At 46.3% G+C, this 144,179-nt stretch overlaps 1 protein-coding gene and 1 pseudogene across 1 annotated transcript; both read left to right on the forward strand.

Annotated features, from left to right (window-relative positions):
* The first annotated feature begins 19,999 nt into the window (after positions 1 to 19,999).
* LOC136465528 (subtilisin-like protease SBT3.7) lies at positions 20,000 to 90,278 on the forward strand (annotated as a pseudogene).
* Positions 90,279 to 115,092: 24,814 nt separating this feature from the next.
* Positions 115,093 to 123,743, forward strand: LOC136463250 (protein FERTILITY RESTORER RF2, mitochondrial-like). Its single transcript, XM_066462257.1, has 5 exons — positions 115,093 to 115,450; positions 119,212 to 119,300; positions 122,178 to 122,251; positions 122,908 to 122,986; positions 123,132 to 123,743. The coding sequence occupies exons 2-5, from the start codon at positions 119,231 to 119,233 to the stop codon at positions 123,362 to 123,364; spliced, it is 456 nt and encodes a 151-aa protein (XP_066318354.1). The 5' UTR covers positions 115,093 to 115,450; positions 119,212 to 119,230; the 3' UTR covers positions 123,365 to 123,743.
* The last annotated feature ends 20,436 nt before the right edge of the window (positions 123,744 to 144,179 follow it).

The raw sequence follows: 144,179 nt of genomic DNA on the forward strand, positions 1-144,179 counted from the left end.
GACAATGAAGAAGTTGAATACGATCTGGATATCCCAGACCACTCCCCGGGGTTCCCACGATTCCCATCCTTCCCACCAAGGCGAGGAGACTTGATCAATGTCGTCAGTAATGACGAACCACCAGCAGTTGGTGAAACAGAACAAGAAAGGCTAGCATGCGAAGCATGCAATATTGAATGGTTTAATCACATACAAGCCAAAGCCGAGGCAGAAGAGGAGGCACGACGCATAAGGTTCCAGCCACGCGATCTCAACAATGCCTTTGATAGGGTAGGGGAAAAGTAGGTCTTCAGGACTCCAAGCGCCAACATAGCTGTTGCTATGGCAACAATGCAACGACTACCCAATACCCTGGAAATCCAGGCAATTCGTGATGATGTACAAGCCTACCTGACGGCTGCTATAGCCCAGACTGCAGAGATTGCAAACCAAGCCCAGGCTCCGTCCATCTTAGTCGAATCAAGCCGTAGTCGCCAGTACTCCAGTCGCCCATAGTCACCCAACCAACATGGCTCACGCAACAATGACCCACCAGACAACCGTCAAGGCAGAAACGGTGGTCATGATGGTGGTCGGGATGACAACCGCCGCGACTTCCGGGACGACAACCGGGGCAACAACCGAGACGATAATCGATGAGACAACCACGACAATCGCCGTGATAACCACAGTTGTAGGGTCAACTAGGGTGGCAATCGGGATAGCCATGATGGCAATAACGATCTCCGCCATTCCCTCGGAGAACGCAATCTACGCGATCACATTAACCAAAGAGCCAACGATCATGCATCCCACGAAAGCTATTGCCGTATGGAATATGATACTACCCACGGCCCTCCGGGTTTGAAGCAGTTTACTCCTCATCTTCGCCAAGTCGTGTGGCCCAAAAACTTCAAGCTTGAAAAACTCTAGAAGTACGACGGCAAGGAGAACCTCGAGTTATGGGTCATGCTCTACGAAACCGCGTGCAGATCAGCCATGGCTGACGAGCACATCATGTCCAATTACTTCCTAGTCGCCGTCGGCCATGCAGGCCACCAATGGCTGGTCAGCTTGCCGGTGAACTACTTTGATTCTTGGCAAGAGCTCAAGCAAGCATTCATCGACAACTTCATTGCTACTTGCGAACAACCTAGCAACAAATATGATCTGCAGCGGATTCGAGATCACAAAGATGAGCCACTGCGTGAGTACGTCTGACGCTTCTCGGAGATGCGCATCAAGTACCCATCAATCTCCGACAATGAGGCAATCGAAGCTTTCATCACTGGTCTCCGCTTCCACGATGCCCTAAGGGACAAGCTCCTCCAGAAAAGACCTAAATCAGTCACAGCGCTCCTAGCTACTGCTAAAAAATATGCAGACGCTGATGATGCTAAAAAGATAATCATCGAAGAGGTAGCAAGGGTTCCACGCTCCGACCACCCCCACCCCACAACGACTACCGTGGCAATCGTGGTCGGAACAAAAATTTTGATCGCCGCAACTAGCGCAATGATTCCCGCGACCACCACGACCAGCGTAATCAGCGGCGTAATCACCATGACGATTACAGGGGCAAGCGTGCTCGGGAAGATGACGGCGAAGTCAACATCGTTAAAAAAGGTGGCGGACATCGCAACTACGAAGAAGACTATGCCAAAGCATTGAAAGGACCCTGCCAGCTCCATCCCAAGTCAAACAATACCATGGAGAATTGCCGTATTCTCAAATCCATCTACACGCGCCAACAGGCTCCGGATAAATCCAACAAGCCTAACGACGCAGGGGAGCAGCGTAACGAGGACAACGATGATGAAGACGCAGATCCCCATCATAAGTACGTCAAGCCAACTGACCGCATCCACACCATCATTGGGGGTAAGGATGGCAATGGGTAAATTCCCATCGGGTATGGCCACCCCAGACCCATCCCCGCCATAAAAATTTGGTACCGCCAGAATACCCATACCCGTCATGGGTGGGGAATTTTCCCCAGACCCATACCCGGCCGGGTAAATCATACCCGCCGGGTCACCCGTACCCGCCAATAATTTATTTACGCACATGAAAATCAACAATTCAACAGCAACCACCACTAACCAGAGCATATAAAATTAGATAAATAATAGCATATAATAATATCTTCTGCAAATTAAGAGTCCAGAACAAGTCTCACTCACCTCCAGACAAGTTCCTTTCTAGCTACTTCTTGGTCAAATGTGTAGTTTTCAACTTGAGCGGTACCTGAATCTGTGGAACCAAACCTCAAACAGGATTGTGACAAAGTCTTGTTCCCTGCTGTCTTCATCTTTCTAAGTGTACATGACTTCAAATGATCATGTAAGTGCTTAGTTCCATGGTTTGTTTCACCTGATAGCTTCTTGAAACAATACATGCACTTTGCCTTTATTGTGCCCATATACTTAACTCTCTTGAACTCTTTCCAAACCACTGAGGTGAGCTTCCTCTTTGTACCACTAGCAGGACCATCTTCATCTTCTTCAATAGGATCTTCATCATCTTCTATTTCAATAGGCTCTGAGATCTGAACTACAGTTTGTGAGCATTCACCTTCACTGCTAGAACTCATTTTTTTTCGATCTATGCCACATAAAAAAATTTATCAGGCATAACAGAATGGCATGTAGGACATGGGAAACAATTTTTCCAGGCTATAAAAAATTTATCAGGCATAACAGACATGGCATGTAGGACATGGGAAACAAGCAATATGTAACTAACTGAATGGCATGCAGGACATGGCTTACATATGGGCATATGGCAATAGCAGATTCAGTAACTCATAACTCATGTTGCTATGTTTAAATTAGAAGAAGCATATAGTCACAATAAATACAATCTGCCACTAGCACTATTACTCTTGGGTTTACTTACATCAGTGGCTGCAACAACTTGCGGCTAGAACCAGTAGGCTGAGTATTAGTTACTGCTCCACATCCACCCGAAGATGTGGCTGCAGAAGAGGGGCGGCGGCCGGAACGAGCAGTAGCAGCACCTTCCCGAGATGAAGCCGGAGAAAGAGGGGGTCGGCCGGTCCTTTTCTTCTCCTTGGTGGTGGTGTTCTTGGGCTTGGATGTAGGAGCAGTGCCGTTCCTGTTCTTGGGCTTGGATGCAGGAGTGCCGTTCCCGTTCATCGTTTTCCCCATGCTGCGCTCGGGGACTGCCCCGACCACTCTCCGACCATTGCTCGGGGACCACTCTCCTCGGCTACATGTGATTTGTACTCACATACAGTTGAGAGGCATTTATTTTTTCTCACTTGGACCTTGCTACAAGGCTGATACCTCGCCTTCCAGCAAGCTCGGGGACTACATCGGTACGATGCACCTGCCAATGCAGCTTGTATCGCTTGTACAACGATTGGATTCTCAACTTAACTGGGAATTCTTTTTAGACCCTGGCACCACGTGACTACGTCACCTGCTACCAGGCTCAGGGACTAAGTGGGCACACTTCACCTTGCAGTGAATGTGCTTATTTTATCGACCCCTACGCTCTAACTGTTGGCCATAACTACTACTATACAAGGGTCACTTACATTTCTTTTCAAAAATACAAGTGGGCACACTTGATCAGGAAAGAAATCTTTTTCTTTTTTCTTTAGAGCACCATGCATTCTTCGGACAACTAGAATCTTTGGCTATAATCGTGGTCTACTGCTCTCTATGCTGACCAGAATACTAGCACATTTGCTTGGTCAATGTTTCAACTAGTTGGACATGATATGAAGACAGGCCGCATTAGCCAAAGAAGATCAAACGGCGTGTCGCAACATAATACATGGTGCTAGGGGACTAGCTGTGGGGGTATTAACCCCTATATCCTTACGACTAGGATTGGGCTGGCCCAAACTAGGGGGTCTGGCCCACTAGAAGACGACGCGTGGCCCAGCCGATCTGCTCGGAGTCCCACGCAAGGAATCAAGGTAGACTTGGAAATCAAGCAAGATCCTGGTCGGTTAGAATAGAAATCCTTATCCGACCACCTATGGCAATTGTAACTGGTTAGGATTAGTTTCTAGATCTGTAACCCTGCCCCCAGACTATATAAGGCGGGTAGGGGACCCCTCTCAAAAATCATCTCATTTACATACAGGAATACAATCAGACGCAGGACGTAGGTATTACGCCTTCACGGCGGCCGAACCTGGATAAAACCTCGTGTCTATCTTGTGTCACCATCTTGTTTGTAGCTTGTGCACCTGTCTACCAATAATCTACTACCTTGGGCATACCCCTAGGTAGACTGCCGACCATATTTTGTCGACAAATTAGCACATGATCTTTTAAGAACAAATGGAGCTGGTACAAAGAGCTACAAATTTGTTGTTGACTGTTTTCGATTTGGCTGCACGGTTTGAGAGATTGGGCTTCATGAAAACCCACTGTCAGGCACTGCTGCTTAACTAAATGAGCTGATCGATGCCGGGTTCAGTGGCCGACATCGGCAGGCTTCACGCGCCGCATGGTGGCCAGCGACGGCCGCGTGTCACCGGTGCCCTGCCCAGCGTGGCCAAGGTGGGCCAACGTGCACTACTTCACTCCTAGCACCCGCCTGCACTACGCCGCACCCGCCATTCCATTTCCTTGGCCTTCTTTCCTCACCAGCAGCAGCAGTCGCCTCCGCACCGAGCGCCGCCATCGCCACTGCCGACGCCAGCTCGCCCTCGCCACTTCTCCACCACCACAGCTGCCCTACCAGCACCCCCGTGACTCGTCACATCCACCCATGCTCGCTAACCACGCTCGGTAAGCCCCAGCACCATGCACGAGCTCGCCGGAGTCCCGCCGCTGAGTCCGTCATCGTGGCCACGCCATCACCGTCCACCTTTCCACGCGATAGCTTGTGTGCTAGGTTCACCTGAGTACGTAGAAGCTCGTCCGCGCTTGAGATTGTTTCACCATGGTCTCCACCGGCATAGCACCGCCGTCCCACTCCTCCAAGCCGCCATGGTCACCGCCGTCGTCGCTAGCATCGACGAGAGGCCCAACCAAGTAGACCAATCGATGCGCTAGGTCACGAGGGTCATGTCGTGTTGATGTCACCACCGGCGAACTCACCGGCGATGAGCTCTGGCCACGCAAGCATCGCACTGCGCTGCTGCTGTGCTTAGTGTCACTAACGTGTGGGGTCCTCTGTCAGGCGGGACCTAGCTGTTAGCGGCAGTTAGAGAGTAGGATAGTTCATTTGATTCAGGATTTCATGCTGTTTTGTAATATTTATATCTCCAGTTGTGTAGCTTCAAAAATTGTGAAATAAATTTGGTAGTGTTCCTTAGGAAGTATAGTATTTAGGAAAAATATAATCTTGACACTTGCAGTAGAATTTTTGGAGGATTTAATTTGAAACTTGAAATGTGTTTTTGAATGCATGTAAACTTGTTTATTTTATATCTAGAGTTCCTTTGCACCAAAAATTATGAAATTTTTGTGGTAAGCTAATCTTGACATATGTGAGCTCTGGTAAAAATTTGAGGATCAGTGCATGTGTAGATTTGTAGTTATAGATTTTTCTTTTATAAATAGGTAATCCTTGTATGAATTTTTATAAATTATTTATGAATCCAATATTCATGAAATTTGTTGGTGGTTATCCTAGTACCATATGGATGATAAGAAAAATAGGAAATTTGTTGGTTGACACTTTTCACTAGGGTTTTCTATTTTTGCTATTGTAAGCCTTTCTGTCTTGTCATTTTTGTATAGAATGTTTTACTGGATAATGTTGAGTCATGTACGATCTTGGTTGTTGTAAAGCATTTATCGAGACCCGTCGTGGTACTCGATGGACTACCGGGTTTATATGGGTTCAAGTATGATAGTACGACCGCTTACGGGCTACCATTGTACTTGTACTCTTATAAATTGGTCAGTTCTGCGACAGCTGGTATCGGAGCAAGATTCAACGTTAATTGTCACATGTGTATTTAAAACAAAAGTTTTTGTTTTCCAAAAACCCTTCTCTAGCAACTAATAGCTATATAAATAGGTATTTGAAATCTAAAGTGTGCCAATGATCACTTTCCTTATGCCCAAAGTAAGGACTATTAGGTGGCTATTTAAGTACTAACATGGGGGTTTTTACTTCGTCGTCCATACGGCGTGCTATTGTATGGATGCCATTCACTTGAATGGTAATGTATGGATCAAATGCCTCTACGCCAAGGTAAGATGAAGAGTGGTATGACCGCAAGATGTGAGCGTGCGGTCGGGGAGAGTTAGCTTTGGTACGGCTATGTATGCATGCTTGCATGTGTATGTGGTGCGTATTTAATTGTGGGTTTAAATTATTATCGGGTAGCTTGATATGGAAGTATATGTATGGGTATACATATATGGAAGTATTTAAATTTACATTCTGCATATTTCATTATGGGTTTGGGCTGAAATGAAACTCTTATACAGGTACACTAACAACGAAACGTGTAGCTCGACTAGTTACGCTATATATGAGAGAACGTATGTATGCCACCGTGTCTACTGTTAGAAACAAATTTTTCCTAAGTTTGTGAGGACGTACGAAATGAGCATGCATCATGATAATTATCATTCACATAATTACATTGTTCCTCCCCTTATAAATTTCTTACTCGGTTATGTAACTCTTATCCATTATGGCCTTGTCTCACAAAGTGTACATGTTGATGGTACAGATGGTAGCACCAGTTGGATGTGAGAATTTCCTGATGGTTTTCGGAACACCTACCCTATTGTGGAGAGTTCTGCACTTTGCGGGGTACCATGAACCGCCCCTTTATCATTGGATTGAAGAGTACTTAGAAGGATAGCCATGGTACGAGGTGCGGCTCACTATACCAGCCCGCACACAACCGCCCTTCTGGCAAGAGTGGAAGGCAGAATCGGAAGGGAAGACTCCTTGGGAGGCTACCCAAGTTGTGGCCTTTGAGGTTTTGAGGCAAATCTACCAACAACATGGGGATGCACTCACTGGCAGTGCAACGAGTATGTTTCCATGGGTGGATCCGTCCACCACCAATTGGGAACAACATAGCCAAAACGCTTTGATCAGATATTGGGATGAGCGAGCAGATAGCTCTAGTCCCTCCATGAGTGCAATGTTTGCGGTGATGAAGATGTTTTGTGCACGCCAGGACACCAGGGATTTCTAGCAGGAATCATACACCACCTGCATGGACAAGCTCATGAGAGCTGAAGCCGCGCAGCATAAGCTCAAGAAGTGTGTGCGCAAGCAAAAGAAAGCCGCTAGTAAAGCCCGATGGGAATCTGACCAAGCCTATGCAGCTTTGGGCACTCTTCATGCCCAAATGGAGCAAGTGGATCAGCAGAGGGCAGGAGCTCAAGAAGCTAGAGCCAATGATCAAGCAGTACTTGTAGTACTACGGGAGCAGTTGGAGACCGCCCATGTGGAGGTGTCCACAGCTAGGCATCAGCGTGATGCAGCAGAAAACCATGTCGCTACAATAAGGATAGAGCAAGATAGGCACCACGACATGAGTAACGCCCAGAATCGTGCCGAAAGGGGCCTACGTCAGCAGCTTGCACAGGCTCAACTTCAAGTAATGAACCTTCAGCATGAAGTGCACTATTTGAACAACCAGCTGAACCTAGTCCTGGATGGGGAAGAAGATGGTCCAAATATGGAAGAAGATGATGATGAGGAAGAGGAGGAGGTGGAGCCTGAGGAAGGAGATGATCCTATCTCTGACCTCGATAGTGATCATGATGAGGATTAGATCGCATAGTACCTAGTAGAAGTACTTAATGTATCATCGTTGGTTATCTAATGGACCTGTAGTTTGAGTTTGGTGTTGGTGATTTGAACTATCATGTAATATTGTTATTTGCATGACTATCGCATGTTTGGTTTAACACCTATGCAAATTTTAGTTGATCTATCTGAGCTCATGATTTGAATATTAACGTGCTATGAGTCCGATAAGCGATCAAATTGGTGGTGTCATGTTGCGAGAATGAATTGTTATGCCTCTGTTTTTATTGTGAATATGAGAATTGTCTCCAGTAATTTTAGTTTGGCATGATTATAATTCATCTGCAATCTTGTGGCATCAACCAATAATCGCTTATTGTTGCAACTTCGTAGATGACGCGCACCCATGCAGGAGCTAGTAGCAGCCAGGATGGCAATGGGGATGACTTACCACCACCACCACCGCCGTCCACTCAGGAGTTCTTTGCTCAGTTCTTGGGGAGCCAAAGGATAATGGAAGAAGCTCTACGCCTCATCGCGCAGAACACCGCTCGTGGCCACCCACAGCAACAAGGGGCCGGGCCAAATCAACACAGTACATTTAAGGAATTTCTGGATACAAAGCCTCCTATCTTTAAGGTAGCAGAGGAACCACTACAGGCTGATGAGTGGCTCAACACCATTGAGCAGAAGTTTCGTCTGCTAAGGGTCACTGAGCATTTGAAAGCTGAGTATGCTTCTCATCAGCTACAAGGACTAGTAGGGATCTGGTGGGCACATTTCTTATCATCACTACCTGCTAATGCGCAAGTGACATGGGAGCAGTTCAAGTTGGCTTTTCGGGGACATCATATTCCCCCAGGCCTAATGCGCATGAAAGCAGCTGAATTTATGAGGCTCACTCAGGGAACGAAGACCCTCACAGAATATATGCATGCATTCAATAATCTGTCTAGGTATGCTCCAGGTTTCGTGGATACCAAGGAGAAGAAGATGGAGAGCTTCAAGCAGGGTCTAAGCACTAAACTGATGAAGACCATGACCAATTCCAAGTGCACTACTTACAATGAGTTTATTAGCGATGCTCTGACCTAGGAAAACCACAATAACATGCATGCGGCTGCTAAGGGTCGCAAGAGGGCATTCAAGGTAGGTGCCTCTAGATCTTCACAGTCCAGAGCGCCTATCACAGCTAGGCCACAATTCCGTCCACCTGCACCCAAGTTTAGGCCTCCACCACCTAAAGCTCAGAATAGCAGACCTCAGAAACCATTCCGTAAGGCATTCACTATTGCCTTACCAAAAGGAACTGGCAGTCAGGGGAGCTCCACAGGACTTAGGAGTAATCAGCCCTGTTTCAACTGCAACCAAGTGGGGCATTGGTCCAAGGAATGCCCCTACCCCAAGAAGAATGGCAATCCAAATCAGAACAATCAGAGGTAGGCAAACACAAGGGCACATCCAGGGTACGCGCATTATACCGCTATGGAGGAAGTGCTCGCTAGAGAAGTTGTCACGGCTGGTATGTTTCTTGTCAACAAGCATCCCGCTGTTGTTTTATTTGATTCGGGAGCTTCTCATTCATTTATGAGTCAAGCATTTGCATCTAGACATGATCAGGAAATAATTGAAGTAAGCAAAGGGGGTTATAATATAAGTTCAGTGGGGGCAACTATTTCTATAAATAAGATAGTAAAAAATGTGCTCATCTCTATACAAGGGAGGGAGTATACCACGGATTTGATAATATTGCCCAGGTTATTGATAAGTGTAATCTTAGGCATGAATTGGATGAAGGATCATGGTGTTCTCATTGATACAAGCACTCGTACTATTATGTTGAGAGAACCCAAGGGAGGGAATGCTTTTCTAATACCACTCTCCCACAATTTTGAACTCTAACATTTAGCTTGTGCTATCCAAACCACCACCCTTTGTGATATTCCCGTGGTTTGTGAGTTTCCGGATGTATTTCCAGAGGAATTATCAGGCTTACCACCTGATAGGGATGTGGAATTTAAGATTGAGTTAGTGCCAGGTACGGCACCCATCTCAAAAAGGCCCTATAGAATGCCACCCAATGAGTTAGCAGAACTTAAGATTCAGTTACAGGATCTATTGGACAAGGGTCTTATCCAACCTAGCTCATCTCCATGGGGATGTCCAGCATTGTGAAAAAGAAGGACAAGTCATTGAGAATGTGTGTAGATTACAGACCACTCAATGCTGTGACCATCAAGAACAAATACCCGTTGCCCCGCATCGACATTTTGTTTGATCAGCTAGCAAAGGCAAAGGTATTCTCCAAAATTGACTTGAGATCAGGCTACCATCAGATAAAGATTAGACTAGAGGACATACCTAAAACTACTTTCTCTACTAGGTACGGCTTATATGAGTATTTGGTTATGTCTTTCGAACTAACAAATGCTCCTACCTACTTTATGTACCTGATGAATTCAGTATTCATGCCCGAGCTCGACAAGTTCGTGGTCATGTTTATCGATGATATATTGATTTGTTCAGAAAATGAGTCAGATCATGAAGAGCATCTGAGGATTGTTTTATCTAGACTGAGGGAGCATAAGCTTTATGCGAAATTTAGCAAGTGTGAATTTTGGTTGAGCAAAGTACCTTTCCTAGGTCACATCTTATCAAGGGATGGAATCTCTGTTGACCCATCAAAAGTGCAAGAGGTCATGGATTGGAAAGCCCTGACTTCGATTCATGAAGTTCAGAGTTTTCTAGGGTTAGCAGGATATTATCGTCATTTTATTCTAGATTTTTCAAAGATAGCTAAGCCCATGACCAGACTACTTTAGAAAGATGAAAAGTACAAATGGACACCAGAATGTGAAGCAGCTTTTCACACCCTCAGAACTCTGTTAACTACAACACCTATTCTAGCACAAACAGACATTGAAAAGCCTTTTGATGTATTTTGTGATGCATCGGGAATAGGTTTGGGGTGTGTGCTTATGCAAGAGGGAAGAGTTATTGCATATGCTTCTCGGCAATTGAGAAAACATGAAGTCAACTACCCTACACATGATTTAGAACTTGCAGCAGTTGTTCATGCATTAAAGATATGGAGACATTATTTGTTGGGAAATGTATGTCATATATATACTGACCACAAAAGCCTCAAGTATATCTTTACCCAACCAGAGCTGAACATGAGACAACAAAGATGGTTGGAATTGATTAAGGACTACAATTTAGAGGTGCACTACCATCTGGGAAAAGCTAATGTAGTAGCAGACGCACTCAGTTGAAAGTCTCATTGCAACACTATGGAAGCATTATTGGAAGATGGATTCAACTTGTTACACCCTGTTGTACTGCACAACATCACGATCAGTTGTTCACTTGAGAGCAAAATCATAGAGCTGCAGTAGACAGATGTAGGTATAAGTCACATCAAGAGAAAAATGCAAGAGCAAGAAACCAAGCATTTCAGATTGGATGAAAGAGGTGTGTTATGGTTTGAGGACCGACTCATGGTACCAAAAGACCATGAGCTTAGGAACCAAATTTTAGATGAAGCTCATTCGTCCAAATTGTCTATCCATCCGGGTAGTAGTAAGATGTACCAAGATTTGAAAACCTATTTTTGGTGGACTAAGATGAAGAAAGAGATCGCAGCCTATGTCGCTAGGTGCGATAACTGCAGTAGAGTAAAAGCTGTTCATATGAAATCTATTGGATTACTTCAGCCATTGCCTATTCCAGGTTGGAAATGTGAAGAAATCAGTATGGACTTTATCACCAGCCTTCCAACGACACCGCAAGGTCATGATTCAAAATGGGTTATTGTAGATCGTCTCACCAAGTCAGCACATTTTGTACCGGTTCACACCACATATCACGTGGGGAAGTACGTTGAACTGTATTTTTCTCAGATCATGAGACTACATGGAGTACCCAGGACCATAATCTCAGATCGAGGACCACAGTTCATAGCTTGTTTTTGGGAGCATTTACACCAGGCTTTGGGAACCAAGCTAATCAGAAGTTTGGCATACCATCCGCAAACTTCTGGATAGACCGAGCGAGTGAACCAAATCTTAGAAGATTTGCTTAGAGCTTGTGTTATATCTTCAAAAGGTTCATGGGAGAAATGGTTACCTTTAGTTGAATTCTCCTACAACAACAGTTATCAAGCAAGTATCAAGATGGCTCCATTTGAAGCTTTGTACGGCAGAAAATATAGAACTCCGTTGAATTGGATTGAGCCTGGTGAGAGGAGATACTTTGGTATTGACTTTGTCAATGAAGCAGAAGAGCAAGTGCGTGTTATCCAACAACATATGAAAGCAGCTCAATCGAGACAAAAGAGTTATGCCGATAAAAGAAGAAGACCACTGACCTTTGAAGTGGGTGACTATGTATACTTGAAAGTATCACCCATGAAAGGGGTGAAGAGATTTGGATTGAGAAAGAAGCTTTCGCCTAGATATGTAGGGACATACAAGATTTTGGAACGAAAGGGGAATGTTGCTTATAAGTTACAACTTCCACCTGAGATGAGTGCAATATTTGATGTCTTCCATGTTTCTCAGTTGAAGAAATGTCTTCGAGTACCTAAAGAAGCTATTGCACCCACCAACGTACAGCTTCAATCAGATTTGACCTATGAAGAAAAGCCAAACCGAGTATTAGAAGTGATGGACAGAGTAACATGGAGTAAGATTATTAAGTTCTATAAGGTGGTGTGGAATAATCACAGTGAACAAGATGCTACGTGGGAACGAGAGAATTCTTTGCGAGAGGTTTATCCCGCCTTTTTCCAAGAATGGTAGGTCTTGCAAATCTCAGGATGAGATTTTTATAAGGGGGAAGGGGATGTAACACCCTAGGTGTTAGCCTTGCATAGCATGAGCATGATCATCAAGCATTCATATATAAGCATTTACACTTGAAACATTCGATTGAAACATATGCAACATTTCTTATTATTTCATGTTTCTATGTGTTTATGCATATGATCATGAGTGTAAACACGTAATTGATTAATATGAGTCACAAAAACATATTGGCAACACTTAAGTTAGCAAAGGGAACATTGTTCATGAATGTCACCTTTCATGATCAAGCATTTAAGTAAGATTTCATGTGTTAACCTGGATAGCCCTATGTGTGACTAATACATGAAATGAGTGTGTGACCTTGCAATTAGCTTAAACATGTTTAGAGTATCATTATGAACAACTTTGATATTCATGGTTAGGGGTAAATAGGTCATTAAGCCCTAGTTTGAATGTAGACCATCATTTGAATGTGACATGTTTGACCAAGTTTGAACTATGTGCTAGAGACCTTGCATGGAGGTGGTCACTAAAGCAAAGTTGCAGTATTTGATATAGGGAACAACTTTTATTTTTGGGTCATTGGCTAGTTTAGCTCCTAACATGCTTGATTGGGGCTCACAAAAATCACTAATACACTAATTCCTACACTTAGAAAAATTTTCTAAGTCTAGATGATTAACAGCCTGACGAGCTGACCTTTAGGGTGATTTAACTCAGTTTCAGCTGCGAATTAGCACATGATCTTTTAAGAACAAATGGAGCTGGTACATAGAGCTACAAATTTGTTGTTGACTATTTTCGATTTGGCTGCACGGTTTGAGAGATCGGGCTTCATGAAAACCCGTTGTCAGGCGCTGCTACTTAACTGAATGAGCCAATCGACGCCGGGTTCAGTGGCCGACACCGGTAGGCTTCGCGCGCCGCATGGTGGCCAGCGACGGCCGCGCGTCACCGGTGCCCTGCCCCGTGCAGCCAAGGTGGACCAACGCGCACTACTTCACTCCTAGCACCCGCTCGCACTTCCCTGCGCTCGCCATTCCATTTCCTCGGCCTTCTTTCCTTGCCCGCAGCAGCAGCCGCCTCCGCACCGAGCGCCACCATCGCCATTGCCGACGCCGGCTCACCCTCGCCGCTTCTCCACCATCGCAACTGCCCCACCAGCACCGCCGTGACTCGCCGCATCCACCTGTGCTCACTGACCGTGCTCGGTAAGCCCCAGCACCATGCACGAGCTCGCCGAAGTCCCGTCGTTGAGTCCGTCGTCGTGGCCACGCAATCACCATCCACCTTTCCACGCAATAGCTTGTGCGCTAGGTTCGCCTAAGTCCATAAAAGCTCGTCCACGCTTGAGATTGTTTCGCCATGGTCTCCACCGGCGTAGCGCCGCCATCCCGCTCCTCCGAGCTACCATGGTCGCCGCTGTCGTTGCTAGCGCCGACGAGAGGCCCAACCAAGTAGACCAATCGATGCGCTAGGTCACGAGGGTCATGTCGTGTTGATGTCACCGCCGATGAACTCACCAGCGATGAGCTCTGGCCGCGCAAGCATCACGCTGCGCCGCTGCTCTGCTCAGTGTCACTGACGTGTGGGGTCCTCTGTCAGGCGGGACCCAGCTGTTAGCGGCAGTTAGAGAGTAGGATAGTTCATTTGATTCAGGATTTCATGCTGTTTTATAATATTTATATCTCTAGTTGTGTAGCTTCAAAAATTGTGAAATAAATTTGGTAGTGTTCCTTAGGAAGTATAGTATTTAGGAAAAATATAATCTTGACACTTGCAGTAGAATTTTTGGAGGATTTAAATTGAAACTTGAAATGTGTTTTTGAATGCATGCAAACTTGTTTATTTTATATCTAGAGTTCCTTTGCATCAAAAATTATGAAATTTTTGTAGTAAGCTAATCTTGACATGTATGAGCTCTGGTAAAAATTTGAGGATCAGTTCATGTGTAGATTTGTAGTTATAGATTTTTCTTTTATAAATAGGTAATCCTTGTATGAAATTTTATAAATTATTTATGAATCCAATATTCATGAAATTTGTTGGAGGTTATCCTAGTACCATATGGATGATAAGAAAAATAGGAAATCTGTTGCTTGACACTTTTCACTAGGGTTTTCTATTTTTGCTATTGTAAGCCTTTCTGTCTTGTCATTTTTGTATAGAATGTTTTACTAGATAAAATGGCATGAAACTTTTACAGTAATCTTTTGGTAACATTAGAAAGGCACTGTAAATTTTTGAGAATTTATGATGCATATTTAGTATATGTTTATTATTTAACCTAAGTATCTAAATAAAATGATAAATGCATTTAAATAAATATTTTGGGCTTCACCATTATGTTTTCTTGAGTGTATTTGGTATGCTTGCACTGTTGGTAGACCTTGTGTTGTCAAATTTGGAGTGCTTATATGAAGTAGAAGTATTGTTGCTTTATAATTCGAATTGAGCGGGATTTAGGCCAGATTCTATAGTTTGATGTGTTGCATGGTAAAAATGGTTAATAACAAAGTTGTAGAAAACTTCTTCATGTATCTTGTGTTAAAATTTCAGAGTAATAGGCCAGAGTTTGGGAGTTATGGCTGTTCACAGTTAGTGTTTCCGAATTGCTTGCTCTCTGGAATTTCTGGATAGCACTGAGTTGATTGTCTGTTTTGGCTAAGATAAATTATGAATTAGCTTTTGATGGTTAAATAAGAGTTGTAGGCAATTTTATGAGCTTTCTAGAAAGTCCAAGATCATAGCATTTGGATAAGTATAACTATAGTTATGAGTAAAATAAGTAGCTGCTGTTTTGTAGTGTGATACATGAACTGCTGAAGTGTTTGATTGAATCATTAAGAAGAGATATGCACCTACTCAGTAAAAACACGATGCACTTGTTATTACTTCAGCATCATGATGTTAAGAATACGTACACGAATGCATTCATCACGTATCATCATGTTATACTTATCTACATATATGCATTCGCAATACCTTATGCCATATTCATGCATCTAGGATCGGAGGAAGAAATAATGTTGCTGGAATTCGACGAAGTAGAGGAAGGGGACCAGCAGGAGAATCCTCAAGCCACAGCTCCTGAAGGCGAGGAGCAAAACCCTGAAAAGCTTCTGGAGTGCCCTGATCACCGCCCCACATCCTTTCTGAAAGGCAAGCCCCGGAGCATTTTAAGTCTCCTAGTATTTTACAAATGATTACTTAAGTACTTATGATGGATGCATTAGGTTATAAGAGTTGGATGGAACCACTTGATGCATATCAATCCCTTGTCCAGATATATACACCGTTAACCCTGTGTAGGTCTAGGATCGAACATATGCTTAGCCATGCTTAGACCGGTAGAAGTCGGGTGATTTCCTATCACCTACGAGATATAGGTGGATATCGGAGCATAGTTGGCTATATTTGCTATCATGAAACAGAACCATGGGGTGATGGAAATCAAGGCCGGGCAGAGTCTATGCGTAGGCTGACTCATATGATTCCGTCTGTGCCGGTTAAGGACCATACCGTTGTTGGAACTTCTGACAAGATTGAACGCATGCCTATCACTTAGCTGGCCGGATAACTCATTCCGACTGTGAAGCCGAGTAGCGCAACTCAGGCCTGGCCCCATTCTGTTGTGCGCTCCTTGCAGGGAACCAAACTGAGCCCAAGGGCAGGATAGTCCTGAACGTCCTGGCATTTGGTGTTCCTGACTGTGCGGCGCGGTACGAACCTGCGAAATATGTACCTGAGTTGTACCAAAGGTGACCTAAGGCGACTAATGATCTGGTCTGCCTGGGTTTGTGTTAGGAATAAATTCCCAGCTGGTTGAAATCGATTCGAATCACCATCTCTCCCGGATAGTGAGAAACTTGGCTAGCTCCAGCATCGTAGTAACTGTGTTATGGAACATAATGGTTTGAAGGAATATGGAATTACAATACCGGCTATGGTTACTATTGTATGCTTTTAAAATGATATACTACATGTCTGGCACAGGATAGTTGCTAATTTAGATATGGATAGTTATAATTAACTTGATAACGGAACTATAATTGTATAACTGAGTTAATCGCTTTTATGCAAAATGTTGTCAAGCTATCTCCACTTATACAGCCTTGCATGACCCTTGAAGTCATTTTATTTCTGGTTTATGATGGGTAAGCCTAGCTGAGTACCTTCTCGTACTCAGGGTTTTATTTCCCATTGTTGCAGATGGCACTGTGTATCATGGTTATTGCAAGAGTTGCTTCTATCCCACTGTGGATGAGGAGTAAGCCTTGGGCAGGCTTCTTTATTAATCCCTCTATTTGCTTTTGTGGACTGTGATCCTAGTTTGGCACTGTACTAAACTATGTTGGAAACTTTACTTTCAAACTTAATTTGCTTCCGCTTTTATCTATCAAACTCGGTTTGTAATAACTTGGTTTCATACTCTGATGATGAAAATGTATCTATGAACTTTATGTAATGTGTGACATGTATGTTGAATCATGTACGATCTTGGTTGTTGTAAAGCATTTATCGAGACCTGTCGTGGTACTCGACGGACTACCGGGTTTATATGGGTTCAAGTATGATAGTGCGACCGCTTGTGGGCTACCATTGTACTTGTACTCTTATAAATTGGTCAGTTCTACGACAGAAGCCTTCTCCGAGCTCGACGGCAACATGACTGGCACGGTGAAGTTCGGTGACAGCTTAAGGGTGGCGATTCGAGGGCGCAACACCATCATCTTCAGGTGTCAGAACGGCGAGCACCGCACGCTAACAGATGTATATTACATCCCGCAGCTGCGTTCAAGCATCATCAACATTGGCCAGCTGGATGAGCATGGTAGCGAGGTACTGATCAAGGACGGTGTCCTCAAGATCTGGGACCAAGAGCAGCGACCTCTTGCCAAGGTGAAGAGGTCCCAGAACTGGCTGTACCTGCTCGACTTAAAGGTGGAGCAGCTGGTGTGCCTGGCAGCACGACACACCGAGGAGCCATGGCTATGGCATGCCCGGTTCGGCCATCTCAGCTTCGACGCGCTTGGTCGGCTGGAGAAGATGGTCCGAGGGCTGCCCCACATCAAGCACGGAGGCGAGCTGTGTGACCGCTGCCTGCCTGAGAAGCAGAGGAGGCTGTTGTTTCCAAAGGCGGCCAAGTAACGCGCAGCGGATGCTCTCGAGCTCGTCCACGGCGATCTCTGCGGGCCAATCACGCAAGCCACAAATGGTGGTCGGCGGTACTTCCTCCTTCTCGTGGATGATTACAGTCGCTATATGTGGTTGCAACTCCTGACGAGCAAGGACGAGGTGGTAGAGGCGATCAAGAAGTTCAAAGCGCGTGCGGAGGTGGAGAGTGGCAAGAAGCTGTGCATGCTACGGACTGATCGGGGCGGCGAATTCACTGCGTACTGCGTGGATCAGGGTGTGGTGTGACACCACACCGTGCCATACTCGCCACAGCAGAATGGCGTGGTGGAGCGGCGGAACCAAATGGTGGTCGGCATGGCTTGATCCATGATGACGGCCAAGAGCATGCCGGTAAGGTTCTAGGGTGAGGCGGTGACCACGGTGGTGTTCATCCTAAACCGTGCACCCACCAAGGCCCTGAAGGGCAAGATGCCGTTTGAAGCTTGGTATGGGCACAAGCCGAGCGTGTCCTTCCTCCGGACATTCGGCTGCATCGGCCACGTCAGGAAGATGGAGCTAGTCCTCACCAAGCTAGAGAACAGGAGCACATCGATGGTGCTCCTGGGCTACGCGGAAGGTACCAAGGCGTATCGGCTCTATGACCCACGCGGAGGCAAGGTGCTTGTCTCGCATGACGTCGTGTTCGACGAGAAGGCGGCCTGGGACTGGGACAGTCCAGGCACGGGGGAAGCTAGCGGTTTCACCAGCACCTTCATCGTCGAGCACTTGGTCATCCACGGTGGTGGAGATGCTGGAGAGGAGGTTCCGACCACTCTAGAAATAGAGCCAAGCACTCCTGGGGCGGTGACGAGCACTCTAGGAGTGGTGCCGAGCGGTCCTGCAGTGGTGCCAACCACACCAGGACGGGTGCCGAACGCTCCCGTAGCGGAGCCAAGAAGTCTTGCAGTGGTGCCGACCACTCCAAGACTGATGCCGAGCACTCCTGCAGTGGTGCAAACAACTCTAGGAGTGGTGACGAGCAGTCCAGGAGTAGTGCCGAGCATTGCAGCTGGGGTGTCGAGCACTCCAGGTGCTATGCCGATCACTCTGGCGGAACAAGGAACTCCATCGACGCCGATCGAGTTTGCCTCACCTCCAAGTGACCTCACTGAGTTCATGTATGCCTTCCACGACGGTGAGGAGGTGCAGTTCCGTAGGCTGGACGACATCGTCGGCGGCACAGGGTCCTCAGGCCTGGCGGGTCAGTTGCTCAATGACCCAGAGCTCCTCGTCAGTGCAGAGGAACCACCCACGTTCGCGCTGGCCGAGCGCGATACAAATTAGCGACTGGCGATGCCGGAGAAGATGAAGGCGATCGAGAAAAATGAGACTTGGGAGCTCGTCGATCCACCTCCAGGATGCCGTTCGATCGGCCTGAAGTGGGTGTACAAGGTCAAGCGGGACTAGCACGGTGCCCTTGTCAAGCACAAGGCGCACCTCGTCGCCCGAGGCTTTGTCCAGCGTGAGGGCATCGACTTTGAAGAAGTCTTTGCGCCGGTAGCGCGCATAGAGTCTGTTCGACTGCATCTGGCTTTGGCCACAGCGAAGGACTGGCACGTCCATCATCTGGACGTAAAATCGGCCTTCCTCAATGGCGAGCTGGCGGAGACGGTCTTCGTCAGACAACCTCCGGGTTTCACCGTCAAGGGAGCGGAGCACAGGGTGCTTCGACTACGCAAGGCGCTCTATAGGCTGTGGCAGGCCCCGCGAGCATGGAACGCCAAGCTTGATGCCACGCTGGGCGAGTTTGGGTTCACACGGTGCGCAATCGAGCACGCGCTCTACACGTGGTGGCGGGGGAAGGAGGAGCTCATCGTCGGTGTGTATGTGGACGATTTGATTATCACCGGCGCGCGTGCGGAGGACATCGACAGCTTCAAGCGCGAGATGGCGGCTCGCTTTCGAATGAGCAATCTTGGCACGCTCTCCTACTACCTCGACATCGAGGTGAAACAGGGGAAGAAGGCTCTCACACTTGGTCAGAGCGTATACGCCTCGAAGATGTTGGAGCAGAGCGGCATGGCTAAGTGCAAGCCGTGCGTGACTCCGATGGAGGAGCGGCTGAAGCTGACGAAGGCCAGTACCACGGCCAAGGTAAATACAACACTCTACCGGAGCATCGTCGTCGGTCTACGCTACATAGTCCATACAAGGCTAGACATTGCGTTCGTCATGGGCTACGTCAGCCGCTTCATAGAGGATCCCCGAGAGGATCACTAGGCTGCAGTGAAGCGGCTGCTGCGCTACGTCAAGGGGACGGTAGATCATGGGATCGTCTTCCCCAAGACTGGCAGAAGTAGGCTGCAACTCACTGTGTTCAGATGGCGGGGGACATCGACGGACGGCGGAGCACTTCTGGCGTGCTCGTCTTCCTCGGGTCGGCTCAAATCTCATGGCTGTCGCTGAAACAGAAGGTGGTGGCGCTGTCCACGTGCAAGGCAGAGTACGTGGCGGCGGTCACAGCGGCATGCCAAGCTGTATGGCTGCGCTGGCTGCTGGGTGAGCTGACCGGTATGGAAGCTCACCCACCAGCACTGATGGTGGACAACCAGCCCGCCATCGCCCTCACGAAGAATCCGGTTCTCCACGACCGGAGCAAGCACATCGACGTCAAGTTCCACTTCCTCAGGGATTGTGTCGATGGAGGGAAAATCGTCATCAAGTTCGTCAAAACTGGTCGGCAACTCGCGGACGTCGTCACCAAGCCATTCGGCCGTCTTCGGTTCACGGAGTTGAAGAAGATGATCGGCATGGTGGAGGTTCTAGGGTTAGCAGTATGATTAGGGGAAGAATGGTTAAATAATCTGCTGCTCCCCTGTATGAACACACGGCAGGGACAGACGTCGAAAGGCTCCCTGCTGTTGCACTGTAGCTGCTGCAGGGGCAGGCGCCGAAAGGCTCCCCTGCGGCAACTGTAGCCACAGCAGGGGCAGGCGCCAAATTCAGCCCTGCTGTCACATCTAGTTATTGTAGCAACATGGCAGCCTGACATGTCTGTGTACTAGGATTAGATAGGTAGAGTTGTATATATAGCTTCCCACTGCAACTCAGTAAAGGGAGTAAGTTCAGTTTTACCACCTCCTTTGCAGAGCTCTGGCCAACTTTGGTGCTTGTGCTGTGTGTGCGCGCTCTGTTCTCCCTCTCTTCTTCTACCTCTAACCATAGTGTCAACTATAGTCTGTGGTCGATATCGCTAGTGAGTGCTCAGCTCACCCGTGCCGGAGATCCAGGGGCCAACGTGTCCCCTCTTGCCCAAAGTCTGACCAAGTCCTGACTGTCCTCTGTCTCCAGTTCGAGCTTTGTCACCGCTTTCTCATTTTGGCAAATAGCGTTCCATCTCGGCAAGCCAAAGCCTCCATCATCAAGGCGTCCAACCCATAAGGGTACACAAGAGAAGGATGATCGTATGCAGGGAGGACACTGGCTGGAAAAGTATGGAGGTGCTTCTCTACAGAATTCATGGACTCTTACAGAACTGGACAGTTCTGTGTCCTGTGGACAAAAGAGAGCTGTTCAATGGATTTTTGAGGAAAATCAAGTCTGCAGCGAAGGTGGTGTTATGGCTCCCAGATATCAAAGGGACGGTGCCTAAAGCTTGACAGAGGCGTGGATACCGGCGGTCCGGGTGAAGAAGCCTACGCTGCTAAAGATCTATCTGTTGTGAAGAGGGCCCCGGTAATGTCTTGGTGGGGGCCGCTGAATGAAGACCTTAAAGACATGTAATATGGGCTCGTTTAGCTCGGCCGTTTTTGCTGTCGTTGGTTCAGGCGTCAGACCTTTTGTTCACGTTTGCTGTGTTTATGTCCCGCTGCCGGCTAGTGCTGGGGCCACTTTTGGATAATTTTGTGCCGTAACAGATGTTTGGTCTTTTGATATTAATCGAAAGGCTGGGGCGTCCTGTCCTCGAACTCTAAAAAAAAATGTTTGCATTGTTAGCGGCATGCAGCTGCTTATGTATAAATAGCTACACGGTATAATCACTGCAAAGTAGTCAAGCATCCCCTTTCAATATCAAAGATGAACCGAGGATCAGTTTTGGCATCAACTCTGTTACTGCTGCTCCTAGTGCTATGGCTGCCGCTTCCAGCTGTTGCCTCCAGCAAGGTAACAACATACGTACGCTTCCTATTTCAAGCTGCAGCATCAGCAATAATTCATCAGCATATACATGTATTTTTCATTTTGTTTTCTGATGATTCAAGAAGCTTATTAAGATATACTGTTTGTTTCCATGTCTAATAATTAATAACCTTGGTACCATTTATTTTTCACATCGTATGTAATTTCAGGTCTATATTGTATACATGGGTGAGAAGAAACACGATGATCCTTCCATGGTCACCGCATCACACCACGACGTGCTTGCATCTGTTCTTGGAAGGTACTAGCTTGTGGTTCATTGGAGTTGTAATTAACCAATTTAGTTATCAACAGTCATACTTACCCTGATAACTTATATTCATATATACTGGAATGGATCAGTAAGGAGGAGGGTTAAGTCCAATTTACACCCTCAACTTGCACCAAAGTCCGAATTTCAACCTCGAACTTCAAAACCGGACAACTTTGACCCTCCAACTCTCGAAAAAGTTCAACTTTCAACCTTCCGCGCAGTTTTGCGGGTAAACAGTAACTTCCATCCAATTTTATATTATTTTTTCGAGCATCTTAGCGTCCTCAAATGAAAAAACTCAAAACTACAAAGTTGTAGATCTCATCGAGGTCTATAATTTATATATAAAAATTATCTTCATCCGACATCGTATTGAAGGGTTTTCTATTTTTTGAAATTTGAGTCTCATCACATGATAAAATATGGTGCTGAAATTTTATATTATTTTTTCGAGCATCTTACTGTCCTCAAATGAAAAAACTCAAAACTACAAAGTTGTAGATCTCATCGAGGTCTACAATTTACATATAAAAATTATCTTCATACGACATCGTATTGAAGAGTTTTCTATTTTTTGAAATTTGAGTCTCATCACGCGACAAAATTGTTTCATGCGTGATGAGACTCAAATTTCAAAAAATAGAAAACTCTTCAATACGATGTTGGATGAAGATAATTTTTATATGTAAATTGTAGACCTGGATGAGATCTACAACTTTGTAGTTTTGAGTTTTTTCATTTGAGGACAGTACGATGCTTGAAAAAATAATATAAAATTTCAGCACCATATTTTATCGCGTGATGAGACTCAAATTTCAAAAAATAGAAAAGCCTTCAATACGATGTTCGATGAAGATAATTTTTATATGTAAATTGTAGACCTCGATGAGATCTACAACTTTGTAGTTTTGAGTTTTTTCATTTGAGGACGTTAAGATGCTCGAAAAAATAATATAAAATTTCAGCGTTCCCGAAAATATCAAAAGTTACTGTTTACCCGCAAAACCGCCCAAAAGGTTGAAAGTTGAACTTTTTCAAGAGTTGGAGGGCCAAAGTTGTCCGGTTTTAAAATTCGAGGTTGAAATCCAGACTTTGGTGCAAGTTGGAGGGTGTAAAATGGACTTTACCCTAAGGAGGAGGCCTTGAAGTCTATAGTATACAGCTACAAGCACGGCTTCTCTGGATTCGCGACGATGCTCACCGAAGCCCAAGCCGAAGAACTCTCAAGTAATAACCATCACTACAAAACCTGTAATTGACATATACAAGTTGTCAGGCAAACATATGCACATATAGGCCATGTTCGCTTGTCTTATAATCCGTACTTTTCAGCTTATTTTTTCAGCCGAAATAGTATTTTTCTCTCACAACAAATCAGCCGAAACAGTGTTTTGACTTTTCAGCGAAGCAAACGGGGCCATGTATAGATATGCATACATACTAATTAAGGATCTTACTTGTAATCTAGGCTTGGATGGAGTCGTCTTCGTGAAGCCTGACGCTTTGTACGAGATGCAGACGACCCGGAGCTGGGACGTCGTTCTTGGTGATATCAACGACCAACAATCAGCTCGCCTCCAGCAGAAAGCCAAACTCGGCGAAGATGTCATCGTAGGCGTGGTCGATTCAGGTTTGATTTGCTGAGATGCGACAATGCGTCGCTTGCGTCCGTGAACGCCACCGGCAAGGTGGTGCTGTGCTTCGCACCGGAGGACGTGAACATCAATCCTCCAAGGCAAGGTTTCTTCAACGATATCAGCAACGTGAAGAAGGTAGGTGCCAGGGGGCTCATCTTCGCGGGCTACTCTTCCAACGTGCTTGACAAAGCAGACACCTGCAATGGAGTCATGCCCTGCGTGCTCGTCGACTTCGAGATCGCAAACCGGATCGCCTTTTATATGATCAACACAAGGTGAGAGCGAGCGAGCTAGTTGCCCACTGCACGCACAAGCGGTCATCAGTTATCAATGGCAAGCAAAGCTCATCGAATGTATGACTCTCGACGTCGAACGTGCCATGGCAGGACGCCGGTGAGGATTTCGCCGGCGACGACCGTGGTCGGCGACAGGGTGCTGTCACCGAGGATCGCCTCGTTCTCGTCGAGAGGACCGAGCGTTGAGTTTCCTGCCATACTCAAGGTGAAAAGGATGTCCATATATATGTCAGCAGAATTGGTGAATATTTATGTAATAAGCTGCTGTTTTGACGACGTACTGAATAATGCTTTGGCTTTGAACCAACGACAGCCTGACATCGCCGCACCCGGAGTTAGCATCTTGGCAGCAGTGCGCGACTCGTACGAGTTCATGTCCGGGACATCCATGGCCTGCCCACACGTCTCGGCCGTGGTCGCGTTGGTCAAGTCGGTTCACCCCGAGTGGTCGCCGGCCATGAAAGTCTGCCATTGTCACCACAGCATGCTGTCATTGCCATTGCCATTGCCATGATCAAGTCTGCCATTGCCATGATCAGGTCGATTTAACTCTTTGCTTTGCATGCTGTCCATCAGCTTCGACGACTGATCGCTTCGGCATGCCGATCCAAGCCTGAGGGACTGCCCAGGAAACCGGCAGACCCGTTCAACATGGATGGCGGCCACATCGACCCCGACAGAGCTGCCGACCCTGGCCTGGTGTACGACGTAGACTGTGGGGTACGACCTAGATACCCACGGCAGATTACATGGGCTGCGCCGTGAGGGGTGGTCTAGCCCACAAGACGAAGTCTTATGGAGCACGGCGCTGCTCTGCGCGCCCCGCAAGACACCGAGAAGATATCCTGAGGATACGGCGTAATCTGTTAGGATATGTTATGATCCCGTTATCCCTCTAATCTGTTATTACTTACCAGTTATCTCCTAAATCTAACCGATTTGTAACCCTACACGCGGCTATATAAGGCGGGTAGGGGATCTCCTCAAAACACACGCAATATCATACGATAGCCAAAATAAATCAATAGACCACAGGAGTAGGTATTACGTCGTGTGGACGGCCCGAACCTGTCTAACTCTTGTGTCTCTGTTTCCTTCTTGTTCTTGATTACGCGCACCACTACCGATCAATCTACCTTTGTGGGATACCCCTCGGAGTACTGCCGACGATATTTCGTCGACAGTTGGCGCGCCAGGTAGGAGTATGCGTGCTGTTTCTATGACGAACAAGATGGTACGTTTTGTAGGCACTTCGTCCTCTCCAAAGCCCGGCCAGATCTTTACGGTCGGATCGATCTCCTGGGTCATCAATGCTGACGGAGACGGAGAGATCATCGAGCCGGTGCAGATCGATTCTGCGCCGACCACATCAACACCTGCAACAGCAGATCTGATCTCAAAACCGAATCCGAGGTCGTCTTCACCAACAACTCGCCGCCTGCTCCTCCGCTTCCGAGGAAGCAGATCGACAACGACGACCTGATCGCATCCATCGATCAGGTCGGCCAAAAGCTCGCTGACTGCCTCTCCCTCGTAGAATCGGCTCTGACCACTCTGGTATAGCGCCGACCACCCTCTGATTTCGATCTATCGGAGGCCGATCCACTACCGGAGACGACTTCTTTGCCGAGTGTCCCAGACTTTGCCGAGTGCTTTTTATCGGACGCTCAGTAAAGAGGCTATTTGCCGAGTGCCAGAGAGAAAGTACTCGGCAAAGAGGTGGTTTGCCGAGTGCCGAGCACTCGGCAAACAATAACACTCGGCAAAGACTAGGTTTGCCGAGTGTCCGACACTTGGCAAAACAGAACACTCGGCAAAGGGCCGCCGCCATTAACGGCCGGCCGCCGCCGTTAACCCTTTGCCGAGTGTCTTCTCCTGACACTCGGCAAAGCGGTGATTTGCCGAGTGTCATTTTTTGACACTCGGCAAACCATTTTTTTTTTCATTTTTGACCCCCAAATTTTTTTCTGCAGTCCTCATACAATACCTGGTACTCCATGTTCCAATGTGGCACATTTCTTGGACTTTTTCTATATTTCTTTAATTTATTTCATTTGATTGAATTTTCTTGGATAATTCAAATTATAACTGCTAGTCATTCGAATAATGAAAAAAATAAATGGGAAAATGATATTCATGTTATTTAGTATAATGTGAGGCCGTATCCAGGAACAGACCACCAATTTCGAACATCTTGTTCACGAAACATGACTATGAACTTGCGATCGAGTTGTTTTTAAATTCTATAAAAAGCAAACAAAGACCGAAAATCTTAAAACTTGTCGAGATGTCATGATATCATATGTGGAGGCTATGATAAAAAATTGAGGAGGTTTCGCGCAAGTTGTCACATACGATGCTTGTAAACCGAAGAATCTTCGAAGAAGTTTCATGATTTCGTGAAGAGGCCGACGAGGAAATAATCACCGTACATGACAAACTTGCGCGAAACATCCTCAATTTTTTTATCACAACCTCCACATATGATATCATGACATCTCGACAAGTTTCAAGATTTTAGGTTTTCGTTTGCTTTTTATAGAATTTAAAAATAACTCGACCGCAAGTTCGTGGTCATGTTTTGTGAACAAGATATTCAAAATTGGTGGTCTGTTCCTGGATACGGCCTCACATTATACTAAATAACATGAATATCATTTTTCCATTCATTTTTTCATTATTCGAATGATTAGTGGTTATAATTTAAATTATTCAAGAAAATTCAATTAAATAAAATAATTTAAAGAAATAGAAAAAAATTCCGAGAAATGTGCCACATTGGAATATGGAGTACCAGGTATTGTATGAGAACTACAAAAAAAGGTTGGGGGTAGGAAGAAAAAAAATAAAAACAGTTTGCCGAGTGCTAGGATGGCTGGCACTCAGCAAAGAATTTAAAATTTTTTTTTTAAAAAAACCCCCTCTTTGCCGAGTGCCAGGCCAGGTGGCACTCGACAAAGAATTAAAAAAAATAAAAAAAAAACACTTTGCCGAGTGCCAGATCGGGGGCACTTGGCAAAGGGGGGATTTAACCCCACCGGCCCAGCCGACCCACACACACCGCACACACGCACGCCGCCCGCATCGTCCTCGCCCACGCCAGCACCGCCGCGCCCGCACCAGCGCCGCCGCCGCCCCCGTGCCGCGCCACCAGAGGAGGAGGAGAAAGAGAGGAGGAGGAGGAGAGGAAGAGAGGAGGAAGAAGGAGGAAGAGAAGGAGGAGGAGGAAGGAGGAAGGAGGAAGAAGAAGGAGGAGGACGAGGAGGCGCCCCGGCCGCCATTGCCACGTCCCCAACGCTTCTCCAGCCATCGCCTTGTCCACCGATGCCCTGGTCCCTTCACCACCGCCGCCCTACAACGCCCACTAGGTATGTCCTACCGTCGTCGTCGTCGTAGTATTACTAGTAGTTGTGGTAGTAGTAGTGGTAGAGTAGCAGTGGTGGTAGTCGTAGGAGTCGTAGGAGTGGTTGTAACATTGTTATATATATGTGGTTAGATATAATCTTGTGCATATTGGCCATCGTGCCGTTCATATATATGTGCATGTCGGCCAGCATGCCGTTGGTTTTCTTGTAGGTTTTGGAAACCTCACCGTGCAGGGGAGGTGCTGCCAAAATTTTGTATTGACAGTTTTATTTTTCTTTTTTTTGCAGAGAAGAGCCCATCGGAGCGGAGCCGGAGTACCTCGGCGACCCCGATCGCCTTCCTCGTCGTTGCGGGTCTGCCTGCATCGCGTCGCCTCGCCACTGCACCGACCTGCCATGGCCCTGCTAGCCTGACTCCACCGCCACCCTAGGTATAACCCCTCTTTCCGTATCATGGTCGTAGATCATGTAACCCAGTTAGGCGTCTCCCGTTTGAAAGAGATACGGCTGGAAATATGTAGATTTTTCCATATCTAAAACCGTATCTGTTTCGAATTATCCACGTTTTTTGGATAGCCCGCGGATGCGTAGGTGGGGTTAGTTTCCATGGTCTGCTCCGATCTGAGACAGAGTTTCAGCATCATCTCTCTGTTGTTCTCTGGATACACACTCTCCCTAGCAGGACGTGTATTTGGAGAACAGCAGGGAGGTGCTGCCAAAATTCTATCTCGGATAGGAGTAGAGCATGGAAACTAATCTCATCTATGAATCCTCGTGTGGGATTAGGATCTATCCTCACCTATTAGATAGTAGGAACATCGTGTAGATGCAATTGATGTTTATATTACTCGCCGCTATATATGTTAGAGGATGGAGGACCGTGAGTACACGGGCCACGCAAGTCAGGGTCAGGTCACCAATGAATGGATCGAGAAGACCGATGCTTTCTTGGAACGGGCATTTGGCGTGGCTGCTAAAGGAGCGAGTAAAATTTGTTGTCCCTGCAACAAATGTGCAAACAGGAAAAGACAAACGAAGAAGGTTATGGGGGAACATCTTTGGAAGAATGGATTTATGACAGACTATACCAAGTGGGTCTACCATGGTGAAGCCGATCATATGAGAGAGGAGGTGGTGAGACCACGCGTCGAGGATTATGATGCTGATGCCAGGGTAGCAGACATGTTAAATGACTATCACGAGGCACAGTTCGCTGAAGGACGTACGGAGGAGGAGCCAGAGGCAACCGCAAAGGCGTTCTACAACATGTTTGCCGTGGCACAGTAACCCCTTCACGGCCAGACAAAGGTTTCTCAACTGGATGCCATTGGACGCATAATGGTGTTAAAGTCCTAGTATAGCCTGAGTCGAGATGCCTTCGATGGTATGTTGACAGTTATTGGCAGCCTACTTCTGGAGGGTCACCTTCTGCCAAAGAGCATGCACGAGTCACAGAAACTCCTTCGTGCACTTAAGATGCCATATGAGCAGATACATACTTGCCCGAATGGGTGCGTCCTATTTAGGAAAGAATACGTGGAAGCAAAGTACTGTCCAAAGTGTAAATCCTCTAGGTTCCTGGAGGTAGATTCTGGTGATGGCCAGAAGAGGCAGCTTGACATTTCCGTGACAATCCTACGGCACCTTCTATTCATGCTGAGGATCCAACGGCTATACATGACTGAGGAATCCATGAAACAGATGACATGGCACAAAAATGGCAAACGATACAATCCTGACAGGATGGTACATGCATCCGATGGTGAAGCATGGATCCACTTTGATGGCATTCATCATGAGAAAGCTAAAGAGGCTCGTAATGGACGTGTTGCGCTGGCAATAGATGGGTTCAATCCTTATGGAATGATGGCTGCCCCATACACATGTTGGCCCATGTTCATTATCCCCCTCAATCTCCCCCCCCCCGATGTATGCTTTCAACGACAGAACGTATTCTTGTCGTTGATAATTCATGGACACCCGGGGAATAATATGGGTGTGTTCATGGAGCCTGTGATTGATGAATTGGTCCATGCTTGGGAGGAAGGGGTATGGACATACGACCGAGCTACAAAGAAAAACTTCAAAATGCATGTTTGGTACCACTACACCCTGCATGACTTCCTAGTGTATGGGATATTCTGTGCCTGGTGTGTTCACGGGAAGTTCCCATGCCCAGTATGCAAGGAAGGTCTGAGGTTCATTTGGTTGTAGAAGGGTGGCAAGTATTCATCGTTCGACAAACATCGGCAATTCCTCCCTCTTGACCATGCATTCAGACGAGACATCAAGAACTTTACGAAAGGTGTCATAGTGACAGACACTGCACCACCAATAATGACTGGTGCCGTGGTTGGTGAACAGATAGATGGTCTCGTGGTCAATCCAGAAGGTGGTTTTGTGGGATATGGTGAGCAACATATGTGGACTCATAAGTCGGGCATGACTCGGCTCCCCTATTTTGATGACCTTCTCCTTCCACACAACATTGATGTAATGCACACTGAAAAGAATGTCGTCGAGGCACTTTGGGCAACAATCATGGACATTCCTGACAAGTCAAAGGACAACGTTAAGGCTAGAGTAGATCTGGCAATGTTATGCAATAGACCAAACCAACATATGAAGCCTCCTAGTCACGGCAAGACATGAAGAAGGCCTAAGGCTGATTTTGTTTTGAGCAAGCCCCAAAGGAGGAAAGTACTAGAATGGATCTAGACGTTAATGTTCCCTGATGGGTATGCAGCTAATTTGAGGAGGGGAGTGAACTTATCTACTATGCGAGTCTTAGGGATGAAGAGTCATGACTACCACATATGGATTGAGCAGCTTCTTCCAGCGATGGCTCGAGGCTATGTCCCTAAGCATGTCTGGCTAGTGTTGGCATAGTTGATCTATTTCTTTCACTAGCTTTGTGCCAAGGAGTTATCTCGGACCATGATTGCTGACTTGGAAAGAATGGCACCTGTGTTGCTTTGTAAGTTGGAGAAGATCTTTCCACCCGGCTTCTTCAATCCGATGCAGCATTTGATTTTGCACCTCCCGTATGTGGCACAAATGGGGGGCCCGTGCAGGGCCGTTGGTGATATCCAATCGAGAGATGTCTAAAGGTTCTTCGAAAGAAATGTATAAAATAAATGCAAAATCGAGGCTTCCATTGCAGAGGCATACATTCTGGAGGAGGTGGCAAACTTCACAACAACATACTATGGTGATAACCTCCCTAGCGTGCATAATCCACCGCCTCATTACAATGCTAGCGAAAATGAATCAAACCTCAGCCTTTTCCGAGGGCAACTCAGAAGCGCAAGTTCATCGACCCACAAGACCTTGAATCATGAAGAGTAGTGCCATATCATGCTATACGTGTTGACCAACCTTGACGAAGTGGCGCCGTACATGCAGTAAGTTCTCAACGAACTTGTTAAATACGTCGTCACTATTCTGCATCCAACCCCATTATTTCTCGTTGGTACAAGGAATTTCTTCATGAATTCTGGCGTCAATCAAGGGATCCTACCCTGCAGCAGCTAGATACCCTTCTTAGACAGGGTGTGGGAAATGGAATGCTCGATTTCATTTCTTGGTTCAAACGGATGGTACCGTCCAATTTAGCTCGTACTTAGTTTGACATTCCAAGTTACTCGTACGTGCGATTAATATAACGATGTATCCTTCTTGAAGTAATGAGACGGACATATTCTAATCTTGGGCTAGTCAAAATTCGACAGGATTCTATCTTACCAGGAGACGATGTCTATATTGTGGCCCAACATGCCACACAAGTTTATTATCTCCCATATGCGTGTCAAACCAAAAGGCATCTTAAGGGTTGGGATATTGTGCATAGGGTATCACCACACGGTAAAGTGCCTGTCCCAAACGATGAAGATTACAACTTAGACCCAAACACATATGACGGAGAGTTGTTTTAAGAAGAGGGACTAGAAGGGAGGTTTGAGATAGACTTAACCGAAGCGATAGGAATGGAAGTAGACAATGAAACATTATTGAAGAGGACGCTGGAGGTGAGGTGCAAAATGTGAAGGACTTACAAATGCTTGAGCGATTACATTTAGACAATGACAATGGCAACATTGCTTATTCGGATAGTGTTGATTATTTTGACATGATTGATAGTGATGATGAGACTTATGATCCAACTAATCCCGATCATGAAGATTATTTCTAATATATGTAATACTATGTTATTTTGTAATTACATTTTGTTTATTTTGCATCTCTTTCTAAGTACTTCTTATTTATCTGTGCTTATTGGTTTACTCTTTTTAATTGCAGGTGATTGAGCAAAGATGGTGGGCGGTGCGATGAGGCAGCTAGCGTCCTTGTACCAAAGGACAAGGACTGCTGCACCGAGAGAGAGTAGGAGGAGGAGTAGCCGCAGGAGGGAGCCATCGCCTGCCGCCCCATCACGTGAAGAAGAGGAGGAGGAGCAGGTGCCCTAGGAGGACGCCGAGGAGGCGTAGGAGGATGTGCAGGAGGACGAGGAGGAGGAGGCAATAGCAGGGTGTTCTGCTTCCTCTAGTTCATTGAGCGTCTACTTGCGAGGTCCCGCGAGCCTCCCTCAGCGACTGATACCTCATGAGAGATGCCCGCTGATTCGACCCGAGGGGGAAAAGTAATTAACTTTAGATGTTATCACTACTTTATATGATATGTTGAAAATCAAAATAGAAACTAATATTTTTTTTCTTAATCACTTGGGCAGGAACTGGATGATTGTGGCGAGTGGAGGTGCTCACACACGCCAAGTCAATGGCATCCTTGGTCTTCTGTGCAAGGAGCACTTCCCTGGCCTGGTTGAGTATGCCGGAGTGACGGGGCCGGCCTACTTGTTTGACCACTATGCCGCCACCCCCGATGCTGCAGATCGGGCCCGCAGGGTATTCAACAACAAGGTAGAGCGGGTGAAGCAAGAGTTGTGGGTAAGTCTTCCTAGCACTACATTACTCAATACATCACATTCATTGGACATTCTTGAAATAATGAATGGATACATCGTGTTTGTATGTAGGATTTCTTTAGATGCCAGGATGGACATGAGGCCAGAGCGGATGCGGTGGCTACCAAATGCTGCAAAAAACTCATCGTGGACATGCATTATGAGGCGCGCATCTAGACCGTCGTAACTTACCATGGGACCATCCTTGGAACGAAGGTCACCAAAAGGGACGCAAGAACCATGATGCTGACCCAGGACCAGTACCTGCAGGTAAATACAAAACATTAATATTGATTCCTTTTGAGATTAAGTCGGCTTAATTTCATCTTCTGATATGTTATGTACTTGATGGCCTGTAGATGATTCCTTATTGGTGCGCCGTGCATCCCCAGTGCTAGGTACAGATGGTGGACAAGTGGTGCTCATGTGAGTGGGAGGAAGCGCACAACTTGTGCCGGGAGCGGCGTTTGATGATGCTAGGTGTAGCACACCATCAAGGCAGCCGCAGCCTCAGTAGATACGTAGAAACATGGGTACGCGAATTCATTTATTTATTCTAACGCTCAATTCTGCATGATTTCTAATCATCTTGCTATTTTTCTCGCAGTCGGCGTCACATGGTGGCCAGCCTTGCTCCATCTTTAAGGCATTTGCTATGGCCCACAAGGACAAGGCGACGTCCGATGTTGACTACAACCCCGAGGACGGCCCCGAGGTGTACAACAATGCGACCGTCCACAACCGCCTCAGTGAGTACACATCGATGGCAAGGGAGGTCAATGGGCCAGAGTATGATCCGAGCATTGAGGACCTTGATGGAGAAGTCATCATGAGGGTGGGTGGAGGCAAGAAGCATGGGCAGTACTGGATTGGTGATGGCACAATCGACTCGACCGCTACTCTCAGTCTCTCCCAGATTCGAGCAAGCAACACGAGCATGAGCCCGGCCATATGACCTCGGTAGGACACTTCACACCATCGGGTGGAGGCACTCGAGGTTATTCCTGGTTTATTCGTTGTTCATTGGTTTTTTCATACCTTTCCTTTGCATTATTGTAACATTGGGGTGAATATATTGTAGGCCCAGCTAGAACAAGAGAGGAGGATACAGGAGCAGATGTAGGCAAAGATGGAGAGGGTGGAGGCCAAGTGGGAGGCTGAGCAGCGGAGGATGGTGGAGATTCTTCAGTACATGCAAAGTCTTGGCACCGCTACGGGTGTAGTTCCGCCACCTTCGCTATTCACTCCACCTCCACCACCACCTCCTCACTATTCTACTCCTATGAGTATAAATGTTTTAGTTTGTATATTCATGCTTATGGTCAAACTTAGTGGAGTATGAAAGTTTTATTCATGTATGGTATATATTTATCTTGTCTGACACATGCAATCTCTTCTCCTTTGTGCAGAATCAATTGTCGACATCGAACGATCCTCATGCTTTAGCGAATCCTTCACCAAATTAGTCTCATTGCCATCATGGTGATGATACTTGTGGTTGTTAATGGTACTTCTATTTGTAATTGTGGTTGTAGATGATGGAGCACTTGGATTACTTGTGAACTTATTTGTGATATATTGTGAGACATGTGACATTTGTGATATATATGTGACGTTTGTGATATATATGTGGTGTTAGTGATATATATGTGTTGTTGATGATATATATGTGATGTTGGTGATGTTTGTTATATATATCTTCTATTTGTTTGGATGGGATGTAAAAAACAAATAAAAAAGGTTGTTTTCAGTCACTTTGCCGAGTGCAATGGCCATGACACTCAGCAAACTGACTACCTAGGAACATGCTTTGCCGAGTGCAAAGGCCATTGCACTCGGCAAACATCACAGATTTGCCGAGTGCCACAGGCCAAGCACTCGGCAAAGGTTGCCTATTTGTCGAGTGTCTTGCCGGTGGCACTAGGCACAGTGGACGCCTTTGCCGAGTGTCTGAGTCAACGGTGCTCGGCAAAGTGGCGACCTTTGCCGAGTGCTTGACCTTGACACTCGGCAAAGCTACCATCATGATGGCCCTCGCCGTCATGATGACTTTTCTTTGCTGAGTGTCAGATTAGCACTCGGCAAAGGCTTTGCCGAGTGCCCGATAAAGTGCACTCGATAAAGATGTCTTTGTCGATAAACTATTTACCGAGCGCCCATTATCGAGTGTAACACTCGGCAAAGGCTTTGCCGAGTGTATATCAGCCTTTGTCGAGTGCCTGAGGCACTCGGCAAAGAAGCTGAATCTAGTAGTGATCAGAAAACTCCAAGGGTTGTGGCCACCATCCATCAGGATGCCCTAAGGGACAAGTTCGCCGACCAGATTGGGGACATCTATCCTCTCGCCGACCTGATCGCCGACTAGCTCTCGCCGACTGTCAATATGCTACAAATTGGCCTACATCCCGCAGAATCCCTCCACACTATCCTGGAGAAAAATCCAGACTCCGAGTCCCAGGGCTCTATGGAGATTGTCGCTGAAATCATCGCCGTCCAACCTCCTTTTCCACCCTTCCGTGGAGGTGGGATTTTTAATGTCAGCATCGATAGCCCTCCGTGGGATGGGGAAACCGATGAGGACCACGCAGCTCGTGTCAATAGAAACGCCAACCGTGCACATCACCGAGCAAATGAGGCCACCATTGTGCTAGCCGAGGCTGCTCACAACGAAGAACAACTCGACTCATAAGGGAGGCCACACCCACTCCGCCGCAACCTCGACGATGAATTTGTCCGTGTCAATGGCCATGATGTCTACAAGACCCCAAGCACCAACTTAGCTGTGGCCGCTAATGAGCTCGCTCGGCTCGAGCAAACACTAGAAGTCGCCAAGGTTGTCGCAATGCTTAAAGTTGTGCACTGCCAAGTCAACGAGATCCGCAGGATCAGGGACCTTCCTACTTGACAAGCTCGAATCGCCGATCCACCGCGCCAAGATCCAATCACTGCCCTAGTAGAAGCTGTTTTGCTGACCAGCATCATGATGATGGACGACCCCTTCAGGGGGGAGCCAGGGGGAACCATATCGACTACCCTCACCAACATGACCAAGAAGTCGACCAAGATGTCCAAGCGCACATCAACAATCTCTGAGATGCGCGATGTCATATCGACGGGCGCCGTTTCTCTCGACATGAAGAGGAAGTACACCGGCGTCAAGAATACAAGCAAGAGTTCGATAATCCAGACGTAGCCCTCCAGCCACTTAATGTCGGTAATGCTACAGATCCCGATGGTGATGATCCCAAAGGGCCCCGAGCATTCATGTGAGTACTCTGAACACTCCAGTGGCCCTGCGCTTGTCTCCTTCCTATGTGCCAATGCCAACATGTTTGCTTGGAAACCTGTAGACATGCTGGGGGTACCGCGGGAGAAGATCGAGCACTCCTTGAATGTCTCACCGACCGCTAAGCCGATCAAGCAGAAGCTCCGATGATTCGCTCTAGACAAAAAAGAGGATATTAGGGTAGAAATAAAGCAGCTCCTAGTAACCAAATTTATTAAAGAAGTGTATTATCCTTAGTGGCTAGCAAACCCAGTCCTTGTTCAAAAGAAGAATAAAGAATGGAAAATGTGTGTTGATTACACTGATCTCAACAAACATTGCCCTAAAGACCCCTTCGGTCTGCCTCGGATAGACGAGGTTGTAGACTCCACCGCCGGCTATGAACTCCTCTCCTTCCTCGATTGTTACCCTGGCTATCACCAGATATCGCTCAAAGAGGACGACCAGATCAAAATGTCGTCCATCACTCCTTTCGGTGCGTATTGCTATACCACCATGTCTTTTGGACTCAAAAATGTTAGGGCGACCTACCAAAGGGCCATCTAGATGTGCCTTGACCAACAGATAGGCCACAACATCGAAGCTTACATCGACGATGTGGTCGTTAAATCCAAAACCACCGATAGTCTTATCACCGACCTCGAAGAAATGTTCACCAACCTGAAAAGATACAGATGGAAGTTGACCCCTTCAAAGTGCATCTTTGGAGTTCCTTCTAGTATACTCCTAGGCTACATCATCAGTGCTCGTGGTATCGAACCCAACCCTGATAAGGTCTCCACCATTACAAATATGAAATGGCCAACCTACGTAAAGGATATACATAAGCTCACAAGGTGCATGGCTGCTCTCAACCACTTTATATCATGCCTCAGCAAAAAGGGACTACCGTTCTTCAAACTACTCAAGACCTCCGAGCGCTTCTCCTGGTCAGAGGAGGCTAATACAGCCTTCGAGTAGCTCAAGTTATTTTTAACGAAGCCTCCGATCATGATGGCGCCTTAACCAGACGAAACCCTATTGATCTACATCGCCACCACTTCTCGTGTCGTTAGCACAGCTATTGTCGTCGAGCGCAAGGAAGTTGGACATGCCTATAAGTTACAACGTCTGGTCTACTTCATCAGTGAGGTTCTTAATGAGTCCAAAACTCGTTACCCTCAGGTTCAGAAGCTATTATATGCCATTCAGGTCATGTCGCGCAAGCTCCGCCATTACTTTGAGTACTACAAGATCGCCATGGTCACCGAGTTCCCTCTAGGGGACATCGTCCTTAATAAAGAGGTCAATGGCCGCATCATCAAGTGGGTAGTTGAGCTCGACACTTATTCCATAGAATTCAGAAGCAGGCCGACCATTAAGTCGTAGGCGCTGGCTGACTTCGTTGCTGAGTGGACCAAAATCCAAGAGCCCATCCCCGTTGCTTGCCTTGAGCACTGGATAATGTATTTCAACGGCGCCCTCAACATCAATGGTGCTAGTGCCAGCATTTTATTCATTACTCCAACTAAGGACAAGCTCCGTTACGTCCTCCGCATTCATTTTCCAGCTTCCAACAACGTCACGTAGTATGAAGAATGTCTCCACAACTTCATATAGCCATCGAGCTTGGCATCAAACACCTCATGGTATACGGAGACTCCGCGCTAGTCATCAACCAAGTCAACAAAGATTGGTCCTGCTCCAGTGAGAAGATGGACGCATACTGCGCCGAGATTAGGAAACTCGAAGGAAAGTTTTATGGTATCGAGTACAACCACGTGATACGAGACCAAAATCAGCTCGCCGACCACCTATCTAAGATAGGCTCTTCTCGCACTGTGATTTCGCCTGGGGTTTTTGTTCAAGACCTCTTTACGATATCTATTAAGGAAGAGAAGGAAGTTAAAGAAATCCCCCTCCCCCACCGAGCAGCTAGTACTCATAGTACCTTCGCCGGCTGTAGATTGGAGGGAACAGTTCATCAAGTACCTCACCAGCGCCGACGTACCCGCCGATAAGACCGAAACTAAATGCCTCATCTATCGCAGCAAGCATTACATTCTGGTAGATGGGAAGTTGATGAGGAAAAGCACCAAGAAAGGGATACTGCAGAAATGCATCACCCGAGAAGAGGGTGCAAAATTACTCCTCAAAATTCACTCTGGTTCCTGTGGCAATCACGCGGCCTCCAGAAACCTGGTCGGCAAAGCTTTTCGAGCTGTTTTTTATTGGCCCATGACCATCGCCGATGCAGAAGACCTCGTCCAACGTTGTAAAGGATGCCAATTTTTTGCCAAGCAAATACACATGCCGACGCAGGAATTGTAGACCATCCCAACTTCTTGGCCTTTTACATGCTAGGCTGGACATGATCGGGCCTTTCAAGCCTACACCAGGCAGTTTTCGGTACATATATGTCACCATTGACAAGTTCTCCAAGTGGATCAAATACAAGCTGCTTGTTTTGGCCACTGCAAAGAAGGCAGTTGAGCTCTTCAAAGATATCATCCATAGATTCAGCCTCTCGAACAGCATTATCACCGACCTTGGCACCACATTCACCGGTCACCATTTTTGGAACTTCTATGAAGACCGATGCATCTCTGTCAAATACGTCTCTATTGCCCATCCTAGAGCCAATGGCTAGGTCAAACGGGCGAACGGCATGATCCTCGATGCCCTCAAAAAGAGACTATACCAGAAAGAGGAAAAGAATCTGGGTAGATGGCTCAAAGAGCTCCTAGCTATGGTCTAGGGACTGCGCACTCAAGCTAGTTGCAACACCGGTGTGTCTCCATATTTTTTGGTCTACGGCTCAGAAGCCATACTTTCGGCAGACATTGCCTTCCGAGCACCTAGGGTGGAACATTATAACAAAGAGCAAGCCACAGCTATTCGGATAGAGGACGTCGACAGAGCCAAAGAAGAATGCCTAATTACTTGCATCCGCATAGCCAAATACCTAGAAGGCCTACGAAGATACTACAATCGCAATATCAAAGGTCATTCATTTGCGGTCGGCGACCTTGTTCTCCGTAGAAAGCAGAAAACCGAAGGGATGCACAAGCTCTCCTCCCCCTAGGAAGGGCCTTACGTGGTCAAAGAGGTTACATGACCAGGGTCTTACTGGCTATGTGGCATGTAGGGAATCGATATCCCCAACTCATGGCACATCGAGTAGCTTATACGTTTCTATCCTTGAAATGCTCTAGATATGTACTCTTAACTCTATAATGAATAAAGTTTTCATCTCCATAATTTGTCTCCACTATTCCTCCACTCTAGTTTAATCTCAATTTATGATTACCAGCTCCAAGCTCCAAACTCCAACAATTATACGTGATCTCCATAAATGATTCGCCCCATTTATCCATACTACAATATCTTTAAGATATTTCACCAACCATCGAGCAGCAAACGTTCCGCTCTGTGTTCTTTGGAGAAAACCATGTCTGCGATCTCTCCCTACACGTGCTATGGGCTCCAACGCTCTGTGTTATGGGTGGTTGGCTATGGTTCCTCGGTCATGTCTGTTCCCCCTACACATGCATGGGCTCTAGCGCTCAGCGTTATGGGATATGGGCTAGCCGAGGCCAAGAGCTCAGTAACGAACTAAGTACTCGGACGCTACTTATACCACGTATAAATGCATTAGGGTTAACAACACGTCTCTTTTTCACCAAAAACACTAGCAAGCCACCTGAACATGCACATGTCGTTTACTTACAACATTTATACAAATACACAAATGTTTGCTTAGGCCCTTGTGCATTTAACTCCCCTTTCCAGTTGTCCCATATAGGTTCCTCGCCACTCAGGTTATTGAGCTTGGCCCTCACCATCTACCTCGCCAAACAGATCGACATCATCGGCCAGCCTCTTTGCCGCGTCCTCCACCTCATCTTTCAGCTGCTCCTGCTTCGTCGCACCCATCCCTCTGGCGAATCGGGCCCCTATCGCTCGAAGATTGATGGCAAGGTAGTGAGACCAGACCACCGCTAGAGCATGTGTCATGACAAAGACAGTGATGTCTCGGTTGAAGCCTTTGAAGTTCTCCCATGCCACCTTGCACCTATCAATGATGGCATCCGGATGGGGCGGCCTATCGTCGGGTTGAGGAGCTACCTCCATGTCGATACAGTAGAGCACCGGCCTAACTCCAGCCACCAAGGCATCAAGTTTTCCCCTCTAGATTTTTGCCTCCAGCTCTAGCATGTCGAACTGCACCTTGGTTCTTCGATGGTATTCTGCAGACACCAAAGGGCTCCGTCGAATGAAGAAATCATTTCAGCAACAACTCCGACCACAAACTACTCACCTTCCAGATCCTCAGCCAGTTTCTCCGCTTGCCCAAATGCCTTCTCCTTCTCCTCTTGGAGTTGGCCGGCCACTTGATGCAACCAGCCAAGCTCCACATCTTGCTCTACAAACGTAATGATCGACAGCAATATCAAGACTATTCGGCAATGCAGAACAAATTCACCGATCCGCAGTACCTTTCTTCTATTCGAAGATGCTTTTCAGCTGCTAGGAGGCGCACCCTAGCTGCTTAGAGACACTTTTCAGCTACTCAGAGGTGCGCTCTAGTTGCTCGGAGATGGTCTTCAACTGCTCGGATAAGATGCTATTTTGGTACTCCAGGTCTGTCGGGGACCTAGTACTGGGGTACCCAAAGAGGAGGGGCTAATAACCATCAAACATTGATGCTTCCAAATAGACAAGGACTCAACTACACTTCTTGTCCAAACGACCAAAGGTTGGCTCTGCCTCGCCCAACCCCTGAGGGCTGGACTCCGCCTCGCTCGATGTCTAGGGACAGACTCTGCCTCGCCCGATGACTGAGGGCTGGCTCTGCCTCGCTCGACATTTGGGGGTAGGCTCCGCCTTGCCCAAAGTCCAAGGGCTAGCTCTGCCTCACTCGATGTCCAAGGGATGGCTCCTCCTTGCCCGATGTTTGGGGGTAGGCTCTGCCTCACCCGATGACTGAGGGCTGGCTCTGCCTCATCCGACATCTAGGGGCAGGCTCCGCCTTGCCCGACGACTGAGGGCTAGCTCCGCCTCACCCGATGTCTAGCGCTGGCTCCACCTTGCCCAACATCTGCGGTAGGCTCCACCTCGCCTAACATCCGAGGGCTGGTTCCACATCGCCCGACGTCCGGGGGCTGGCTCCGCCTCACCCGACGTCCGAGGGCTAGCTCTACCTCGCCTGACATCTAGGGGTAGGCTTTGCCTCGCCTCACCCGACGTCTGAGGGTGGACTCCACCTCGCCCGACGTCTAGGGGGCGAGCTCCGTCTCGCCCAACATCTAGGGGTAGACTCCACCTCGCCATAACTACATGCGTAGATTAGGCAGGACACTCAAGTCAACTGCAATACAGAGGACCATAACCTGCATGCCTGTAGGAAAGTACCATCATGATATGACCAGACGAGCGCTTTAAGCCCTTCTAGGCATGTCAGAGCCCAAATAGTGTTGTGGGCACCGACATTTATCCTACAGTGTTATGGGCGCTGGCATTTGCCCTCAGACATGAATCCTGACAGAAACATACGACAACCACTACGGTCCAAGAAGGAAACTCATGTCATCCACAATAACGAACATGGGGCCTCTATGCCGTCTACTCCCCATAGGGTCATGGCTCAGCACCCTGGTGCGTTGCACCACCCACCGGGGCGGGATGGGACGTGACCACTTGCTGAACGAAGCCAGAGTATGGCCCCATCAGGATCAGCGAATGTGCTATCCCTGGTACCATATGTCGTGTCAGGGGGACAGGCTCAAAGGAAAAGGAAGACCCGACACCTTCGAAGGAGCTCCTCTGCCTCTAGTTTTTCCTCTTTCTCCCATCTGTAATCCCTGCTCCCCCTTGATCTATAAAAGGGAGGATAGGGCACCCCACTAAGGGGAGGGATGAATTCAACACACCACGCATCACATAACACACAATTGAGCAGCAACCGAGCTCTCAGCACCCATTTGACCTTTCCATCAGAGACTTGGGACCTATCCCTTTCTCGACCAAACCAGTATAAACCTTGTGTCTTTTAGCACACCATCCGGTCCCAATGCGCAACAAATACAAATTTACTAGTTGGTGTTTAGTCAAAACACCGACAGTTGGCGCGCTAGGTAGGGGACCTTTGCGCGTTCCGACGTTAAACATTTGGCCACGGATGGCTAGCCACGAGATCAGCTAGGTCCCGGGCGCACACGTGCACTTTAGGAACCTAGCCTTCATCATCACAGTGGGTGGAGAGTTGGCGTTGGCTCACATCACCATCCAACCTCTCTCTTCCATCGGCCTCAACTACAAGAGGCTCGAGCACCAGCTCAGTGTTTCCCTGGGGCCCCAGCCATCCAGGGAGGACCAGCGTCGCCTCACCTTTTTTTATGCCAACAACATGGCATGGCTCGACGGAGGAGAACCTCTCTCTCTAGGACACCCCACACGGAGCACCCCGATAGTGCTTCTATTTGATCTCCACAACGCTGCATCGACCATTAGCCACCTTGTGGCATGATGCATGGTCCTGCCGCCCATGAACAATGAGTTCGTGGGGGTGATCGAACATGTCACGAAATCTCTCCACAACCACCTCACAGAGGAGCCGGGGTCATCCTCTGGCTCTGACTCCAGTAGGGGGAGCCATCACCCCTCCTGAGAATGCTTCATGATGGGTACCCCTAAGGGACATGTCGAAAGCGTCCCCAAGGAGGAGGCTACCCCGGCAGACAACCTTGGTGATGAGGCCGAAGGGGAGACAGGAGCCCCACCTCACATGGGGGTGGAGCAGCTGAAAGCCTGACATCGGGAGATCGAGGAAGCGTGACTCTAGCATGAGTAGGAATGCACAGAGCTTGATCAGGAGATCAAACACCATAGAGATGGTGGGCGCGCACGTGCCATGGCCCACGACGTGAACTAGAGGATAATGGCAGATGATGAAGCCCTCCCTCGCTTTGCCCGAGCAAGCTAGAACATCGCCGATGTGGCGGCCTTGCTCCATGGCCTTCCATAGGCCACGACGCTCGAGGATCATCGGGCCCACCGTGAGATCCGCATGCTACTCGAGTGTGTAGTGGTGCAGCAAGCTGAGAGCTCGTTGTCTCGATGATGTGAGCTTAATGATAGCCATCGTACACCCTCAGAGCATCCTAGCACGGACGCGTCGGTCCACTAGGCTCCATAGGGTGGCAGGCAGCACGCCACGGTTCCGGTGCATCAACGTCTCGGTCGTAGCCGCAACGCACGTAGCACCCTCGATGCCCACAGACGTACCTACGGTGACCCAAGAGGAGTCCACCGTGGCTATCATCCTCATCGCGGCAAACGCTATGATAGCGGCGAGGACCGAAGCCCGAGCCCTAGCCTACCGGGCCCTCAGGCCTTCGGCCATCATATCCTTAATGCTGCTTTCTCGCCGAGGTACTGACCACCAACCAATATTCCAAAGTACTCTGGGGAAATAAACCTCAAATTATGGTTCGAAGACTATCGGCTTGCCTGCCAAGCCGGTGGTGTGGATAATGATGACTTTATTATCTGCAACCTTCCACTGTTCTTAGCCAATTCGGCACGAGCGTGGTCAGAACACCTATCGTCCGACGCAATCTAGAGTTGGGCGGATTTGACGGAGATTTTTGTGGGGAACTTCTAGGACACATACAAGCACCCTGGGAACCCATGGGACCTCAAAAATTGCCATCAGAAGGCCGGTGAAACCCTACGTGGGTACATCCGGTGCTTCTCCTGGCAGTGCAATAGGCTACCTAATGTTGTCGACACCGACGTTATAGGAGCTTTCCTATCTAGGACTACCTATGAGTCTTTGGTTCATAATCTAGGACGCAAGGGCCCATGAACCACTAAGGAACTCCTCGACATTGCCACCGGCCATGCCTCAGGAGAAGAGGCCGTCAGAGCGATCTTAGATCGTCTCGATGGCAAGGCAAGGTAGGACGAGGGCGCCGCCGAAGGTGCCTCCAATTGTTCTGCCAAAAGGAAAAACAAGAAGCAACAGTGTGAGGACTCGCTCATGGCCACTGCTAATCATAAGGGTGGTTGGAAGCCCACGGAGGGCACTCCAAACCATTTCAAAAAGCTACTCGAGGGGCCATGCCCAAACCATGCTTTCCCGGTCGAGCATCTATACAAGGACTACAACCTCATGCGATGGTTCTTGTCTAGAGGCTCCAACAAGGGGGAGCATGGAAAGGACCCTGCCCCCACCACGGACGACAATGAGGAGAAGGATGACGGCTTTCCAATGCTGTATGGCTGCCTCATGATCTTCAGAGGATCGGCAGCCTATGACTCCAAACATCGTCAGAAGGTCACACGCCGCGAGGTCTATACGACCGAACCGGCCACACCTCCCTTTCTTCAGTGGTCAGAGTCCACCATAACCTTCGATCGGACTGACTACCTAGAGAGCGTCCCGCATCCTGGGAGATATCCGCTCATGGTTGACCCGACCGTCGGTCCAAAGCGGCTCACCAAAGTACTGATGGATGGAGGCAGCGGCCTCAACATCATGTACGCCAAGACGCTCGATGAAATGGGCATCGACCAGACATGCCTCCACCCAACTCGAGCACCTTTCCACGGCATCATGCCCAGAAAGTAGGCCAAGCCACTTGGGTAGATCAATCTACCCATTACCTTTGGGGATCCATTCAATTATAGGACGGAAACCCTCACCTTTGAGGTGGTTGGGTTCCTCGGAACCTTCCATGCCATCCTGGGACGTCCATGCTACGCGAAGTTCATGGCCGTCCCCAACTATACATACCTCAAGCTAAAAATACCGGGCCCCGATGGGGTCATCACCATCGGCACCTCCTTCCAGCATGCATATGAGTGTGAGGTCGAGTGCTGCGGTCACGCTGCAGCAATCATCACCTCCGGAGAGCTCGCTGCCATCAAGAACGAGGTCACCAAAGATGTGCCCGACACCAAGAAGTCGACCGGGTCTTTCGAACCAGTGGAGGGCTCCTGTGGCAGAACCTCCTAAATTATAGGACCCACATGCACCTGTCACTGTCCAATGACCTCTGACGACTATGCATATGTTCCCGGTAACTTAAGAAGTCTACCGGGTGTCCTCGGGGAACCCTGAACTATCCATGATTTCCGAGCAGGATCACATTACAGAGTCATTACAGTATTACAACATTTATTCAAATATCTACATCAGAGTAAATTAGCAGAAGTCTTACAATAACTTAGTTTACAAACTAGTTGTTTTTAAACCTTACAAACTAAGTTTGATAATTATTACAAAACATAATAGTAGTGGAGTGGCGTTAGTAACATAATACAAACACACAATATAAGTATCCTTCCCAAGGATCACACATTCACTTATCGTCATCGACCTGAACAACAGTCATGCAGCACAGTCCAAAACAGACCTGCTCAAGAGGCTCACATGCAACAAGGGTCAACGAACCCTAAGTACAAAAGTACTCAACAAGACTTAACCGAAATTAAAGCTGAGAAGACTCAGGAATGCAGGCTCTGGGATTCAAGGTATGGCTTTAGCAATAGTCAAAGTTCTATTGCATAAAAGCTCTTTAACAAAATTCTTTATATCAACATTTTTTACTTTATAAGAACCACATATGAATCTGCCATGATCCATAATGAGATCATGAACTTCATATCAAACTCTTTCTTAAACCTTACTCAAGTTCTAGTTATTAAACTACGATGATGAACAGAGAGTTGAGTCTCCATAACCAAGGAGCAACGACGATTCGAACCGATTAAAACCCAGCTGGGGATTCTAGACCACATGACATATACAGGTCCCTGACTTACATATATCAACCTACCCTCGGATCTTCTAAAACAAGAACAGGTCTGCGCCACCTGAGAATACAGTACTCCACCAATCCAGCCCATTGCCACATGGGTACACGCTATTCCCGCCATCTCTCCACTCCCAGTGCGCGAGTAGCCATTCTCGTAATAGAATCGCCAAGTTAAGGCTTACCGGAGTATATGGTTAGTACTACAAAGTCTCATCTCACACAGTTCAACAACGGACGGGCCTTAATCAACACAGGCGGAAAGGACCCGCTCAAAAGACCTCCATGTCCTGTGGCTCCCCTACACCGAGTCCGCCCGGTCTAGATTTATTACTCCATATGCTCAAATTTCATGATCACATAAGTAACCAAGCGTAACCAAAGATCCATTTAAAATTCATAGGTGACAGGTAATCACCCGACTTTTGTCTGTCTAAGCATAGCTAAGCATAACTAGGCAATTACGAATTAAAACTGGTAACAAGGTAGATGTGGAAAAACAAGGTTGGTAATGCACCAATTAGGTTTTCACTTAACTCCTAATCACTTAATGCAGTAAAGAAAAGCAAAAGCGAAATCAATTTGTAAAACACAAGGTAGGTTTAAATGCATCCGGGGCTTGCCTTGATTGGCGGAAAAGTCGGGTTCCGGAGTCGTCCCACTGATATCAGATCCGACCTCAATAGACGGATGAACCTCCTCCGCAACTTGATTAACTACTACATGCTCACCTTCGTTCACTATACGTAGTAACAATGCTATGTTTAACATGATGTGGGATACAAAACATGATGCTTGATGATGGATGCGAAAGTTAAAAACTCGAATACAACTTTCCTTCGCGGTACAGTTACAAGTCAAGACTAACTAAACCTTTTTCATAACACTTATTTCAATTGCCAAGGATCATTACCAACTAATGACCCAAGGTCATCACTCAATCCAAAATTTCAAACAAAACCTAAATCATTAAAGGTTACTATTTGCTTTTATGAATTAATGCTTTAATTAAAAATTATGAAATAAATCAACTTGTTCCAATTGAGCTCAAAATTTTTGTAAAGGTTTATCACATGATAACTAAGTGGCAAAACAATTTTTATAATTTTTGGATAATTATTTAAGCCTAGAAAAATCATAGAAACTCATTTATTAATTAATTGAGCCATTTTTATCACATCCAAAAAGTACTGAAAACAATATTTCATATTTTTCTTAAATATTACACATCACAGAGAGATCACACAAAAATTTTCATAATTTTTGAAGCTCTAAATAAATCTACACAAAAATAACAAATTACAACACTATTCAATCATTTCTAAAAAAGGAAAATTCTTTTTCAAATCACCCGCTCACTGACAGCGCGACCCCACATGTCATCCCCGACCTCCGCGCTGACCACGGCGACGATGGCGCTGACCGGTGATTTCTCGCCGCCGGTGGGATCAACGGCGACACCGAGAGTACCAACACACTCCCCTCATCACCCCGCATCGATTGAGTGCACAATCGAGACTAATTACAGTGGTGCACGAGCTTGCCGACGGCCATGGCAGACACGGTGGCGCGGCTGTGCTACGCCAGCGACGTGAGACCGATAGATCTTAAACAAATAGCACAGGAAGGTTCAGCAGCTCACCCCGAACACGACTGAGCAGAGAGCAAGACCGGAGGAGCAATGGTGAAGCGGTTCAATGTGCACAGCACCCACAACGGAGCAAATGATGATGACGGCGATGCTCCGGTGACTGTGATGAACAAAAGGACCAATCAACTGGGCACAAAGTAGTACGGCATCAAGGTGAAACTGAAATAAGGCTTCGCAAGAGCAGCGGCTCACCGGAGAGCCACGGCCACGGTGAAGCACACCCGACGGTGATGCTGCCGGCCGCGAAGAAGAAACACGATGAGCGGCGGTTCCTGGTGAAGTCAGGCGACTAGAGCTGGCTGGTTGGGTGCGCAAGGAACTAGCGAAGCTATGTAGTGCTTTGCTGAGACGGTACAGGTGCTAGATCGACGGCGAGAGCTCGACGGAGCTATGGCGGCGGCGATTGGAAAACAGAGGAAGAGAAAAGAAGAACGGTGATGACGCCTAGGCTTTATAGGGCGGCAAAGATGCAAGGAGATGACATGCAACAGATAGCTCATGCCAGCGCGAAGCCAGAGAAGGCCATGGGCGCGCCTGGAACGCCGAAGAAAGGCCGTATTGCCATTCGATTTAAAAACCAAATTACTCCCAAATTTATGTAACAACTCAAAAGTCTCCAAAAATAAAAGTTGTTCAAAATTCAAAGTTCTACAACTTTTCTTTTATAACCACCCCCTAATTCGGTCTACTTTTTGAAATGCAAATTTGAATTCAAAAAGGGGACATTTAAAGAATTACGCCTTTTCAAATTACTTCAAATTTTATAAAACAACTTTGAAAACTCCAATAACCAACTTTGTACAACTCGACAAGCTCTACACTTTTGCTTTTAGGCTCAACCCCAAAATGTGGTTAGATTTTGAAATGGGTTTTCAGGGTAGGGTTTAAATACTGAAAATAGGGTTTTCGGAAATTCAAATCACTACAAAGATTTTTAACTCAATTCAAGCTATACAAGTCAACACATATAACATAAAGGTAAACTTGTTTTAGTGAATGCACATAAAAATTTTCACTAAGATCAAATGCTTTGCAATGCATATGATGACATGGCAGGTTTTAGTATTTAAAACACCTGAGGTGTTACAGCTCCAAAGAGGTCCTCATAGATCCCGATAGCATCGAGGGTAAAATGGTGCATGTTGGTACCACGCTTTCCTCCAAATAGGAAGGCGCGCTCATCGGCTTCCTCCGCGCTAACAGAGACATCTTCGCGTGGAAACCTTCGGACATGCCAGGCATTCCAAGGGAAGTCACCAAGCATACCTTGAAGATCCGCCTAGACTCCAAGCCAGTGAAGCAACGCCTGTGTCGCTTCGATGAGGAGAAACACAGGACCATCGGTGAGGAGATAGCAAAACTTTTGGCGGCCAGATTTATTAAGGAAGTATACCACCCAGAGTGGTTAGCCAATCCTATTCTTGTACGAAAGAAGAGTGGGAAATGGAGGATGTGTGTCGACTATATGGGTCTCAACAAAGCATGCCCAAAGGATCCGTTTCCTTTGCCATGCATAGACCAAATAGTTGACTCTACCTCGGGGTGCAAAACCCTCTACTTCCTATGCATACTCTGGGAACCATCAAATCGCGATGAAAGAGTCTGACTAGCTCATGACATCTTTCATCACCCCCTTTGGATCATTCTGCTATGTCTCAATGCCATTCAGTCTAAAGAACGCTGGGGCTATATACCAACGTTGTATGCTCAAGTGTTTTGGGGGCCTCATTAGGCGGACTGTTGAGGCCTACCTTGACAACATCGTGGTCAAGTCCAAATGGGTTGACCACCTCGTTGCTGATCTTGAGCAAACCTTTGCAAAACTCTAAGCCAATGGCATCAAACTCAATCCCAAGAAGTGTGTTTTTGGGGTCTCGAGGGGTATGCTGCTTGGCTTCATCATCTCCAAGCATGGCATCAAAGCCAACCTAGAGAAAATTTCAGCCATCACAAGGATGGGCCTGATTCAGAATATAAAGGGGGTTTAGCGAGTCAGAGGGTGCTTCACCGCACTCAACCGATTCATCTTGCGCCTCGACGAATGAGGTCTCCCCCTTTATCGACTCTTGAAGAAAGCCGACCGCTTTGAATGGACATCTGAGGCCCAAGAGGCGCTTGACATGGTCAAACTGCTTCTGACAAAGGCCCCAATCTTTGTTCCTCCAACCGATGGAGAATCCCTTCTGCTATACATAGCGGCCACCACGCAAGTGGTCAGCGCCACCCTGGTAGTGGAGCGGGAAGAAGAGGGGCATGCCCTCAAGGTGCAGCGCCCTGTGTACTTCAACAGTGAGGTACTATCCGATTCTAAGACCCACTACTCCCAAATCTAGAAGCTCCTGTACGCCATCCTCATCACCAAAAGGAAGCTACACCACTACTTCAAGTCATACCTGGTGATAGTCGTGACGCCGTTCCCCCTCGGTGAGGTCATCCAAAGCCAGGACGCCACGGGAAGAACCACAAAATGGGCACTCGAGTTGATGGATCAGGGCATTACGTATGCCTCCCGAACCGCGATCAAATCCCAAGTGTTGGTTGACTTTGTCGCAGAATGGACCAAGGTCCAAATGCCACCAGCGTTCGTCGACCAAGAGTATTGGACGATGTATTTTGATGGGTCGCTGATGAAGAGGGGCGCCGGCACGGGGCTAGTCTTCATATCGCCCCTCAGGGTACGCATGAGGTACATGGTTCATCTCCATTTCCCCTCATCCAATAATGTGGCTGAGTATGAAGCGCTCATCAACGGCCTACGCATTGCCATCGAGTTGGGCATCTGACACCTCAATGTCTGGGGCGACTCCTAGCTGGTCGTTGACCAAGTCATGAAGGAGTCAAGCTATCACGATGCCAAGATGGCTGCATACTACCAAGAAGTCCGATGACTGGAGGACAAAATCGATGGCCTCGAACTCAATCACATCCCGAGGCACCTCAATGAGGTGGCCAACGCGCTTGTGAGTGAGCAACATAGGTTGCATACTACCAAGAAGTCCGACTACTACAGTTATCACACCTAGCAACATAGGCTGCGATCTCTTTCTTCATCTTAGTCCACCAAAAACGGGTTCTTAAATCTTGATACATTTTACTACTACCTAGATAGATAGACAATTTGGATGAGTGAGCTTCTTCTAAAATTTGATTCCTTAGCTCACGGTCTTTTGGTACCACTAACCGGTCCTCAAACCATAATACACCTCTTTCGTCCAATCTAAAATGTTTGGTTTCTCGCTCTTGCATTTTTCTCTTGATGTGACTTATCCTTCTTTTTCACAAATAAGGCTGGACATCTCCACGGAGATGAGCTAGGTTGGATAAGACCCTTGTCCAATAGATCTTGCAATTGAACCTTAAGTTCCGCTAACTCATTGGGTGGCATTCTATAGGGCCTTCTGGATATGGGTGCGGTACCTGGCACTAATTCGATCTTAAATTCCACATCCCTATCCGGTGGTAGACCTGGTAATTCCTCTGGAAATACATCCAAAAACTCACAAACCACGGGGATATCACATACTGTGGTGGTTTGGATAGCATAGGCTAAATGTTGGGGTTCGAAATCGCGGGAGAGTGGGACTAGAAAAGCATTCCCTCCCGTGGGTTCTCTCAACATGATAGTACGGGTGCTAGTGTCAATAAGAGCACCATGATACTTCATCCAATTCATGCCTAAGATTACACTTATCAACAACCCTGGCAATATTATCAAATCTGTTGTGTACTCTCTCCCTTGTATCGAGATGAGTACGTTTTTGACTATCTTTTTTGTAGTAACAGTTCCCCCTGCTGAACTTATGTTAAAACCCCCTCTGCTTACTTCAATTATTTCTTGATCATGTCTAGATGCAAATGCTTGACTCATAAATGAATGAGAAGCTCCTGAATCGAATAAAACAACAGCGGGATGCTTGTTGACAAGAAACATACCAGCCGTGACAACTTCTCCGGCGGGCACCTCTTCTACAGCGGTATAATGCACTTGTCCCTGACGTGCCCTGGCATTCACCTGCCTCTGATTGTTCTGATTTGGGTTGCCATTCCTCTTGGGGTGGGGGCACTCCTTGGACCAATGACCCAGTTGGTTGCAGTCGAAACATGGTTGATTACTTCTGAATCCTGTGGAGCTGTCCTGATTGCCATTTCCTTTTGGTAAGGCAATAGTGAACGCCTTACGGAATGGTTTCTGTGGCCTATTATTCTAAGCTTTCGGGGGTGGAGGCCTAATCTTGGGTGCAGGTGGACAGAATTGTGGCCTAGCTGTGATAGGCGCTTTCGACTGGAAAGATCCGGATGCACCGGCCTCATATGCCCTCTTGCGACCTTTAGCAACTACATGCATGTTGTTGTGGTTTTCTTGGGTCTAGGCATCACTAATAAACTCATTGTACGTAGCACATCGAGAATTTGTCATTATCTTCATCAGTTTAGTACCCAAACCTCGCTTGAAACTCTCTATCCTTTTCTCTTCAGTATCCACGAAACTTGGAGCATATCTTGACAAGTTGTTGAATGTGTGCATATATTCTATGAGTGACTTTGTTCCTTGAGTGAGCCTCATAAATTCGGCTGCTTTCATGCGCATCAGGCCCAGGGGAATATGGTGTCCCCTAAAAGCCAGCTTGAACTGTTCCCAGGTCACTCGCGCATTAGCAGGCAGAGATGACAGGAAGTGTGTCCACCAGATCCCTGCTAGTCCTTGCAATTGATGAGAAGCATACTCTGCTTTCAGATGCTCCGTGACCCTCAATAGATAGAATTTCTGCTCAATGGTATTCAGCCACTCATCGGCCTGCAGTGGTTCCTCAGCCACCTTAAAGATCGGAGGCTTTGTGTCCAGAAACTCCTTGAATGTACTGTGCTGATTTGGCTCAGCCCCTGGTTGATGTGGGTGGCCACGAGCAGTGTTTTGCGCGATAAGGCGCAAAGCTTCTTCCATTGTCCTCTGGCTCCCCAGGAACTGGGTAAAGAATTCCTGAGCAGACGGCGGCGGTGGGGGTGGCAAGTCATCATGGTTGCCATCCTGGCTGCTACTAGCTCCTGCACGGGTGCGCGTCATCTGTGAAGTTGCAATAATAAGCGATTATTGGTTGAGGTCAAGAGATTGCAGAGGAATTTTGTACTCATGCCAAACTGAAATTACTGGAGAAAATTCTCAAAATCACAATAAAACAGAGGCATAATAATTCATTCTCGCAACATGATGTCACCAATTTGACCACTTATTGCGCTCATAACGCATGCAAATTTAAATCGTGATCACCAACAAAGGACTGGAATAACATTGATGTTCAACCAAACGTGCGCTTAATCAACATTACATGATAGTCTGGGTACTAATGCCAACTTCGAACTACAGGTCCATTACATGAATAAAGGTGATACATAAGTCCTTCCACTAAGTGCTAAGCGATCTAATCCTCATCATGATCACTATCGAGGTCAGACGTAGGATCATCTCCTTCCTCAGGTTCTACTTCTTCTTCAGGCTCCACTTCTTCTTCTCCTTCCTCGTACCCTTCTAGATCCATTTCTGCGGCTCCAGGTGGGACATAAGGGTGGAGCTGATTGTTCAGTAGATGAACCTCCTCATGTAGATTATCATTGTATTCTTCCGCATTGGCCAGCTGCTGTCCTAGCTAAAACTGTCGAGCTCTCAGGACATCTTCTCTAGACCAAGCTGCATTTCGCTGGTGAGTTAACCGAGTCATCTCTTTAGTGAGCCTCTCAATCTCGGCGTCGTGCTCCCTCTGAAGCTGACGTCGGTCCTCATGGGCATGACCAAGAGCACTAGACACACGTCTGAGGCTACCCTCAACTCCATCTAACACTCTCATCATTGCGAACATGGCGCTCATGGCAGGGTTATCACTGTTCTACCCTTCTGCTGCACCAATCTCCAAAGATCTTCCTCTTGCCTGCTGCCACGAGTCAGTGGAGGGGTTACCCCTCAGAAAGACTCCAACCAAAGCGGTTGCCAGCTCCTGAGGAAAACGATCCATTATATCTCTCAGGATCCCAAGGCTGCCCTACCAGCTGCTTCTTCAACAGTCCTGCCAGTTGACTCATAACATCAGCCTGTCCACTCAGAATCGTCACCTTGGGGACGAACAACGGCCTCCACAGTAACTAAGAGACCTTCTCCCAACTGCTTATTCGCCTAGAAGTAGTGGGGTTCCATTCCATCAGGATAGCCTACATAGCTGAGCACTCTCCACAAGAGTGTAGGCATCCCAAACTCTCCAAGGAACGTGTGACATTGACGGGTACGTGGAGCAAGCTGACGGCTAGGAGCTCTACCTCTAGTGGACTTGCGAGCAGTCCCTCAAACTGTCGAGCTCTCAGGACATCTTCTCTAGACCAAGCTGCATTTCGCTGGTGAGTTAACCGAGTCATCCCTTCAGTGAGCCTCTCAATCTCGGCGTCGTGCTCCCTCTAAAGCTGACGTCGGTCCTCATGGGCATGACCAAGAGCACTAGACACACGTCTGAGGCTACCCTCAACTCCATCTAACACTCTCATCATTGCGAACATGGCGCTCATGGCAGGGTTATCACTGTTCTGCCCTTCTGCTGCACCAATCTCCAAAGATCTTCCTCTTGCCTGCTGCCATGAGTTAGTGGAGGGGTTACCCCTTGGAAAGACTCCAACCAAAGCGGCTGCCAGCTCCTGAGGAAAACAATCCATTATATCTCTCAGGATCCCAAGGCTGCCCTGCCAGCTGCTTCTTCAGCAGTCCTACCAGTTGACTCATAACACCAGCCTGTCCACTCAGAATCGTCACCTCGGGGACGAACAACGGCCTCCATAGTAACTAAGAGACCTTCTCCCAACTGCTCATTCGCCTAGAAGTAGCGGGGTTCCATTCCATCAGGATAGCCTACATAGCTGAGCACTCTCCACAAGAGTGTAGGCATCCCAAACTCTCCAAGGAACGTGTGACGTTGACGGGTACGTGGAGCAAGCTGATGGCTAGGAGCTCTGCCTCTGGTGGACTTGCAAGCAGTCTGCTTGGTGCGTGCCATCTGCACCATTAACATGTACCCCTTGGTGAGACAATACCATAATGGATAAGAGTTACATAACCGAGTAAGAATTTTATAAGGGGAGGAACAATGTAATTATGTGAATGGTAATTTAACATGATGCATGCTCGTGCCATACGTCCTCACAAACTTAGGAAAAATTTGTTTCTAACGGTAGATACGGTGGCATACATACATTCTCTCATAAATATCGTAACTAGTCGAGCTACACGTTTCGTTGTTAGTGTACCTGCATAAAATTTCATTTCAGCCCTAAACCCATAATGAATATGCAGAATGTAAATGTAAATACTTTCATATATGTATACCTATACATATACTTCTGTATCAATCTACCCAACAATAATTTAACCCACAATTAAATACGTACCATATACACATGCAAGCATGTATACATAGCCGTACCAAAGCTAACTCTTCCCGACCGCACGCTCACATCTTGCGGTCATACACTCATCTTACCTTGGCGTAGAGGCATTTGATCCATACATTACCACTCAAGTGAATGGTATCCATACTATAGCACGCCGTATGGACGACGAAGTAAAAACCCCCATGTTAGTACTTAAATAGCCACATAATAGTCCTTAATCTAGGCATAAGGAAAGTGATCATTGGCACACTTTAGATTTCAAATACCTATTATATAACTAATAGTTGCTAGAGAAGGGTTTTTGGAAAACAAAAACTTTTGTTTTAAATACACTTGTGACAAATAACGTTGAATCTTGCTCCGATACCAGCTGTCGCAGAACCGACCAATTTATAAGAATACAAGTACAATGGCAGTCCGCAAGTGGTCGCACTGTTATACTTGAACCCATATAAACCCAGTAGTCCGTCGAGTACCACGACGGGTCTCGATAAACGATTTACAACAACCAAGATCGTACAGGATTCAACATACATGCCACGTATTACATAAAGTTCACAGATACTTTTCATCATCAGAGTACGAATAAAAGTTATTACAAACCGAGTTTGATAAATAAAGCAGAAGCAAATAAGTTTGAAGATAAAGTTTCTAACATAGTTTGATACAGTGCCAAGTAAGATCACGGTCCACAAAAGCAAGGATAGGAATTAATAAAGAAGCCTGCCCAAGGCTTACTCCTCATCCACAGTGGGATAGAAGCAACTCTTGCAATAACCATGATACATAGTGCCATCTGCAACAATGGGAAAATAAACCCTGAGTACGAGAAGGTACTCAGCTAGACTTACCCGTCATGAATCAGAAATAAAATGACTCCAAGGATTATGCAAGGCTGTATAAGTGGACGTAACTTGACAACATTTTGCGAAAAAGGCAATTGACCAGTTGTACAATTATGATTCCTTTATCAAGTTAATTATAACTATCCATTTCTAGATTAGCAACTATCCTGTGCCAAACATGTGATATATCATTTAGAAGCATAAAATAGTAACCATAGCAGGTATTGTAATTCCATTTTCATTCGAACCATCATGTTTCATAACACAGTTACTACGATGTTGGGACTAGCCAAGTTTCTCACTATCCGGGAGAGATGGCGATTCGAATCGATTTCAACCAGCTAGGAATTTATTCCTAACACAAACCCAGGTCTACCAGCCACGATAGCCTTAGGTCACCTTTGGTACAACTCCGGTACACATTTTGCGGGTCCGTACTGCGCCGCACAATCTAGAACACCAGATGCCAGGATGCTCAGGCCAAGCCTGCCCTTGGGCTTAGTCTGATCATTCCTCGGAAGGAGCGCACAACAGAATGATTCCCGGCCTGAGTTGAATTACTCGGCTTCACGGTCGGAACGAGTTATCCGGCCAGCTAAGTGAGAGGCATGCGTTCAATCTTGTCAGAAGCACCAACAACGGTACGGTCCTTAATCGACATAGACGGGGATAAATCCACACCCAAGACCTCCATGTCTTGTCGCTTCTCTATCAATTTCCCGTCCGGTCTCGATTTACTTTTACCCCATGGTTCTTGTTCCACGATAGCAAATAGAGCCAACCGTGCTCCGGTATCCACCTATCTCTCGCAGGTGACAGGACATCACCTGACTTCTACCGGTCTAAGCATGGCTAAGCATATATATTCGATCCTGGACCTATACCGGTTAAAGGTGTAATATTTGGACAAGGAATATACATGCATCAAGTGGTTTCATTCAACTCTTATAACCTAATGCATCAATCATAAATACGTAAGTAAACATTTGTAAATTACTGGGAGACTTATAATGCTCCGGGGCTTGCCTCGCAGAAAGGAAGTAGGGCGGTGGTCAGGACACTCCGAAAGCTCTTCAGGGTTCTGTTCCACGCCTTCGGGAGCTGCGGCTTGCGGATCCTCCTGCTGATTCCCTTCCTCTGCTTCTTCGAATTCCAGCAACGTGATCTCTTCCTCCGATCCTAGATGCATGAGTATGGCATAAGTATTACGAATGCATATATGTTAACAAGTGCATCATGTTTATTGAGTAGGTGCATATCTCTTCTTGGTTATTTAATTATCTACTTCCATAATGCATCGATTATACCATAAAATAGCAACTACTTGTTTCACTCATAACTAGAGTTCTACAAATCCAAATCCAGTGATCCTGGACTTTCTGGAAAGCTTATAAAATTCTCTACAACTTTGTTATTAACCATTTTTACAGTCACATCAGTTTCAACATGCAACTCATCAAACTCTAGAATCAGCCTAGAAACTATTTAATATGCAATATAAAGTAATAATACTTCTACTTCATATAATCATTCAAAATTTGACAACATAAAATCTACCAATAGTTTAAGCATACTAATTACATTTAATGTAATATAATGGTGAAGCCCAAACTATTTATTAAATTGCCTTTATTATTTTATTTAGATATCTAGGTTAAATAATAAATATATATCAGATGTGCTTAATAAATTCTCAAAAATTTACAGTGCCCTACTAATGCTATCAAAGGACTACTATAAAAATTTCATGTCATTTTACTAAGTAGAACATTCTATACAAAAATGATAAGACAGCAAGGCTTGAAATAGCATAAATGGAAAACCCTATTGAAAAGTGTCAAGCAACAGATTTACTATTTTTCTTAGCATCCATATGGTACTAGGATTACCTCCAACAAATTTCATGAATTTTGGACTCATAATTAATTTATGAAAATTCATGCAAGGATTATCTATTCATAAAAGAAAAATCTATAACTATAAATCTACACATGCACTGGTCCTCAAATTTTTACCAGAGTTCATATATGACAAGAATAGCTTACCTCAAAAATTTCATAATTTTTGGAGCACAGGAACTCTAGATATTAAATAAACAAATTTGAATGCATTCAAAAGCACATTTCAAATCCCTATTTAATTCTCCAAAAATTTCTACTGTACAAGTCAAGAACATATTTTTCCGAAATACTACACTTCCTAAGGAACACCCACAAATTTATTTCACAATTTTTGGAGCTATCAAACTAAAGATACAAAAATAACAAAACACATGTGAATCTGAAATTTTTGAACTAGCCCTCAACACTGCTGTCGCTAACCGGTGGGGCCTACACGTCAGTTGGACCCACGTGTCATTGAGACGAAACAGAGCAGCGGCGCTGCTTGGCACTGCGCGGCTATGGCTCGTCGACGGCAAGCTTCGCCGGCGGTGACATCTTCACCAAACCTTCTACTCGACCTAGCGCGCCTAATGAGCCAGATGGCCGGACCTATTGCCGACTCTAGAGACGACGGCAGCGGCAATGGCGGAACGGTGGGGCTAGACCATGGCGGTATGCCAGTGGAGGCCACGGCGAAGCAAAAGAGGGCATGGACGAGTATCCTGGGGCTCAGGCGAACCTAACGCGCACGGTTACGCGGTCTATGGTGGAGGGACGCGCCCCAGCCACGGTGACGGGCGCAGCGGGGAAACTCCGGTGAGCACTAGCATGGCGTTGGCGCTTACCGAACGCGGTCAATAGGCACGAGAGGAGGCAGTGCTCTGCTAGGGTGGTGGTGGAGCTATGGTGGTGGTGATGGAGTGGCTAGACGCGAGCTGGCGCACGGTTATGGCGTCGACAGAGCTGCGGGAGCTCGGTTGCTGCTGCGGCGAGGAAGAAAGGCCGAGGCGAAGCAAATGGGGGCGCGGGATGGCTCGGGCAGACGCTGGCGGGGTTAAGGCCGTGCCCAGGCGTGTTGTGGCCTACGCGGTCAGGGCGTTGGCGACGCGCGGCCGTTGTCGCGGACACGCGGCGTTCACGCTCTGGCGCCGGTCGGCCACCGATCGGCTTGATTCAGTTCGTTCAGTCGCGACATGCCGAGCCTGACGACGAGTTTCGGCGCTCATCTAACTGCTAATCCGTTGCTCCTAGGTAGAAATTATATGAATACGATTTGTAGAACTATGTACCAGCTGCAATACTTGTTCAAGGCACTTGTTCTAATTCGCAATAGAAACACAGAAAAATCAGGCACAAGGTTGGCTTGTCAAGCTGTCAGTGTTCATGACTTAGCGAAATTTGCTAAGTGCTGAAATCAGTGATTTGATGATTTTTGAAATCCAATTTCACACATGTTAGGAGCTGAATCAGTCAAAGACCCAAAAATCAAAGTTGTTCCTTATGTCAAACACTACAACATTGCTTTAGTGAACTCCTCCATGCAAGGTCTCTAGCACCTAGTTCAACTTTAGTCAAACATGTCACTTTGAAATCATGATACATACTCAAACCATGACTAAATGACCAATTTAGCCCTAGCCTTAAATACCAAAGTTGTTCATGATGATATCCTAAGCATGTTTAAGCAATTTGCAAGGTCATTCCATCATTTTATGTAGTGGTCACTCATAGAGCTAGTTAGGGCAATCACATGAAACATGCCTTAAAGGCTTGATTTTAGAAAAGTGACTTTCATGAACAATGTTCTAATTGCTAACCCAAGTGTGGTTACATGTTTTTGTGACTCACTTCTACCAAGTACATGTTTTCATTCATGATCAATTGCATACACACATGGAAACATGAAATAATAAGAATGTTGCATATGTTTCAATTGAATGTTTCAATATCAAATGCTTGTTTATGAATGCTTTATGATCATGCTCATTTTATGCAAGTCAAGTTATGCAAGGCTAACACCCGAGGTGTTACAGTATGGGCCTTAATCGACACAGGTGGAAAGAATCTGCTCACAAGACCTTCGTGTCTTGTGGCTCACACACACCGAGTCCGCCCGGTCTAGATTTATTACTCCACATTCCCATATCACATGATAACATAAGTAACCAAGGTTCTATTTAAAACTTGCAGGTGACAGGTAATCACCCGACTTTCATCGTTCTAAGCATAGCTAAGCATAACTAGGCATATACGAATTAAAACTGGTAACAAGGTAGATATGGAAAAACAAGGTTGGTAATGCACCAATTAGGTTTTCACTTAACTCCTAATCACTTAATGCAGTAAAGAAAAGCAAAAGCGAAATCAATTTGTAAATCACAAGGTAGGTTTAAATGCATCCGGGGCTTGCCTTCATTGACGGAAAAGTCCGGTTCCTACGGCGTTCCACAAGTATTCGATCCGACCTCAACACATAGATTAACCTCCTCCGCAACTTGATTAACTACCACATGTTCACCTTCGTTCACTACACGTAGTAACAATGCCATGTTTAACATGATGCGAGATATAAAATATGATGCTCGATGATGGATGCAAAATTAACAATTTGAATACAACTTTCCTTCGCGGTACAGTTACAAGTCAAACTAACTAAACCTTTTTCGTAACACTTACTTCAATTGCCAAGGATCATTACCAACTAATGACCCAAGGACATCACTCAATCAAAAATTCAATCAAAACCTAGATCATTAAAAGTTACTATTTGCTTTTATGAATTAATTATTTAATTAAGAATTATGAAATAAATCAACTTGTTCCAATTGACCTCAAAATTTTTGTAAATGTTTATCACATGTTAAGTGGTAAAACAAATTTCATAATTTTTGGACAATTAAATAAGCCTAGAAAAATCATGGAAATCCATTTATTAATAAATTGAGCAATTTTCATCACATTCAAAAATACTGAAAAATAACATTTCATATTTTTATTAAATAATATACATCACAGAGAGGTCACACAAAAAAATTCATAATTTTTGGAGCTTTAAATAAATCTACACAAAAATAACAAATTACAGCACTATTCAATCATTTCTGAAAAAAGGAAAAATTCATTTTCAAACCACCCGCTCACACAAACAACTCGGGAAGAACCAGGAGCTCACACAAACAACTCGGAAAGAACCAGGAGCTCACACAAATAACTCAAAAAGAACCAGGAGCTCACACAAACAACTCGGAAAGAACCAGGAGCTCACACAAACAACTCGGAAAGAACCAGGAGCTCACACAAACAACTCGGAAAGAACCAGGAGCTCACACAAACAACTCGGAAAGAACCAGGAGCTCACCCCGAACGCACTGGAGCATAAAGCTGGATCGGAAGAGCAACAGATGAGTAGTTCGATGTGCACAGGAAGCACCAGTAGCTCACCCCAAACTCGATGGAGCAAAGAACGGGGCCGGAGAAGCAACGGTGAAGCAGGTCGACGATCCGAGCAACCACGGCGGAGCAAAACATCGACGGTGGCGGTGCTCTGGCGACTGCGGTGGACAAAATGATCAAGCAACAAGGTATTAAGCACCACGGCATCAAGGTGAAGCTGGAGCTACGCTGAGCAAGGACAAATACGCACCGGAGAGCTCTGGCCACGGCGACGCGCTCGCGACGGCGGTGCTACCGGCCACGAGGAAGAAGAGCAACGAACGGGGGTTCACGGCGAAATCAAGTGACCAGAACTAGCTACCTAGGTGCGCAAGGAGCAGGCGAAGCTAGGATAGGCTTTGCTGAGACGACAACGGCGCTGAATCGACGGCGAAAGCTCGACGGAGGAGCGGCGATGGCGACTGGAAAATAGAGGAGAAGGGAAAATGAAGAACGGCGACTTCACAGGCTTTATAGGGCGGCCAGGAAGCAAAGAGAAGCCACGCAGGGGCCTTTCCCATGCCAGCGCGAAGCCAAGGGCGGCCACAGTCGCATCTAGAAGCAGAAGGAAGATAGTAGACGGCGAGTTGGCTTTCCGCGGTTACTGTTCACCAAAATTACCAAACTGCCATTTGATTTAAAAATCCAAATTACTCCCAAATTTATGTAACAACTCAAAAATCTCTAAAAATAAAAGTTGTTCAAAATTTAAAGTTCTACAACTTTTCTTTTATAACTACCCCCTAATTTGGTCTACATTTTGAAATGTAAATTTGAATTCAAAAAGGGAGCATTTAAAGAATCTCGCCTTTTCAAATTACTTCAAATTTTTCATAACAACTTTGAAATCTCCAAAAACAAACTTTGTACAACTCAACAAGCTCTACACTTTTGCTTTTAGGCTCAACCCCAAAATGTGCTTAGATTATGAAATGGGTTTTCTAGGGCAAACTTAAATGCTGAAATTAGGGTTTTCAGAAATTCAAATCAATACAAAGATTTTGAACTTGATTCAAATCACACAAGTCAACACATATAACATAAAAGTAAACTTGTTTTAGTGGATACATATCAAAATTTTCATAATCATTATTATTAATATTATTTCAGGTAATATATAAAACACTCCATAAAATAACATTTGCATACTATAAATTAAACATGAAATGCATTAATGACTTGATGCTTGATAATTATGCATAATGATGACATGATCACTTTTTAAGTATTTTATAACATCAGGGATGTTACAGACCCCTCCTTACATTTAAAAACAAGAGGCATGGTTGTTGGGTGTAAACATTGAGTAAAATTGGTCGAACCGCTATGTAGCAAATTTTTCATTTCTATGGCTACGGCGTTTTTGTTCACTAGAGTGATCGAATTCTTTGTCCCCGCACCCCAAGTTTTGGCATCCACCTTCTCAAGAAGGGTTCGGAGAGGTCTACCTGTGGAATCTCCTTCAAGGAGAAGCTGTCAGGTCGCCCAAGTTGATCAAATAGCTCAGATCGCTACCAAGAGACAGAAACAAAAAATTGCAATGCTCGTGCAGGTTACACCGGACCCGTCGTAAATGTTGGACCCAAACCCTACACGGACATGTCCAGTAAGAGCTTCCCGTCACTCATGCCACCAAGGTAACATCACCGACCCTCGCTTTCGTGACCATTATATCATACATTCATCCCATATATCCAAGCGTTGCATATGCAATTGCTGCATATCAACGCTTCGCGTCGCGTCACGAAGCGGTAGTCGCCTCGTTCGATATGAGCGGCAATTAACTAAGGTTCGAAGGCCAGCCCATGAAGGGCTCAAGGCCGCCTCATGTCAAATAGAGTCAGGAGAGAAAAACCAAGATGACCCCAGCGGCCTTGCCCGACCCTACTCAGAAGCGAACAGGGACATCTTGACCTTTCTCGTTCGATTCTAACCTCGAGCCAAACCCATAGAATCTCCATCGAGGAGAGGCCAACGGGCCACCCGAGCCTATCAAACAGCTCGGGCATCTATCGAGAGGCGGGTTAAGAAGTAGTGGAATGCCATATGAGGGCTCTGCCGACCCCGTCAGTGGATGACGGACCTAGATTCTACTTGAACGTGCTCATTAGCGAGCTCATTGAGCGCAACACTCAAGCCGTTGAGGCAAGTGTCGTTAGCTCAGCCCCTCTGGTTGTGGAAACTAAGGACGGGGTGACGCGTGAAACATGTCTGACCCCTATCAGACCCCAAGGGGCTCAGGGGCTCGAGCCGCCCAATCCTAGATCGAGAGACTGAGGTTTGAAGTCCAGCCCACGATGGGCCCGAGGCCGCCTCATGTCAAACAAGAGCCAGGGGAGAAAACATAGATGAGCCTCAGCGGCCTTCGCCCAACCTGCATAGAGGCAGATTGGGTCATCTCAACCTTCTTGTTTGATCCTACCTCTAGCCGAGCCCATAGAATCCCCATTGAGGGGGAATATGTTGGAAGATGGGTTAAGGAGCAACGGAATACCACCCGAAGGCTTTGTCGACCCTATCACGAGCGACGGGATCGAATTCTATTCAAACATCCCTGTTAGCGAGCTCATCAAGTGCGTCACTCGAGCCATCGAGGCAAGTGACGTCGCCTCAACCCCCCTGGTTGCAAAAACTACGGATGGGGCGACAGTCACAAAAATGAGCCGACCCTTGACTGAATCCCCACCACGCACGGGGGCTCGGGGAAGGTTAGACTTGCAATGAGACCGAACGCACGGTCGTAGAACAATAGCTATGTGCGAATACAAGAGTAGTTTTGCTATCCTCTCTTCGGTCTCTAGTGACATTCGACCCCAGCAACCACAAGGGGTCGGATCTCACTCGGGGGCTGATAAAGGTATAAATACCCCCTTTTTTTGAAATAGTCACTGCATCGGACCTCTTCCTCATGTTAAGGTTAGTGGCAAGGTTTGTGGGAACGAATAACCGAGCATGCCTGGTCAGACTACAAAAAACCCATGCCCCGATGGCTACGGTAACTTTGCTCACAAGCATAATCGAAGTTTCCCTCTTACACACCTCGGGCCCTATGGTCTTAACGAATGGAAGGGTCGGATTGCATGAGCCCTTCTTTTTCGAATATGAAAAGGGAAGAAAGCAAGTTCAAACCAAATGAAACGAAGTTATGAATTTGTTTGAACGAAATGAAATTATGAATCTGTTTTCAAAATACAAAAGTGCCGACCCTTGTCCACAGATTATAGATAATATCTACCAGACCTATTTGACTAACTATCCCCTCTGGGGGAGAACCATGTCTTCAATTTTGCTCGCTAGGGTTTCCACAAGAGGAGTCACCGCCGCTTCTATTTCATCTAGCTCGGAGGCTTTGTAGCCAGACATGAAACCATGGCTCATTGCCTCCAAGTCGATGCTTTCATCATAATGCGAGCGGGCGATGGCGAAGGCTTGGGTGATCCCTGAGCGAAGAGTTTCCTTCTCCAGCTGGCGCACCCACACCATGATATCTACTGCATGGGCCATGAGCGAGCTGGTGCCCTCCACCTACACCACCTACAGGTCGTCGCAGATTATGCCAAGGGCAACCTTCAAGACATCGAGCTCGTCGCTCTCCACTTGAAGAAGACTCCTCACCTTGGCAAGATCCGTGGCTAGTCTGGCAGCAGCACCCTCGGCCTCTAGCTTCTGGGCTTTCACAGTCCCAAGCTCAGCCTAGAGGGAGTTGATCCTCTACTGCGCCTCATTGCACTCTTGGATGGCCTAGTCACGCTCCCCGCGGGCAACATCGCGCTCCGAGCAGAGCCTCTCCATGGTCTGGCATAGCTCGTCTCGCTCCTTGCGAAGCCAGGCAACCGCCTCGGCATCTAGTTTTGCCCTCTGCTCTAGGGCCATGGACCTCTCCTCGACTTCTAGCCTGAGATCCTGCTCCTTCTTGACCTCATCCAAGAGGTTGATGATCTGCTGGCGGGTCTCCGCATCCCGCTAGAGCAGCTCATCCCACACCTTCCGCACTCTGGCGGCCTCCTCCTCATCTCACCATGCCCTCTCCAATTGTTCATCAAAAGACTTCTCGGCATCCTCCGCGTCCCAGCGGGCCGCAGCCTCCCACCGTCAAAGATTGTCAGCCTCCGTGGCAAGGGGAGTCAACTTGGCCACCCTCTGTCGAAGCTGGGTGGTCACATCTCGGTGCAACCATGCCTCATTGATGAGGTGGTCCTAGTCCTCCTTGTGTTCATGAAGGAACTAGGATTTCTCCCGACTATGAGCAATAAGAGACTAAAAAAAGATGGTGGTCAGAACACAAAAATAGATGAAGAAAGAGGAGGGCGAGAGGCAAGACTAAGTGAATACCCTGCCGGTGGGAATGATGATGTCTCGCAAGGTGCCCTTGGCCTGGTTTAGAGCTTCTAGGGCGGACATGATCCCCTCGTTGAGACTCTCCTGCTCCATGCCCTCGGCGACATCATCGAGGGTGAAGAGTTCCGATGATGGGTCCTACGGACTCCCCCAACGGAGTAGGGGCTCATCCTGCACGGATGGGTGGCTACCCCTAGTGTTAGGACTAGGGACAACTCCCTGCTGGTCTCCTTGGCAACCACCGTGATGTCTGGGGGTCCCTCGGCCATGACCCCCTTCGTCCTACCCATGACGGGCGTCATCACTTGGGCCGCTGGAGCACAGGGCACGCCGCTGCCTCGGGCGCCACCACCGCCACTTCTGGCTATGACCCATCAGTCATAGCCCCCATCACCTCTGCCTTTGTTGGTGGGACCTCATCCAGCTACGCCACGCCCCCCGTGGTTGACGCAACAAGTGAGGTCGGCAGCTCCGTCCGCTCCGACATCGGCAGCGGAATCGCTTTCATCGCCGATTACACGACAACCTCTAAGGGTGCCCCCTCAGACTCGCTGATCTCTTGACCCACCGAGGACATGAGCACCACCACGGGCAGTGCCTGACCGGCCGATGAGGCTACGACGCCGGCTTTGCTATCGCCTAAAATAGGAGCAACATCAGGCGATGACCTCCACCTTGCCTGCATGGCGACGCTCTTCTTGGGCACTAGCGCTAAAGAAGTGTCCCATCTAACCCGTCTCCTGATGCTGCATAAGAAACAAAAGGTGTGAGTCACGATGACAACAGAGAAAAACAGAGAAGCTTACGTTGGCGCTGTTGGGCGATGGAGACATTTTGGGGACGAACCCCCGGGCCTCTACTCTGCCTCATCGGGGCAAGACCATTTTGAGCCCACCCCTGCTCCTAGGCAGAGGGACCTGCCTCCCTTGCATCCAGGGGCGCAGCAGCAGAGCCGGCCCCCTCCACCAACACCTTGGGCGCGGCGATAGATCCGCCCACGCTTGATGGCTCTTGAGGCATGGCGACGGGGCCACCCCCCTATGCCGGCACCTCAGGCGCAGCGGCAGACCCACCTGCTCCTGCTATCTCTTGGGGTAGGCCGACGGTTCGGCCTATCTCCACTGGCCCCGTAGATGCGCTTTCCCTCGCGTGGAACGGGAAAGGCCCCTGCATGGATGAGTGGATACCCGTCAGCGTATCCTCGCTCGCCGGGTCATCCCACTCAATGTCGGCAACTACCTCATCATCCTCATCATCGTCATTGTCATCATCATCATTGTTTGTCTCCTCTCCTCGCTCCCATGCCAACATTTTCTGCTGCTTCTTCTTCCTCTCGACCTCCTTCATCTTCGTCTTCCACTCGGCCACGGCGCGGTTGGCCACCATCACCAATGGGTCCTTCAGCAATGGAGCTGGGCGATCCATAAAGATGAGTCTCTTCGGTTGGTTCCCCTATCTCAATATTAGCATCAAGGGGTCAGGAGTTCAATTAAAAGGGAGGCACGGGGAAAGAGAACTTACGAAGTCAATGTACCCTAGTTCTGGCCGCATTGGGGGCGCCCTAGCACTGGTACACGAAATCAAGAGCAGTGCCGGCATTGTCCCAGGAAGGCTCCATCACCTCCTTGATGCGCTATGCTACTTCAGAGGGGGAGAGCACTCCCTCAGTGAGCGCCGTCCCATCGAGCGACACCCCAGGCACCATCATGTGCAGGGGAAGCGCGTGCTTCATCAGTGGCGCCACCCTCCATGTGTGATAAGCGCCGATGATTCCTGACCCCTTCACACCCCTCTCCTTTAGGAGTCAGACGGCGGTGAGATGGTCCTAGATTTTCTTCTTGTCTTTATCTAGAACCCTAGCACTTTCTCCATGATTTCGAGACCTCTTCGATGAGGCACCTGGTTAACTTTGGTAAGAGGGCGGCTGCATCGTTCTTGATGTAGAACCAATGCAAATGCCACCCCTTGTTGGAGGTTGACAAACGCATCAATGGGTACTCATTGACCTAGTTGTTGTGGAGCTGGATGCTGGCACATGCCATCGGCATGTTTAGCTCTTGCCTCTTCTCCCGCTTCTTCAAGAGGGTGACAGCGAAGAAATGCCGCCATAGGTCTAAGTGGGGACTAATCCCCAAGAACCCCTCACATAGGGTGATGAACACCGCAATGTGTTGGATCCCATTGGGAGTTAGGTGCTGCAGCTCCACATTGTAGTAATGCAGCAATCCCTGAAGGAACTTGTGGGCGGGGGTGGCGAATCCCCACTCGTGGAAGTGAGCAAAGGACACAACATAGCCTTTGGGCGGCGACGGTGCATCCTCATTGTCAGGCAGCCGCCACTCCTCGGTGGCGGTCCGTGCATAAAGAAGGCTATAGTGAACGAGGCCCTCTAGGCGTTGGAGGGTGACATCAGATCTACACCATGGCTCCATTAAACGATTGGGGTGGATGGATGTGAACTTAACGGCGGCTTAGATGTGGATGTGGGAGGCTTAGGCTATTGGCGATGGAGGTTGTAGATGCAAAGGCAAGGAGGCAATGTACGAAACCCTGGGGGCGAACCCTTTGGATTTATAGGGGCGACGGATGCGAGGAAGGCAACCGTCCGCCTAGATCTCCACACCTGCCTCGATTCACCACCATGTCACCATGTGGGATATGCACCCCTACTCCCTATCCTTTTGCACCAAAGATGTGTCGGACGTTTTCGCCTTCCTGGGTGGACTAGGACTCTTTACCAGCAGAGGAGATGCAGGTCAAAAAGCATTCCTACGGCCCGCCTAGGCCTAGGAGTTTGAGGGCTGGCCCATCAATGGTTTCGACAACCGTCCCAAAGTAGCCTTACGACGAAGGATGGGCCCACGAGCGGCCAAACCCCTGGCACATGAGTGCCACAAGTATATCAACCCACGATTGAGTCTCAGCCAGGCTAATTCTTGCCAGACCCCCATGAACAGGATACCAAGACTCCAATCAAACTATCCAGTTATCAAAGCACTAAATCTCACAGCCATACCCATGAAGGGTCCAAATTACCCCTCGGGCGATTCTATCCGAATCACCCAGGGGCTCGAGGGCTACACCCGACAGGTGCGCTCGTGCGCACCCTCTAGCGAATCAAAATACCACCCGGGCGATTCTATCTGAATCACCCGGGGGCTCAGGGGCTACACCCGTCGGGTGCGTTCACGCGCACCCTCTGGCAAGTCAAATCACCCCCGGGCGATTCTATCTAAATCACCCAAGGGCTCAGGGGCTACACCCATCGGGTGCGCTCACGCGCACCCTCTGGCAAGTCAAATCATGCACTGGACGATTCTATCCGAATCACCTGGGGGATCGAGGGCTACACCCGTCGAGTGCACTCGCGCGCACCCTCTGGCAAGTCAAATCACCCCCTAGGCGATTCTATCTGAATCACTCGGGGGCTCAGGGGCTACTATCGGGGACCTAGTACTGGGGTACCCAAAGAGGAGGGGCTAACAACCATCAAACGTTGATGCTTCCAAATAGACAAGGACGCAACTACACTTATTGTCCAAACAACCGAAGGTTGGCTCCACCTTGCCCGACCCCTGAGGGCTGGACTCTGCCTCGCTCGACGTCTAGGGAAGGACTCTGCCTCGCCCAATGACTGAGGGCTAGCTCCATCTCGCTCGACGTCTGGGGGCAGGCTCCACCTCGCCCGATGTCCAAGGGCTGGCTCCACCTCGCTCGATGTTTGGGGGCAGGCTCTGCCTCACCCGACGACTGAGGGTTGGCTCCACCTCGCCCGATGTCTGGGGTTGGCTCCGCCTCGCCCGATGTCTAGGGGTAGGCTCCGCCTTGCCTGATGACTAAGGGCTGGCTCCGCCTCACTCGATGTCTAGGGCTGGCTCCGCCCTGCCTGATGGCTAGGGTAGGCTCCACCTCACACGACGTTCGAGGGCTGGTTCCACCTCGCCTGACGTCTGGGGGCTGGCACCACCTCGCCTTGCCCGACGTCTGGGGGCTTGCTCCATCTCACCTGACGTCCAGGGGCAGACTCTGCCTCACCATAACTACGCACTTAGATAAGGTAGGACACTTAAGTCAATCGTAATACCGAGGACCATACCCTACACGCCTACAGAAAAGTACCATCAGGATATGACCAGACAGGTGCTTTAAGCCCTTCCAGGCATGTCAGAGCCCAAATAGTGTTGTGGGCGCTGACATTTATTCTACAGTGTTATGGGCGCCGGCATTTTCCCTCGGACACGAATCTGGATAGAAACATACGACAACCACTATGGTCCAAGAAGGAAACTCATGTCATCCACAGCAACGAACGTGGGGCCTCTACGTCATCTGCTCCAAATAGGGTCATGGCTCGGTGGGGCGGGACGGGACGTGACCACTTGCTGAACAAAGCTAGAGTACGGCCCCATCAGGATCAGCAAACATGCTATCCCTGGCACCATCTGCCGTGTCAGGGGGACAGGCTCAAAGGAAAAGGAAGACCCGGCACCTTCGAAGGACCTCCTCTGCCTCTAGTTTTTCCTCTTTCTCCCATCTGTAATCCCTACTCCCCTTGATCTATAAAAGGGAGGGCAGGTCACCCCACTAAGGGGAGGGATGAATTCAACACACCACGCATGACATAACACACAGCTGAGCAGCAATCGAGCTCTCAGCACCCATTCGACCTTTCCATCAGAGACTTGGGACATGTCCCTCTCTCGACCATTTGTACCCCCTACTACCAATCTTTTAGTGCTAATAACATGAGCAATAGCAACAAACTGAATGTAGGGACATTCAACCCGAACCAGTATAAACCTTGTGTCTTTTAGCACACCATCTGGGCCCAACGTGCAACAAATACAAATTTACTAGTTGATGTTTACTCGAAACACCGACAATGTCCTTGGTGTTTGATTCAGCAAGATCCCTTTCATCCTAGGCCCTCTGGATGTTCTTCTCCATTAGTTTCATTGCCTCCTTCAGCTTCTCATTCTCCTCGGCGAGGGGCTCCATCCTTTTGATCAACTGCTGCCGTTGTATGGCAGTTCGCGCTATGCCCTGCAAAGCACCAAGATTATAAAGGACCATAGTCTCCAACGCCAAAGATGGACACCGCTGATGCCATACTAACCTCAATTTGCTTCGTAGCTATGGAAAGGGTGGACCATAGCCTCTTCACCTCCCTGGTGGTGTCCTCCTCTTCCATGACCACAACTTCCTCCCTTTGCTTGCAGAAGATGCGGATGGCTTGAGATCGTGATCCTTCATGCTCAATCTCCTCGACCTCGTCCTCTTCCTCCATAGCCGGTGGCGCTCCCTGGGGGCTTTGTAACACCCCTGGTGTTTAGCTTCCACTTTTGCACTGCATTTCATGAACATGAGCATCATGCATCCCTTCGTGAACTTATAGCACATGAAACATAATTTCGAAACACTACAATGTTTTGTATATTTCATGTGTGTTGTTCTTTTATGAAATGTAAAGTGTGCAACACTTAAGTGCAACATGTGCCACTCACTTAGTGAAACAAGGTTAGTTAGTGCTATGCAACCCAATCATGAAACAAGTGAAACATGACTATGAAACAGTTGTAACATTTCATGTGTTTTTCATTGTTTCAGTACACACCTTGCTTGATTCGTGTGTGACCAATGTGTGGTGTGGCTAATAATCATCCTAAGTAACTTAGTTACACCTAGAATGTCTTTTGGAACATTGTTCATGTTGATCACTTTGGCTAATTAGGTTTCCAAGTCATGGTTGACCAATTTGGACCCCTAGAGCTCCTGTGTTTGACTATTTAAAAAGTGCAACTTAGAGTCTATGCATGCTTGAGCAACCTAAAACAAAGTTGTAGCAAATTTAATAAGGAACAAACTTTGTTTAGAAGCCAAGTCATGAAAAAGTGCACAACATGCTCCTAAAGGACCCACAAGTCAGATTTGAGGTTGGATTCAACACTTAGAAAATTTCTAAGTATGAAAACTGAGTTTCAGTTTCATGTACCCTAGTTGAGAGCTCAGTAGTCTGCAAACCAAGCCGAACTAGCTCGAGCTCCAATTATGAAAGTTGTAGACCACATGTAGATCTCCAACTTTGTTAACTACAACTTACCCTGGATCGCCACAGATTGGGAGATCCATTGTCAACAAGTTTCGCTGTCAGTCGGCTCGATGGATACTAAAACGAAAAGTTCAGACGCTACAGTGCTCGGGCGATTCAGAACTCGGTGGCCGCGTGTACGCCGCGCGTCGACGGCCGGCTGACCGCGCTGGCCACGCGCTGTGCGCATTCTGGCGTCGCAGCCGCGTCTTGAAGCCACCCCGCGCCTGCCGACACACTCACCCGCTCCTGTTCGCCTTTCTTCTCCTCCACCGCGCGCTGCGCCAAGCAAACAGCCGCTCCGCCATTGCCGCCGTTAGCTTCGGCAAGCTCCCGCGCACTCGCCACCGCAAAAACACGCACTACACCTTCACCAAAGCTCCGCCGAGATCTCCTCTTGCTCGTCATCATCTCCGCGCGGTCTTTCGACCTCAGGTGAGGCCACTATCGGCGTTCCCATGCCGTCGCACCCTCGCCGGAGATGGCGCTCACCGCGGCCAGCGCACCACCGCACCACTCCTCCATCCTTAGCCCGCGTCTCGTCTTCCCCGTCATGCGCTGATGCTCGGGTGATGATGTCACCACCCACGCCGGTCCAGCCAAGCCGGAACACGGTCATGCGCCGCCGTGCGCCATGGCCGAGCCGCCGAGCTTCGTGGCCGGGGTACCTAGAGGTCGGTAGGGTTTGCGGTTAGGGTGCCAATCAACGCAGTAGGTCTAGGCGGTCACGTTGGTGCCGTTCTCGTCGCCGGTGAGGTCACCGTCGGCGAGCTACGCCGTCTTCCGCGCATCGCAGCCGCCTCCTCTGCTTTGCTGCCGCTGACCAGTGGGGTCGGCTGACAGCCGGGTCCCACATGTCAGTGGCTGTTGTTCTTAAAGATAGTTCAAAAATACAGTTTTGAATGCTTATTTGATATTTTTGTATCTCCTGTTATGTAGATCCAAATTGGATGGTTCCAATTTTGTGAGACTCACAGTTAGGTCTAGTATTTAAGAAAATTGTGTCTTGAGCATATTATGTAGAAATTTTGGATGAATTAAATAGGAACTTGAAAAGTGTTTTTGAGTGCATGCAAACTTGTTTAAATCATATCTTGAGTTTCTGTGATCCAAAAATTATGAAATTTTGTGGGTAAGCTAGTCTTATATAGTAGAAGCTCTAGTTAAAATTTGAGAGTCATTGCATGTGTAGTTTTTGAGTTATAGATTTTCCTTTTATCATTGGTAGATACTTGTGTAAATTTTAGTAATTAATCTATGAATCCAATGGCCATGAAACTTGGTAGGTAGTATCCTAGTACCCTAAGGATGCTAGGAAAAATATGAAATCTGTTGCTTGACACTTTTCATTAGGGTTTCCTAATTATGCCAATTTAAGCCATTATGCCTTATCATTTTTGTGTAGGCTTTTATACTTGCTCAAATGGTGTGAAATTTTTATGGTAGTCTACTTAGAGCATGTAGTGTCTACTGTAATTTTTGTAGAATTAATGGGGTAGTTTTCATATATGTTTACTATTTCCACTAATTAATTAAATAAATTAAGAAAGGTAGTAAAAGAAATGTTTTGGTGATGAACACTTTACTTTCTGGTGTTCTTGTGATATGTGTGATATATCAGTAAAGTTAGTTTTGTCCAATTAAGTGTTTATATCATAAGTTAATAATTAATTGTTTGCATCATGTCCCTCTGGACAGATCTGGGGACTTTAGAAAGCTCCCCATGATAATTTGGTTTTCTATGAATGAGTTGAATACAAGAGTTGTAGATAAATTAGGTAGCTAGCTCCTGTCAAAATTTGAGGGCATTTGGCCCAGTAGTTTAGAAACTACAGCTGTTTAAAGTTAGGTTGCAGTTTTTGCTGATTCTCTGTCTTGTGAGGATAGACTTCTGTTGATTGATGAATTCGACCTGGTAAAGGTTTGAATCATGCTTTGAGGTCTGAAAATGTTTTGTAGACAATTTTATAAGCTTTCCAGATTGTCTTGTTACATATCAATTGGATTTATAAATCTCCAGTTATAGCTAGTTTACTGCACCGCTACATAGTATTCATTTTGCTGAAATACAATTGCTTGAGTGTATGTGGTTGCAATGTTCTCGTTGATTGTTTAGGGGTTAGCCTAACTTGAGAATATGCTTAGGTGCAGGTGCTAGGTCGTTAACTGAAGATGAGCAATTATACATTAGGTTGTATAAACTTGGTAAGTAAAGTGATTTGAATAGGGCTTAAGTTGGAATATGCAAACTACAGCGAACATGTGCATTCCCCGAGCATCCCTGACATTCGTTCATGTGCATCCATGATATTTATCTGCGCATTCATGCAATAGGTGTGCCGGAGGGAGTGACGTTGCTGGAGTGAGAGGGAGCCAACCAGGAGGAGGAACCCGAGGTGCAGGAAACCGACGAAGCAGTCGCCGCGGAGGAATTGCCCGAGTGCCCTGACCACCAGCCTTCCTCATTCCTGAAAGGCAAGCCCCGGAGCATATTAAGCCTCCTATGTTTTCACAAATACATTGAGTATCTTTTATTGTTGATGATGCATTAAGTATAGGAATTGGTTGGAACCAATTGCTGCATTATATATCCTTCCTTGTCCAGATATCGCACTGGAATCCTAATTAAGTTCAGGAACGGGTTAAAATGCTTAGCCATGCTTAGTGCGGTAGAAGTCAGGTGATTTCCTGTCACCTGCGAGCTTTAGGATGAGGTGGATCACGGTTGGCTATATTTGCTATCGTGGAAAAGAACCATGTGAATAATGAATTAAGACCGGGCGGGGTCTTGTGTAGGTTTGAACATAGTGACTCCGTCTGAGTCGTTTAAGGACCGATACGCTGTACGTCCTCATGTCATGTTGAACGTAGCCTAACACTTAGCTGGCCGGATAAGTCGTTCCGACCGCGAAGCCTAGTAGCTTGACTCAGGCCAGGGACGCGAGCAATGGCGACATTCTGGAGGTAGTAAGGATGTGCAGAGAGCCATTGGCATAAGCCCAAGGCGGGTTAGAGTCCCGAACAACCTTGGCAGAGTGGGTCTCTGAGAATGTCGATCTGTTCGGACTCGCGACTCCTGAATCGTACCAAAGGTGACTTGTTGCGACCCTGACGGGGGAAGCAGGGTTTGTGTTTAGGAATACCCCTCTAGCTAGATAGGAATCGATTCGAATCGCCGTCTCTCCCGGATAGTGAGAACTTGACTGAGCAGCGGCAACGTAGATTCAATTAATTTAACGATATGGTTAAATGGATGATGATAAGGTTGCCACAATGAATACCTGATATGGTTATTAATGTTTGCACCCTAATAAAATGATTGCTTAGTACAGGTGCTAATATAGATGACAGGTTAATGGCTAAAAAGTCACTGCTAGTTCAGGTTAAGAGTTGATCATTATTACCTATGCTTTTCTGCAAAAAGAAAGTGTCAGCCAGCTCCACTACATTGAGCTATGCATAATCCTTGGTGTCATTTGTTTGGTTTTCGACGGGTAAGTCTAGCTGAGTACATTCCCGTACTCAGGGTTTATTCCCTCTTGTTGCAGATGACCTTCTATATCAGGGATTCTGCAAGTACTGTCTCCACCCGGCGGGTGATGAGGACTAGATCATGGGCATGATCTCCTCTCTCTTATCTGAATGCTTTTGCGGTCTGTGATCAACCAACCAGTATGTGTATTTGAACTCGGTGTGTGAGTTAAACTATTTGCTTCTGCATGTTTTACAAGACTTGTTTTGTAATAACAATGACTCTGTGATGATGTAATCTATTTGCGAACATCTACGAAATGTTGTAACATACGATATGTTATGTTGGATTACTGTGATCTTGGTTGTATGCAAGTTGGTTTGAAATCCTTCGAGATTTCGGTTGACTACCGGGTTTATATGGGCTCAAGTTCGAGAATTTGATCGTTTCGGCGATTGTTTTTGTACTTGTGCTCTTATAAATTGGTCGGTTCTGTGACAGCTGGTATCAGAGCTAGATTCAACATTAAACATGTCTTACGGCTATTTAAAACAAAAAGCTTTTGTTGTTAAAATGGTTTTCAAACTTATAGTTATATATAAGTGTTCAAAACTAAAAATTTTTATGGTATACTGGTGATCACATCCCCTATAGCCCACTTAAGGACTTTTAGGTGGCTTATATATAATTACTAACTGGGGGAATTGATTATTTCTATTTCGTCGTCCATGCGGCGTGATATTGCATGGATGCCATTCATTTGAATGGTAATGTATGGATCAATTGCCTCTACGCTAAGGTAAGTGTGAGTTGCGAGAGCATGACCGTCCAACCGTCGGTCTAGGGGAGAGTTAGTTGTGGTTACTGGAGTATTTACATGTTGTATACATGTATATATGAAAGTACTTAATTGTGGGTACATTTCTCGGGTAGTTTGGATACCGAAGTATATATATCGGGGGATGTATATATGGAGAGTATCTTAGTACTACTTGTGTAATTAGCATTATATCTTGTTGGGTTGGGCTGCAATGAAGTTTTTCTGCAGGTACGCTAACAACGCACCGTGTAGATCGACTAGTTACCGCTAATTGAGAGAACGTATGTATGCCACCGTATAGTCCGCTAAAGCTTAAAATTTCTTAGGTTTGTGAAGACGTACGGAATGAGCATGCATCATATTCACTCATGACATTCATATTGCATTACTCCCTCCCTTATAATTGCTTATCCTAAGTATAAAGTGAAATCTCTCGGCAAGAAGTTTGAAGGAGAGGAATACCCAGAAGAAGTCCAAGGTGTCTCCAATGTGGACAGTAATCACTTCGACGAGTAGTTCGTTAGCAAGTCTCACGAGTTAAGCTTTTGCAGTCATACTGGTAATGTACTTTAATTCGCTCCCTTCAGGATGCGTAACATTGGTGAAGTTTAAAAACTTGTCCTGTTGGAATGCACTGCGTATGGCGCTAGTAATCTACTTGATGATGTGGTGATTGGAGAATGAATTATTGCCTCTGTTTATTGTATGAAGTTTTCATTCTCGTCGGTAAATACAGTTTGGCACGATTGTATTGTTCCTCTCCAATGTGCTGACATCATCAATAATTACTGGTTGCGCATTGTGCAGATGCCTCGTACTCGTTCCGCCGGTGCGAGTGATGATGATGATCTTCCGCCACCACCACCCACACCAACGGAACTAATAGCAATGCTTGCGGAAGGACAGCGCACTATGGCCGAGGCCCTCCGTACGATTGCGAATCGTGATGGCCGGGGTCCATGCCAAGGACCGGATCCAAATCAGTACAGTGATTTCAAGGATTTCCTTGACACGAAACCCCCAATCTTCAAGGAGGCTGAGGAGCCTCTACAAGCTGATGAGTGGTTGAATACTCTCGAGCAGAAGTTCCGTCTGCTCCGCTTGATTGAGGTGCTAAAAACTGAGTACGCATCGCACCAACTTCATGGGCCTGCTGGCATCTGCTGGAGTCATCATCGGTCCACTATGCCTGCTAATGCCCAAATCACTTGGGATCAGTTCAAGTCTGCTTTCAGGGGAAATTACATTCCTCCTGGTCTTATGGCGATCAAACATACAGAGTTCATGAAGCTGACTCAGGGAAACAAGAGCCTGAACGAATACCTGCAAGCTTTCAACAACCTTGCAAGGTATGCTACCGAGTTTGTGGACACAGATGCCAAGAAGATTGCAAGCTTCAAGCGGGGACTTAGCCCCAAACTGATGAAGACCATGGGAAATTGCAAGTGCGCTCATTTTAATGAGTTTGTGAGTGATGCTTTATCGCAAGAGAACAACAATGCTGTGTATGCTGCTTCAAAAAGTCGTAAGAGGGCCTATGAGGCGGGTGCCTCACAATCTAAGGCTCCCGTCGCACAAAGGGCTCCATTCCGTCCTCCAGCATCAGCCGCCAAGTTTCGCCCCCCGCAGAAGAAGAATCCCGCCAAGACTGGGTTTCGCAAGGCATTTACGGTTGCTCTTCCCAAGGGCACTACCAGTCAGGGCAGTTCCAGGGCTCCACCAAGCAACATGCCGTGCTGGAACTGCAACAAAACAGGCCACTGGGCAAGGGAATGCCCTTACCCTAAGAAGAATAATTACCAGGGTGGCCGTTAGGGACAAGTGAACCACACTAATATTACTGAGATTCCTTCAGGAGAGGTAGTGACTGCCGGTAAGTTTCTAATTGACCAACACCCCGTAGTTGTACTATTTGATTCAGGTGCTTCGCATTCCTTCATTAGTCCATCATTTGCATCCAAGTTTATGCAGAAAACATATACTGTTGAGGGTGAGGGTTATTGTATAAGGGCTGCTAGTGGTATTATTCCAACCAAGCTGGTAGTTGGGGATGTACGATTTGTGATAGAAGGGCGAAGTTATCAGGTTGATCTGGTAATTTTACCGGGGCTAGGTATCGACGTGATATTGGGAATGAACTGGATGAGCCGTCATGGAGTGCTTATCGATACATCCACTAGGGTAGTTATGCTCAGAGATCCGAGCAATCAGGAGGGTTTTCTAGTACAGTTACCCAAGGATATCAGTCTTTCTTGCACGACCAATGCGGTGCAAGCAAAGTCTCTGGCAGATATCCCTGTCGTGTGTGACTTTCCAGATGTTTTCCCCGATGATTTGCCTGGATTGCCCCCGGATCGAGAAGTAGAATTCAAGATAGAGTTGCTTCCTGGTACAGCTCCCATCTCTAGAAGGCCATATAGAATGCCTCCCAATGAACTAGCTGAACTTAAGACCCAGTTGAATGAACTGCTAAAGAAAGGCCTTATCCGCCCTAGTTCATCTCCGTGGGGGTGCCCAGCCATCTTTGTGAAGAAGAAGGATCAATCTCTACGCATGTGTGTAGATTATAGACCCTTGAATGCAGTTACAATCAAGAATAAGTACCCTCTGCCACGCATAGATATCTTATTTGATCAGTTGTCTAAGGCAAAAGTCTTTTCCAAGATTGATTTGAGATCTGGGTATCATCAAATCAAAATTCGGCCTGAGGATGTTCCAAAAACCGCATTCTCTACAAGATATGGTCTATATGAGTACCTGGTTATGTCTTTTGGATTGACCAATGCCCCCGCACATTTTATGTATCTGATGAATTCAGTGTTTATGCCCGAGTTGGACAAATTTGTGGTGGTATTTATAGATGATATCCTGGTCTATTCTGAGAATGAAGACGATCATGTTGAACATTTACGGGTGGTTCTTACTAGATTGCGAGAACACCAGCTGTATGCAAAGTTCAGCAAATGTGAATTTTGGCTTCGTGAGGTACCTTTTCTTGGACACATGTTGTCCGATGGTGGAATTATGGTTGATCCCACCAAGGTGCAAGAAGTATTGAACTGGAAGGCTCCCATCTCGGTGCATGAGGTTCGGAGTTTTCTGGGGTTGGCTGGCTATTATCGTCGCTTCATCCTGGATTTCTCTAAAATAGCCAAGCCTATGACTCGATTGCTGCAAAAAGACATGAAGTTTGTCTGGACTCCTGAGTGTGATGCGGCTTTCCATACCCTGCGAACTCTTCTAACATCGGCTCCGGTTTTGGCGCAACCGGATATCAAGAAACCTTTTGATGTGTTCTATGATGCATCAGGTATTGGGTTAGGAGGTGTTCTTATGCAAGAGGGTAGAGTCATCGCTTATACCTCTCGCCAACTTCGGAAGCATGAAGTGAATTATCCAACGCATGACTTGGAGCTCGCTGCAGTTGTTCATGCTTTGAAGGCCTGGAGACATTATCTACTTGGCAATGTGTGCAACATCTACACTGATCATAAAAGTCTCAAGTACATCTTCACTCAACCAGAGTTAAATATGCGTCAGAGAAGATGGCTCGAGTTGATCAAGGATTATAACCTTCAAGTGCACTATCACCCTGGCAAGGCAAACGTCGTCGTGGATGCCTTAAGCAGAAAGTCTCATTGCCACTCGTTGATTGAGAGTGATGTCCATTTGTCAAAGCTCCTTCATCCTGCAGTCCTGCACAACATCACTGTCAGTTGTACTCTACAAAGTCGAATTATCGAGCTACAGAAGACAGATGCAGGTGTGTTTCACATCAAGCGCAAGATGAAAGAGCAAGAAACCAAACATTTTCGAGTAGATGAGGAAGGCGTGTTATGGTTCAAAGATAGGTTGGTAGTTCCTAAGGATAGAGAGCTTAGAAATCAAATCATATCCGAAGCTCATTCCTCTAAACTCTCTATTCATCCTGGTAGTAGTAAAATGTATCATGATTTAAAGCCTCGATTTTGGTGGACCAAAATGAAGAAAGAGATAGCCGCTTATGTGGCTAGGTGTGACACTTGTTGTCGGGTCAAGGCGGTACACATGAAAGCTGGATTACTTCAGCCACTCTCTATTCCAGGTTGGAAATGGGAAGAGATAAGTATGGATTTTATAGTTGGACTCCCTACCACTCAGAGGAATTTTAACTCAATCTGGGTAATTGTGGACCGACTGACCAAGTCGGCACACTTCATTCCGGTCCGCATAGACTTTCGTCCAACCGACTATGCGGAGTTGTACTTCAACCAGATAGTCCGACTTCATGGGATCCCTCGTACTATTGTCTCAGATAGAGGACCACAGTTCACTGCTCGCTTTTGGGAGCACTTACATGGATTATTAGGGACTAAGCTCGTAAGAAGTTCTGCCTATCATCCGCAAACCAATGGGCAAACTGAACGGGTGAATCAAATCTTAGAAGATATGTTGAGAGCTTGTGTCATATCGGCTAAGGGCTCATGGGAAAAATGGTTACCCCTAGCTGAATTCTCGTACAATAATAGTTATCAAGAGAGCATAAAGATGGCACCGTTCGAAGCTTTGTATGGCCGGAAGTGTAGAACCCCGTTGAACTGGGTAGAAGCTGGTGAAAGGAGATATTATGGAATTGATTTCATTCAAGAAGCCGAAGAACAAGTCCGTACTATCCAAACCCACATGGCCGCAGCTCAAGCTAGGCAGAAAAGTTATGCTGATCGACGTAGAAAACCTATTGAATTTGAGGTTGGAGACTTCGTTTATCTGAAAGTCTCACCTATGAAAAGTGTCCAACGCTTTGGTGTGAAGCGAAAGCTTGCGCCGAGATATGTTGGTCCATTTGAAATCATTGGACAAAGTGGTAAAGTGGCGTACAAGATTCAATTACCTCCTGAGATGAGTGCTATCTTCAATGTCTTTCATGTATCCCAATTGAAGAAATGTCTTCGCGTCCCTGAAGAGAGAGTTCCATTGGGGGATATCGAGTTAAAATCGGATTTGACCTTTGAAGAAAAGCCGGTTCGAGTGATTGACACTCGTGAGCGAGTGACTCAAAGTCGGGTAGTCAAGTTCTATAAAGTCATGTGGAGCAATCAGGGTAGTGAACGAGATGCAACGTGGGAAAGGGAAGACTATTTGAGGGATGGTTATAAGGAATTCTATCAACAATGGTACACTTTTCAAATCTCGAGACGAGATTTTTATAAGGGGGGAGGGCTGTAACACCCCTGGTGTTTAGCTTCCACTTTTGCACTGCATTTCATGAACATGAGCATCATGCATCCCTTCGTGAACTTATAGCACATGAAACATAATTTCGAAACACTACAACGTTTTGTATATTTCATGTGTGTTGTTCTTTTATGAAATGTAAAGTGTGCAACACTTAAGTGCAACATGTGCCACTCACTTAGTGAAACAAGGTTAGTTAGTGCTATGCAACCCAATCATGAAACAAGTGAAACATGACTATGAAACAGTTGTAACATTTCATGTGTTTTTCATTGTTTCAGTACACACCTTGCTTGATTCGTGTGTGACCAATGTGTGGTGTGGCTAATAATCATCCTAAGTAACTTAGTTACACCTAGAATGTCTTTTGGAACATTGTTCATGTTGATCACTTTGGCTAATTAGGTTTCCAAGTCATGGTTGACCAATTTGGACCCCTAGAGCTCCTGTGTTTGACTGTTTAAAAAGTGCAACTTAGAGTCTATGCATGCTTGAGCAACCTAAAACAAAGTTGTAGCAAATTTAATAAGGAACAAACTTTGTTTAGAAGCCAAGTCATGAAAAAGTGCACAACATGCTCCTAAAGGACCCACAAGTCAGATTTGAGGTTGGATTCAACACTTAGAAAATTTCTAAGTATGAAAACTGAGTTTCAGTTTCATGTACCCTAGTTGGGAGCTCAGTAGTCTGCAAACCAAGCCGAACTAGCTCGAGCTCCAATTATGAAAGTTGTAGACCACATGTAGATCTCCAACTTTGTTAACTACAACTTACCCTGGATCGCCACGGCTTGGGAGATCCATTGTCAACAAGTTTCGCTGTCAGTCGGCTCGATGGATACTGAAACGAAAAGTTTAGACGCTACAGTGCTCGGGCGATTCAGAACTCGGTGGCCGCGTGTACGCCGCGCGTCGACGGCCGGCTGACCGCGCTGGCCACGCGCCGTGCGCATTCTGGCGTCGCAGCCGCGTCTTGAAGCCACCCCGCGCCTGCCGACACACTCACCCGCTCCTGTTCGCCTTTCTTCTCCTCCACCGCGCACTGCGCCAAGCAAACAGCCGCTCCGCCATTGCCGCCGTTAGCTTCGGCAAGCTCCCGCGCACTCGCCACCGCAAAAACACGCACTACACCTTCACCAAAGCTCCGCCGAGATCTCCTCTTGCTCGTCATCATCTCCGCGCGGTCTTTCGACCTCAGGTGAGGCCGCTGTCGGCGTTCCCGTGCCGTCGCACCCTCGCCGGAGATGGCGCTCACCGCGGCCAGCGCACCACCGCACCACTCCTCCATCCTTAGCCCGCGTCTCGTCTTCCCCGTCATGCGCTGATGCTCGGGTGATGATGTCACCACCCACGCCGGTCCAGCCAAGCCGGAACACGGTCACGCACCGCCGTGCGCCATGGCCGAGCCGCCGAGCTCCGTGGCCGGGGTACCTAGAGGTCGGTAGGGTTTGCGGTTAGGGTGCCAATCGACGCAGTAGGTCTAGGCGGTCACGTTGGTGCCGTTCTCGTCGTCGGTGAGCTACGCCGTCTTCCGCGCATCGCAGCCGCCTCCTCTGCTTTGCTGCCGCTGACCAGTGGGGTCGGCTGACAGCCGGGTCCCACATGTCAGTGGCTGTTGTTCTTAAAGATAGTTCAAAAATACAGTTTTGAATGCTTATTTGATATTTTTGTATCTCCTATTATGTAGATCCAAATTGGATGGTTCCAATTTTGTGAGACTCATAGTTAGGTCTAGTATTTAAGAAAATTATGTCTTGAGCATATTATGTAGAAATTTTGGATAAATTAAATAGGAACTTGAAAAGTGTTTTTGAGTGCATGCAAACTTGTTTAAATCATATCTTGAGTTTCTGTGATCCAAAAATTATGAAATTTTGTGGGTAAGCTAGTCTTATATAGTAGAAGCTCTAGTTAAAATTTGAGAGTCATTGCATGTGTAGTTTTTGAGTTATAGATTTTCCTTTTATCATTGGTAGATACTTGTGTAAATTTTAGTAATTAATCTATGAATCCAATGGCCATGAAACTTGGTAGGTAGTATCCTAGTACCCTAAGGATGCTAGGAAAAATATGAAATCTGTTGCTTGACACTTTTCATTAGGGTTTCCTAATTATGCCAATTTAAGCCATTATGCCTTATCATTTTTGTGTAGGCTTTTATACTTGCTCAAATGGTGTGAAATTTTTATGGTAGTCTACTTAGAGCATGTAGTGTCTACTGTAATTTTTGTAGAATTAATGGGGTAGTTTTCATATATGTTTACTATTTCCACTAATTAATTAAATAAATTAAGAAAGGTAGTAAAAGAAATGTTTTGGTGATGAACACTTTACTTTCTGGTGTTCTTGTGATATGTGTGATATATCAGTAAAGTTAGTTTTGTCCAATTAAGTGTTTATATCATAAGTTAATAATTAATTGTTTGCATCATGTCCCTCTGGACAGATCTGGGGACTTTAGAAAGCTCCCCATGATAATTTGGTTTTCTATGAATGAGTTGAATACAAGAGTTGTAGATAAATTAGGTAGCTAGCTCCTGTCAAAATTTGAGGGCATTTGGCCCAGTAGTTTAGAAACTACAGCTGTTTAAAGTTAGGTTGCAGTTTTTGCTGATTCTCTGTCTTGTGAGGATAGACTTCTGTTGATTGATGAATTCGACCTGGTAAAGGTTTGAATCATGCTTTGAGGTCTGAAAATGTTTTGTAGACAATTTTATAAGCTTTCCAGATTGTCTTGTTGCATATCAATTGGATTTATAAATCTCCAGTTATAGCTAGTTTACTGCACCGCTACATAGTATTCATTTTGCTGAAATACAATTGCTTGAGTGTATGTGGTTGCAATGTTCTCGTTGATTGTTTAGGGGTTAGCCTAACTTGAGAATATGCTTAGGTGCAGGTGCTAGGTCGTTAACTGAAGATGAGCAATTATACATTAGGTTGTATAAACTTGGTAAGTAAAGTGATTTGAATAGGGCTTAAGTTGGAATATGCAAACTACAGCGAACATGTGCATTCCCCGAGCATCCCTGACATTCGTTCATGTGCATCCATGATATTTATCTGCGCATTCATGCAATAGGTGTGCCAGAGGGAGTGACATTGCTGGAGTTCGAGGGAGCCAACCAGGAGGAGGAACCCGAGGTGCAGGAAACCGACGAAGCAGTCGCCGCGGAGGAATTGCCCGAGTGCCCTGACCACCAGCCTTCCTCATTCCTGAAAGGCAAGCCCCGGAGCATATTAAGCCTCCTATGTTTTCACAAATACATTGAGTATCTTTTATTGTTGATGATGCATTAAGTATAGGAATTGGTTGGAACCAATTGCTGCATTATATATCCTTCCTTGTCCAGATATCGCACTGGAATCCTAATTAAGTTCAGGAACGGGTTAAAATGCTTAGCCATGCTTAGTGCGGTAGAAGCCAGGTGATTTCCTGTCACCTGTGAGCTTTAGGATGAGGTGGATCACGGTTGGCTATATTTGCTATCGTGGAAAAGAACCATGTGAATAATGAATTAAGACCGGGCGGGGTCTTGTGTAGGTTTGAACATAGTGACTCCGTCTGAGTCGTTTAAGGACCGATACGCTGTATGTCCTCATGTCATGTTGAACGCAGCCTAACACTTAGCTGGCCGGATAAGTCGTTCCGACCGCGAAGCCTAGTAGCTCGACTCAGGCCGGGGACGCGAGCAGTGGCGACATTCTGGAGGTAGTAAGGATGTGCGGAGAGCCATTGGCATAAGCCCAAGGCGGGTTAGAGTCCCGAACAACCTTGGCAGAGTGGGTCTCTGAGAATGTCGATCTGTTCGGACTCGCGACTCCTGAATCATACCAAAGGTGACTTGTTGCGACCCTGACGGGGGAAGCAGGGTTTGTGTTTAGGAATACCCCTCCAGCTGGATAAGAATCGATTCGAATCACCGTCTCTCCCGGATAGTGAGAACTTGACTGAGCAGCGGCAACGTAGATTCAATTAATTTAACGATATGGTTAAATGGATGATGATAAGGTTGCCACAATGAATACCTGATATGGTTATTAATGTTTGCACCCTAATAAAATGATTGCTTAGTACAGGTGCTAATATAGATGACAGGTTAATGGCTAAAAAGTCACTGCTAGTTCAGGTTAAGAGTTGATCATTATTACCTATGCTTTTCTGCAAAAAGAAAGTGTCAGCCAGCTCCACTACATTGAGCTATGCATAATCCTTGGTGTCATTTGTTTGGTTTTCGACGGGTAAGTCTAGCTGAGTACATTCCCGTACTCAGGGTTTATTCCCTCTTGTTGCAGATGACCTTCTATATCAGGGATTCTGCAAGTACTGTCTCCACCCGGCGGGTGATGAGGACTAGATCATGGGCATGATCTCCTCTCTCTTATCTGAATGCTTTTGCGGTCTGTGATCAACCAACCAGTATGTGTATTTGAACTCGGTGTGTGAGTTAAACTATTTGCTTCCGCATGTTTTACAAGACTTGTTTTGTAATAACAATGACTCTGTGATGATGTAATCTATTTGTGAACATCTGCGAAATGTTGTAACGTACGATCTGTTATGTTGGATTACTGTGATCTTGGTTGTATGCAAGTTGGTTTGAAATCCTTCGAGATTTCGGTTGACTACCGGGTTTATATGGGCTCAAGTTCGAGAATTTGATCGTTTCGGCGATTGTTTTTGTACTTGTGCTCTTATAAATTGGTCGGTTCTGTGACAGCTTGGTGGCCGCATAGAGCGACCGACCATGCCCTGCGGCATCTCAGGGCATGCCACCTGCTCCTCCGATGCTGTCGGCCTCTGCACCCTAGATTCTGGCATGACATCGGCAGCTCCCGCTCTAGCCTCCAAAGACTCGGTGCCTCTCGCCATTGCTCCTGGCGTCCCTATCAAATCGCCCGCCGTTGTTGCCAACCACTCTCCACCTCCAACTCCATCAGTAGCGGTGGTCGAATCCTCCGCAAACCGATGAGTGCCCGGGGACTCTAGGATGGAGTCTGTTCGCAATGTCTCTACATTGTGAACAGCCCCCGGCTGCTCGCCAGTCTGGCCTAAAGGATTTAGATCCTCCGTGCGCCCCATTCTGCATCAGATTAGCTCATTGATCACCGCAACTATAGAAATCAGATAGCTACCGATCCCAAGGCAAAGATACTTACACATCAGCTTCTTGATAAATGGTTTTGAACCGGCGTGGCCTCCCCAAGCACCTAGGCACTGCTTTGGGGTCAACCTGCATGTCCTGGGCTAGAGGTCTTGTGGCCCCCACCATCAGTGTCTCCTCCGCCTACTGCTCGGGGACTCCTTCCCCTCCCTTCGATTGCACCTCCACACGCGTGTTGCGCGATGATGCTTTAGTGCTCGGAGGGGGAGCTACTGGAGCCCCATCATCGTCTAACCACTCGGATGTCGCCGCACTCTGTGTTCGAGTAGTCTGACCACCACCAAATGAGATGTCGACCAGCATGCGAGGAGCTACATCCACCATTCTTCTCTTCTTTTGGGCCGGCTCATCTTTCGTCCCCCTTTTCCCCCAAACTTTCTTCGATACCGACGGGGACTCTCCTTCTGACCAGCACCTTCGCCTCTGGATTCAGATGAGGTGCTAATGGTACCTTCCTCCGGCTGATTGGTCAGCCTGGCATCCACTATCTTCGGCCAATCGCTCCTCAGCACGCCCGAGAAGTACACCACCCATTCCTGCCAATGGATCTTTCCATAAGCGAATCAGTCCACTGCTCAGCGCCGGCATGGGATAAAAAGCACCAGGAACAACAGTCAAGATTTTTACCTGAGGAGGTGGGATCATGTAGTTGAAGGGTTTTGGTTGCCTCGGCATGGTGTACGACACATTTGGAGCGAATAGTTTAGTGGCCCGGTGTAGCACAGCCTCCTTCCTTAGGTTCTCCACCCTCTCCCGGGTGCTGTTAGTATCTCCTTTGAAGTCAAAGCCTAGATGAGCCCTCTCCTTGTAGGGCTGGACGCAGTGTAGTATGAAGTTCACTGCCACCACCACCACACTCATCTTCAGGCCCCTTATTAGCTCAAGGAGCTCCTTCACCTGTTCCATATCGACACTGGTCGGTTTCTCCAACCAGCTCCTTTGATTCTCCAGAATCTGGTCGACATCGCATTGGATGGCAGGATCACTTTGCTTCATATAGAACAACCTAGTATTCCACCCCTTTAGTGAGGTATTCAGTGGCACATGAATGTATTCACCCACCATCCCATCATAGAGATGTAGATACACACCGCCGACAACTTTGGAACCGCCCCCTCCTTTCTTCTTCACCCAGAAAAAGTGTCAAAAGAGATTGAAATGGGGAAGAATGCTGTAACGTCCCGCCTCTCCGAGGCCAGGCCCGCTTACATCTGACAACTTCTCTAGGATATAGACTGCCCTCATAGACCAACACAGGTCTTTTCTGCGCACTTTGTCCTCACTCGTGCGCACCCGGGAAGAACTTCCCGGTCGGTCACCCATCGACCTAGGCCAAGCACGCTTAACCTTGGAGTTCTTAAGAGACAGGCTTCTAGAAAAGAAGTTGCAACTTGTTGGTATGAGTATCCTATTAATCCTATTAAGCCCTGGGCCGGGTGTTACATCCTCACCCCCTTAAGAGATCGACGTCCTCGTCGATCAATCCCAAGCCAGGAGCGTCCTCTCTTGGCCACGTCCGTGTGTCTAGAGCTAGCGCATGTGCCATGCTGTGTAACCACACTGGATCCACACCAGCCATGCGCACCATGCCTGCGCAACTGCGACACACGCGCCCATGAAACCGTGAGAGTTGGCTCTGATACCATTTTGTAACGTCCTGCCTCTCCGAGGCCGGGCCTGCTTACATCTGACAGCTTCTCTAGGATATAGACTGCCCTCACAGACCAACACAGGTCTTTTCTACGCACTTTGTCCTCACTCGTACGCACCCGGGAAGAACTTTTCGGTCGGTCACCCATCGCTCTAGGCCAAGCACGCTTAACCTTGGAGTTCTTAAGAGATAGGCTTCCAGAAAAGAAGTTGCAACTTGTTGGTATGAGTATCCTATTAATCCTATTAAGCCCTGGGCTGGGTGTTACAAATGCCAAGATACACCTCGCAGAAGTGGATAAACATAGAAATGTGCAAAATAGTGTTCGGATGAAGATTACACAAGCTCACTCCCCAATACTCCAACAGATCCTGCAAGAAAGGATGTATAGGAAGCCCTAATCCACGCTAGAAATAATCTTCGAATACAATGATTTCGTCGGTGTGTGGCATCAGATAGGGCTCATCGTCGGCCAGACGCCATCCGGCGGTGACACGATCAAGAAGAATGCCTGCCTCCACCATCTCGTTGAGCTCCAAATCCCCCATGAGTGACGGTACCCATTCTTTGTCACGGCTTGTCCTGGTGGCCGCCTTCTTCGCGTTATCACCTCCCCTCTTCGGTGCCATCCCTCAGATCTGGAGTGCATGTGAATGCGAATGGGGGAGCGCGAGGGCAAGGAGGAAGACAAAGTGGTGGAGTGGCAAATGTGGGAGCGCGGAGTGTGGTGATGCAGTTATAAAGACACCCAACCCACTTTTTGCATTCAAGGGTTTTTGGGAAACCGCACCATGCTGATTTGCACCCTTTCGAATTCCCCAAAGCAGCGTGCTGGGCCGTTATCTAGGTTTCCATGCAACTTGGTACTGCACACTGAATATTTGCTGACCACTTCACAATACCATCAAGGCTCGGTAATTTCTACTATACAGTTATTACTCTGGCTTTTTCTCCACGATTTGAGTAATCGGCACTTCCTGATTTATCCGAGATTTTCACTTGTCCCTCGGGGACTATGTCATCATTATGATTCGGTTACTCACTATACTGGGGACTTTTTTGGTTACTATTGTATCTGACCCTAGCACCACGTGACCACATCACCTACTATCAGGCTCGGGGACCAAGTGGCCACACTTCGCCTTGCGGTGAATGTGCACTTTTCATTTCAGGGCTTAGCCTGTGGACTGGTTGCCTGCTCAGCTGGTCTTCTGCCTTTCTTCTACTTTCTAGACCCTGGCACCACATGACCACGTCACCTACTGTTAGGCTTGGGGACTAAGTGGGCACACTTCACCTTGCAGTGAGTGTGTTTTCTTTAATCTAGAAGACTCCATGCCTCCTAAAGTTGAAGTCTCCCTTTCTTGTGGTCGGACTCCAAGTGGGCACACTTGGTTCACTGCAAGGAAACTTTCGATTTTGAACTTGAGCTCCTTACATCCTTCTAGAAAGCCTTACTTGGGTAAGCCCATGCTTGGCTAGACATTTAAGCTGGTCGATTACGGTCCACAACTGCTCGATGACTCATTAGAGTGGTCGGACTATGAGTCTGACTGCTCGGCTTTGTGTACACCTGCTCGGAAAAGCTCAAGATGGTGTTGCACAGTGGATACAAGGCTGTTGGGGACTAGCTGTGGGGGGTACGACCCTAGATACCCATGGTAGACTACATGGGCTATGCCGCCAGGGGTGGTCCAGCCCACAAGACGAAGCCTTGCAGAGCACGGCGCTGCTCCGCGTGCCCCGCAAGACATCGGGAAGATATCCTGAGGATACGGTGTAATCTGTTAGGATATGTTACAATCCTGTGATCCCTGTAATCTGTTATTACTTATAGGTTATCTCCTAGATCAAACCGACTTATAACCCTACCCCTGGCTATATAAGGCGGGTAGGGGACCCCCTCAAAACACATGCAATATCATACGATAGCCAAAACAAACCAATAGACCATAGGAGTAGGGTATTATGTCATGCGGACGGCCCAAACCTATCTAACTCTTGTGTCTCTATTGCCTTCTTGTTCTTGATTACGCGCACCAGTGCCGATCAATCTACCTTTATCAGATACCCCTCGGAGGACTACCGATGATATTTCATCGACATGGACCCAGCCGAGTACACTAGATTCATCCGATGCACGCTCAATCCCAAGGACGACTACTCATCCTACATGGGCTAGCTGTATAAGCTGAACCTCCCCACCATCGCCATGTAGGACCTCACAGGCTCCATCATGGTGACGCGCATGGTCACCAATGTTGGGCCAGTAGAGGCAACCTACCTAGTGGCTGTCGAAGCTCCCGCGGGGGTGGACGTGTCCGTGGAGCCAACGGTTATGACCTTCACCGTGGACGGCAGCAGGAACGCAACCTTCGAGGTGATGCTCATGGCGAGGCAAATGGGGCAAGGCGTCTACACATTTGGGAGCCTGGCCAGGTCAAAAGAAGGCAGGGGTCATTCGGTTAGGATTCCAATCGTTGTTCACTCCGTCATCCAAGATTTTGTCGTAGATGTCTCCAAAACATTCGTATCGACTATTTTGTTTGCTAAAGGTTTTATGGATGCCCATGGCATATATATAGTAGTAGTAGGTTGACCGTTGACATCTAGTGTCCGGGTGCTTGACTCACGGTGTCCATTCGTCCGTATGGCTTCTCCCTTAAAAAAATAACTGGACTCCTATTTGCTGCGTTATACGGAAGAAGCTAAAAAATACATTTTGTAAGCCTATGTTTCATAGGTATGTTGCAAGTGTTTTATATAAATGTTGCAAAAGTAGATCGAGATGTTGCATATGTTGCAATCATTGTACACGTATGTTGCAAGTTTTTGTTCCCAATGTTTCATCTGTTTTTGTAGGATCTCTGGTATGCCTAGAGGGGAGGTGAATAGGCCTGTAACAAATCAACTCAAACCAAAGTCAAATTCATCAGTGGCGCTGTCGCTCTTTGAGTGTGGCACTACCGCACCTACAGGAGAGATTAGTTCATAGTTCAAAATCTACACAACAAAATTTAGATCGGGTAAATTTCTTAGCTTCCTATAGGGTGATAGATCATAGATCAATAGCTGAAAGTGGTGGGAACACCACACACAAGTAGATTGGCCTCAATCCTAAAAATCACCTCAACAACAACAAGAACACAAGTGTAGCAACACAAGCATAGGATGACACAAGGATTTATCCCGTAGTTCAGCTCGTCACCAAGGCTTGCCTAAATCCACGTTGTTGAGGTATACCACTAAGGCTTAGGGATTTGCAACCCTACCTCATTCTCAAGTCAAGAGAGTGAACTCTTGAGATGAGGGGTGATTTTACTTGCTGCAAGAGGTGGTTACAAACCTCCTGGGGCTACCACACAAGTTGGCAAGCTCACCGGGGGACGCTCTAGTCGACTAGGGGCCAAGCTCCAAGAGTAACAAACACAACCGCCATCCAAAACGTGAACCAAGTGCTCTTTAGAGTTTGGAATCAATGGAGATGCTCTCTTATCAAGTTTTGGACCCTTATCCCTCAAGGATTGATGAAGAAATCAATGGATTTGTTTGGGGGCTTGAGTTCAACAATGGAGTGAGAGAGAGAGAGAGAGCTCCTGCTCTATTTTGAGTGTGCTGAAGTAAGGAAGAAGGGAGCAAGTTGGTTCGTTACCGTTGGGAAAGAAAGGGAAATGTATATATACTCCTAGGCCCCAACGGTCACTTAAATCGTAGATAGCCATTGGGGAGAAAAAGAAAAGGTATATATACCCGTAGCCCCCAACGGACATTGCACCTAAGAGGTCGGGCGAGATAAGGTCCACAGCCTCGACGTTGGGCGAGACGAGGCCACCACCAAAGGGTCGGGCGAGCCGAAGCCTGTGACCAAAGGGTCGGGCGAGACGGAGCCCGCGACCAAAGGGTCAGGTGACACGAAGCCCGCGACCAAAGGGTCGGACAACCCAGAGCCCGTAACCTTGGGTCGGGCGAGACAGAGCCTATGACCAAGGGTCAGGCGAGAAGGAGCCCGCGACCTTGGGGTTGGGCGAGACAGAGCCCATGACCAAGGGTCGAGCGAGATGGAGCCCCCGACCATGGGGTCAGGCAAACTGAAGCCCGCACCCAAGGGGTCGGGTGAACCAGAGCCCGCACCCAAGGGCTCAAGTGAGTCAGAGCTCACACCCCGCAAGACAGTAAGGATAATAGTGAAGTGTAGACTATCTTGGGTGTGAATCTGAGGATGCAAGTGGTTGTTTGAGCACTTGGTAGCACAGATTAGCTTAAGCATTGTGCCCCCCTTTATAGTATGACTTTTCCTATACTCGAATTCAATATATAAAAGAATTTAAACCTCCGTTTAGTTTGAAGCCATCTATATTTGTAGTTGGGGACTCCTCCGTTTCGTGTAGCATCCTCGAATATAAATTCCCTGCTTGTCATCTCGATAAATCTCATTAGTTCTCTAATTGTGAGGTCATTATCACCAAAACCCACAATTAAGGCTTGATTGCACTTTCCATCTCCCCCTTTTTGGTGATTGATGACAACCCAATTAGAGCTTACAAAAAATATGAAATAAATACTAATACTTTTTGAGCCATGGGTGTAGAGTCTCCCCCTAAGTATGTGAATAGATAATTGAATTCTCAAATTGGCATAAGAAGCCAAGATTCACATTTTAGTGAAAGTGATGGGGCTTCCCCTACATCCAAGCTCCTGTGGGGTGCTGCATACTATGTCAGGTATGTAAAACGTGATACAAATGATAGTTTATGCACACATGTGCTTGCTGTTGTGCGGCAGAGCCGCACCTGACTGTACGAGTAAGACAGAGTCAAGCACCACATAGCTAGCTCAGACAAAAGGATATGCAACCTAGCACAATAAGATGACTTCTAATCCACACAACGATACATGTCCATATCCAAGAAACAAAGAGTCAAATAGTAGCATTATTTCACAATTTAAAGTTTTGAGCAACTCTCAAACTTTCCACCTATCGAAAACTAACACTCATCGAATAGGACATGAAGCACAGCTGTTGTGAAAAGTTGTTGACCCTAGTTGTTGACCCCTCTAATTTTCTCCCCCATTGGCATAAAGCACCAAAAAGAGGGGAAAAGAAGAAAGATCAACACCTACTCGTCATCTCCCTAGATGTTAGTCCAATCAATATCATCACCTCCTGCAGCAGTCCTGGCACAACCATCACAATCATCATCGTCGGAGTCAATACGTGCACGGCCCTGATGGTGAGTGGTGGTGGTGTAGCAAGTGGAATGAGTGGAATGCCTCAGCTCCTGTCTCTGACGGTATCCCTCTAGGGTCTCATCCCAATCTGTTGCTCGTCCCTGCTCCTCCTCATCATCATCTGAATTTGTGTCGGGGAGACTCGAAAGGTCATACTATGGAGGAGGTGGAATAGGAGGAAGTGGTGGAAGGTCCTGTCCATGCTACTAACGTTGCTCAAGCTATGTCTTATACACTCTGTCAGTTGCATAGGAGCACTTTTCGAAGATTGCCTTCAACCACTTGCCAAACTTCTTCATCTTGCCTCCACTGCGAGACGTAGAGCAGGGAGATTTAGGGATATCTACATGAGCATGAGAGCTCCCCGCTCCCTGAGTAGGTGCAGCAGGCTGGGTCTTCTCAATTTTGTAGACGGTGTGCATCCTATCCTTTAGAAAATAAAATCTAGTGACCCTCTCAATCATCAACATGTGGTAGGGGGCATAGGGCAGATCCCTCCTCCCATCCTCCACGGCAAATCTCAATTCAGTCCACATGAATCGAGGGACATTGAACTTGTCCCCACCTGGAGCGATCTAGCCAACACATTTCTCATATAGCCATTAATATCTGAGGCTGCTCCATCCTTTGGGTTGATGGTGTTCCTGATGAGGTTGTTGAGGATGTAATAGAAGCTATGTAGATTACTCCTCTTGCCATCTACAATCCTTCTATCTCTCCATGTGTAACTGATGTCATGGATCTTAGCTCGAGGCTCATCATGAATGTAAGTGTAACCTCTGTGCTCCTCCCCAAAGCCAAGAATCTGGCTGAAAGTGATAAAGTCGACTCGGTAGTGCTGACCATCAGTCATCCAGTGAATCTCATCAGAGGTCTGGTCATAGAAGAATGTGGCATGAAACTGTGCAAGGACTTCCTCATTCCAGTTATACTAGAAACCCATGATGTCTGAAAGCTAGAACCTATCACAAATTTTGATCACCTTGTCAAACTCAGGCTCCTCGTTCTCCTACATCTCGTCCCAATCAATATACTGCATCTTGATGATCTTGGTTTTCTTGGATGCAAGAATGGTAGTGGCATAAAAGTTGGAATGAAACTCATTCTAGAATCTGTAATCAATGCCCAAATCTTTGCGCACTGCATAGGGATTGATCTCCCTTGTCTCTTCCACTAGCTTCCAACTCTTAGAATAGTTGACCACTACATGATGGCGGGAGTCATCTGGAGGTCTCATGATGATCTCACCCTCAAAATCTCTCATGTATCTGCCATCAAACTCAGAAAGATGTTGTGGGGTGTCGGGAATGGCATCAGTGGTATAACCTGTCATCTCCAGCCTTTCCTCATCTTCAATGTATTGCTCACGCCTCCCCTTGTCACCAAGTCCCCTTAGAGCTGCACTACTACCTACTGTTGACCTCCCTCAACCACGGTGAGGTGGATCCTTGTCTCTTTGCTCATTCATCTTCCTTTTCCCCCTTTGGTCATTATCTCCATGCTCCATCTTCTCAACCGAGGATAGGAGAGGAGAGGGAAGAAACTACTCGGGCCAGGGGTAGTAGTAGCCATTAGTGTCATTGAGGGAGAGCTAGCAGCTGCCGCGGCACTACCAGAGATTGGCAATGCGTGGCCAAGCGACGGTGACAGCGCGGGCGCGAGAGGAGAGAGAGGCGTGGGCATCGACATCGGGGGGGGAGAAAGAGAGAGGGAAGGAAGTTACTGCGGTCCCGAGGATAAGAGGAGGAATAGATGGGTCCAGCAGTAAAACCATTTGGGCCAAATCTCAATTGAGATTCAAAGTGCGGCACTGCCGCATGGCAGGCGCGGTACTGCCGCACTCCCTAAAATAGTGGGAGTTAGCTATAATCTATATGACTCTCTCTGTATTAAATATGGACACATGTCACCTATATACCATGACCAGAAACAAATAATCAGTACAGACCATGATCATGACACATAAGTTGTCTTTTATAAATCGTTTTCATGCACAATATGAAAAATTTTCAACTCTTTTGCCTAGATACTAGTTTATCAAATAGAGTCATGCTAAAATTCAAACCCCGTTACGAGAATCAAGTATATTTAGCTCACTACATAAAGCACAAAACCTTGACTCATCGAGGGGCTTTGTGAAGATATCGGCTAGTTGCTTTTCGGTGCTCACATGGTGAATTTCGATATCTCCTTTGGTTTCGTGACCTCTCAAGAAATAATGATGGATGTCTATGTGCTTGGTTCTAGAGTGACTTACGGGATTGTTTGAAAGCTTAATGGCACTCTCATTGTCACATAATAATGGGATTTTGGTAAAATGACATCTGAAATCTTGAAGGGTTTGCCTCATCCAAAGTAGTTGAGCACAACATGCACCGGCTGCAACATATTCAACCTCGGCGGTGGAAAGGGCTACACAATTTTGCTTTCTAGAACTCCAAGACACTAGGGATTGTCCAAGGAATTGACATGTCCCCGAAGTGCTTTTTTGATCTACTTTACAACCGGCATAATTGGAATCTGATTACCCAAGTAGATCAAACTGAGAGCCCTTAGGATACCACAAGCCAAGGTTAGGAGTGTGTACTAGATATCTCAAGATTCTCTTAACGGCCACTAAGTGACACTCTTTAGGGTTAGCTTGAAATCTAGCACACATGCACACACTAAGCATAACATCGGGCCTAGATGCGCATAAATAAAGTAGAGAGCCGATCATGGAACGATATACCTTGGTATCCATGGCTTTCCCTTCAATGTTGAGATCAAGATTTCCATTGGTTGGCATGGGAGTTTTGATAGGCTTGGCATTCACCATGTCAAACTTCTTGAGCATATCATGGGTGTACTTCATTTGGCTAATGAAAGTTCCATCCTTCACTTGCTTGATTTGAAATCCAAGGAAGAACTTCAATTTACCCATCGTGGATATCTCAAATCTCTTGGTCATGATCCTACTAAATTCCTCACAAAAAGAATGATTTGTACTACCAAATATTATGTCATCGACATATATTTGGCACACAAATATATCTTTCCCAACTTTGTGAGTGAAAAGGGTAGGGTCGGCTTTGCCTATTTCAAAGCCTTGTTTATGCAAGAATTCCTTAAGGCATTCATACCATGCTCTTGGTGATTGCTTAAGCCCATAGAACGCCTTTTGGAGTTTGTAGACGTGGTTGGGGAACTTGGGATCTTCAAAACCCGGTGGTTGCTCAACATAGACAAGTTCTCTGAATGGGGCTGTTGAGGAATGCACTCTTCACATCCATTTGATATAGCTTGAAATTGTGATGAGCGGCATAGGCTAGAAGCATTCGGATTGCTTCAAGTCTTGCCACTGGTGCATATGTTTCCTCAAAGTCCAAGCCCTCTACTTGAGTGAAACCTTGAGCAACCAATCTTGCCTTGTTTCTTGTCACCACACCATTCTCATCTTGCTTATTGCGGAAGACCCACTTGGTGCCAATAATATTGGTGTTGGGTCTCTCCACCAAGGTCCACACTTGGTTTCTTTCAAAGTTATTGAGCTCTTCTTGCATGGCCATCACCCAATCTAGGTCTCCAAGTGCTTGCTCAATCTTAAGAGGTTCCAAAGAGGAAACAAATGAGTAATATTGGCAAAAGTTTGCTAAATGTGAACGAGTTGTTACCCCCTTTTGAAGACTCCCAAGGATGTTGTCAACGGGATGATCCTGTTGTATTATTTGCCTTAGCCTTGGATAATCAATGGCCTCTTGTCCATCTTCTGGATCTTTATTATCTTCTTGCTCGAATATAGGTTGTAGGTTCTATCCTTGAATCGGAGTTGGACTTGTGCTGCTGTCAGAGGGAGTGTGGCACTGCCGCTCTACTAATTTGCAGCAGGGGTCAGCTCCCTCTCAGCATCAGGTACATCAGCGAAACTTTGTTCATCAGCAGCTTGAGGAACCATCACTTTAGTGACTTCATCTTCTTGTGGTCTAATATCACCAATAGCCAATTGCTTGATTGCTTCACATGGTGGATCCTCCTTTCCTACAACACTTGAATCAACTTGCTCCATTTGAGAGCCATTAGATTCATCAAATGTTACGTCTACCTCTATTTCAACTCTCCTGGAGGTTTTGCTGAAAACACGATAGGCATGCTCATTTGATCCATAACCAAGAAGAAAACCTTCATCAACTTTAGGTACAAACTTAGAGGTTTTGGGTTTCCTATTAAGTATGAAACACTTGCACCCAAACACTCTAAAGTAGGACACCTTTGGTTTGTTACTGGTTAGAAGCTCATATGAAGTTTTCTTCAACTTCTTGTGTAGGTAGAGGTGGCTGATGGCATGGCAAGCGGTGCTGACGGCTTCACACCAAAAGAGGTCTGGCGTCTTGTACTCATCTAGCATTGTCCTTGCCATGTCAATTAGTGTATGATTCTTTCTCTCTACTACACCATTTTGTTGAGGGGCGTATGGAGTTGAAAACTCATGCTTGATGCCCTCTTCATCAAGAAACTCCTCAACTTGGTTGTTCTTGAATTCGGTCCCATTGCCGCTTCTCATTTTCTTGATGGGGAGACCAAACTCCTTTTGAGCTCTTCTAACAAAAGTCTTCACTTTGTCTCTAACTTGACACTTATCAAACAAGAAAAATACCCAAGTGAAACGGGAATAATCATCAACAATAACAAGACCATATTTGTTACCCCCGATACTTAGGTAGGCGACCGGTCCAAAGAGATCCATGTGTATGAGCTCCAATGGTTGCGTCGTGGTCATGATGCTCTTTGGTGGGTGAGGTACGCCAACTTGCTTTCTAGCTTGACAAGTGCTACATATCCTATCTTTCTCAAAGTGAACATTTGTTAGCCCAAGGATATGTTAATCTTTTAAAAGTTTAGCCAAGTTCCTCATCCCAACATGGGCTAGTCGATGATGCCAAAGCCAACCCATGCTAGATTTTGCCACTAAACAAGTCTCAAGCTTAGCTTTACTTTTGTTGAAATTAACTAAGTAAAGCTTGTTCTTTAATTGACCCATAAATACAATAGAGGAATCCTCCCTTCTAAAGACTTCCACACCCTTATCCAAAAAGACACAATTGTATCCCATCTCACACAATTGAGAAACAGACAATAAATTATAACTCAATGAATCAACATGTAATACATTTGTAATTGAAAGCTCAAGGGTTATAGCAACTTTACCAAGACCAATCACATCCCCCTTTGAATTGTCTCCAAAGACAATATTTTCATTTGAGTGCGTCATCGGAGAATATGATGAGAACATACTCCTTTCTCTGGTCATATGATTTGTACATCCATTATCAAGCACCCAACTTAATCCACCGGTGGAGTATGCCTGCAAAACAGATTTAGTTGCTTGATTTAGGTCCCCAATTTGACTTGGGGCCTTGCATGTTAGTCACAAGAAATTTAAGAACCCAAATAGAAGTGTTCCTATATGTGTTGGCTTTCTTTCCAACATATTTGGCAACCACTTTTCCACTACTGTTGTTCCTCAAAACAAAACATGAAGTCAAGCTTTGTCGAGGTGCATAAGTCATTGGTTGATAGGCATACTTATTCATAGTGTCCCACACTGATTCCTTTGGCTTTTACTGAACCTGTTTCAGCTGGGACACCTTCTTCTTGGGCTTAGTTTGATCAGGAGCAGAGTTGGTAGCCTTCCCATTTTTGTGGGGAGCGGCACAGCCGGCCTTCACTACGGCACTGCCGCACCGTGGCACTGCCGCTGTCTGTGTAGGCTGATCTATACCAACTCTTTCCTTCCTCTCAAACTTGACACACTCTTAGCCATTTATGATCTTCTTTCATTTGTCTTGGCTCCTATAGTGTGCCCAAGCCCATGCTTGATTGAGGGGTGTCTCCCTGGCTTGAATTGAGGCACTTTTGAATTATTTGCCTTCTTGTCACTTACTTGAGCCTTACCACTCAAGCAGCCCTTGCCAATGATCTCATTGAGTCTAGCAATTTCTTTTCTCATTGCCTCCATGTTTGAGAGGTTAGTGGAATAAGCATTCAAATTAATATTATAACATTTTCCACTACCTTGACTAGTGGAGGTAGTAGAGGCATCCTTTGCTTTAGAGGGATGTGAGTTGCTATCCCAAAGAATGTTATATTGCAGCTCAAGTTCTTTGTGCTTTTCATCTAAATCACAATACTTTTTTTGAGAGCAATATTTTCTTTCTTTGTGATAGCATGGTCCCCTTGTTCTTTGGCCAAGGCCTTGCGCAAGGATTCCACCTCACTTCTCTCTAATGAAAGAGCTTCCTTGCTAGCAATGTAGAGATCCTCTTGTTGGATAAGAGTTTCCTCTCTAGATTCTAGCTCGGCTTAGACACTCTCTAAGTCCTCCATTAGCTTAGTGACGAATAATTTGGTCTTTCTATCTAACCTTTTAGTTATCATATTTATTTCTTCATCACTAGAGTCATCATCACTAGAGCTATCACTAAGATCACTACTAGAGATATCACTAGGAGGTGGAGGTGGAGGAGCTTTGGCCTTGGATTTGGATTTTACTTTCTCATCCTTTGCCATGAGACAAATGTGAGGGGAGTAGTAGTCATCATCGGACATGTTGGTGAAGAGTCTTGGTGAAGAAGATGGTTCATGGATAGCAATGGTTGCAACTTTCTCATCTTCTTCACGTGAGCTTTCTTTAGTTGAGTCCCATTCATGCCCAATGTGAGCCTCTCCCATGTACTTCTTGCTCTTTCTACAGTTGGCCTTCTCCTCTTTCTTGTCCTTCTTGTGTTTGTTGTTCTTAATCTCATATGGACACTTGGCAATAAAGTGATCGGTGCTTCCACAATTGTAGCATGTCCTCTTTTTTTGTTTGGGAAGCTTCTCTTCACTACCTTGTAGCCTTCCTTCTTTAGCCCCTTGTGATACCTCCTCATAAAGAGAGCAACATCATCCACTTTCTCGTATTGGTCATCATCATGTTCACTCTCACTAGAGGATGAGGTGGTCTCTACTCTTTCTTGAACTTGCTTGCTTGCTTTGGGCTTGCTAGTTGAAGCTTGCTTGTTGATCTTGGACTTGCTAGTAGAGCCTTGCATGCTTGATTTGTTGGCCTTGAGAGCTACATCCTTATTGATCTTGATGCCTTGTAGCTTTGCTTACAATTCTCCAAGCTTCTTCTTCTCATTTGCTTTTTCTCTTTGCATATCAAAGGTCAAGATCCTCCTAAGTACATAATTTGGTGTGAAGTACTCAAACTTCTTCTTGTCTCTGATTAGAGTGACTACGGTCTCATTTCTAGGTGAATAAGCTTCCAACATAATCTTGACAACTTTATGATCATCTAGCTCATCACAACCATAGCCTCTAATCTTGCCCACCATTGTCATCAACCTATCAAACATCCCTTGTGGCCCCTCTCCATCTAAGATTACAAACCGGTTGAGTTTTGAGATCAACACTCACTTTATCAACCCCTTCATGTGCTAGGTGCAAAGTGTCCCATATTTGCTTGGCAACATCAACTCCAATCACTCTATTGTACTCATCACCATCCAAGGCATTAAGCAACACACTTGTGGCTTGACCATTTAGGTGAATGATTCTCATCTCTTATAGTGTTGGATTCTTGGGATCAACCGGTGGCTCAAATCCATTGCAAACAACCTCCCAAATGCTAGGATGAAGACCTATAAGATAGGCTCTCATCAAGTGCTTCCACTTGGCAAAGTTAGTCCCATCGAAATGAGATAACTTGCCCACGGGCACATTGATGAAAGACTTGCGATCATGGTTAGTCATAGACATAGAAGAATAGTTAAAGGATACGGCAGCATATTTGTTGTTGTCATTCTTGTTGCCCTTTCCTTTCTTGTTCTTCTTGCTATGCACTCGGTAGGACTCATCATCATCACCATCTTTGGAGCTGATAGATAGCTCACTTGAAGATGCATTGGAGGCTTTTGCTTCTTGTTCCTTCTTCTTTTCTTGCTTTTTTTCTTCTAACTGCTGCTGCTCCTTCTTCTTTTTCTCTCTTGCTTCTCTTTTCTCTTTTCAAGCTGCTCTTTTTCTTCTTCTTTCTTCTTCATTTTGAGCTTTTTTGGCATTGATTACCTCCAGCTGCGGGAGCATGGAGTTGCTTGCTATAGAGGCGCTAAGCTCACTGCTGTCGGTGTCATGCAGCCCAATGTCCTTCGGATCGACGTTGATGGGCTTCACGACACCGGATCCTCCCTCGGGCTCTATACCTCACGTGGTGAAGCGCACACAAGGTAACTTGGCTCTGATATCACTTGTAGGGTCTCTAGTACACCTAGAGGGGAGGGGTAAATAGGCCTGTAACAATTCAACTCAAACTGAAGTCAAATTCACCAGCGGCACTGCCGCACCTGTAGGAGAGATTAGTTCACAGTTCAAAATCTACCCAACAAAATTTAGATCGGGTAAATTTCTTAGCTTCCTGCAGGGTGGTAGATCACAGATTGACAGCTAAAAGTAGTGGGAACACCACATACAAGTAGATCAGCCTCAATCCTAGAAATTACCTCAACAGCAATAAGAACACAAGTGTAGCAACACAAGCATAGGATGACACAAGGATTTATCCCGTGGTTCAGCTCACCACCAAGGCTTGCCTAAGTCCACGTTGTTGAGATATACCACTAAGGCTTAGGGATTTGCAACTCTACCTCATTCTCAAGTCAAGAGAGTGAACTCTTGAGATGAGGGGTGATTTTACTTGCTGCAAGAGGTGGTTACAAACCTCCTGGGGCTACCACACAAGTTGGCAAGCTCATCGGGCGACGCTCTAGCCAGCTAGGAGCCAAGCTCCAAGAGTAACAAACACAACCGCCAGCCAAAACGTGAACCAAGTGCTTTTTAGAGTTTGGAATCAATGGAGATGCTCTCTTATCAAGTTTTGGACCCTTATCCCTCAAGGATTGATGGGAAAATCAATGGATTTGCTTGGGGGCTTGAGGTCAACAATAGAGTGAGAGAGAGAGAGCTCTTGCTCTGTTTTGAGTGTGCTGAAGTCAGAAAGAAGGGAGCAGGTTGGTTCGTTACCGTTGGGAAAGAAAGAGAAAGGTATATATACCCATAGGCCCCAACGATCACTTAAATCGTAGATAGCCGTTGGGGAGAAAAAGAAAAGATATATATACCCCTAGCCCCCAACAGACACTGCACCCAAGAGGTCGGGCGAGACGAGGTCCACGACCTTGAGGTTGGGCGAGACGAGGCCGCCACCAAAGGGTCGGGTGAGCCAGAGCCTGCGACCTTGGGGTTAGGTGACACGAAGCCCACGACCAAAGGGTCGGGCGACCTGGAGCCCGCGACCTTGAGGTCGGGCGACCCGGAGCCCGTGACCTTGGGGTCGGGTGAGACAGAGTCCGCGACCAAGGGTCGGGCGAGATGAAGCCCGTGACCTTGGGGTCGGGTGAGACAGAGCCCGTGACCAAGGGTCGAGCGAGACGGAGCCCGCGACCTTGGGGTCGGGTGAGACGGAGCCCGCGACCAAAGGGTTGGGCGAACCGAAGCCCGCACCCAAGGAGTCGGGCGAACCAGAGCACGAACCCAAGGGGTCGGGCTAGTCGGAGCTCGCACCCCGCAAGACAGTAAGGATAATAGTGAAGTGTAGACTGTCTTGACTGTGAATCTGAGGATGCATGTGGTTGTTGAGCGCTTGGTAGCACAGATTAGCTTAAGCATTGTGCTCTCCTTTATAGTACAGCTTTTCCTATACTCAAATTCAATATATAAAAGAATTTAAACATCCTTTGAGTTTGAAGCCATCTATATTTGTAGTTGGGGGCTCCTCCATTTCGTGTAGCATCCTCGAATATAAATTCTCTGCTTGTTATCTCGATAAATCTCATTAGTTCTCTAATTGCGAGGTCATTATCACCAAAACCCACAATTAAGGCTTGATTGCACTTTCAGTTTTCTAGACGTACGTTTTCTAGATCGACATGAGAAAAATACTGCAGGCGCGGGCTTCCGGACGTTCGGGCGCTAGCAAGCCCGATATAAGAATGATGATGGTTTTTAATGCTAATAACTAGAAATCATGTCCGTATTCTACTATAGAAAGGTTAATTAGCAGGTTCTAAATCCCCCATGCACCACCGATTATAATCGTCATTGGTGGAAGTCGTTGGTGATGGCCTCGATTATCATCACCGGTTCAAAATCGGCGGTGGTATTATTCATCACCGTGGGATCGGAGTTGATGCAGGTTCTAAGGGGCTATTTGGTTGCCAGCCACAAATTGCCACACCTAAGGTTAGGCTTGCCACGGGTCCTTAGGCATGTGTTTAGTTTAGTATCGAAGTTAGGTTCGCCACAGCCTAGAGAAGCATCCGCCACAACTTTAGGCCGCAGATGTGTGGCGAGTGTTTCCTTCACCCTCACCACAGACTGCTCCGCCGCCACACCTCCCGCGCCCTGCCCCGCCCCTCCCACCACCACCATGATGTGCTCGGCTCTAGCCGCGAGGACGTAGAGCGCACAAGCGCGGCGGAAGGACGGAGGCAGGCGATGAGCGTCGTGGAAGGATGGAGGCAGGCCACGAGCGCGGTGAAGGAGGTCGGACCGGGGGCACCACCGGATGGCCGACGGGGAAACACGCGAGGTGGACGGGGCGCAACCGTGTGAGGGCTCGAGGGCGCCGGACATGCAAGCGCCGGCCGTCGGGCCGCCGAGGCGCAGGGACGCTGGAGCGCGCAGGCGTCGGGCCGCCAGAGCGCAGGGACGCGGGAGCGCGTGGTCATCGGGCCACCCGGGCGCGGGGACGTGGGAACGCCCGGTCGTCGGACTGCTAGAGCGCGGGGACACGGGAGCACGCGGTTGTTAGGCCGCCTGGACACATCGCATGCGGACATGCGGTGGATATGGATGAAGACTTGGAGAGATAAGGTTGCCTTTGCGTGGTGGGGATGCGGTGGATAGGGCAGAGAGAGAATAAAAGGAAAAATTAAATAAGTGAAAAGAAATTAAGAAAAAAATAGAGAAAATAAAAGAGTAATCTAGTTTAGACCATCAATTATCTATATTAGTCTTAATGTTCATGTTCATTCTTGGTTCATTAAAAACATCATACAAATTTGTGGTTTGAACCATACGTGGCAATCTTATCAAAATTTTGTGGCAACCATCCAAACAACCACCACACAATTTTGCCAAAGGTTAGTAACGAACCAAACAGTTCGATTTTGCCACAGAATGTGGCAAGCCACAGTATAACAAATACTTAACCTTAGGCGTGGCAAAATGTGGCCGGCAACCAAACAGGCCCTAAATCCCCCGTTCACCTCCGTTTGTTACCATCACTGCCGCATCGGGTTTCGATCCAATGACAATCGGTAGAATACCACCGCTAGTTTGGCAATCAGTCTGGTGGTGATGATAAATCAACGTGGGTCTGGCTTATGATCCGGCGTTGATGTAGGTACCAGTATAGCCAGTCGGCGTTCGACGACAGTGTCGATGGCGACATCAACGTTGATATGGTGTACTACCTAGTGGCGATGTCTTGTCCATCACCGTCGCGCTTGAGTTTTATCCGGTGGTGATGTCTTATCCATCACCACCGTGCTTTACTTTGATCCAGCGTTAATGTCTTTCCATCAGCACCGGTGCGACATTTTTTAGTGTTGTTGCCACTGTCATCACCGCCGGTTGTTTCTCGTGTTACCAACGATTTGGATAGGCCAGCAATGATATTGCATTTTCATAATACAATTGTAGTTTCATAATAATGATACAAAAAGTGTTTGGATTATATATTTTTTAGAGTTTTAGGTCCAGATGCCCCGTCTTTCATCATTAGATCAAAGACAAGGTCAAACATTACAGCATAATAGGTGGCATTCCACCTGAGAATCTTGAGTAACCCGTTTAGAACACCGCAGGACGAAACCAACTCTCTCCGGAACTCACATAAGCAAACCAACCCTCTCCAGAACTTACAAAAGCAGCACTAAACACACACATCAACACCGACTAGATCTTCAGCGGCACCCTCCAGCCGCGAGGTAAAGTCTTGAGCATGTCTTCATTGAAGTCAGCACGGGACGCCATCATAGAACCAGCAAACTGATTCTTCGCCGTCACCCAGCATGAAGCCACGGCATCATCCTCGCTTGCGTCTTGAGCTCGACAATTACTTCCCTCAGTCGATCCTGCTTTTCCACTGGACACAAAATTATCCATTTTTGTGCCATACCACTGATCATCTGGTAGAGTATCTCCATACTCTTCCAGCCATAACTCTGAAAACAAAGGTTGTTTCTTAGTAGCTTCGAAATACTCCACAAAGCTGCTGCAGTAATAATATTTGTAACACAATGTTTCCTAGCAGATAGCCAAAATTTTCCAATCTCATCTAAGGAGCCTCCTACATTAACTTTCAGAACCTTCCAAAGCTGAGTTGCTACCACACAATTAAAGAAAAGATGCTGAATAGTTTTAGTTTCACAGCAAAACAAGCAAGTCACATCTTCTAGTTTTCTTCTCTTTCCCAGATTATCCTAGTTAACAAGCACCTTATTTTTGGAAACCAGCCATAGAAAGAGAAATGCACCCTAGGAGGGACTTTTATAGGCCAAAGAGCTGGAACCAGGACTGGCTGGACTCCTCTAAAATTAATTACATTGTATAACGATTCAGTAGAATAGGTGCCATTAGAAGCAAATTGCCAAATCAAAGAATCCTTTTCACTAGATAAGGAAATTGTGAGGAGACATATATACACAATGTTTGGATTATATCGGACCGGGACTTATATACTCAATGTATCTACATCACCGCTTATACATGGTTCCATAAAACAAATTCAACCACAATGACAAATGTTTGATAACATAAACAAACATATGATCGTCCATAATGAAACTCAATCAGGAGAAGAATTGGAGAAAGAATTGGGGAGGAAGAAAGGAAGCAGAGTCGAATATGGCAGAGGTCACATTTCACTAGAATGCAATTCAGTTTACACATAGTTGTCCTCTCCCCTCTCGGGTTCTCTCTTTGATACGTTACAGAGGCAGCGCCTCGCTCATGCAGACGCAAGCGCTCACGCACGGATCCACTCATCTCTAGATAGCAACGTGTTGGGCCTTCTCTGCCTTGGGGTCTTTCTGGGGCCTTGGTTCTGATGCAGCTGATGGTTCTGTTGCCGGACCGGCAGCAGCAGGAGTGCCATCAGTAACACCACCCCTTCTTGGACTGCTGCTTGTCCCGAGCTGCTCGTGGAAACTCCTGGCGAAGTGCCTCATAAACCTCCCAGGTGGCAAGTGACGGGGGCAAATTATTCCACTTGATGACGACTTGCTGAACTAGGACTGAATCGCGCATCACAGTCCGGGTCTGAAGCACCTGTTCAGGAGCAAGCTTGAGAGCAAAGTCAGATGGAAGCATTGGTCTTACCTGGCGACCGGCACCGACTGCGCACTTCAGCTGAGACACCTGAAACACAGGGTGGATAGACGAGTGATCAGGCAGCTGAAGGCGATAAGCGACAGAGCCCACCCGCGTGATGACACGATAAGGACCGAAGAACCGGAAGCCCTCGGTGAGGAGATTTTGAACCCCTCGGTGCCCATGGCTTTGAGGCTCTCCGGAATCCTCATGGTTGAGTTCAATTTTGCTGGCGCCACCGAAAATTGTTCCTCCCTTTTTTTGGATAGGTTTTTATGCTCCATGGTCAAAAATTCGAAATGCGTGAGCAGGTGGCGTGGTGATTGTGTACGAGAGGAAGGTGAAGCTTCTCTAAGGTAAGTTTCTTCCTCCCTACTTGTTGATTTTGTTTGAATTCCCTGTGTTTCGTCATCCCAATTCTCAAATCGATCGTGTGTTCTCTCTCTCGCAGCTGATGTGTCTCGGCTTCTGGTAAGTGGTAAGAACTAGTTCAGGATTTGCCTGAGTGTTTTCTGTGTCGTGGTCAGTCGATTTGATTATCCTTGCGAATTCAGTTCGAGTTATACTTGTACTAATTTCTCGTGCAGACTAAGACCAACGAGACATGGCGGATCAAACCGACCACAGATCCCACCCCACCGTCCTCCCCAAGGGTAAAGCCCAAGCCAAGTAAGTGTGCTACCGGTCTCCATCCCTTTCTTAGAGTTTATAGATGTTACATGCTAGGGCTGAGGGGGTTCGGTTTGAGTAAGGCTGCAGTGCATTCATTCTGGTGATGTTGTTATTGAGGAGACTTGGTGTTTGCTTCTCAGCTTTCCGAAAACAGAGATTGTTGTGTGTGTTTAGGCTGTGCTGTGTTCATCTGGTTGCTTGGATTGTCGAATGTTGTGATCTGGCTGGGATGTTCATGGATGTTCTTAGGAGATAGATATTATGTTGTCGGTTTGCTTGAGCTGAATTGGTATGTCATGCAATGTGTATACCATGGGAAATGAAGATGGGATTTACAGCTAGATGTTAGCGATTGCCATGGCAGCTTGCTGCACCTTACTCACTGGGCGCTTGTGCTTGCTGAAGCACTCACATCCACTGTCTGATGTATGACTCCCAATGATCTTTTGTCAACTGGCCTAATCACTTGCTGTTTTGCTCAAATTTATTCAGTAGGGTTGAGAGACGCACTGTCCAACCTGCCACCTGGGTGGTTCTGGCTGTAGGTACAAGGGTCTCATGCAGGCATTATCGGCGTATGGATTTATTTATTCAAATTCACTGAAGATTCTCCATCCAATTCTGCTTGTAACCTTGTTTCGCTTTATTTTTTAATTTATTTTTCCAGTTTTGACTTTTGAGACATCAGAATAGGATGTGGATGGATTTGCATTTAGCATATTTTGGTGCAACAGTTACTTTCTCCTTCCAATGTCAATGTGTGAGCAACTTCGTGTCATTGGAGTATCTTTTGGCATCTTCTTTAGCTTGTCCATTTGCTAGCTATACAATACTGTACTTGAGAAATAATGCTATCTTAAAAGGGCTTTCACCATGAGAACTGGAAATGGCCATCTACGGTCATGATTAATTCTTTTGGCATTACCATTCCCTAACCAGTTAGGGCTGTAGTATAACCCTGGAAGTTTGTTTGAGAGTTAATGTAATCTTTTCTTGATATAACACCTTTTCTGGTTAAACTTCTATAGATAAATTTGACCTCATTACTACTAGCTCTTTCATAGCCAAAAACCTCAGTCTCTCCCCTTCTGTAAACAGCATGGAGTGGGTATGAACTGGTGATATAGGAAAGATTGTTCTTTGCTAAGAGTAAGAAAGTAATGTGGCATGCTTATCTGACAGCAGAACTTCATGCAGGTATGAAGCAGTAACATTGCCAGAGAAAATTATCAATATGGAGGTGGAACAGACAATGTATACATACAGTATGGTTCTTATTTAGAATAGCCATCACATGAACACATCTCTTCTTTTCAAACTTTGGCCAGATTATTGTATCCACTTTTCTGATTGAAATATAGGATGCATGTTTAGCGATTGGAAGATCTGGATGAACAGTACGTTAATGCCAATCTTGATGATGATGACTTCTCTCATGCTGATCATCGTCATCAAGGTTTGTCTTTCTTCTCTTGCGGACTACTCTTTGTGTTTGTATAAGGGAGAATATTCTTAAACTCTACTATATTTTCTCAGCTGAAGCATTGAATATAACCCTGGTCGTTAATTTTGAGTCTGGGCTTGCAGAAGCAGATGTGTTCAATCGCTTTGAGAGGTAAAGCAAAGCTGCATACTTATTTAAATTTACCACTCTTTTATCATTGCTAATGTATGTTTCTTTTTCTTATTTTGTGTATAGTACAAATATATTTTGCGATAGTGCCTTGTATACAGATTTGACATAGCAGATGATGAGACCACTCCTGATGAGCACCACAAGTTCCAAGTACGCTGGTTCCCTCACCACCTAGGCAAGAAGACCCTCCTCAGCAAGAAAAACAGTACTATGCTGCTCCCTCCCCTGTTCATGAAGAAGCTCAACAAGGTGAAACCAAGCACATGATTTACTCTCTGCCATATGGAAAACAAGGCTGGATTAAAAATTAGAATTTCCTTTCCCCCCCCCCCCCCCCCCCCCCCCCCCCCCCCCAAAGAACAATGATTTTCATGTCAATTGTGCATTGACATGTTGTTTCGGTCAAGTGGAACCTGCATCCGAAAGTGATGGTTCTTGCTGACAGCTAATATAATGGCCATTTACAGACTATGTTAGAATATTCTTGAAACTATTCGCGCTTTATCTCATTGCCTTTGTGCATAGTCAAATGGCTACAATAGGACTTTGTTTCAGGATAAGAGACTAGGGAGTGCATCCTTGGTTGCAACTGCTGAGTCTTCTAGCTGCGAGCTCTCACAGTGTGCCAAAGTGCATACGCGGCGAAGATCCTGGAGTCTGCAGGCCTGGCTGGGTGCAACCCCAGCCACACGCCCATGGAGCCTCGCCTGAAGCTCAGCAAACAGAGTGTGGCTCCACGGGTCTTTCCATCAATCCCCTTGCATGAGGACCGGTTCTGGAGGTAGACGGCTGTCACCACGGCCTCCCCCCAGAACACGCCCGGGAGCGCCTTGGCCTTCATGATGCTGCGCGCCGTGCCCACGACGGACTGGTTGCGCCGCTCCACAACGCCGTTCTGTTGGGGAGTGAACGGCGCCGTGAGCTCGCGGCGGACCCCCAGTTGAGCGCAGTAGTTGGTGAAGTCCGTTGCCGCGAATTCGCCCCCGCGATCGGTACGCAGGGCGAGCAGCTTCTTGCCGGACTTGCGTTCCGCCGCGGCCTGAATGTTCTTGATGGCGGCGGCAGCAGCGTCCTTGCTCGGCAACAGGGCGATCCACATATAACGTGAGTAATCATCAACTAGCAGTAGAAAGTACCGGTTGCCACTCGGCGTTGGAGGTGTGATGGGGCCGCAGAGATCACCGTGAAGAATCTGCAAGGCCTCGGTGGAACGCCGGAGCGCCTTCTGTGGAAAGGGCGCCCGGCGCTGCTTGCCGGCGAGGCAGGCCTCGCAGACCTGCTCCACCTGCTTGAGCAGGGGAAGGCCGCGCACCAGCCCGTCGCGCCCCATCTTCCGGAGCGTGGTGAAGTTGATGTGGCCGAATCGGGTGTGCCAGGTCCACGCTTCCTCGTCGGCGCGCGCCGCCAGGCACACCAGCCTCACCGGGCGCACCCACATCGCCGTTCACGCCTGTGCACACACCTGCACCAGGCTCAGCACCAGGATCGGCGAGTGCTCATCCACCTCCTGGCGTCGAGTACGCCACGCCGCCTGGGTCTGGCCTCAGCGAGCAGCTGGACGCAGACCACGACGACGAGGCGCCAATCCGGTTCCGGCGCGTCGACAACATCCTCGGCCAGTCCACTCCACCCGGCTTCGTCGACCGGAACCTGGAGGAGCATCTCTTGCTGGCAAGCGACGCCGAGCCGACGACGCATGGAGAAGCACTCAAGCACGACCACTGGCGCCACGCTATGCTGGACGAGATGACATCCATCGAGGCGAGTGGCACGTGGGAGCTCGTCGACCCTCCCCCGCACGTCAAGCCGATCGGCCTGAAGTGGGTCTACAAGACCAAGAAGGACGCCACGGGCGTGATCACGAAGCACAAGGCTCGACTCGTCGCCAAAGGCTACGTGCAGCAGCAGGGCATCGACTTCGATGAAGTGTTCGCGCCGGTGGCGCGGCTTGAGTCCGTGCGGTTGCTGCTGGCCCATGCCGCATCACAAGGCTAGGCAGTGCACCACATGGACGTCAAGTCCGCGTTCCTGAACGGCGTGCTCCAGGAACAGGTCTACGTCGAGCAACCTCCTGGGTTCGTGCTGCGCGGCCATGAGAACAAGGTGCTGCATCTGGTGAAGGCACTCTACGGACTGCGTCAAGCCCCCCGTGCCTGGTATGCCAAGCTTGATTCCTCTCTGATCGAGCTGGGCTTCCAGAGGAGCACCTCCGAGCACGCCGTGTACCTGCGCGGCTCCGGGAATCGTCGCCTGGTCGTCGGGGTCTATGTCGATGACCTGGTGATCACGGGCGACAACAACAACGACATCAACGCGTTCAAGGAGGAGATGAAGTCCAAGTTTCAGATGAGTGATCTCGGTCTCCTCCATTACTATCTGGGGCTGGAGGTCACTCAGAGCGAGACCGGCATCACAGTGTGCCAAAGTGCATACGCGGTGAAGATCCTGGAGTCTGCAGGCCTGGCTGGGTGCAACCCCAGCCACACGCCCATGGAGCCTCGCCTGAAGCTCAGCAAACAGAGTGCGGCTCCACGGGTCAATCCAACAATGTACCGCAGCATCGTGGGCTCACTCCGCTACCTGGTGAACTCCAGGCCTGACCTTGCGTACTCGGTGGGGTACGTCAGTCGATTCATGGAGGCGCCCACCGCCGAGCATCTGGTCGCCGTCAAAAGGGTGCTCAGGTATGTGGCCGGCACATTGCAGTTTGGTTGCTGCTACAGGAGGAAGCAAGAGGCTCAGCTCGTCGGCTACAGCGACAGCGACTTGGCCGGTGACATCGACACCCGCAAGAGCACCACCGGAGTCGTCTTCTTCCTCGGCGGGAACGTGATCACCTGGCAGTCACAGAAGCAGCGCGTCGTGGCCTTGTCATCCTGCGAGGCAGAGTACATTGCCGGGGCCACGGCCGCGTGCCAAGGTGTCTGGCTCGCCCGTCTTCTGGCCGAGCTCAAGGGAGAAGAGGCGGGCACCTTCTCACTGAAGATCGACAACCAGTCCGCCGTCGCGCTCAGCAAGAATCCCGTGTTCCACGACCGAAGTAAGCATATTGATGTAAAATATCATTACATTCGTGAGTGTGTCGAGGAGAACAGGGTTCAAATTCAGTCCATTGGGACAGTGGAGCAGCTGGCGGACATCTGCACCAAGGCACTGGGGCGTGAACGCTTCTGTGAACTGCGCTCCAAACTTGGTGTTGTTCATGTAAAGCAGGCACACTAGGAGTAGGAGGAGAATTGTTGGATACTCCTATGTTTTCGTTCACTCGATTATGCATGCGCACAGACACTAACTTGTGGTGATCGTGCGCCAGGTTTAGGAGTAGTTAGACATGCAGCCATGGCCGGACGTCGTGCGTGCGTGGGGATGGACGCGCACCTCTCTCGCGTAGTGCGCGCCATGGGCGGCATGATCAGTTTGTATTCCTTTATATATCAAATATATGCATCAGAAAACGTTGCGCTTTTTGCAACACAAATTCCCTGTGTCCAGTTCATTTTCTTCTTGTTCATCCACCTCGCCACACAGCAGCTCGCCGCCGGCGTAAACCGCCGTCTGGTGACCAACAATGTGGCATATCTCGCTCTTTCTCTTTTGGCAATGTGATCCATTGGCTTACCAATAATCACTTTGCACAACTATATTTCTGATTCTCAACTTATGTCATATTTCAACCTTTTGCACTTGACAAAAAGAACTTGTAGTTCGTTTCCCCCTTCGTTTTTTTGTTGGTTGACTAGTTACCTCATATATTAGAAGTTGACTGGTGGACATAATTTAAGTACATGTGTTGTTGCATTTATGCCATATTTGAAGCATCTTGCTGCACTTACTGAAAGTTCTCTTGCAGGGGGACCAGAGGAGCAGAAGATGAAGGTAAACATGATTTATCAAGCCTTATTACATCTAGAAAATAGTATGAAAAGGGATTACTTGTTTAGTTTGTTCTTTGTTTACTTGAGCTAGCACTTTTACTCAGCAGCAGCAGCCACCTAAAGCATCAAAGCGGAAAGCACGTAGGGAACTCCCACAAGTAATTATGGACAATAACCCCGAGAAACATATATCAGGCATGTCTGAAGGATGCATCAAGCCTTGTCTCAAAAAGGCGTGAAGTTAACAGTGTGTGTTCGGTTCGACTAACCTATTTTCCTGGAGATTTCTGTACTGATGCATTCTAATAAAGAACAACATTTATCTGATTTATGCTTGCAGAATTTTAATTTTATTCGATCAACCAAGATAAATGATCTCATGGACATCCCCCGATTGCTCTAATATCTCATGACAACTCGTCCTCAGAATTATATTACCCTAAGCCACTTATGCAGCTCTGGAAGGACTGCACTGAAGCCAAGTCCACAAAGCTTCTTCAGGTCACTTCATAATTTGTAAGAGCTCTGCCTCTTGGCCGACCGGCACATATCCGTTGGCCAAAATGGCCCTGTTCGCTTGTCTTAAAAATGGTTTGTTCGGCTTTTTTTTTTCAGCTGGAACAGTGTTTTTTTCTCACGATAATTCAGCCGAAACAATATTTTTCAGCCAGTTTCAGTCAAGTTTCAGACCAGCGAACGAGGCCAATGAAGCCAGCGTGGAGTGGGCCCGTCGGCTTTTGAGCTGCCGATAGGTATCTGGTCGCCTGCTGGACAGGGCTACTAAATTTGCAATTCATTTCCATCAAGAACTAGATTTGCAATTAATTAATAAAAAATATTATTTAAAAAAAATCCATTCTCTCCTTCCTTATCCGCATAGACATGGCGGCACCACTGCTCCTCTAAGGATGAAAACGGAACGAAAATATCCCGAATCGAACCGCATCGTTTTTTATATTTAATCCGATCGAATCCGCATTTTCTTGTTCGACTTTACCGTTTTCGCTTTCGCATTTCAGATGTTTCGTATTTCAAATGTAAAAGTAGAAAACGGTTTAGACATTTTTCCGACCGTTTTCTACTTTTCTACTTTTAATTTGAAATATTCCGAATTGAAAATTCGGTTTAAACCGAATTTGGCCAACTGCACAGGTCATACAGCCCAATTACAGGTTGTTCACCACGCAGCTGTGTTCTTTCTACTGGTGGCCAGCTGCCCTCTCTTATAGACGGCGCTCAGCCTCGTCTCTCTTTCACCTCATGAGATGGTGCTAAATGTCAGGAAACCGGCAGCATCTACACGAAAGCCCACCTGGGCCATAGCCCATCAAGCTCATCGGTTTAACCCCCACCTGCAAAGTCAATCATTTGATAGTTTTTGCATCAGCCGAATAAATCTTTGTTACTCAAAAGAAAAATCTGAATAAATCTTTAAAATAAAATACTACATCTATTCTAAAAAGATTAATAAAATTATTCTGACTCAGTTCGAGTTCATGTTTCTATAATATGCACTTGTTAATTATTATATGCACTTGAACTTGATCATGTATGCACTTAGTCATGCACTTGGTCTACGGGTCGGTATTCCGTATTGAGTTTTCGTATATCGACCGTGTTCGATATAATTCCGCTCGAATTATTTCGTTTTCGAAATTCTCGATATTCCGTAAGTTCGTGTGTTGTTTTCGTGTTCGGCTTGTCCGCTTTCGTTTTCATTTTCGTATTCAAATGTAAAAGTAGAAAACGGTTGAGGAGTTCTCCGTTCGATTCCGTCCGTTTTCATCCTTATGCTCCTCCCCTGCTGGCTGCCGCAGCACGGCATGGGCCGCGCTTGGGCCTGCCGCGTCGTTTCAGACTATGGAGCCTCCCTCCCAAGTCCCAATGCGCGCCCAGAGGCAAGACGTGTGTGGGACCGGCATCAAAATCCGTGAAGCGACTCTCGCCCTTGACAGAAATAGCGGTTCTTTCTGTCTCTCCACCTTTCTCTCTCCTACGCTGGTAACCTCACCTAGAGATGGCAACAGGTGTGGTGCCCGCGGATACTACCTTCTTACGCCCGCGCTCGCTAGCTAAATCTCTCGCCCGCGCCCGCGACCCGCCACGGGCAACAAACCACGCCCGCGCCCTCCATCCGCGGGCATGAAATGCCCGCGGGCATATCCGTGTGCCCGTCAGGTTGAGCATATACATAAATCATAGTGCATTATAAGAGATACGAAGATACATATTCACAACAAATCGTGTATACATACATATATTTGCTTGTAGGTCCCACATGTCAGACCTGTGGAGCGGGTCTGGCGGATAAGTGGGCGAGGGTAGCAAATTTCTTTGCCCGCGAAGAACTATCCTCTGGGTTCAGGATGGTGCCCGCGCCCGTGGCCGCGGGCAAGAAGTGGTGTCCGTATCCTTGCCCATCAGGTTCCATGCCTGTGGGTATGCGGGCATTCTGTGCCCGTTGCCATCTTTAACCTCACCCCACGTGTGCACGCTCCTCTGCCGACGATTGAGCGACTGCGCCGCTGCCCTACGCCAGGTACCCATCGTCGGTCCCTTCGTCATCGTCGGGCGCTTCACCGGCGACAAGCACCCGCCAGGTATGCCCACCCCTTCTCTTCCCACAAGTATTCGAGGGTATTCAGTTTGAATACCCAAATATTTTAGCAAAAAAAAATCATATATGTAGTATATATATATATATATATATATATATATATATAAATCTGTTTTTTTTAGTGGAACTGGTCTGTATATGGAAAAAAACAAAAATACAGCGAACTTGAACACTTATATACAGCAAATCAGCCCGTAACATATTACTACTCGTTTTGCTCCCCCACCCGAAGGCCCAACGAGGTCCAGCGACACATATTCTCACCCGCAGGCCCAACAACGCCTGCTCCCCACTCCTCTCCCCTATGCTCACCCGTGCTCATGGGAGTCGGGTGGGAAGCCGCACGCGACTCCGCGTTTTTCTCCCTGAACCGGCGTCCGGCGAACCCTAGCCTAGCTTCGAGTGGCGGCGCTTTGGTGGCCGACGGGCGGTGGCGGCACGGGCGCACCGCGCCATCGCGCACGGCCGGCGCGCGGACTCCAGTCTCCAAGGCAGGGGCAGGCCAGCAGCAATAGGCAGCAGCCTGTAGCACGCACCGCGGCTGCGCGGCACCGGCCTGCAGCAGCAGCACCAGCACGCAGACGCAGCAGGTCAGCAGCGACCGCCGAACAGCGAGGCAGCGAAGTCTGTTCCTGTAAGTTGAGTTTCAGGCTTCGAATTTCCTATTCAGATTGTTAGGAATAGCAATTTGTCCCCAAAATACTTAGTCTAGTCTCTTAATTTCATTTTAGGTGTATGAAAATAAAAAATAGTGGTACCATAGATTTGAGAACTTTGTTGCAAAGAGGAGAAACAGTCACAAGATGAGGTTGAGCAAGAGAGAGTTATATGCTAAATTTGTGGTCAAATTCTTGAATATATGAAATCATACTGAATTATATGTGTTATATATTTCCTATATATACACTATACAGCACTATACATGCCAAATATTAGCCTTTTGATTGTGAATTTTTTTTACCCTTATACATTTTGAATACCCAGCTCCAAAATCCTGGGCCCGCCACTGTCCCTGCTATACGAAACCGAGCCCCTGAACCCTAACTTAAACTATTTGGTGATTTGTATTCGGATCTGATCTACTATTTTCTATATGTAAGTCTTTGAATTCTTACTCTTGGTAGTAGTAGAGTCTTACCCTTGTAATTACTCTTGGTAGACGAGCAGCGAGACAGAGGGGTTGTGCCACCTGCACGTTAAGGACGTAGAGTCGATTTGCGCTTCTGGATATCTTAGCGAGAAGGCGGTGGTGGCGATCCCAAATCCTCATGACTCCATCCTCAACCACCACGCGCGAACCGTTCTCATCCAGCTGTCCCAAGCTGATGATGGAGTTCCTCAACGCGGGGATGTAGTAGACTCCGGTGAGCAGCCTGTGCTCACCAGACACGGTGGTGAAGATGACGGAGCCGACGCCCTTGATCTCCACGCCGGAGGCATCCCCAAACTTGACGGAGCCTCGGACGCTAGAGTCAAGCTCGGTGAAGAACTCCCGTCGACCGGTCATGTGATGGGTGGCGCCGGTGTCGAGGCACCACCCGTCAGTCTTGTCGTTGCCGGAGCCGTCGCCGAGGAGGGCGTGTGCTTTTGGCTCGTCAAGGTGGAGGAGAGCCGCTGCGGCCGGTGCCGCTGGAGGTAGCTCGATGCTTGCATGTGCCATGAACAGAGCCGGCTCCTCCTCCTCCGCCTGTGCGATGTGGGCCTGGCCGCGTCGTGGCTGTCAACAGTCCTTGGCCCAATGGCCAAGCTGGCCGTAGTTGCGGCAGGCGTCGTCTCGTGCCGGCTTGTGCCTGCCGGCGGCGCCGCCCTGGGCGCCTCCGCGGGCATCACCCTCGGCACATCCTCGCGCCCCGGCCTAGGCGTCTCTGCCGCCTTGCGCGGCTTGCCACGCTTGCGGCCGCCTGTCGCGGAAGAAGGCTCCCCCTTCTTCCGGTCACCTTGGCTGGCAAGCCATTGCTCTCGAGTGAGAAGGAGCTTCCCGCCAATGGTGATGGGCCCCGAGAGGGGCTGTGGCTCATCGCTGTCGACGACCTTGAGGCGACCTATCGCCTCCTCGATCGACATCGTGGAGAGATCCAGCAGAGACTCGATCGAGCGAGCCATCTGCTTGTACTTCTCGGGGACGCAGCGGAATAGCTTTTCGACAACTCTCTCCTCACCGTAGGTGTCATCGCCGAACTGCACCATCTTCTGCAACAGAGTGTTGAGACGGAGAGCGAAGTCATCAACGTCCTCACCTGGCTTGAAGGCCAGGTTCTCCCACTCCTTGCGAAGTGCCTGCAGTGTGGACTTGCGGGCGCGGTCGCTGCCGATGCGTGCCGCAGCGATGGCGTCCCAAGCCTCCTTGGCAGTCCGCTTATTGGTAAGCGAGAACTGCATCTCGGGCGGGACTACAGCGATGAGGGCATCCAACGCCCGTCGATCTAGGTCGTAGTCGACGTCGCCGTACCGGACTGCCTCCCACATGTGCCGCACCTGGAGCTTTACCCTCATCACCGCAGCCCACTCGACGTAGTTGGTCTTGGTGAGGGTAGGCCACCCACCGCCGGGGCCGATGTCCCTGACGACAGCCTGGAGCCCGTGGTAACCACGGTACCGATCCGGGGAGAGAGAGCCACGTTGCCTGTGAAGGCCGCGCTCTCCATCGACCCGTCCGCCACCGTCGCCATGCGCGCCTCCTCCAGGAGCGCCGCCGGCGCGTCCGCGCCTGTCTGGGCTGCCGCCGCGCTCGTGGGCGTGCGCGGCTCCTCTAGGAGCGCCACCGCCGTGCACGCCTCCTCCAGGAGCGCCGCCAGCGCGTCCGCGCCTGTCTGGGCTGCCGCCATGCTCGTGAGCGTGCGCGGCTGCCCCAGGAGCGCCACCGCCGTGCGCGCCTCCTCCAGGAGCGCCGCCAGCGCGTCCGCGCCTGTCTGGGCTGCCGCCATGCTCGTGGGCGTGCGCGGCTGCCCACTGCGCCGCTCGCGCTCGCGCTGCCTCCCTCTCTAGCAGCTCGAGGTCCGCGTCGGCGGTGTCGTCAGCGGAAATGGAGCTGCCGATGCTGCCGCGCAGAGCCTCGACCTCCGCTGCCGCCGCACGCGCTGCATCCGCCGCCGCCGCCGCTTCCGCCTCCGCTCTGGCTGCTGCCAGCTCCGCCGCTGCCAGCCTCGACGCCCTTGCCGTCGCCGCAGCGGTCTCTGCCGCCGCTCGCTCGCGTTCCTCTGCCGCTGCAAGTTTGGCCTCTTGCCGACGCCGCGTGCTCGAGGCGACCGAGCGCTGAGACTGCCCTGCGGACATGACGCGCTACCGGGGGGCTGTGCGTGGGGAGAGGGCTGCTTCAGACGGACAGGAGCGGCCGGAGGAGCTGCTGGTGCCAACAGCTGGGGCTGTTGTGGGGCTGGGAGAGAAGATGAGCAAGAGATGCTCAGGCTACAGGATAATACGACTCTGATACCAGTTGTAAGTCGCTGAGTTCTTACTCTTGGTAGTAGTAGAATTCTTACTCTCATCGAGAGAGGATGACACTAGGAATTGGAGCAATTTTCTTTGTTTCTCACATAAATGCCATACCCCACCTGAGGGGTTGGGGATACATATTTATAGGCTGCTAGCCAGCCAAGCATATGCCAAGATGCTAGTCTAAGATGCTAATATGCTGTCCTAATATGCTGTCCTCTAAGATGCTGTCTTAAGATGCTGTCCTAGCTAAAGACCAGCTGCAAGGATGCTGTCCTCTCAGTCAAGATGCTGCTGAAGCCAGCCCCACAAAGACTGCCAACAGAGACTTATCCCATCACTATAAAGATTGTTTGACTCCTTGAGAAGGGATATCTATATATTCTTTGGACGGAGGGAGTAATTACAAGGGTATAGATGTATTATGCCTACTAACTTGGTTTTTTTTTTTGCAAAAATTATGGGGCGTACATGTGGACACCCATGTCCTTTACCATGTCCGCCCGATGAATGATACTTTGTATTATGTTTAATTGAAATTTCAGTCCTTGTTGCCCTTTCCAAATGATTAATTCATATAAGTTTTTTTTTATTTCAAATCATTTTAGTGTTTGTATAAGTAAGTTCATAATACTATATGATAGGATATGCTATGTTTTGTCATGATGCCCGCCAAGTGGTATATTTTCGGACATACATGGGTAAACCTGTGTTGTGGATAGCTGACAAGTGAAAGAAAGCAATTATGTGCTTATATTGTACTTTTTATGTGTAATGATACGATAATATCATCCTGTTCCATTCCATTTCCTGTCTTCGGATAGCGAATTCAATTAAAAGGTTTAGTGTATTATGAACTATGCAATGGGCAATGATTCATTGATGCATATTCCATTTTGAAGCATTCAGTGTGGCGTTTCATTTTTCATGGGTACTGATTTAGTGATTTACTGGGCTTTATAGGCATTGATTTGCATCAACAATGTCGCAACTTGGCACATGCTCATTGCCAGGAGCTGCAATCTATGGCACTTCAACTAGGAGATTTGGAGGTAATTATTGGATTCAGGGTTCCCTATGGTTTTGTATTTTTTTCATTGTTATAATCTGAGTTTTGTCTGTTTGTCATGATACATCAAGAGGTTGTGGATTTTGATCTACAATTGGAAATTAAAAGATTAGCTGAACCAGAAACGTAATAGCAAAGTTTTGGCAGGTGAAGACAAGTAGATTTGTCAGTATACATCTAGAAGCAGAATAGATCATGAGATCAATAAACCTCTACCAAAAGTTCGCCACTCAACCTGATGTTTTCCAAGGCTGTGTCAAAAGTATTAGATGTCTCTGAACCATGGTTTTAACTTTTAAAGGTGACGCCTAGGCGACAGCTAGGCGTCCATACTAACTATGCACACGTATGGTATCTGCCTTGTCGTACTAGGCGTCCGCCTTTCTTGTTTAGGCGTCTGGGCATTGGCAAGGAGGCTGCGGGCAGTCACCTTATTCGCGAAAGACAATCGCACATGCGAGAAAGGAGCGGCCCTGCGCCATGCGGGAAGAAAATAACTCACATGCAGTACATCCTGCCTTCTGCACAGGAAGAGAGGGATAGGGAGAGAAAAGGTATAGGGAAGCAAGAGAAAGAGAGGGAGAGACCAAAGTTCCTGCTGCCTTCTGCTTCTTCCCTGTGTGCTCAAGGCAAGTCCCTGTCGACGCATCCCCGTGAGACACATTGATTCCCATGCGATGCGTTGCCATGCTGGTTCTAGCTGTGCGCCTCCATGCTTTGATTCTGGCTGCGCATTTGCGCCGGCCGCCAGGACCCAGGGCGAGGATTAGTGGACAATTGCTCTGCCCTGCCTCCCCTCTCACCACAAGCTGCGCCCTGCTCTTTGCTGGCTCGTAGCTTCGCCCTGCCTTCCCTCCAGGCCCAGATTGAATCATGTGTGCCTTTGCTCCTCTTGCTCTCCCTATGCTTTGCTTCTTAAAGAAGATATAAGATGTTTGCCTGCTAGTTGTCTGCTTATATGAGCCTGAAAGGAGAATGGTAGTGCTTTAGTGCTTGTGCTTTGTTTTATTATATGCTAATTGCTCTGTTTTATATGCTACTAGTATGGTATTCATTCTAAGAGTTGGGAACATTAAGGTTTTATTTCTTGTGAGCTTTTAGTGGAATTAGATGTTTGTATGGCATCTCCTAGGCAAGCGCCTTATTTGCCTAGACGACTGGAAGGAGGTCTCTCGCCTTGTCACCCTAAAACCATGCTCTGAACATTTGTTCTCTCCCCTGTCTCGTTGTTAGTATAGGTAGCCACATTCAAAAAGCTTCATGATCTGCTACTTTGTAATATTGCATTGCTTAGTACAGTGGTACATTGGTTGTGTGATATTATATGCTAATTACTCTGTTTTATATGCTACTAGTATGGTATTCATTCTAAGAGTTGGGAACATTAAGGTTTTATTTCTTGTGAGCTTTTAGTGGAATTAGATGTTTGTATGGCATCTCCTAGGCAAGCGCCTTATTTGCCTAGACGACTGGAAGGAGGTCTCTCGCCTTGTCACCCTAAAAACCATGCTCTGAACATTTGTTCTCTCCCCTGTCTCGTTGTTAGTATAGGTAGCCACATTCAAAAAGCTTCATGATCTGCTACTTTGTAATATTGCATTGCTCTTAATTTCTTATTGGTTTATTAACTTATCCTTTGCTGCCTTATAAATGCATTGGAACCCAAAGAAAGTAGTGCTGGTGTCAGTATCTGGTGTAGTATATGAAGCATTTTAATTTGACTGGTATCCTAGTTCCTATAAGTCTTGCCCTTTGCTCTCTACCTTAGCCACGAAAACTGATGAATCAAATGCAGAGTCTATTCAGATGTGTCGTGGATAATCTGTGATAGCACATTCCTTTTTTATGAGATGATGATCGTTAAGTTCATGTGTAAATAATCTTTTTAGAACAATGTTTTTAAATCAGCTAATCATCGCTAATCGCCCTGGTACCGATCAGGACGACCAGGACGATTAATCGATCTCTAATCGCCCATATAATCGTCCTGTATATAGCAGGACTATATATCATATATGCATGGTATATATCCAAGTCTTCTCAGGTGGGAAGAGAATCGGCGGCCCTGCAGCAGGAGGGACGAGGAAGCAGCACGCAGCAGGGAAGATGCATGGACGGGCTGCTTGGATTGGAACTGGAAGGGAGGGAGGAGGGAGGAAGGAGCGAGGATGGAGGGGGAGAGATGCAGCTCAGCAGCTGCACACACAGCAAGTGCAACCAACGGCTGGAGACTGGGAGTGAGGACTGAGGAGGTGAGAGAGTAGGGGAGAGGTATATAAGAGAAACCCTAATGGGTCTGGCCCAAACAAATATAGCCCAGTAAGCTGAAGCAGCCCATCTGCCTATTTAGTGCTGATCGGCCAAGAGACCTAATCGGACGATTAATCGCGAGTAATCGACGATTGATCGGACGATCAGGTTTCTGATCGCTCTGATCAAATCGAAGAGCCTAATCAAGTGCTAGGTACCGATAAGGACGATTAATCGCGATTAATCGGACGATCAGATAGCATTACCACACTTTTGCTTGTTTTGAGATGGTCATTGAGTTCATGTGGAGTAAAATGCACATGTCTATAAACTTGAGAATTGTACATTTAGGTCCATGGACATGTACAAGTGGGGCAAAAAGGCCCTAACTCTTAATTAAGGGTTACTTGGTTTAGGGACCGAGGTGGCACATCCATGCATGTTTAGGTACCTAAGATACACTTTGATAGGAAACATTTGATCTCGGATTCTGAGGTCTGCAAATCAGCACATGCCTTCTGAATTTTGGCCTTGATGATCCTCTTTTACATAGCAATGTTTACACTATGTATTGTTAAATAATGTTTCCTAATTTCTTCCTGTTTTCTAGGTTTGAAATTACAGCAGCCTAAAGTTAATCATATCTCATTTGGTCAGAAAGTATCTGCGAAAGCAACATTGAGAGTAAGTGTATTTAATGCATTGTTCTCAATTTTGATCTTACTACATGTAAATTTGAGCTTGAGGAGTTGAGAACTAATCACAAAATCAGGCTACATATCAACGCATATGTTCTAATCTTTAAGCATGATACAAACTTTAGCATAGTGGAACTTCTGTATATCTTAAAAACGTGTTTTCATTGTCTCCATACATTAATACAAAATTATGTTAAATCATCAGCTATGGTAATTATGCAAGATTGACCTTCACTGCTCACTTGAGATAAATGGTGCCAATGAGGACCTCATTCTATTAGTAATGCCAGGAGTGCATATATTATAAAATTTTTGTATGTTCAGAATGGCTTAGTTCATTGTCGCATACATTATGGGTTTACAATGTTTCTAGACAAATTACATGTCTTCAATGTGCATAATTTTTTAGATACCATCATACCAAGATTCCAAGAATTATATACTAAACCATCAGCTGTGTGAATTAGTAGGTATATAGTAAATCTAGACTTGCAGTGTATCTTGTTACTTGTAATGGTAACCATCAGTTGGTGAAATTCAAAACTGAATGTGAAAATGCTACCTTGCTTATATTGTCTATGATCTACTTTACTGTGAGCTCCTTTGTTTAACCACCTCTCCTTTGACAACTGTTTACTACAGATTGTGAGATGCAACGCCACTCAAACACAAAGTGTCCAAAAGAAATCTTCAAGTGCAACTATGCAACGTGATAAGAAAGGTTAAAATTTAGAATTTGCATACTACATATAATTGAATTCATTTTTTTTCTTGTCTTTGAAGCAGGTAAGTGATGTTGCTCAAAGACAAGAGTCGAACTCACCACATTTGCTTAATTTTACCTGTGTTATTTATAACTGTTCCAGGGAAAGTCCAGGGGCCAAAACTGGATGACGGGAGCGGTGGGTTCCCTCCATTCCGCTTCGGCAAAGGTGGGGGTGGTGGTGGAGGCGGCGGAGGTGGCAGCAACTACTTTGGTGGATTCCTTCTCTTCTCATGCGTGCTGCTCTTAGACTACCTGAAGGAATTTGAGAAGTACCTGCTTGCTCAGAGGCACCGAGCTGGAGATGATGGTGGCAATGGGCTGCTGCAGGCATGATTGCCTTTCGGCGGTCTCACTGGCACTAGCTACTGGTTTCTGATCTGAAGAGTGCTTCATGTCACTCTGGGTTAAATCCAACTGCGGCGATCATACAATGCAAGTGCAATTGATTGTACTGGGGACTTGCACTGCTACTTGCTCTGCCATTGATCCGTTTGGTGTCAAGTACTGTGGAAATCGTCTGCCGCATTCCCTTGAACTTTCTCACCTCGTCCAGGCTCTTTCGGAGGAACTTCTTTTTTTTTGTCATAATAAGGAAAACACTTGCTAGGATGTTAGAAAGTTCATTCTATATGTATGTCCTCCAATTCGGTAAAGAATGAACACCACCAAGATTACAGGTGCCAAGAGTAATAGTTATTATTAAAGGTAAAAAGACTCTGTAATTCATCTGTTTCAGTAAGCACTCCGTGTTCTCCTCTTGTGTGCTTCATATTAAAATTATCTGCTGTTGTTTTGGCTCCTACAAGTTTTGCTTGGAAAGGTGAGTTTGATCCAAATCCCTAGGATTTAGTGCAGACTTAAACTAAACCTTTTTAAAAAAAAATCATAGATCAATTATTCCCTTGCCCTGGCATGGACGGCGTGAGTAGAGCGTCATCGTACATCCCAATGCCCAACCAAGCTCGAGGACAAAGCGTCCACATGATATGGCGAGGCTGCAGGTAGATGCTGGAGGGCACAGACCTGCTCTACGAGCACAAGCTCCTGCAGTTCCTTCCTTGTCCAGATGAATGGTACGCAGGTCGTGCCGAGTGCCGACAAGATTGTTAAGAGAAGTGGAGTTCGGTTGCCCGCTCCGGCGCATCACCTTTGGTTACCCCATTTGTCAGGCAACTTCTTAGAGCTGAGATGACTGAGAAAAGTTTTTTATTTACTTCATCCGTTTCAGAAATGATACAATTCTAGTTCTAGAATAGTGTTCAGTCAAACCCTCTTAAAATCTGATCGAAGCTTTAGCAACTCAGTAGTGGAGCCACCGCCCGACCACCCCACGAGGCTGGCTGGGCTCGTCGCCGAAGTTTAAAAGAAAATTTTCTTTGTACCAAAGGAGAGTCATGTAATTTCCTAGCTTTTTTTTTTTTTTTTTTTTTGCATAATGAGAATTGCCCGAGCACCCAGCTTTTGGCTTCGCTACTGGTATTAGATGTCATCTAAACATGCCCATATGCTAAAGGTGCGTCATCCAGTAATCCCACAACCTTTTTTCATTGTTTTGTATTAGGCTGTTTGGTTTGTCGGATCAAACTGTTCGGGTCAAGTTGGCTCCGGACGGAGTGGCTCCTCGCTTTTCCGCCGGACGAGTTGATTCTACAAAATAAACTGCAGCACGTACCAGTCAATGCCGGATGACTTCATTCCATACCTCAATCCAAACAAATTTATAGGATCGGACTTAAGTTCGGATGACTCCAGAATCGGTCTGTGATGCAATCCAAACAGGTCGTATTTGGTGGACATAGGTATACGTATATATATAATAATTCTGTTGACAACAAAAAATGTTCATTTTGTGAAGTTGTCAAAATGTGAAACGGACTTCACCATTACGTTCCTCTCGTCGAGACGGTCAAGAAACATATATAGAATGTCTAATTCGGAGTCCGGATGAAGAAGTTATGCCCTCGGAAAGATGCCTCGGTGTCGGGAGTTCCGACCTAAGTCGAGACTTCCGACTGTCGGAAGTTCCGACGTGTGTCGGGACTTCCGGGAAGCCTGAAGAATTCTGCTCGGGTGTCTGGGGTTGTCCCTACGTCGGGAGTTCCGACAAAAGTCGAAAGTTCTGACTGTCGGGAGTTCCGACCCAAGTCGGGACTTCCGACTGGACTTCCGACATACCTAACAGAAAATCCTGTTCGGATCTGGCCTTTTGGATTCCGATCCGAACTGTTCCAAACTCGTGGGAAACTTAGAAAATAAGGCTTGAAGAGATTTCCTATTGGGATAAGACCACCCCACTCTATATATATGAGAGGATCATGGCCGATTGAGTTACCATCGATCCAATTGACAAACAAATCAATCTATTACCTCTACCCCAACCCTTTTACCCTCTTCTCCAACCCACATACTGTTCATCCCTTGATCCAACGATCAAGGATGGTGCCCTAGGCTTGCCGGCTGACCTAGGGCAACCCGACGACGTCCTTGTCCTGACGGGGTCCCTCCCGGGCGAGAGTCTCGACGGTTTCTTTGCTAGTTTGTCTGAAAACTAGCCGGTTCTTCGTCACGTAAGCACGTTGGTTATCCTTTAGTGGTTTGCTTGTAAACCTCTCCGTTCTTCACCATGAAAGAGTGACATCCTCGCTGCGTTCTTCGGTCCGTAGCGGCCCGGACGTCCAAGGCCCTATTGGTGTTTGATTCGGATCACTTCCGACGTCAACACACTTTTTGGCGACTCCGCTGGGGACAATTGGTTCGGCTATCTCTTATAGACAATCTCTCTGACATAGTCTTACTCCTCGTTGATCTATCTTCTTGAGCTCGACATTACCATTGCATCTGGTTCAAAAGGCCGATCGCATCTGGTTTTGACCCCTTGTGAACTTGTTTGCGATTTTACAACAAGTTGTGCTGCTTATCAAAAAATTCAGCAAGGCGGTCAAGTTATAAATCATGAAGTACCAAGGTGTTGCATCACAATATTACTACAATCACCCTGAGGTACAACTTGCAAATGCATCTTATGATCCTAATAGTTATTTTGCAAGTTCTATGAGCTCTCATGTTGGTGTTGCTAACTGTAATGATACTAGATATGTTACATCGGCTAATACTTTTGTTAATGCTCCTCATCATACACATCATAATTATGAATATTATGATCAAGAGCCAATGCATGTTGCAAATTCTTCGAATTTTGATGCTACCAGCAACATACAACACGTAAATTGTTATTCATCGCTATAAGTTCACAATATGTGGTTCCACCACAAGACATGCCGATGAATGAGAGAATTGGTTATAACAATGCTAATTATTTAGCCAATTGCTCTGAAAATTCAGCACCATATGCCAATGCTCCTATTCATAATTCGGCTCCATATGTTACTCCCAACTCGAGCCGAATTAATGAAAATTCAGCAAGGTGTTTAAGTGCTAATACTTATGATTCGGCTTCACGTGTTACTAGTAACCATAGCCGAATCAATGAAAATTCAGCACCTTATGCTAAGATCAATGCCCATAATTCGGCTTTGTATTACGCTCATGACCATAGCCGAATTAGTGAAATTTCAGCAAGGCATTCGAGTGCTAAAACTTGTGATTCAGCTCCACATATTGCTAATAATTGTAACCGAATCAATGAAAATTCAGCAATATGTGCACTTGCAAACAATCATGATTCGGCTTCATTTGTTGCTCTCAAATCAAGCCAAATCGATAAAGATTTAGCCCATGCTAGGAATCCATATGATTCCTCTAAATGGAAGGTGCTCACTTATCATAGACCGTACCCATTATGCTATGATTACTTGAAAACTCCTAATGGTTGGTGGGTACCTGATTTTTATGAATTTAGTGGTGAAGATGATAAAACCACTATGGAACATATTAGTATATATCTCTCACAGCTGGGTTTTGTCGGTAAAGAAGACTATATGAGAGTGCGAAATTTTCCTTTATCTCTCATCGGTATTGTCTTTGCATGGTTTACATCTTTGCCACAATGTACTATTGGTTTATGGTCTCAATTAGAGGAGCAATTCTATGAATATTTTGAAAAGACTAAAGAGAAAAAGCCGATCACAGTTGAGTCATCGGCTAAAACAGGATTGCTAGTGGGCATGAAAGAAATAATTGATTCGGATGTAAGCAAAGGTTCAGCTACAAAAGCTGAACAGTACAATATCCTTTCCGAATCAATCGCATCTAAAAAAACAAGTCTTGCTATAGAAAAGCATGGAAAATGCCAGAAACTAGCTAGACTTGATTTTTCAGGAGTTAAAGGGGTTGTACACTTATCTAGTGATTATCGCATTAGTGATGGAGATGAAGCCCCTACAAGCAACAAAGGAGGGCTGCCTGCCTACTCAGAATCGGCTGAGCCGACTTCAAAGTCAGCTGAGCCAATTGTTGCCTGCCCTGAGTTAGCTAAGCCGACTGCCCCTGCTAGTGCCCAAGTCGGCCTAGCCGACTTTCAGTCGGCTAAACCGACTTTCTCAGTCTTGGCAGCTGCCGATGCATCTTCAGATGATTCGGCACCTATTGTTGATCATTCTCTGGAGATGAAGAGCAACATCATGCAAATCAAGGACGTGCACTTTTCCAACATGATCAACAAGGTAGAAAACACAAATATTTTGCTCAAATTCCAATCTGGTCATACTATTTCAATTTCTGCATCTATTAGAGATATCCTTGCTAATTGTTATAATAGACCGGTTGAGAATAGCAATTTATTTGTTGATAATGAAATAAATTCAGATTCTATCAGCCAAGACATTATTCCATATGGCAAGGCCGATAGTGGTAATTCGTCAAAGTTAAAGCTTCCTGTAAGCAATTGCAAATGTGTGGCCGAATGGATTGATAATAAATCCAATCCATTCATTTGCCTAGCTTTAAAGCCAACTCCACAAAAGAATCGGCTAAAGAAATCAAAGTACACCTTTGACTTTACTTTTTGTGATCATGTCTTTGACATCTTGCTCAAGAATAATTTTATTAGAATCATTGATCACAATGCTTTGCCATCTGTTAAAAATTTAGAAGAGCTTACATATTATAAATGGCACAATTCTTCTAATCATAATACCTCTAGTTGCAATATATTTCATTGAGTGATCCAATCGGCCATTGATAAAGGACGATTGAGATTTTCTGAAGCTCAACACATAGACCAATTGGATTCAATTGGTCTTGATGGCAAACAGGTTTCGAATCGGCTTGTATTAGCCGATTCACTCAAAGCTCAAAGCTGAACGCCCAAGAGAGAGATGTGGAGCCCTCAAGTGAAGGCAAGGTTGTTATTGATGAATTACAAATAGAAGATATTCTAGAGGACAACAAAGTTATCATAGTTCTAGAAGACACTAAGGGCAGCTGAAATCTCTCCAACCAAAGCAAAAGCCGATTGATCTCATTGAGCAAGGGGAATCGGCTAAGGATCCTTCTTTGGAGCATGTCTGTCAAGATAGGGAGAAGGAGGATGCTTGTAAAGCTAATGGAGGTAAAGGCCGTGACAAACAAAGAAGTAGAAGGCCAAAGCTTAGCTTTAAGGAACTTCTAGCTAAATATGAGAAGATAGCAAAAACAAATGTCACCAATCGGCTAAAGAAAATCCAATTATCAAAATTACCTTCAAAGCACAAGTCTCAAGAGTGGAATTGGCAAGGAGATAGATCTCACACAACAGCAACATATTCTCCTTTTGAGCAGCCAATTACCATGTCATATGGACCACAACCCGTATATTTTCATCCTTATTCATCTTGGGGCTAGTTTGATCAAGAGGCACATGTTCCACCATATTTGAGGCCAGAATATGTAGAGTATGCAGCTCCTAGACATTCAGAGAGACTATCATCTTGTAAAGACCGTTTTGATCAAAATCGGTCTGGAGCTCAACCAAAGAAGAAAGCGGTAAAGCAAGTTTACCGCGTGAAGTATGATGGCCAAAAAAAGAAGAGTTCAGATCTGAATTCAACTATTGAAAAGCCGATTACATTGCTGAAAAATTCAGCTATTGATGGCAAAGAAGTGGGGAAATCATCTATTGATATTGTAGGTGCCAAATCTAAACAAAAGAAGGTGGGAGTGCCCAAAATCAAGAAAGATTTGCCGCTGTCCAAAACAGAAATAAAACCGATATACTCAATCGGTTTCCCAAAGTGGCAAGAGAAGAAGTTACAGAAGCTTAGTGCAGAGAAGCAGAAAGGAAACGTCTTGGCATGGGTTCCTAAGGGAAGTATTCAAGCTCGGAAGGATGATGTTCAAGCAAGTGGTGCAACAAAAGCAAAGGAGAGAAAGAGATTTAAGAAACAATTGCCAAGTTGGAGGTTTGCACCAAATCATCAAAATTATTGATCATGGCATCATTCATATTCTTTGCCTATGCCTATGTGGAATTCATCTCCTGGTATACATGGTTATCCCTTAGCTTCTTATTTTGATCCTTGGTGTGGATCTTTATGTTATGGTGGGTTGCCAAATTATTTTACTTACCAATGATCAAGAGCCAAAATATTTTGTTTTGGCTATGCATATTTATGTGGATGAATTCATATGGCCGATATTTTGATATCGCCCTTAGTGTAAAAATATAGCCGATGAATGCTTGCGACCATCGTGCTATTAGAAAGCCCCCATGGATTTTACTTTGATGGCCTTAAGGCCCGGGGGCATGATATATGCATTTTGATTTACTTCATGGATGTGACAATATGATTAGTCGGCTTGCAAATAAGGCCAAGGTGTTGGCGTAATCATTATTTCTCATAATGGTGCTATTGGAGACATCAAGCCGATTAAAATTATATCTGCACCAATATTTGAGCCGAATGTGAAGTTTTCTTATTCGGCTTGGCCATATTGCAATCCATGGGGTATAACATGTTGAAGCCTATGGTGATTCCTTACTAGTGGTACAACAAGTTGTTGGTGAATTTCAATGTTTAGAAGGATCACTAAGAGCTTATCTTGATGCTTGCCTTGATGTTATTGATTATTTTGTCGAATTTCAAATTCAGCATATTTCGAGGCATGAAAATCAAAAGGCCAACATGTTAGCTCAGCAAGTATCTGGCTATGATGTTAGTGGACATAATTTCCATATTCAAGAACAGCCGATGCATGAAGATTTCAATTTTTCCTGTGTAGGTACAGACCAGTCGGCCCAGTCAACTGACTAAGTTGGCTCAGCCGACTACTCTTCTGCTGTGGCCAAGTCGGCTAAGCCGACTGCCCTAGTTGGCCAAGCCGACACCTCTCAATCGGCTAAGCCTACCGGCCCAGTTGGTTCAGCCGACTCCCCTGTGACCAACCCGGTCAATTCGCTTGAGAAGCTATCAAATTGACCCGATATAACTTCCAGTGATATTGGGGTCGATTTAGAAGATTGGAGGACTCCCTTGTTGAGATATCTACGTGATCCAAGTGCCAAAATTGATAAAAGTGTTCGACGGAGCGCTTTCAAATATGTATTGCATAATGATGAGCTCTATAGAAGAACCGCCGAAGATTTACTGCTTAAGTGCTTGGGATCAGATCAGGAAAGAGTGGCTATGAGAGAAGTCCATAAAGGCATCTGTGGTACGCATCAATCGGCCCTAAAGATGAAGTGGTTATTGTGTAGAGCCGATTTCTATTGGCCTACTATGATGGCTGATTGTTTTCGCTACTATAAAGGTTGCGAAGAGTGCTAGAAGTTTGGAAATATTCAGCTTGTGCCTACTGCTGTGCTTCATCCTATCATAAAACCATGGCCTTTTCGTGGTTGGGGGTTAGACTTTATTGGTCAAATATATCCCTCATCTTCGAAGGGACACCGATTTGTGTTAGTTGCTACAGATTACTTTACTAAGTGGACCGAGGGAGTTCCTTTGAAGAATATGACACACAAGGAAGTAATTAAGTTTATTACTGAGCATATTATTCATAGATTCGGCATCCCTCAAACATTAACTACAGATCAAGGGACATCGTTTGTGTCTAAAGAGGTGAGGGAATTTGCCGAATTATATAAGATCAAGTTGCTCAGTTCATCTCCATACTATGCTCAAGCCAATGGCCAAGCTGAGTCTAGTAATAGGACTTTGATCAAGCTCATCCAAAAGAAAATTGAGGAGAATCCAAGGAGATGGCATGAAGTTTTGTCTGAGGCTCTATGGGCACATCGCATTTCAAGGCATGGTGCTACAAAGGTTACTCCTTTTGAGTTAGTATATGGCCAAGAGGCCATGTTGCCCGTCGAAGTGAATTTGGATGCATACATGCTTGCTAAATAAAATGATTTATCAACTGTTGTGTATTATGATTTGATGATGGATAATATCGATGAGGTGACTGATGTGAGATTAAAAGCTCTCAAGGAAATAGAGAAAGATAAAGCTCGAGTTGCCAAAGCATACAACAAGAAAGTCAGGAGCAAATCCTTCCAAGTGGGAGAATTGATGTGGAAAACCATACTACCAATTGGATCGAAGAGCAATTAGTTTGGCAAGTGGTCATCAAATTGGGAAGGTCCTTACAAAGTGGTCAAAGTTATATTCAGAAATTCATATGTGCTGGAGACATTGCAAGGTGAACGTCTCACAAGAGCAATCAACGGGAGGTACTTGAAAAGGCACTTTCCAAGTGTTTGGCAAGAAGCCTAAGTGCTCACCAAACAATGACCGATACGTGTATCGCCCTTAGAAAAAATGGCCGATGTATATATCGCCCTTAGCCGCTGAGCAACCGATGAGATGGGAATCGTCGCTGTTTGGTTTTAATTTATTTGATTAAGTGTTTTCAGATTTATGCATCATTCACCTGAAAACAGGGGGGCATATGTTGACAACCAAAAATGTCCATTTTGTGAAGTTGTCAAAATGTGAAACGGACTTCACCATTGTGTTCCTCTCGTCGAGACGGTCAAGAAACATATATAGAATGTCTAATTCGGAGTCCGGATGAAGAAGTTATGCCCTCGGAAAGATACCTCGGTGTCGGGAGTTTCGACCTAAGTCGGGACTTCCGACTGTCGGAAGTTCCGACGTGTGTCGGGACTTCCGGGAAGCCTGAAGAAATCTGCTCGGGTGTCTGGGGTTGTCCCTACGTCGGGAGTTCCGACCCAAGTCGGGACTTCCGACATACCTGACAGAAAATCCTGTTCGGATCTGGCCTTTTGGATTCCGATCCGAACTGTTCCAAACTCGTAGAAAACTTGAAAAATAAGGCTTGAAGAGGTTTTCTACTAGGATAAGACCACCCCCTCTATATATATGAGAGGATCATGGCCGATTGAGTTACCATCTATCCAATCGACAAAAAAAATCAATCTATTACCTCTACCCCAACCCTTTTACCCTCTTCTCCGACCCCCATGCTGTTCATCCCTTGATCCAACGACTAAGGATGGTGCCCTAGGCTTGCCGGCTGACCTAGGGCAACCCGACGACGTCCTTGCCCTGACGGGGTCCCTCCCGGGCAAGAGCCTCGACGGTTTCTTTGCTAGTTTTCCTGAAAACTAGCCGGTTCTTCGTCACGTAAGCACATTGGTTATCCTTTGGTGGTTTGCTTGTAAACCTCTCCGTTCTTCACCACGAAAGAGTGACATCCTCGCTGCGTTCTTCGGTCCGTAGCGACCCGGGCGTCCAAGGTCCTATTGGTGTTTGATTCGGATCACTTCCGACGTCAACAAATTCATTTTTCTTCACAGGAGTCAGAATCCAAGTTGCAAGTAGAGCAAATGCTGCACCGCTGCTGGGAAATTCCCGGCGGTTGCCTAGGCCTTACTGCCTTAGCCAGCCAAGGGCACTTGCCGAAGACCTAGCCGCGACGCAGGACCTCTCATGCTGGTGGTTGAGGATGTCTTCACAGTTCACACCGTTACCTCCAACGCGATGAGACATGACAGAATGCCCTTTCCAGTTAACGTTGGTATTTTTACGTAACGGAGTTCTTTTGACGGTATTTTCTGATTCTCACGATCTTTCGGTGCTATAAACCAATTTTCCCTTTTATTTACTTCGTCCGTTTCAGAAATGATGCAATTCTAGTTGTCGAATAGTGTTCAGTCAAACCCTCTTAAAATTTGATCAAAGTTTTAGCAACTCAGTATTAGATTAGATGTCATCTAACATGCCCACAGGCTAAAGTTGCGGCATCTAATAATTCCGCTGCTGGTTCATTTGCGAGGAAATTCCCGGGCTAGACAACTGTGAGTGTTTGAGTCCAAAGTTTCCGTCCCGTCACTACATATGTTTTGTGAACGCTAGACCTGAACCAACAATGACCAGACCACCAAGCCACGACCCACGCGAGTCAGTCCGCAGTGCGCAATTCGGTGTTCATTTCGATGCAGATTCACGATAACCGTATGAATTCGCTGGACTTCGCCAGGAAGACGTGGGGTCTTGATGTCTTTATTATTTCATCTGCATTTTCTGCCCGGTTATTTCTTGGGCCCTTCTGCCTGCAACATTAGTATTATCAATCAGACGACGACCACCAATCTGGAGTCAAGCAAAAAAAAAAAGTACAGTTAGTGGTAACAAATGCAAAACGTCGTTTTGGTGAGGGTATCATTGCTGGCAGGTCTGGCGAATGCGGGGATTGGTGGTTACGCTGCGACCCATCACGCATAATCAGAGAATTCATTAGCGGGGATTGGTGGGGCGTGAGAAACGTGCCGATAGAGAATCCCGCGATCCTCATGCTGCTCTCTAGGGTTCCAAATATACACAAGTACTATATACCCGTTTTGACATCTCTGATTGAGATACGGCGAGAGTGGGGATTGAAATGCTATCGAGACGTGTATATTTGTTTGATTTGACGCCTCCCCAACTTAGGTAGCAAACTCGTTTTAAGCTCGATCGTGGCACCAGTTCAGTTCTACTACTAATTATAGTGTCCTATAAAATGCTTGTTTTTTTTTGTTGCTCATTTTTTATGTGCGCCTCTCTTCTCACAGTGAAATCTTTTAATGTTTTCATTCAAAATACTTTAGTAAATATAATTGAAAAGCTGGGCGGTAGGCGGTAGCCAAAATCTTGAAAATAGTAAGATAAAAAGTGAAAAGAATAAAGTATTTATGTCAGAGAAAATAAGGAAGTAGCATGGAACTGAAACTACCTGCCTACTCCTACTATTATATATATAATACTAAAAATGCTCTAAAACGACTCTTGTTCTTTCAGCCCGGGCATCGACATCAAAGAATGGGTTCATGGCATCCTCATGGGTCAGGGTCACGTTCCGACACCGCTTTTGTTTATCGTTCTTTCTATATCTCATCTCATCGTTACGCGTGCTTCCGCGGCCATCCCATCGTAACGGAAACTTTTCACCGTTACGTGAACAAGCAAGTTACAGCTGCCATCTACGTAGTTGAGAGTTGAGACAGACCGACACATTGTGCTTTATTTGTTCTTGCTGTTCAATACTCGGATGTTTGGATTCGGTGACTAAAATATAGAAGGTGTTACATGGGGATGTTGCATAGGGTGTTCGGATACTAATAAAAAAATAAATTACAAAATCCGTCAGTACTCCACGAGACGAATTTAGTAAGCCTAATGAATCCGTCATTAGCGCATGTTACTGTAGCACTATATTGTCAAATAATGGACTAATTAAACTTAAAAGATTCGTCTCGTAAATTAGTCGCAAACTGTACAATTAGTTTTGTAATTAGTCTATATTTAATACTCCATGCATGTGTCCAAACATCCGATGGGACAGCGACTAAAGTTGATGAGGAGGAACCAAACATCCCCTTAGTCATTTTAATGACATCGCATACGACATGACACATACGAACATATGCAATCCATTCATCGCATATGCAGGTCTGCTACTAAACCAAGTTGCAGCGGACCATAACCACAATATCACTACGCACATCGGCATATGCACTTGAGATGAGTTCACTTTGTACCCTTGAGTGGAACCCAAGCCAGAAGCAGAGGAAACATTGTTGCCAACACCAGCACCAGACCGATTCTGGGTTATAATGGCCTGCTTGAAGTAGTGAAAGCTCTAGCTTGGTTTTGATGAATTGATAAAACCTTAGGTACTAACCTATGCTCTAAGTGTGAAATTGAGATAGGTTGGTTCAAGCCAAGTGGTGGAGCAAAGATGAAGTCCAAGGTGATGGTGTTGGACATGTGATGATGATCAAGCTCCAGACTTGAAAAAAAGAAAGAGAAAAACAAAATGGGTTCAAGGCAAATGTATATTTGATAGGGCTATTTTGTTTTGGTGATCAAAACACTTAGTGAGTGTGATCATATTTAGGATCTATAGCCATACTATTAAGGAGGGGGGGGGTGAAACTCGTCGTGAAATGCGGTTATCAAAGTCCCACTAGATGTTCTAACACTTTACATATGCATTTAGATTCTAGTGAGTGCTAACACCCTTAAAAATGCTTGTAAAAAATGCCAACGCATGTTGAAAGGCCCTAATATGGCTAGAGGGGGGGGGGGGTGAATAGCCTATTTAAAAATCTACAATTCAACTAGAGCAATTTGATTAGTATAACAAATAGTAAAATACAAACTTGCTCTAGCTCTACAAGGGTTGCTAGCCACCTATCCAACAATTCCAGTTTCTATGATCTCTAGACACACAATTTGCTATGTCACTACTTACTAAGAGCTCTCACACTTGCTACACTAAAGAGCTCCACTAGATGAACTTAAAACAACAAGACAAGCTCTCAATTCTAATTACACTAAAGAGCTTGCTACAACTAGTTTGCAAGAATATAAATGAGTGGGTATGGTGATTATACCGCCGTGTAGAGGAGTGAACCAATCATAAGATGAATACTAAATCAATTACCGGGAGAATACCAAAGGGAAAGAGACAACCAATTTTTCTCCCGAGGTTCACGTGCTTGCCGGCACGCTAGTCCCCGTTGTGTCGATCAACACTTGGTGGTTCGGAGGCTAAGAAGTGTTGCATGAACCTCGTCCACATAATTGGACACCGCAAGAACCTACCCACAAGTGAGGTAACTTAATGACACGAGCAATCCACTAGAGTTACCTTTCGGCGCTCCGCCGGGGAAGGCACAAGACCTCTCACAATCACCATAACCGGTGCCGGAGACAATCACCAACCTTCGCTCAACGATCCTCGTTGCTCCAAGCCGTCTAGGTGGCGGCAATCACCAAGAGTAACAAGTGAATCCCACAGTGAAACACAAATACCAAGTGCCACTAGATGCAATCACTTAAGCAATGCACTTGGATTCTCTCTCAATCTCACAAAGATGATGAATCAATGATGGAGATGAGTGGAACGGCTTTGGCTAAGCTCACAAGGTTGCTATGTCAATGCAAATGGCCAAGAGAGTGAGCTTGAGCCGGCCATGGGGCTTAAATAGAAGCCCCCACGAAATAGAGCTGTTGGCTCCTCAGTCCACTGAAAAATGGGACGACCGAACGCGCAGGTCAGATCGACCGGACGCTGGACCCCAGCGTCCGGTCGCGCGATGTGTGCCACATGTCCCCTGCTTCAAATGCTGATCGCCCGATCTCAACAGTCATCAGTACATTTAAGTTGTGACCGGACGCGCTGCTTCGAAGTGACCGGACGTAGAACCCCAACGTCCGGTCGTTTCTAGTAAGCATCCATTCACGAAAATCCATGCTCGACCGGACTCACCCAGCGTCCGGTCACTCAACATGTCCCCTGTGCGCTGCATATGTCATCATACGTCATACTGATCGGACTCAGGCCCTGAGCGTTCGGTCATTTCTCATGCCAACGTCCGATCAGAAGACCAAAACTGCACGCTCACTGCTACCACTGATCGGACGCGCCGGTCCTACCGAGACCAGCGTCCGGTCAGTTACAGTGACCTCCATCTTTTCTATATAGAGCGTCGGTGGCATCGTCGGATTGTCCGCACTCTACAGGCAAACACTCCACCGGTGAAGTTTCTAATCCTTGCTCAAATATGCCAACCATCAAGTGTATCACCTTGTGCACATGTGTTAGCACATTTTCACAAATATTTTCAAGGGTGTTAGCACTCCACTAGATCCTAAATGCATATGCAATGAGTTAGAGCATCTAGTGGCACTTTGATAACCGCATTTCGATATGAGTTTCACCCCTCTTAATAGTATGGCTATCGATCCTAAATGTGATCACACTCGCTAAGTGTCTTGATCACTAAAACAAAATGGCTCCTACTATTTATATCTTTGCCTTGAGCCTTTTGTTTTTCTCTTTCTTCTTTTCCAAGTTCAAGCATTTGATCATCACCATGCCATCACCATCATCATGATCTTCACCATTGCTTCATCACTTGGAGTAGTGCTACCTATCTCATAATCACTTTGATAAACTAGGTTAGCACTTAGGGTTTCATCAATTAACCAAAACCAAACTAGAGCTTTCACACGTACCCTTTTTGGTAATTGATGAGAACCCTTACACAAAGATATAAATTAAGATTTTAATTGAATCCACGTTGCTTGCCCAAGCATATTTACCATGTGTAAAAGAATATGGACAAGTTTCATGAAATCCAAATGGTAGCAATTGCTCCCCCTATATATGTGGTAAGAGTTTGGATTGTAGCTTGCACATATGCTTAGATAGGAAATATAGGAGACAATTTCTATCAAATGATGCTAAGGTATAAGAGATGGACCTTTGAAGCGTGATACCAATCGGAGTGCACCAATATACCATCCTTAGCACCATTAGTAACTAGACATACACAAAAACTAGAATATCCCATGAGATCAACATAACAAGCAAGGGTCTAGTTTCCATAGAATGAACATAAGTCTAGTTACTTTAGCCTGTGCATGCTAGTTTTTCATTTCATCATTCAAGCCTATAACTAGAATACACCACACAAGCATGAATATTGAAATTTAGAACTTGTGTCATGCAAGCAAATATATGAAATGCACATTCAAATGCATCATACAAGTTTATGAGCTTGCTCCCCCTACTTACTATCTTTGTGAATTTGTTTGCTCCCCCTATCTTACTATCTTACAATGTCATTTCATTTGTTTGCTCCCCCTATCTTACTATCTTTGTGAATTTCTCTCCCCCTTTGTCAACAATTAGCATAAAGGGAGGGCTCAAATTTTAGATAGGTTGGGGTGAAACCATGTGAGGTGAGGATCATGTTCCTAATTTGGTTCAATCTAGATTACTTGCAAAAGATATTTAACTCGGTTTGATCCAAGGACAAGTTTCTTCACACCTCTAAATAAGGGTTATCTTATACCATGTTGAGTTAAACACTTAGAGCTCATTTTCTAGATCAAACACTAGGTTTACAAGCCCACAAACATGTCATATGCTACCACTAGATCATTTCAAGCACATAAGCAATAGTGGTACCATACAAGCATCAAATTCATTTGACTTTTAAGAATGAGCCTATTTAAATGTGAAAGATGTCTAGATGCACTAAACATGTCCTTAGCAAGTATGTATGCCATGCCAATCAACTTTTACCTTGCTTTGCTCGAAGGAGAGGCATGTCATAGAATGGGGGTGCATCAACATATATTGGAGAAGTCAAGTATGTTTAATTCATTCCTTAGTTTGCAAAACCTCTTCTCATCAAGTGGGTTGGTGAAGATATCGGTAAGTTGATCTTTGGTGCCCACACTCTCAATGCAAATGTCCCCTTTTTGTTGGTGATCTCTTATGAAATGATGGTGGACATCAATATGCTTTGTTCTTGAATGTTGAACCAGGTTGTTGGTGAGCTTTACAGCACTTTCATTGTCACATAGCAATGGCACTTGCTTGAATTTGATTCCAAAGTCACTCAAAGTAGCCTTCATCCAAAGTAATTGAGCACAATAACTACCGGCCGAAATGTACTCTGCTTCGGCGGTTGAAAGTGCTACACTATTTTACTTCTTGGATGACCAAGACACAAGTGATCTTCCCAATAGTTGACATGTGCCCGATGTGCTCTTTCTCTCAACTTTGCATCCCGCATAATCGAAGTCCGAATATCCAATCAACTCAAATCTTGCTCATTTGGGATACCACAATCCAACATTTTATGTATGCTTCAAGTACCTTAATATTCTCTTTGTTGCCTTCAAATAACTTTCTCTTGGTGAGGCTTGGAATCTAGCACACATGCATACACTAAACATCACATCCGGCCTTGATGCAGTCACATAGAGTAGACTTTCAATCATAGACCGATACATCTTTTGATCCACCATGTTGCCACTAGCATCACTATCCAAACTTCCATTTGTCTCCATTGGTGTACTAATAGCTTTACTATCATCCATTTCAAACTTCTTGAGCATGCCCTTGATATACTTGCTTTGACTCACAAATGTGCCATTCTTTGTTTGCTTGATTTGAAGACCAAGGAAGTAACTAAGCTCTCCAATCATGGACATCTCAAACTCACTTGCCATCATCTTGCCAAACTCTTCACAAAAATCTTGATTTGTTGACTCAAATATGATATCATCAACATAGATTTGCACTACAAACAAGTCATTTCCAAGCTTCTTGGTGAAGAGAGTGGTGTCAACCTTTCCCATCTTGAATCCCTCAATCTCTCATACCATGCTCTAGGTGCTTGTTTCAATCTATACAAAGCCTTTCTCAACTTGTAAACATAGTTGGGTTTCTTTTCATCTTCAAAACTGGGAGGTTGCTCAACATACACAAGCTCATTGATGTACCCATTGAGAAATGCACTCTTCACATCCATTTAGTACAACTTGATGTTGTGGGCACAAGCATAGGCTAACAAGATCCTAATTGCTTCCAATCTTGCAACCGGGGCATATGTTTCTCCAAAATCAAGACCTTCAACTTGAGTGTAACCTTGAGCCACTAATCTTACTTTGTTCCTTATTACTATCCCATCTTGATCTTGCTTGTTCCGAAAGACCCACTTGGTTCCAATCACATTATGATCCTTAGGCCTCTCAACTAGCTCCTATACTTGGTTTCTTGTGAAGTTGTTTAGCTCTTCATGCATAGCATTCACCCAATCAACATCCTTTAAAGCTTCATCTATCTTCTTTGGTTCAATGGATGACATAAATGAGAAATGCTCACAAAATAAAGCCAATCATGATCTAGTTTGCACACCTCTTAAAATATCACCAATTATAGTGTCCAATGGATGATCTCTTGCAACATTGGTTGGTTGAAGCACTTGCACTTGATTGCTTGCATTCGATTGATCACTTGGTTGAGATGATGAACTAGCCACTTGTTGTTGATCTTGCACTTTGTCATCACTATTACTTGCTTGAACTTGATCATGAGAACCACTTGCTTGCAAATTTGAGTCAGAGAGCACTTGATTCTTGTCATCTTCAATATCAATCACCTCTCTAGGCCTTATATCACCAATGCCCATGTTCTTCATTGCATTGACCAATTGAGTGCCTCTTACATCATCTAGATTCTCATCTTCCTCTTGGGAACCATTTGTTTCATCAAATTCCACATCATGAACCTCCTCAAGAGTACCACTAGACAAATTCCAAACTCTATAAGCCTTGCTAGTAGTGGAGTAACCAAGCAAGAAACCTTCATCACATTTCTTTTCAAACTTGCTCAATCTAGTGCATTTCTTCAATATGTAGCATTTACAACCAAAAATCCGAAAGTATGCTATGTTGGGCTTTCTTTCATTCAATAGCTCATAAGGTGTCTTCTCCATTATGGGATGACAATAGAGTCGGTTGCTATAATAGCAAGCCATGTTGATTGCTTTGGCCCAAAATGAATGACTCACATTGTACTCACTCAACATTGATCTTGCCATGTCAATCAAAGTTCTATTCTTTCTTTCAACTAGGCCATTTGATTATGGAGTGTACTTGGCTGAGAATTGATGTCTAATTCCAAATTCATCACAAAACTCATCAACTCACTTCCATTGTCACTTCTCACTTTCTTGATGGTTGTTTCAAACTCATTGTGAATGCCCTTGACAAATGATTTGAATGTTGCAAACACATCACTCTTATCTACTAGAAAGAATACCCATGTGTATCTAGTGAAATCATCCACAATCATAAATCTATATTTATTTCCACCAATGCTAGTGTATGTGGTTGGTCCAAACAAGTCCATGTGCATCAACTCAAATGCCTTAGATGTGCTCATCATGCTCTTCTTAGGATGTGTGTTACCAACTTGCTTTCCGGCTTGACATGCACTACATAGCTTATCCTTCTCAAATGTGACATCTTTCAAGCCTCTAACTAAGTCATGCTTAATCAACTTGTTCAATTGTTTTATTCCAACATGACCAAGCCTTCTATGCCATAACCAACCTATGCTAGACTTAGTGATCAAACATGTTGACAATTGAGCTTCTCTAGCATTGAAATCAACTAAGTATAGATTATCATATATAAATCCTTTGAATATCAAGTTAGAGCCATCTACACTTATAATCTCTACATCATCCACAACAAATATGCACTTGAAACCAAGATCACACAATTGAGCTACCGATAATAGGTTGAAGTTCAAGCTCTCTACAAGTAGCACATTGAAAATACTCAAGTCATTGGATATTGCAATCTTACCAAGACCTTTGACCTTGCCTTTGCCATTGTCACCAAATGTGATACTATCAATCCCATTGCTCTTGTTTTCATTGATTGAATTGAACATTCTTGAATCATCGGTCATGTGTTATGTGCACCCACTATTAAGCACCCAATGCCTTCCTCTAGCTTTATAATTGACCTACAAAAGAAGATCAATTCCTTTTAGGTACCCAAACTTGCTTGGGTCCTTGAAGGTTAGTTACCAAGGTCTTTGGTACCCAAATGGCCTTCTTCTTTGGGCCCACAATTGGTGTACCAATGAACTTAACCTTCACACCATTGGCACCCTTAAAAAGCATGTAACAAGAATCAAATTTAATTGAGGATACATTAGGTAGCTTGTTCTTGTTAATCTTGCAATATTGCTCTACATGTCCAACTTGCTTGCATCTATTGCAAAACCGACCATTGTCCTTCACAAAGCTAGCTTTGGGAGTGACAAAGGCCACCTTGCCTTTCTTGGGGGTATAGCCTAATCCCTCTTTGTTGAGAGAAAACCTTTGGCTATCCAAGCACTTTAGCAAGCGGGCATCTCCACCATAGGCATTGCCTAAGGCACGAGTGAGCTCATTCACCTCCTTCTTGAGGGTCTCATTTTCCACCATTAGTGAGGCATCACAAGTGAGACCATTACTCAAAGGTGAAGTAGAAGTAGTAGTGCTACAAGAAGTGTTAGTGGGAGCAACTACAATGGGTTTATAAAAAGATTCATCAATAATATCACATGTTAGTCCCACATCACAAGACATAATCACTTGCTCCTTCTTGGCTTCCTCTATTTTGACTTGCTCGATGAGAGAGGAGTGAGCCTTTTCAAGCTTAGAGTGAGCTTTGCCAAGCTTCTCATAGGCTTCCATTAGCCTCTCATGAGTGGTATTGAGCTCATCAAGGATTGCTCAAGAAATTTGACTTTCTTGCGTAATTATTTGCACTCCTTTCTCTTCATTTCAACGCAAGTGTGCACTTGCTCACACATGTCCAAGAGCTCCTCCTTGGTGTACTCCTCCTCCTCCTCCTCATCATCATCATCACTCCTACAAGCATCACTTTCACATTCATCATCATCACTCACGTCATATTTTACCTTGGTAGGCTTTGCCATGAGCCATGTCGATGGAGTGTCGAAGATGGAGGGCTTGTTGTTGATGGCGATACTTGCTAGTGCTTTCTTGATAGATTTCTTGTCATCATCACTAGAGCTAACACTATGCGAAGAGCCATCACTATCTCATGTGACCACATAGCCTCCACCTTTCTTCTTCTTTTGGAAGGTCATTCTCTTCTCCTTCTTCTCCTTCTTTTCTTTCTTGTCCTTCTTGTGCTTCTTCTTTTCATTCTCATCATTTCACTATTGTAGGGACAATTTGCTACAACGTGATTAGGGCTCTTGCAATTGTAGCATCTTCTCACATATTCTTTGCTTTTGGTGTGATCTCTTCTCTTTCTTGCACCATAGCCCTTCTTCTTTATGAATTTTCCCATCTTGCGTACAAAGAGGGCCATAGCTTCATCATCAATATCACTAAGATCATTATCATCACTTGATTCTTTCTTGGACTTTCCCTTGTTCTTGGATGATGATGAGCTAGCCTTGAATGCTATACTCTTCTTCTTCTTGTCTTCTTATTCCTTCTTATCATCCTTGTCATCCCCTCCCTTTCCACATGGTATGTCTCTTGTGTCATGACATCACCTTGTACTTGGTTAGGGGTAATCTCCTTCAATCCTCCTCTTATGATAAGCAATCTCAACATCTCAAATCTGGGAGGTAGGCATATTAAGAACCAATGAGAGACATCATCATCCTTGATCTTCTCTCCCAAAGCCTTCAAGTCATTGACAATTACTTGCAACCGATGGAACATCTCCGGAATGCTCTCATCATCCTTCATCTTGAAGCTTGTCAACTTATCCTTGAGGATGTACAACTTGGCACTCTTCACCGCCGGTGTGCACTCATATGTTTCCTCCAATCTCCTCCATATCTCATTAGCTCTTTCACAATCCTTGATTTGCTCAAACACCTTAGAATCAATGGCATTGTATATGGTGTTGAGAGCCATAGTATTACATTGCTTGTTGGTCTTGTCTTGGTTGGTGGGATTGTCGGGATCAATGATAGCATAGTCATTCTCGGTCACCTCCCATACTTGATCATTGATTGAATCAAGATACATCCTCATCTTTCTCTTCCAATAATCATAGCATGTGCCATCAAAGAACGGTGGTTTGCCCCCCACATGGTTGAACACAACTTAAGCCCTAATTTGACACCGAGGTTGTTAATCCTTTAATCAAACGGTGACCACGGCTCCGATACCACTTGAAAGGTCCTAATATGGCTAGAGGGGGGTAAATAGCCTATTTAAAAATCTACAAATCAACTAGAGCAATTTGATTAGTATAACAAATAGCAAAATGCAAACTTGCTCTAGCACTACAAGGGTTGCAAGCCACCTATCCAACAATTCTAGTTGCTATGATCTCTAGACACACAATTTGCTATGTCACTACTCACTAAGAGCTCTCACACTTGCTACACTAAAGAGCTCCACTAGATG

The sequence above is a fragment of the Miscanthus floridulus genome, chromosome 7 (assembly GCF_019320115.1).
Source record: "Miscanthus floridulus cultivar M001 chromosome 7, ASM1932011v1, whole genome shotgun sequence".
In the NCBI taxonomy this organism is placed as follows: domain Eukaryota; kingdom Viridiplantae; phylum Streptophyta; class Magnoliopsida; order Poales; family Poaceae; genus Miscanthus; species Miscanthus floridulus.

Coding starts and splice junctions, on each gene's coding strand:
- LOC136463250 (XM_066462257.1), top strand. CDS start 119,231: ATGTCGCAACTTGGCACATGCTCATTGCCAGGAGCTGCAATCTATGGC. Junction 119,301..122,177: donor TTCAACTAGGAGATTTGGAG/GTAATTATTGGA, acceptor CCTGTTTTCTAG/GTTTGAAATTACAGCAGCCT. Junction 122,987..123,131: donor TATGCAACGTGATAAGAAAG/GTTAAAATTTAG, acceptor TAACTGTTCCAG/GGAAAGTCCAGGGGCCAAAA.